Source organism: Miniopterus natalensis, chromosome X (assembly GCF_054644295.1).
Source record: "Miniopterus natalensis isolate mMinNat1 chromosome X, mMinNat1.hap1, whole genome shotgun sequence".
NCBI classification, from domain to species: Eukaryota; Metazoa; Chordata; class Mammalia; order Chiroptera; family Miniopteridae; genus Miniopterus; species Miniopterus natalensis.
In genome coordinates this window covers 98,880,261-98,987,878 of record NC_142103.1, presented here as the reverse complement: position 1 = coordinate 98,987,878, position 107,618 = coordinate 98,880,261, and the positions used below count along the sequence as shown (strand labels likewise).

General features: G+C 40.7%; 3 protein-coding genes across 7 annotated transcripts; 2 read left to right on the top strand and 1 right to left on the bottom strand.

Annotated features, from left to right (window-relative positions):
- The first annotated feature begins 4,003 nt into the window (after window positions 1-4,003).
- On the top strand, window positions 4,004-30,191 carry SYAP1 (synapse associated protein 1). The gene is made up of 9 exons (XM_016211182.2): window positions 4,004-4,250; window positions 10,133-10,251; window positions 11,038-11,104; window positions 14,842-14,915; window positions 19,973-20,112; window positions 23,831-23,976; window positions 25,492-25,550; window positions 26,002-26,149; window positions 27,992-30,191. The coding sequence occupies exons 1-9, from the start codon at window positions 4,076-4,078 to the stop codon at window positions 28,117-28,119; spliced, it is 1,056 nt and encodes a 351-aa protein (XP_016066668.2). The 5' UTR covers window positions 4,004-4,075; the 3' UTR covers window positions 28,120-30,191.
- Window positions 30,192-42,794: 12,603 nt separating this feature from the next.
- TXLNG (taxilin gamma) lies at window positions 42,795-86,682 on the top strand. Of its 3 annotated transcripts, XM_087813353.1 has the most exons (11): window positions 42,795-42,916; window positions 44,211-44,322; window positions 63,734-64,037; window positions 66,112-66,203; window positions 70,179-70,349; window positions 71,629-71,823; window positions 74,656-74,775; window positions 76,278-76,352; window positions 80,394-80,486; window positions 82,677-82,772; window positions 83,726-86,682. In XM_087813353.1, the coding sequence occupies exons 1-11, from the start codon at window positions 42,795-42,797 to the stop codon at window positions 84,056-84,058; spliced, it is 1,713 nt and encodes a 570-aa protein (XP_087669479.1). In that variant the 3' UTR covers window positions 84,059-86,682. The 3 variants fall into 3 exon arrangements, with proteins under 3 accessions (XP_087669479.1, XP_016066661.2, XP_016066662.2); XM_016211175.2 differs by lacking the exon at window positions 44,211-44,322 and having other exon boundaries at window positions 42,795-42,896; XM_016211176.2 differs by lacking the exon at window positions 42,795-42,916 and having other exon boundaries at window positions 43,955-44,322.
- Window positions 86,683-87,752: 1,070 nt separating this feature from the next.
- RBBP7 (RB binding protein 7, chromatin remodeling factor) lies at window positions 87,753-106,838 on the bottom strand. Of its 3 annotated transcripts, none has more exons than XM_087813521.1 (12): window positions 106,535-106,838; window positions 105,569-105,713; window positions 102,028-102,173; window positions 98,175-98,348; window positions 97,048-97,163; window positions 93,672-93,832; window positions 92,846-92,972; window positions 92,654-92,731; window positions 91,767-91,843; window positions 89,947-90,004; window positions 88,998-89,108; window positions 87,753-88,236 (listed from the first exon to the last, which is right to left on the bottom strand). In XM_087813521.1, the coding sequence occupies exons 1-12, from the start codon at window positions 106,548-106,550 to the stop codon at window positions 88,168-88,170; spliced, it is 1,278 nt and encodes a 425-aa protein (XP_087669647.1). In that variant the 5' UTR covers window positions 106,551-106,838; the 3' UTR covers window positions 87,753-88,167. The 3 variants fall into 3 exon arrangements, with proteins under 3 accessions (XP_087669647.1, XP_087669648.1, XP_087669649.1); XM_087813522.1 differs by having other exon boundaries at window positions 98,175-98,321; XM_087813523.1 differs by having other exon boundaries at window positions 98,175-98,321; window positions 102,031-102,173.
- Window positions 106,839-107,618: the final 780 nt, after the last annotated feature.

Here is a 107,618-nt window from a genome sequence, read left to right as displayed (position 1 = left end):
CAAACAGGTCTTGCTAGGTTCCTCCCTAACACACACTGGTTTATATTAAACTAGTTACCTGATGCTATCTCCCTTCCTGGAGGAGGTCCTCTATCTAAATTTCTAAATTCTTTTAGGCAGTTAGTGGAAGGTCAAAGGTTCTTCCTGAGTCTTTTGTTTCTGGAAAGTAACCAGTTTAAAATAATCGATATCCAAAAATGCATATTTTAGGATGGCAAACTCTGCTTTCCCCTGACATCAATACAAGCATCTATTCCCAAAGCAAGACTCTTCACCACAGGATGTAGGGCCTCATGTTTTTCTTATTCTATTAATCTAAGAGGCTAATGGAGGAAACATGTTTTGTGAATACACAGGGATTCTTATAACTTTTGTATTATTAATCCAAAATGGGGGAAAAAGAGCAGAAAAACAAATTTGATAACAAGGCTGAGATTGACTGATTTTTGTGGGGATAAGGGTGTGTCTTCATTCAACAAGTGTTTATTCATGGCCTACTACCAGCATAACATTAAGGATAAAAAAGAGATGGAAAAGAAGCCCACCATTAAGGTGATTTGTGTGTGTTTCTTTATCTTTTATCTTGAAGAAGTTACCTTTCAGAACAATTATAAAATTGTCCACTGGGGAACACAGCATTCACCATTGTTTTGGGTGCTCCTGGAAATAAAGCAAAAGTCAGTCTGAATGGCCCTGACTGGTATGGCTCAGTGGTTGGAGCACTGGCTTGTGCACCGAAGGGTTGAGGGTTCAATTCCCGGTCAAGGGCAAGCAGCTCGGTTGCAGATTCAATCCCCACCCTGGTCAGATGCACATATGGGAGGCAACCAATCTCTCTCTCTCTCTCTCTCCCCCCCCTTCTCTCCTTCCCTTCCACTCTCTCTAAAAATCAGTATCCTCAGGTGAGGATCAACAACAACAAAAAGTAAGGCTGAATGGGCTGGGGCCCCACCTCTGCTATTTGTAGGGTCAGTACTACATTCCTTTTGGAGGTGAAGAAACTTGAAGAGTAACAAGTCAAAGATATTCACCCATTATCTTGTTTTTTAATTGATTTTAGAGAGAGGAAGGGAGAGAGAGAAACATCGTGCTCCGTTGCCTTCCAAAGCGGTATGTGCCCTGAACAGGATTTGAACCCGCCACCTTTTGGTGTACAGGATGACATTCCAACCAACTGAGCCACACTGGCCAGGGCAAAGGTATTCACCTATTAGATGGTGAAGTTAGAAGCCCCCTCCTGGGCTTCTGACTGGAATTCCACGCTCATTCTAATCACACTTTAATCAAAAATCCTTTTTGTGGAAAGTGTTGACCACTTTCAGGTTCTCACTGACTTAATAAATCCTAGAAAGACCTTGACCCTCAGATGTCTCCTGACTTTCAAAGCTGAATCAATACCCAGACTCTAAAAACAGGTTGGAATGACACTGATGCCACTAAATTGTACACTTAAAAATGGTTAAAATGGCTTGGCTGGCGTGGCTCAGTGGTTGAGCATCAACCTATGGATCAGGCAGTCACGGTTTGATTCCCAGTCAGGGCATAGGCCTGGGTTGTGGGCTCATTTTCCAGTGAGGGGCGTGTAGGAGGCAGCTGATCAATGACTCTCTCATCATTGATGTTTCTTTCTCTCTCTCCCCCTTCTCTCTGAAATCAATAAAAACACATTTTTTTAAATAGTTAAAATGGCCCTGGCCGGTGTGGCTCAGTGGTTGGGGCATTGGCCCGTGCACCAAAGGGTCGAGGGTTCAATTCCCAGTCAAGGGCACATAACTGGGTTACAGGTTTGATCCCCACCCCGGGCCAGGGCGCATTCAGGTGGCAACCAATCAATGTGTCTCTCACATTGATGTTTCTCTTTCTTTCTCCTCCCTTCCTCCCTTCCACCCTCTCTAAAAAAATCAATGGAAAAAATATCCTCGAGTGAGGATTAACAAAACAAAACAAAAGGTTAAAATGACAAATTTTGTTATATATAATTTACTGTAATTTTTAAAATTAACAGTGTAACATACCAAAAACCATTGAATTGTACACTTTAAACTGGTGACTTGTATGGTATATGAATTATATCTCAATAAAGCTGTTTGGGGAAAAAAAAAAACAAAATGGGTTGGACTTGTTAAACTAAACTCCCAGACCTGAATTGTAAATATACCTCAGGCTGCCCAGCTGGCGTGGCTCAGCAGTTGAGCATCAACCTAGGATCCAGGAGATGGAGGTTCAATGCCCAGTCAGGGCACGTGCCCGGGTTGCGGGCTCCACCCCCAGTAGGGAACGTGCAGGAGGCAGCCGATCAATGACGCTCTCATCATTGATGTTTGTCTCTCTCTCTCCCTCTCCCTTCCTCTCTCTGAAATCAATGAAGACATATTTAAAAATAAATACATAACTAAATATACTTCAGGCTGGAAAACTGGAAAGCAGGAAAATCAGAATTGTAATCCCTCCCCCACATACTTACTGGAACTTGGCTACTCTTCTGAAAATGTTGGAAGGAGAAATAATGGGTGTCCTTTGCCAACAGATTGCTTGAGACTGTGCTTGGGAAATACATTCATGAACTCCCTGCTCTGAAGTAGTTGTTCACTTGGGCAGTTTTTTTATTTGTTTGCATGTTATTATGGAAAAAGTTAAATACTGTATATAGAAAAGCAGACATAATAGTATAACCACCTAACTTCAACAATTATCAATCCATGGCCAGGCTTGTTTCGTCTACATCCCCACCCATTTCCCACATCCTGTATTAATTTGAAGCAAATGCCAGCCATCCTATCATTTCATTGGTAAATATTTCAGTATGACTAAAAGATAAGAACACCTTTAAACACACACACACACACTTACCACACATTAAAATTTAACAATTCCTATGTCCATCGACAGATGAATGCATAAACAAAATGTGGTATTACATACAATGGAATGTTATTCAGCCTTTTAAAAGGCAGCCTTTCTTATGGAAGAATTTTAAAGAAATTCTGACACATTCTACAACATAAATGAACCTCAAGGACATTTGCAAAGTGAAATAAACCAGTCACAGAAAGACAAATATGGTATAATTCCATTATATGAGGTTCCTGAAGTAATCAAACTCCTACAGAAAGTAGCTTGGTTGCCAAGGGCAAGGAGGAGGGGAGAATGGGGAGTTGTTTAATGGGCACAGAATTTCAGTTTCACAATAGCAGAGTTCTGGAGATTGGTTGCATAACAATGTGTGTATACTTAACACTACTGAACTATACACTTAAAAACTGTTAAGATGGTAAAGTTTGTGTATTCTACCACAATGAAAATTTTTAAAATTTAGCAATTCCATTATTTCACGATCTATCCAGTGCCCAAATTTCCAATTCGTATTAAGTCAAATCCCCCCCCCCCCAGTGGGTTTATTTGAATTAGGAACCAAATAAAATCCACAAATTGCCATTCGTTGTTTCTCTTAAATCGTTTTTAATCTATATGTTCCTCTTCTCCACTTCCAATTTATTTGAATAAAGAGTGTCGTTTGTCCTGTGGTTTTTCAGTCTAGATTCTGCTGCCTGCATTCCGTGGTATCTTTTAACACTTTCTTTCATCTTCTGTATTCCCTGTAAATTGGTAGCTGGACCTAGAGGCCCTGGGCTAGTTCTGATTCCGTCTCAGGTGGAGGCTAAAGACAGCCATCTCCACAGGCCGGCCCAGCTGGACGTGAAAAGGCGAAGCTGTCACCAGCCAAGCTGCTTACAGTGACAAAGACGTCGTTTACACGCCCGGGTCCATCACTGCAAAGCTAGAGATGGAGGGAAAGGGGCGCGGCTGGGCTTCGTGGGAAAAGCCCTTTGTCCGCTTTCCACGCGCGCAATAATTCCTGCAATAAACAACCAGCGGGGCGGGGCTCTGGCCGGAAGTGACGTACGCACGGCCGGCGTCCGAGTTGTCATAGAGGCAGAGAGCAGGCTAGACAGGCCGCCCCGGGGTCTTACTTCCGGCCATCTCCCAGGGAGACGGGCATTATTGTGGAGTCGGGAGTGGGCGGTAGCCGCTAGTCTCCGGTGGCCGGGACCGCGGCGGCGGTCCCACGGGCGGGATGTTCCGGGGTTTGAGCAGTTGGCTTGGCTTGCAGCAGCCGGAGGCGGACGGCCGCCGGTCCGAGGAAGCCGGGCAGCCGGAGGGAAACGCTCCCCCCGAGCCGCCCGCCGAGGCGGAGGCGGCGGCAGAGTCGGCGGAGAGGGAGCTCCTTCACCAGGCCAAGGACCTCGGCGGTGAGTCTCCCCCGGGACCTGAGCGCGTCAGGAGTGCCCCAACCTTACTTTTCACGGGTCGGGGTGGGAGGGGAGGAAGGTGTGTCTGTCGGTCTGTGCTCTCAGGACGGGAGAGGTTGGTGAGGAACTGGGCAAAGCCGAAGCTGCATCTAGCGGTCAAATCCTGTGTCTCAAGTTCCTCGTGACTTGTCACTCTTTACAGAGTGTAAACATTGGGAGCAGAGCCGCAGTCAGATGGCCTTTAGGTTTGACAAGAAGTCTTTTTTGTTCAACTCGCCAACTTTCTCCACAATCTCCCACCCCCAGGGCGGGGCCGTTGGGGAGCTTGAGTAGGTTGAAAAATGGGACTTTTTGCCCTTAGGGCAAAATGTTTTGTCCAAAGTAAACTAAGGAAGAGTTATTGAAGGCCTAGGTCAGGCTCCACTCCTTTTAGGTACAGTGGGACCTTTTTCTTTATGGCAGGAAAGTAGCTGCCAGTTTTTGTCGGTGATGTTCAAGTTTCAGTATTAGATGTTTCATGAACGATATCTCATTTCATCTTTTAAACACCCCAGTGAGTTGGGAGAACAAGCCCAGAGTTCTCACCCTAAGTTATAGTCCTAGTAAGTGGTAGCAATGGAATTTGAACCTGGATCTGTCTAACTTCAAAGCCCATGCTCTTTCCGAGTTTACTGTCTAGTTAGGGAGCAGGGTAAAAGTAGTAGGCTTGAGAGGCAAACAGATGCTCTAGTAATTCTGATTTTAGAGAGGCCTTTGCGGGCTTAGTCAAAGGAAACGTCTTTGAAAAGGTAGGCCCTAAAGCAGACAGCCCTAAAAGTGAGAGAACTGCAGCAAAGGTAGATACTAAGTTTAGCAAGCATTTATAAAGAGTCTGTTGAAGGGCAAGAGCACTAGGGGAGGTTGGAGCCTGAAAGTGGAGAAACACAGATTTGAATAAGAAAGACTCTAACATTCAAAAAGTTTACTTCAAAGCAGAAGCTCAGGGAAAACAGACTTAACTAAGTGCTGTGTATAAAATCACTAAAGAGTGAGTGACTGTTTCCTGTGTGGAAAATTAGGAAGAGTTTGGAGTATTGGAGAGATGTGAGGAGATGAATTTAACCAGAGCAGAAAGGCTATGTTAGATAGTTGGCATAGATGAAAGTTAGGAGAAGTAGGGTATGGGGATTTACCTGATTTCACAGAACATAGAGAACCATTTTCATATATCTTCAGTGAAGTATCAAAAGTGGTTTCTGAAAACTGTGAGGGCTTTATTGAAACCTCATGTTTATATTTAGTACTAAAGACCTCTGAATAGTTTTTAATAAATGTGTATTCAATATGGATATCTACTTTGGAGTTTAATGCTGTGATCTCTTTTCTGATCAGACTCTCCTGATGTTTGGGGAAGCTAAGGTTAGATGGAAGTACCCCCCCCCCTTTTTCATGCCCACACACATTGTGAATTTAAAGCTTCCAAATAAATACAGGCTCTTTTAGCTCTGATATTTATGTGATTTTTAAAAAGAAGTAAAGGTTCTAGTGTATACACAAATCTTCAGAAAGAGGAGAGATGATCAGATGTTTTTTATTTCTATGTATTGATCATAAGAGGTATTTTATCTTTAAATAGGCCCATCTATGTTGCCTGACTCCCACTAAGTAGATTAGTTTCTTTAGCTTTTTAAAATCTACTTGGAATCTCCTAGGAGCCCCATTTGTTCTGTAAACCTTTATTGAGTGCCTCCCTTCAAGATTGGACCCTAAATACTTCTGGTTCATGATGACCTATTTATAAATTTCAGCGCCTCACCAGTTATGAGTACTGGACACCCAGACCTACTTTGCACTCCCTCGCCCAAAACCAAATCTTCCCATCCTTGGCCCTCCCTTCTGGTAAACTTAGGATCTCCTATGATCACCTCCTTCAGAGGAGGGCAGTTTATAAGGGAACTCACTGAAGAACTTCTCCCTACCTCCATGAAGGCCTCATGCCCCAAAGTAACTTATTCATAAATTGGCTGTGTGGTTTTGTTAAAGTCAACCAAATTAGAGCTTTATCTGCACTCTTTGTTTAAAAAAAAGAAAAACAGTATCTCTTTGGCTTTTTCAAAACTGTCCCTAAGGCCAGTCCATGCCCAGCACTTCCTTTGAGAAGTGCTGTTAGTAGTATTTGCAGTAGAACTATTTTAATTAGGCCACCCTCCTCTTTTTCTGTAGGGAAAGTGCATTTCAAGTTCTAGATGCCTAACTTGCTTAGTTTACAACTAAGAGGGCTCCAAAAGTTAGTGTGTACATAGGAAAATACATGTCTGCTTTGATAAGTAAAATCCCTAATTCAGTTCTGATGACAAACCCAGGTTTACCATGAGGAGGGCAGTGCAAATGGCCAAGAACTTGGATCCCATGGTTTATGAGCAATACTAAAAAGAACTGGACATTTTAGTTTGAAGAAGAAACTTAGGAGCATTGCTCAAAATTCTGACAGGCTTTTTCTTTGTAGAAAAAAAAGTCATTTTTATGTTACTTAAGAGGACAGATCTTATTCTGAGAGGCACAGATGACAAGGGAAGTAAAAAGGGTTTTCTGAATTTGAGATGGATAACAGTAATAATTGGCTGCCCTTTGAAGACATATGCTCCCCATCCCTAGAAGTGGGGCTACCTGGACAGGAGGTTTAATTAACCCCTCTAAATCCCCTTTCAGTACAAAAATTCTAAAATTGTATTAATGTGGTATTTTTGAAAAATTAACCAGCATCTTCGTAAGACTATTAATATCCTAAGGCTTATATATGCCTTAAAAACCACTATCTGGTTATTTTCCCATTCTAACAGCAAGCCTTAAACTACCTTCCTCTCTTTACTCTGATAAATTTGTGCTTTTTCTGACCTTTGGGGACCTTCCCACTTTCCTTTACCCTTATCATTCCATTCAGTTCTGCAAGCCCTTGGCACTTGCTCAGCTGACATGAGGCAGTATGGGATTGGGGCACGAACATGCCATTTAGAGGCAGATAGCCTGTGTTTAAGTTCTCTACTTACTGTCTTTATTGTGATATCATTTGCAAATTACAGAAAATTCAGCTGCAGCCCGGCTGGGCGTGGCTCAGCCATTGAGCGTCGACCTAGGATCCAGGCGATCATGGTTCGATTCCCAGTCAGGGCACATGCCCTTGTTGCGGGCTGCAGCTGATCAATGACTCTCTCATCATTGATGTTTCTGTCTCTCTCTCTCCCTCTCCCTTTCTCTCTCTGAAGTCAATAAAGATATATTTTAAAAAATAATAAAAAATTCAGCTGCAAATTATAGAAAGTCCCACAAACAGAGGCTTTATGGGAAGACCACTTTGATTGTTTGTGTCCAGGGTCCCCAAACCCACCCCTAGATTTGATGAGCACCCATCAAAATTGAGGTTTCTTTAGCAAGGTGGAAGGGGATAGGCTATTGGTGAGGCTGTCAGTGGGGTAGATATGCCCTTGTCATAATAGAAAAATCATTTATCCTCTGTGAGCCTTGGCTTCCCTATCTGTAAACGGGGCAGATTATACCTACTCTTCCCAGGAAGGTTGTGAGACTAAATTGACATAATGAAAATGAAGATAAAATAACTACACTCAGTGTTGGTGATTTGCCCCCTCTTTCCATAAGGTTTTAGAGGTTACTCACTGGCAGATGTTTTACTTACTTTTCTTCCTTGGCTCAGACCCTGTCTTGTGCCAAAGTTCCTGAAGTGGACATTGTACTCCTGTTACTTCCTGTTAACTCTTCCCTTAGTCAGTTTTATCTAACCACTTAATAAAACTGTCTTTAACTTGGTATCAGGTGGTCTCTTTGCAGAATTAATAAACCACTTCTTGTTTTTATGAGCTTCTTACCTGAAAATCTCCTCTCATGCTCTCCTGCTTCCCTCTCCCTCTGACTTCAGAATCCAGGCCACTCTCTACTCCTGGGAGACCTTCTCCCTCCCTTCTCTCAGTGCCTCTGTTTAATGAATAGTCTTTCTCCTCTGGTTGTCTGTCTTTTGTTTGTTTAGAAATGGACATCCCTTGAAGGCAGGAACTGTACTTTCTCCCATGTTCAGTGTCTGTAGTATAATCCACCCATGAATTGAGATTATTATGCTAAAATACCAGTTTTTAAATGAGAGTTCTCCCTTATGAAAAAAATGTTGATTCTAATTCAAAATGTATTCCTGAGAAATCTTAAAGGGAACCCTGCTGTTTTAGAACTTTAGATTTCTTTATCTGCAAAGAATGTTTGTACAAAGTAGTGTGACTGTGTACCCATATTATCATACCACTCTGGGTAAATAGACTAGTCATAGCCAAAGAGAAATGAGGGATCTTCCTAAAGCTCAGTACTTATTATGTCAGTCCCCATTCATCCATTCAGTAACTACTTGTTGGTCACTCACTGGGTGAATCAGACAGCCTGGTCCCTGCCCCAGTTGGGCTTATGATGGGTCTTCAGTCTTGCTAAGAAGACACATTTGGTAGAGTTTCATGAAATTGTTGACAGGGTAACAAGGATGCTGAGAGGCGCCTACTCCAGTCAAGGAGTAAAATTTCCAAGGAGTGATATGTATGCAGAGACCCACAGGATGTGTAGCCAGTAAAGGAAGGGCAGATAAAAGTGTTTCAAACCAAGGAATAATGTATTTGAGGCCTCCTTGGAGATGATACTCAAGGATTTCTGTGGTTATGTGAATGTAGAATAGGAGTGGGGAGAATGGCCAGAATGAGACCAGAGACAAGTAGTATCCTGTGGTATAGTCACCATGGAGTGTTGATGTCACTGACAGATGGAAGCCACCAGACACAATGGGAGAAAGTAGACTGTTTCACAGTAAAGGATATGGTAAGTGGGAGAGATGGCCGTTCAGATTGGGACATCATATGCTGCTCCCAGATAGCGGTACAAGTTGCCAGAGTCTCTGGAAGTGACACCACCCAGAGTGAGGATTTAATAAAATCAAGCTCCCTTCCCCATTCTTATCAGGGTTTTCTCCCAGCCAGAGTAGTGTGAGAGCCAACCCCTCCCCTTCCCTCTCCCCCCCCCTCAGTAGGCACAAATGGCAGAGGCAAGACTGCCCTAAGTTACAGTCTTCCCACCTGAGATGAGATTCAAAGGCCAGTTGCCCTGGAGCATCCCCAAGCAGGTCCAGCTTGAAGACCTGCCTGAGGTCGCTTCCTGCGGCCCAGATTGTGCAGAGTGTGGACTTTGAGATATTTGTCTACACACAAGCCTTTATATTGTAGCGCAATAAAGCCTTGATACGTCTTTTCAGGTCTTCAGGAAAGTTAGTTTTAGATTTTCGTTTAGTAAAGAAAGTTTGTGTCTTCCAGTTTTAATTTTGTTGTATGTATTTGCTCATTATTAGTTAAGAAGGATTTATATTAGGGCTTGCCATGATTTCTATTTATTAAAAATCTCCCAGATTTATCATGGGATATGTTAATCTAGGAAATGAGGGACATTTTTTCTTTGAGCAGGAGGGAAGAAGAAGAAAATAAAGGTGGGATACTAAGAGACTAGAAAGGAAAGGAAAAGGAGCCTTGATCTTATTTGTAAAGTTGGAGGGGAGATTATTTACTGAGGTAAGTTAGAACTAGAGACTGGAGAAAGGCAAGACAATTTGGAACAGCTACTGGGGGAGAACTGAGGAGTTTGCTAAGGGTCTTTGAAAGAGATGAATTCAAGGCCCAGTATGGATGGGCCAGTCCACCGAGAAAGTGGAGTACTGACAGTGCTTCTCATTTCTTGTTTCAAGTCCTAATTAACAAAGAACATGCCCTAATGGTGTAAGATTCTTACCAGAGCTCTTTAAGGAAGAAATTACAAAGACAATAACCATTGTACTGGAATGGAGCATAGACTCTTTATTTTATTCTTTATAGGCTATCTATTTAACTTTGCGACTGCCGCTACAAAAAAGATAACTGAATCAGTTGCTGAAACTGCACAATCAATAAAGCAATCCGTAGAAGAAGGAAAAATAGATGACATCATCGATAAGGTACATTTAAGTATCTTTGGTAGTAGACATTTATGAAATTCATTAACAGCTAATATTGTCCCTTCTTCTTATGAATTTTATTAACCCAAGTAGGGTATCATATTCTGATAAAAAAATTAATAGCTGAGATTCTTGGTTTTTTTCTTTTTGTGTGTAACAAGTAGCTATGATATAAATTATCTGATTTAAATAGCCTTGGTTTTTATGTAGTCTGAGATATATTGATACTTTTGGGTAATTCTAAACTTTTCATATTGTGAGTTTAATTTTCAACTATAACCACTTCAGAATATATTTATGCTTTTCATCATTTGTTTAAAATTTTAAAGTCTTAGCCCATTAGGAACACCCCTTTTAAGACTCTAAGGAGTGACTTTGTTCATTTTTCACAGTGGTGAATTTTATTTATGTTGGTAATTATTTGAGCTAAGGAGGTCATCAGTTGAACTTTAGATAGCTTGTTATTTAGATATTTTTGTTGTGTGTACTGTTTGTTAGAATGGGATTAGACCTGTCTTATTTTTTGAATAATACAAAATTTCAGTTTTTAACTCATTTTATTTTTGCATTTGAAAAGATAATTCATCATAAAGGAGGTTGTATATGTACTTAAAATTCAAAAATGTTGAGAATTCCCTCTTGTTGTAGATAGGGGGAACTATCACTTTTTTAGCCTTCTTATTTGAAGAAAATGAATAAAATATCTCAGACTTCACAAATCTTGAATGTAATTCTTATCTAATAAACTTTTCAAGGTAATTTGATTCTCTTTGTATTTTTTAACAGACCATTATAGGAGATTTTCATAAGGAACAGAAAAAGTTTGTTGAGGAACAGCATACAAAAAAATCAGGTATGGTATAGGTTTGTTGTACATGACTTACCTGCCAAATTTTATTGAGCACTTAGTACATGCCAGACACCACAATAAGGCCCTGAGAATACAAAAATGTGTGTAGTAACGGCCTCTATTCTTTGGGTAGTGCAAAGACTAGTAGGGGAGATAAACCCATAAACCTTTGGGGTTTAAAGGAAGACATTGTTCCCCTTGGCTGGGATGGTGGGTGAGGTCAGCAGATGATGTCCCCTCTCAGGAGCAGTACACTTCTTTATTGACAAATGCTTGTTTAAATGTTAGCAGTTATAGCCCTAGCTGGTTTGGCTTAGTAGCTAGAGCGTTGGCCTGCAGACTGAAGGGCCCTGGATTCGATTCTGGCCAAGGGCACGTACCTCAGTTGTGGGCTCGATCCCTGGCCCTGGTTGGGATGTGTGCGGGAGGCAACCAGTTGATGTGTCTCTCTCACATCAGTGCCCCCACACACACACCTCTCTCTCCCACTTTCTCTGAAAAGCAATGGAAAAAATATCCTTGGGTGAGGATTAAAGAAAAAAAATGTTTGCAGTTATAAAATCTCAAAATGCCTACTTTTACCATTTAGTGGTGCTCAGATACAAAACTGGCCTGTCTTTGAATGTGACAAAAGTGGGGTAAAATAATTCAATCCATTTGGACAGTGCTACAGATTCAAAAAGAACTATTTAGTCCTGTGGCAAGTTCCCTTCAGGCATTGTTGTGCCTTGGTAAACTCAAAAGTATGAAGCTGCTCTCTGGGACAGATAAACTATGCAAATTAGCATGGCTTAGTGATTCATGGGAAGTGGTAAAATTGACCCTGGCTCAGGGACTTGGCTTAGGAGCTGGTTGGTGCCTCTGAGATAGGAACTATGAGGCATGGGGTGAAAGGCTTGGAGGAGATTTTAGTTTTGAGGTGCTCATTAGACAGCCAGATGAGGGAAACATGTACAAAGACAGGGAAGGGAACTCATGTAGCTTATCAGGAAAATTTCATTCCTTTGTCACATGAGTCACATTTCAGGTGCCCAGTAACCACATGAGACTAGTGGCTTCCATATTGGACAGTGCAGGTCTAGAATATCCCCGTCATTGGAGATAGCTCTGTTGGTCAGCACTGCTCCAAATGAACTGAACAGGGTCCAATAAGCAGTCCATTTGTTCAAAGCATGGAGGAGAATTCCATCTGCAGATACAGAGTATTAGTCAAGTTGTGTAAAACCATGAGAATACTTGAGCTCCTCGATGAAAAGTGTGTCAAGCATGAAGAGAGATGATCACAGATCTGCAGTGTTTAGGGGGAAGGAGGAGTAGAAGAGATTGACAGTTTCTAAGTGACTGCTAAGGGGCAGGCATTTTTTACAGAGTTAGCAAAAGTAGGTTTACAGTTCATATGGGAAATAATATAATAATTAATAAATAACAATACAAGAATAAACTGTTTCACGTACTCACAACTACAACCCTACTTTTGCTCCATCCTGTATATAACATCTCATTTAATAAAAGGAAAGACCAGCAAGGTTAAGTAATTGCTTAAGGTCACTCAGCTGGTAAGTGATGAAACAAATCTGCCATCAAGACCAGTTCCCATTTACCCAAGAGAGAACAGCTAGGAGAGAGAAACAATGGAAGCCCAGAGAGGGGGACTCTCCAGGAGATCTCTGTCAGCTGAGAGGTGCATTTGCAGTGAGCATAAGAAAAGGCACAATGTAAGTGCTCCACATTTGTCTGCTCCCTTAGTGGCCACAGGAACTCTGTGAAGTACTTGCCATTATCTCCATTCTCCAGATAAGGAAACTGGCCTAGAGACAAAAGAACTAAGAAGTATCCATGAGGTTGGACAACCAGGAGGTTTTTGGTCACTCTAAATAGAGCAGTTTCAGAGGAAGGGGGATGTGGGGGGGTGGGGGTCTTATCCTTACCAGTAGCTTGGGCCTTGGGAGGACCTTATATGAGGATAAGTAGTGCTAGGAGGAGCTGCCCAAGGTGAATAGACTTAAAATGGAGACCAAAATGTTATAGTAAGTAGTATGAGAAAAAAAGTTTTAGAGAGTCTTTACCCTAATTTTATTTTACTTTTTAAATTTTTTTTAAATGTTTTTATTGATTTTAGAGAGAGAAGAAGGGAGAGGGATAGAAGCATCAATGAGAGAGACATCCATCAGCTGCCTCCTGCATGCCCCCCCACCGGGGATCGAGCCCACAACCCGGGCATGTGACCTGACTGGGAATTGAACCAGGGACCTCTTGGTTCATGGGTTGATGCTCAACCATAGAGCCATACTGGCCGGGCTGCCATAATATTTTTTTAAAGTATGAAAATATGTTTATCTTATAATTAGCAGAATTTGGATTATAATTGCCACCATTTGCTTGTTTAGGATGAGCCAAAGAAAGAACTGGTATCTGTCTGTCTGTCCATGTGTTTATCCATGCATGCACATAAGTTTTCTGTCAGTTGGCATGCAATAGGATGTCTCTACCATTTGACTTTTGCAGCATAATAGTAAAAGGGATTATTTCTGCAAAAAATACGAGGACCCTCTGCTGTATATCTTCTGTGCTGACCACCCACCTCTATCACCTTAGCTCTGCCCTCTTGTCCTGCTCCAGGCTCAGACATAGAGCTGCTTCCTCTGAACACCCCCCCACACACACACAGACACACCACTGAACTCCTTCTAGTCCAAGATGGGCCCCCAAGTCACCACAGAAACTCCATGAGACTCACCTCTCCAGGTGGTTGCCATTTGTCATCTGGTATTAAATGGTGCTGAGTTGTAATCTCATTTTCTTGTGAGCCCCAGAGACAAAGGCTGGGTGTAAGGCATCTTGGTATTCCCAGCACTTCACTTCTAAAGGCTCAGAGGATTTGATCCCAGCCCCATTGTTTATTGCCTTCTGTTTGCCCATTTCTTTCACTTGCTTTCACTCCTGACAACTGTTTTCTCAATCACTAACTGCTTATCTTGCCGCTTCATCACCTGTCATGAGTCAAGTACAATAACTTTTTTATAAAAACTTTTACTTGGAAATAATTTCAATATACAGAAAAATTGCAACAATAAAAGAAGTACAGAGAATACCCATATACCTTCTACCCAGATTGTTAAAGTTTTCCAGCTTTAGGAAATTTAACATGAATATGATACTAATGTTCTAATTTTGTCATTGACCCAGTAAGGTCCTTTATACATTTTCCCCCTCAACACAGCATCTAGTCCAGGGTACAGTATTGCATTTTTTGTCATGTCTCTTAGTCTCCCTTAGTCTGGAACATTTCCACAGCCTTTCTTTGTCTTTTTTGACATTAATGGGTTTGAAGAATACCCCTCTTTTTTTTAAATTAAACAGACTGTTTCTCATTTGAGTTTTGTCTGATACGACCTTGCGGTTAGATTTTAATTAGATACAGATTATGCATTCTTGGCCAGAATACTGCATAGATGATGTGTCCTTCTCAGTGTATCACGTTGGGAGGCCCACAGTGGCCATCTCTCCCTTGTTGGTGATGATTTTGGTTACCTGCTCAAGTAATTTTTTACCAAATGCATACATGCATAAGATTCATGCATTAAGTCTGGGAATTATGATGAATGGTCATATTTGGAACTCATTAGTAAATTGCTAAAATGGTTATATGGAAACTTTCTCATTTTTTCAAATCACAATTGCAGTGTAACCTTTGTAACCTGTTTTTTCCTTTTCTTCTTGGCTCTTAAAAAACCTTTTAGAAGCAGCAGTGCCCCCATGGGTTGATAGTAATGATGAAGAAACAATTCAGCAACAAATTTTGGCCTTATCTGCTGTAAGTATCTTGTGATATCTTGTGTAGAAGTATTTCCTTCCTATTACGACTTTATCCTTAGCAGATGTTTTTCTTCTGTACAATTTTTAAAATCTTTTAAGACATTGGGAATGTAAACATCAACTTTCACTACTTTTTTTCACTAACTTTTTGTTTTAATTCTTATTTGCTGATTTTAGAGAGAAAGAGGAAGGGGGAGAGAGAGAGCAATCAGTTTGTTGTTCCCCTTATTGATGCGTTCATTGGTTGATTCTTGTATGTGCCCTGACTAGGGATCAAACCTGCAACCTTGGTGTATCGGGACTATGCTCTAACCAACTGAGCTACCCAGCCAGGGCTTTTTTCACTAACTTAATTTGCTTCTCCATAAGTTCTTTTTTCTTAATGAATAGAATAGCCTATTACACAAAATTCTTTCAGCCTTAAAATAATTCTTTTGTTATTAAGAAGGATAATCTTTTGAAATATGTTATCATGCCCGGCTGGTGTGGCTCAGCCATTGAGTGTTGACCCATGAACCAGGATGTCATGGTTTGATTCCCGGTTAGGGTGCATGCCCAGGTTGCGGGCTCCATGCAGGAGGCAGCCGATTGATGATTCTCTCTTATCATTGATGTTTCTATCTGTCTCCTCTCTGAAATCAATAAAAACATTAAGAAAGAAAGAAATATGCTATACAAAGTTTCAAGACAGCATTCTGATTCTTCTGAATGAAATGATTATATCCTAAGTTTCTTTTTAACTGCTATATGTATTCGAAACTGAAATTGAAAGAAATAAAATTTCATGTGCTAGCCCACAAAAATTATTTTGGGACTTCAAAGGGAATGTGGCATTACCAGTTAACAGTTATGTAGACCTGACAGTTTAAGAAAACACTTTCACACACATTATCTCTTTTGAGCCTCACCGCACATCTGTGAGGTAGGCAAGGGCTTCTGTAGCCAATGTACAGGTGTGGGGATTGAGATTCTCAAATGTTACCCTCACTTATCTGTGTCTCCATTGGGCTGTGAACTCTTAGGGGCAGAAACTGGCTTTAATCTCTATTATAAGTACTGAGCACCCTGCCTGGCATAGGACTCAACAAATGGAGCTTTTTACTGTATCAGTGGTTTTCAAGCTTTGTTTTTAACCCACTTTTCTCTTTAACAGAAAGTCATAAATGGAACCTCAGTCTAGACAACAAATAAACTGGGCTTTACCTCTCTTCCGTTGCCTTCCCCCAGGGCATTTTAAGGTTTTTCTTTCCGTTAGTAAAACCTTTAAAGGCCTGAGCATCTGTTAGGAGTTCAGTGTGAGCACCATGTATTGTTTGCCATGTATAGCCACACTTGACACTGACATCACATACCTGCTTATCCTGGCAGTGAGTCAGTGTCATTTGAGGGCAAACATATACTCACCGGTCAACTCCCCCAGCTCCTTTGACCACCCCCGCAAACCTATTCCTCTGCTTATCTTCTCCATCTCAGAATACTGGCTCCAGTTATTCAGCAGTTTTTTGTTTTGTTTTGTTTTGTTGTTCTTGTTAATCCTCACCTGAGGATATTTTTTTCATTGCTTTTTCAGAGAGTGGAGGGGGGGTGGCAAGAAACATCATGTGAGAGAGAGACATCGACTGGTTGCTTCCCCCATAGGCTCTGACCGGGGGCAGGGAGCAAATGCACAACCCAGATAAATGCCCTTGACTGGGAATGGAACCCAACACTCTTTGGTGCAAAGGCCAACACTCTAACCAATGAGCCACACAGGCCAGTGCTGGTCAGTTTTTTCTAGTCACACAGCTAAGGGGTCTTCCTTGAGTCATGCCTTCCCTTCCTCCTGCACCCCCCTTCCCCAGTCCTGACAGTGCTTTGTTCAGAATATAGCTCTGATTCACTTCTCTGCTGCCACCACTGTGGTCCTAGTGCCATCATCTCCTACCCAAGGCATCCCAACTGTTGTCCCCTCCTTGCACCTTTCCAGTACAAGCTTCTTTCAGCAGCCAGAGGGGTCCACTTATGGCATGAATCTCTTCGTGTCACTCCCCTACATAGACCCTTCTCATGGCATCTCATCTCATGACTAAGATCTAAACTCCCTCTGCAGCTTCTAAGGCCCTGGGTTATATATACCTCTCCTCCCTCGTGCCCCACTGCACTGACAGCCACTGTTTGTTTCTGGTGGACAACCAGGCCCATTAGGAGGCTGCTATAAAAACCTTGCTGAAACACTGGGGACACTTTCAGGCTTTGAAATTTTTACATTGGACTGTAAAATAAATAAAGTCCATTTAGGCTCAGGTTTTTGCTTTATTAATATAAGAATTCTCAAAAAACAAAAATGGTTTAAAAATCCAACATGAGCAAGATGAGATGAAATTGGTGCATTTAGTAGCATCATAAACTGCTTTAATCTTTCTAGAGGAGAATTTGTGCAACATGTATTGAAATAATTCTACTCTTGGACCAGAAATGCCACTTCTAGGAATTTAGTCTAAAGAGATCACTTTAGAAGAGCATCTGCATCAGAAAAGATTAGAAGCAATGTGTTGACTACCGAGATGGACCTGGTTAAATAAATTCAGTATAGACATAGCTACTTCAGAGATGGGAAGATGTTTGTGATCCTGAGTGAAAAGGGGAAACAGGTGACAGACACTGTATGTATGTAGAGAGACATGTCCAGGAGGCTATTCATGGGATTGTCATGGATGGTGGGAGTTTTGACACTCTGCTTGTCTTTTGTGTTTTGAATTTTTAAAAAATAGGTGTGTATCATATTTGCACAAAAAAAAAAAAATTTTTTTTTAAAGAAATAGAGTAAAAACAGTCAAACTTAATGGTTTGAGTAGTCCTCAACAGCAGCTTTTTGCCTTGATTGGTTTTGTTTTGTTAATCCTTACCCCAGGATTTTTTCCTTTTTTTTTCCCCCTCCATTGATTTTTTTTTAGAGAGAGTGGAAGCAAGGGGAGAGACAGAGAGAGAGAAATATCAATATAAGAGAGACACATCGACTGGTTGCCTCCTGCCTGCGCCGCAACTGGGGCCGGGGATCGAGCCTGCAACCTAGGTACATGCCCTTGACTGGAAATTGAACCCGAGACCCTTCAGTCCTTGGGCTGACGCTCTAACCACTGGCTAAACCAGTTGCTATGCTCAGTCTATAGGAGAGGGGGTTGATTTGGAGACATTCCTTTATACACTAAGTGGGAGTAATGGGCCATCTCAGAGGAATTCCAAGCTACCCTCATTCCCTAGGAAATGTGCCCTATCCAGGGAAGCTTTGCCTTTGGATTTTTCCTTCCATTTTCTTCTTGGCTAACTAAAGAGAAGTGGTCCAAGAGAAAGACAGTCACAGCTCTTCCAGGTTGGATGTAGTGGGCCCGGGTGCATTGAAGAGTCACAGCAGTGTCTTGTCGGAATTCCGTGTTATGTACTGACTGTGGATCACAGGCCATTTGAGGGTCTTCTGTGAAGGAGATGCTTTCTTTAATACAGTCTTGGGTTAAATTTCTTTTTAATGAGACTCCAATTTTAATATGCTCATGACAAAATGTTTGTATGACATTTTATTTTGTCAGTATGTTCACTGTACCTCATAATGGATTGTGGATTCTCTAACCGTTAGTTTAAGGCATCTAAGCCTGAGTGCAACAGTGTGAAGAATTCACTTAAAGTTATTATTTGTCGGGTGTTTTTTTTTTAATATGTCTTTTATTGATTTCAGAGAGAGAAAGGGAGGGGGGGAGAGAGAGAGAAACATCAATGATGAGAGAGTGATTGATCAGCTCTCTCCTACATGCCCCCCCACTGGGGATCGAGCCCAAAGCCCAGGCATGTGATGTGCCCTGACCTGGAATCGAACCATGGTCTCCTTGATCATAGGTTGATGCTCAACTGCTGAGCCATGCTGGCCAGGCTGTCAGGTATTTTTAAAAGAAGACTAATATTCGGCAGGGCAAGGGAGAGTTGAATGGAGCTGGTTATTTCACTTTCCCTCTGTCCATTGTAGGTGTCCTAGCACCATGCCTTTCACATTGGAAACTTGCAGGAGGCAGTCTGCAGCAGTGAGCAGCTGAGAGGGTTGTGTGAGAAAGTTGGAGGTGCTGTATAAGTTCAGGGTGGCAGGATCTCTATATCTTGCTGTCCCTGTAGTGTTGTCACACCTGTGGCAGTATTCATCTTGCAGAGTAAAGTGAACATCCTACATTAAAATAGATAGAGCTTGTGAGATGCATAGGCAGCCCATTGAGTTTGCCGCTGTGCTAGAGTGGGAGGAGCACTCGACCCTGGAAGGGGGCCCTGCCACTCGCTATAGCGCATACCCAACCATGGACAAGCCATTTTGCTTCCCTGACCCAGTTTCCTCGTCTGTAAAGTGAGGATGGAAGTGCTCGCTTCACAGTGTTGTGACAAAGAAACGGGGGTGTCAGCTGGGGGCCCAGGCCCTAACACTATGGCTGAGCGGAGGTTTCTTGACTGAACCAACAATGAGCCTTTTCCCAGCCTGGCTATGCTCTGTGAAGAAGCTGCACTGTGTCTCTCTCAGTCACCGTCACATTCCTGGGCTCTTGGTATAGGGACTGACCTGTGGCGCTTTGCAAAGATTTGTCAGGCATTTGCCTGGGCCTAGGCATTCTGTCAAGAGGTGTGGGACGAGAGCGTGGTCTGTACACACTTGAAAAATGAATTGCTCAGTGGGTTTCACTTTTCTGAAATCACCACCATGGTTAGCTGACTTCAACTTTGGGTTAGAATGTTTCTAAGATTATCTACACTAGTTTTCACATACCTAACAGTGCCCACTAAAACAAATGTGTTCATATGATTTCAAACTATATAATTTGAACTGATTGCATGATTGAATTTCCTGGCCTCCCACAAGGCTCTCCAGTTGAGAAAAATAATATGAAAGGATTGGTTGTTCTGTGCTGTCTTAATTGGACAGGTTAATGATAGCTCAGTGAACTCTGCGGCTGAAGTCTTTATTATTGAGTATTCAATATTCGTCAAATCAGTGATGCATTGTTACATATTAATTGCATTCTGTGGTTTTCCCCCTTTTCATCAAAGGACAAGAGGAACTTCCTTCGTGACCCTCCCATCGGCGTGCAGTTTCAATTTGACTTTGATCAGATGTACCCTGTTGCCCTGGTCATGCTCCAAGAGGACGAACTGCTGAGCAGGATGAGATTTGCCCTTGTTCCTAAACTGTAAGCACTGTGTTCTCGAGTCAGAGTAGTTCTGCTCACCAAATGTGTACTTGCCTTTTCTGATGGCCTCGGTCTTTGCACAGTATCAGGGAGGAATTGTGGAATGGGGCCAAGGACATTCTCTTCATAAAAGCGCGCTGTGTGGCCCTTCAGCAGCACACACATACATACGCACCCCAAACACACACACACACACACACACACACACACACACACACACACACACACACACACGGCACTATAGATTCAGAACCAAGAGTGGACTTTAGGGAAATTTGGGGTGGGGCTGAAATGTACTCTCTCATCCCTGGTTAGAAGGTAAAGTGCATTTAAGTTAAGGTCTGAGGCCCATCAGGACCAGTCGCTGCCTTCTCTGCACTCTGCTCTGCTCCCCAGCAGCAGTGTTCTTGTCCTCCCCACCTGAGGCTTTTCCTCTGCCCGAAGGCCCTCTCCCCGCCCCAGATCTCTGCCTAATGTCTTCTGTGACATGCATAATGTCTTCTGTGATGCACGCCTCGCAGCCATCAGCAGTGGGCCCCCTTCTCTTCCCCTCTGCCACCACAGGCTCTTCCTCACCTTTTCTAATTCCAGTCCCTTGTTATGAATGTCACATTTTTAGAGTCAGCACCATTAGTATTCCTTTTTTTCTAGCACTTCATTCTTATTATATGGATACTGTGTCTTACTGTTCTCCGAGGACATCAAGTGTAGTTTTCTTGAGATAACGCTTTTCTCTCTGTTCTTTTCTGTGAATTTTTGTGTTCTCTTTGGGCTCTGTCTTTCATGTTGCAGGCTTTTCTTTACCCATCCTTTGGATGAAGGCGCCATGCTGACACGTGGTTGGGGCTGTATGTTCCCATAGGTCTTATTATTCTGCAGGCAGAATAACAGGGAGAGCCTGGCCCGTGGGGCTTCCATATAGCATTCCATCCCCATTTTCAACTGTGCCAGCCGACCCTGAGTGCAGAGTGGCTTAGCTTATAGTGAACCTTCAGTCTGTGCTGTGTTTGGAACACAGTTCCTGACTGGAAGGGCAGCATGGGAGTTAGGGCCATCTCACTGTTCCTTGAGGGCCTCTCCACTGCTCCTCCTGTCTTGAGCCAAGACTTGAAACAACAGTTATATAGAATCCTTTATTTTTTTCTTTTTAGTAAAACTCTTCTCTCCGTAATTACTAACATATTGGTGATGAATTACTATTATGCTCACAAAACCCTGCAAGTTGGATTTGAAGTTCTTATATCTCAGAATTTGAGGTTATACCTATTTTGAATAGCTGCCTCTTTATGAGAGAAGAGCAGCAAAGCTCTGGGGTCCAGGTGGGCTTTGTACCTGAAGGCTCCATCAGTTTGAAAGCCATTGGAATAACCCAGGCCATGCAGTGTGTTCTCTGCTGGCACTCTGGGGACTGTCCTGAAGCGCTGGGACATGTGGCCTGGGGTACTCCTGGCAGGCATGTCACTGTCCATAGTTTCCGTTTCTGACAATTCTAGACACTCTCTCACTACTGAGAGTAATTTTAGATTTTTTTTAAAGCTTGGAGAATTGGTATTTGGCAAATAGTATTTCAGATTTCTCACTGGCTAATAAACTGCACATTGAGTAATATAATTCCAATTTTCTACTGATAATTCTGTTAGGGATGCTTTAGAAATTAGGCTTGGTTTTACAAATAAGTCGTTATCTATTAGAAATGCTTACCGCAGTATTTATGGATGATAAAATATGATACTGTCATTGCCTTAAAATTTCCCAACCCTCCCCCCCAAAGAAAAGCATTGTGTGCAGGGGAAGAGGCATAGATGAAGCATGACTTGCAAAATGGGGGAAGTTCTTAAAGTTAGGTCATGGGTACATGGGGCTGCTTTGTTCTGGTGTCTCTACTTAAGTTGAAATTTCCATAATAAAACAAGCCCTAGATGGTTTGGCTTAGTGGTTAGAGTGTTGGCCCTCAGACTGAAGGGCCCCAGGTTTGATTCCAGCCACGGGCACATACCTCAGTTGCAGGCTCCATCCGGGCCCTGGTCAGGGCTCATGTGGGAGACAACCAGTCGATGTGTCTCTCTCACATCGATGTTTCTCTCTGTATCTTTCTCCCTTCCACTCTCTCTGAAAAACAATGGAAAAAATATTCTCAGGTGAGGATTTAAAAAAAAAAAAATGAGCCATCACACATAAACAAGGACTCCTGGACTTTTCCTTCTGACATGCAGAAATGAAACTTTGATAATTTGAGATACTTTTTCTGAACAGAAGCCATCACTAAGCAGGAACAATTTAGAAAAGAAAACAGCCCGGCTGGGCATGGCTCAGCGGTTGAGCGTCAACCTAGGATCCAGGAAATTGGGGTTTGATTCCCGGTCATGGCACATGCCCAAGTTGCTGGCTTGATCCCCAGTCGGGGGCGTGCAGGAGGCAGCCAATCAATGACTCTCCCATCATTGATGTTTCTATCTCTCTCTCTCCCTCTCCTTTCCTCTCTGTGAAGTCAATAAAGATATATTTAAAAAAAAGAAAACAAACATTTTCATTTTCTCTGTATTTCAAAACACCTTTTAGTGTGTTAGCACTTCTCTGTGACAGCCGTGCTGGCTAGAGACAGGGCCCTACTGGTGCATCAGAGGCTCCCTCTGAGGCCTTTACTCTCATGACAATAGGGAAATCAGAGTCCTTTCCTATGGCACAGCCTTGGACATATACCTATTGTTTCCTAAAGGCTGTTCACAGCATACTAATGCCTTAAAATAGTCCTTGGAATATAAATGGTCAGATAAATGTTTGGGAGTTGCTACATTAGATGGATTTTTATTGAAAGGCTTCTTAGAACCTTTACTATGTCCTCTGCATTGTGACTCTCTCCAGAGGGTAACTGAATATTTCTGCAGTGTGCCTGTGACCACTTCCTCTTACGTCAAGAGGGGAAGGACTCTAGAAAAAGAAAACAATCCAGATGTTTGTTTGTGTGTTTATTTGCTTGTCTTAAATATGTTTTTATTGATTTTAGAGGGAGAGGAAAGGAAAGGGGGAGAGAGAGAAACATCGATCGGCTGCCTCCTGCACACCCCCCCATTGGGGATTGAGCCCACAACCCACGCATGTGCCACCAGGAATCGAACGGGTGACCCCTTGGTGCATGGGACAACGCTCAACCAACTGAGCCACATTGCCAGGGCTAGATGTTTGTTTTTATTTAGAGTGCAAACATTGCCCGTGATCCACTGTAGACAGATAGTACACTCTTCATTTTGGACATTTCACAGGGCTCAGAATTAAAAGTGACCTTGACAGTATTTAGGTCGCCCATTACTTCATGGGAAAGGTAATCTCACTTTTGTGGCTTTTTTAAAATCCTTATCCAAGGATATTTTTTCCATTGCTTTATGGGGGCGGGGGGGGGACATCGATGTGAAAGAGATATCAATTGGTTGCCTCCCACACGTGCCGTGACTGGGGCCAGGGATCACGCCTGCAACCGAGGTACATGCCCTTGGCCAGAATCAAACCTGGGACCCTTCAGTCCACAGACCGACACTCTAACCACTGAACCAAACCAGTTAGGGCTCAGCTTCCATTTCAAAAGCAAATGAGAACCTTCTTGGAGCCTCCCTCGGATTTGCAAATGCCCCTAAAAATCATCCGCTCCAATCTCCATGCAACAGATAAGCCCTGCATGCATCTGTGTGCACGCATGCTCAAATGTGTTGTTTGTCTTTAAAAGTGTGAAGGAAGAAGTGTTTTGGAGGAACTACTTTTACCGTGTGTCCCTGATCAAGCAGTCAGCCCAGCTCACAGCCCTGGCCGCCCAGCAGCAGGCCTCTGGAAAAGAGAAGAGCCATGGCAGAGAGGATGCTTTGCCACTGACAGGTATAGTCAGAGAACTCTCTGTGAAAAAGAGAGTTACTTTAAAAATATTCTTAACTTCGAGAACCTCATGAGCTTGTCATCTTGTATGTACCAGAAATGTCATTGTCATCTTAGGGAAAATTCTTCTTTCCAGAGGAAATATTCATTCTTTTGTTGCCCTCTATCTGACCTCACTCAGAAGTCTTCACCAAGCTTTCCTTTACTTTGCTATCTTTTTCTCATTCTTCAGTTTTTTTTATTTCTTTTTATTTCTCCCTTGATCACCAGTCATTTTCCCACCTCTTTCATTGCTCTTTACCATGTGATTTTTTTTTTTTTTAAATATATTTTTATTGATTTCAGAGAGAGAGGAAGGGAGAGGGAGAGAGAGAAACATCAATGATGAGAGTCATTGATTGGCTGCCTCCTACATGCCCCCTTCTGGGGGTTGAGCCCGCAACCCGGACCTGTGCCCTGACTGGGAATCAGATGGTGATCTCCTGGATCCTAGGTTGATGCTAAACTGCTGAGCCACTCCGACCGAGCACCATGTGATTATTTTTATACCTTCTGTCCTACACCTGTTTCTCAGTATTCCATTCAACTAAATGTCTCCCCAGTGCTGTAGTCTGTAGAGCAGAACTAAGCTCTGTTCCACTCCAAGTTACAAATACCCGGCTCAGAGCCAAGCACCATTAAATTACACATTTGACTCTTATTGTGACAGTTTACCTCTGGTTGTTGGGGAAAGTGTTTTATAATATCAGCAATGATTTAATATCTGTAAGAATAATTAAAATAAGAAGTATGTTTTGTTATATTTTTAACATTTAATAAATACTTGCTCTGTATAGATACTATTTACAACTGGAGACTTTTCCAGTCATGCAATTTTAAATAATTACTCAAAACAGTGTGTCCTGAAGCTCAGGTTATACAGACCATTAGTATAATGAAGTTGCTCTGCGCAGTGAAATTTGGCATTTTACATATAGGTAATTACATGAATCCCAAGTGTCTGTCATTCTTTAGTATTTTCTTTCATCAATTTTATTGGAAAATGCCATTTTACCAAATACCGCGTATGTAACAAAAAGGGCTTAGGACAGGGTTCATTAAAGGTTGTATATCTAGTGTTTATGAGATAGCAAATGCAGCTGTGAGAAAAGGAGAAGCTGTGACTGAGCATTGCACTTTACTTTGAACTTTCTAGCGTTTGTGACAAAGGGAAAACTTGGTAATTCAGTCCTCATCCTAATTTTGCTAACTGAAGTCAAAAGTTATTTCCTGCTGGCAGTCTTGTATAAGGGGCATCGGATATGATGACATAATGAAAATATCCCCAAAAGAAAGAGGTTGAGGGTGGTTTCATCTGGCTATTTCTTGTAATAATGTAAAAACTGAAAGTATAACATTAAAAGTTCATTTCTGTAAATTATTTAGTATCATCATACTTGTGGATTTTTTAGTTGTTATTATTATTTGTATTCAGAATTGAATCAAGCAATTATTGTCTCTTTTATTCTCACTTCTTAGAGGCAGTACGGCCCAAAACGCCACCTGTCGTAATCAAATCTCAGCTTAAAACTCAAGAGGTAATACAGTTTTACATTGTACCTAGTAGTTGATGTCTGGAAATGAAGTCACTCTGTGTTAATAATCTGAGATACCTATTCAAACGACTTATAAATACAGGTCTTACCTGTTCTGAAGAAGAGGGGTCCAGTACTTGAATAGTTAAGGACCTACAGCTCAGATTCGAGGCCATTCCCTGGAATAAGTCATTCTAGATGTGCTCATCGGGGATTGGACAGAATGATTGGACTGATCCAAACCGTGAATGAACACAGTAGATTCAGGTTGTAACTCATTTAGTTACCAACTAACTGTGCAGGTTAGAAGGTTGGAGAGCAGTGATTATTGGACTAGCAGAGGAAGGAAACAAAAATGATGCTGCATTAAATTGTGAGATGACCATAAACAAGAGGTGTAGCCTGTAAATGTCGCTTAGAAAGCCATTTCCAGAGCGTATTTGTTGTATTTCAGGATGAAGAGGAGATCTCTACCAGTCCAGGTGTTTCTGAGTTTGTCAGTGATGCCTTTGATGCCTGTAACTTAGATCAGGAGGATCTGAGGAAGGATATGGAGCAACTGGTGCTTGACAAAAAACAGGAGGAGACAACCGTACTAGAAGGTATAAAACAAAACAACTGTTCTATTCCCCGATTCTGAAGTTGATTGTAGAAGGTTGTTATTATGAAGCATATATACAAAAAATATGCTGTAGCTTTTGCTTCTCTGTCCACCAGAAAAAGGACTCTAGCACACATAACTGGACCTCATACCCTCTGCCCTAAATATCCACAGAAGCGTAGAGAGGAGAAACTGAGACCCGGTGATGCGTCCCGGGCCTCTCAGCCCGAGGACAGGTGGCCAGGACGGGGGAGATAGCAAAGCAAGTACACCTTTCACGTGAAGACATTGCCCTCTGGCACTCTGCTTTAAAAGCAAGCATCCTCCTTGGCTTTATGCTGGTATCTAGAAGCTGCTGTGTGCCACAAGAGCATAGCTTCTGAGAAGAAGCAGGCTGCCTCTAAAATGGTAATTTAGAAGAAAAATGCAAGCAGGGGGTTGCTTTCTTTGACATATCAGGACAAATTACTGGCTTTCTATGGGATGAAAAGCAAAAGCCTGGGCTCATCATCAGATGCAGAGTGTTTCCTGAAGCCTTCTGAGACTTACAATTTAGGGAGTCAGCTGTTTCCATAGTTTGTGCTGAGAGCACTGGTCAAAATACTGGCCAGCTTCCCCCAGGCTAGCTCCTGGCTGCTCCAGAGAGCTGTTCGTTCTCTGAATCCCTGCCCTACTTGTAATTTGTGCCACTTAATATTCTTTTCTATAGTACTTGTCTTGGCCCCCCAGCTAAATTGTAAGTTCCTCAGGGGCAGTTGTACCTTCTTTGGTTGTCCTCCACAGTACCTAACATGGAGCCTGGCACTCAGTAAGCAACTAATATTTCTGGAATTGATTGATTGTTACACAGCACACTGTTTTTTCCCTTGAGGTCACTGCTGCAAAAGAATTTAAACATTTGGTTATTGTTTTCTCTGTAGCTATTAAGTTTATTTATTTTTAAAAGTTGAACATGAATTTAGACTTTAGTTTTTAACTAGCCGGTTGGTTTGTTTTTTCTTCTCACCATTTTATAACACTAGCAGATACCTTATTCTTTACATACATATACACATATGTACACACACATATACATGCACAGGTGTATTAAGTGTCTAAGCAGAAAGTTGCAGCTCTAAATCTCAACACGGAAGACCAGTGCGAGAGCTCAGATGGAGCCCATGTGAGGGGCCAGGCTTCAGCAAGAGACCACCTGACTTCCAGTCCTGGTGTCTCTTGTAATTCTAGGGAGACTACTGCTAAAGTGGTTTAAGCACAGACTGTGGAACCTGGGACCTGCAGGTGTGGTTCCATCGTATGTCTCACTGTCAAGCTGTGTAATCTTGGGCAAGTCCCTTAACCTCTCTCAGCCTCCATTTCCCCATCTGTAAAATGTATATAATAGTGGTGTCTAGTCCATGGATTATTCTAATGAAAAAAAAAGCGATGTGTAGAGAGTGGTTAGTGCAATGCCTGGCTCAGTAGGTGCTCAAGAAATGTTCACTGTTTTTGCTACCATTATCATCATTGTTAGTGGTAAAAATTAATTTGCAACCAAAATTATTAATTATCCAGTTAAGCTGAAGGAAAAGAAGAGGTCTAGGTAAAGCAAAATAACACCCCAAATTTACTGACGACACCTGATACCTTTGGTTCTACATTTAACAAATTTCTCTTTCTAACCCTATTTCTCTTGGTTACTGTTAAAATTTGTTCCGTTTTTCTGAGCACACATGGTGAAGAAGCCTGAGATGTTCAAAATGACGATGGCCAGGACTTACGTCGTAGTTATAGTTGACTGAATTGTTAAAGCCAGCATGGTGAATTCAGAGAGAATCTTTTCCTTCTCATCTGTTTCTTTTAGAGGATTCTACGGATTGGGAAAAAGAACTGCAGCAGGAACTTCAAGAATATGAAGTGGTGACAGAATCAGAGAAACGAGATGAAAACTGGGATAAGGAAATAGAGAAATTGCTGCAGGAGGAAGATTAACTGTTGACTGAAATAAGTCCTTAACATTCTGTAACTGACATTAAATTCTAGCTGGTAAAACTTGCTCAATCAAAAGGCACAAAAAAGTATAACAAGTATTCTTTTTTCACGTTGAAACTTGCCTCTTTTAAAGATATATAGAGCAGTTATTCTAATAATCAGAAAGGGATGTTTTATGTAATATTTCTTTAATATAAATCTAGTTAGAGATGTTCTTATAGTCAGTGTGGATATCTTAGTCACAGAAACACAAGTAAAATTTTAGAGTACTGTTTTCCTTGCGGTCAAAAACATATTCTTCGATTGTGGTTTTCTAGACATTTGTACTTGTTGCACTTTTGTTGATACATATATGTTAAAGTATTTAATGGATTGATAACTATCAAAATGACCAAATTGTACCAAAGAACTTAAGAGGAAGCACTTTCGAAACTGTTTTCTTGGTAAGTATTTTCTACAATTCCATCTGGAAGCCAAAAGATAAAATAACCATGTTGATTTTAATGGTATAAATATCACACAGTTCGTCCTGGCCGGTGTGGCTCAGCTGGTTGGGCATCATCCCTGCACCGAAAGGTCGCCAGTTCAGTTCCCAGTCAGCACACGTGCCCGGGTTCAGGGCTCAATCCCATAGGGGGCTTGCAGGAGGCAGCCGATCGATGTTTCTCTCTCCCTCTCCCTTCCTCTCTAAAAATCAATAAAAAAATCTTTTTAAAAAATCACAATTTGACATTGAGAAGCACTGTACAAAAATATTTTTTCTCTGGGGCCTTTTCATTCTTTCTCATTTGTTTTTAACTATACCACAGTTAATACTGTTTTCCTAAACTTCACATCATAGCTTTTGTAAAAAGCAGGGCCTCTCATCCTTTTCGTATTAATGACCATCAAAAGCCTGTTCACCTTAAAGTCTTTTGTTTTTATTTAAATTGCCACCACATATAAATAGCTTTGTTTGTATTAATTAAACTCAGTCTTTATAAAATTGTGTTTCTCTAAATACAACTTATGGAACTTCATTGATCAGTCCTCTTTGCATTCTGCTAAACTAGACGATGCTTATTTTAAAAGAACAAGGTGGCTTAACTTCCAAGGCATTTGCTTCCCAAACTGTTCATATTTTTCAAGAGCCTTTATTTCATAAGGGGGAATAGAATTAAGACAATTCTTTATAAGAAAAATGTACGTATTTTTATTCTTGACCCCATAAAAATTAGTCTGTGGTCCTCTGACAAAGGTATAGTCAATGAGAGAACTGAGTGTGGGTCCAAGCGTTCATTACTCTTAAATTTGTAGTTTGGGATACACACGTGTGAATGAGCCAGACTGTCATCAGCTAGGATGACTTGGATTGTAGCAATAAACTCACAAACTCATGAAACCACTGACCACCGTTATCAAGAGATTTCCACTGTGGTGCCACAATTGCTAATTACTGAGTTTGGGTTCACAGATGATGCCTGGCAACTTCTGAAATAATCCTATTAACGGGAAAGGTTTATTTGTTTAAACAGTTTGCTGGAGAGAAAGAAACACATTAAATGTTCTTAAGTTGCTAAAAATCCTAGATGTATGCAGAAGGATATGGCTGTGCTTGGTTCTCAGTATAGGCACGAAAATCTTGTTGATGAATGTTGAATAAGTACCAAAAAAAGGTTTCACAGAAAGTTAAAAACCTAAAATGACAATAGGAGTATGTTATTACTGTCAACTTTATGTGATACTCATTGCACTTAAAAACACCCTCATTGTGCATTGCCCCGTGAAAAATAAAGATAAAATAAGACTTTATACACAGCATAAAAATAGGCTATACTTTTATGGATTCATCAAGGAGAGTAGAATGTTTGCTTTTGTAAATTATACAGGTAACTGAAGTGTTATTCCTTTAAAGGGCAAAATAAGCTCTAGCCAGTTTGGCTCAGTGGTTAGAGCATGGGCCCTTGGACTGAAGGGTCCCAGGTTTAATTCCAGCCAAGGGCACATGACTTGGTTGCAGGCTCAATCCCCCACCGAGGCCGGGGCGTATTCGGGAGGCAACCAATCGATGTTTTTCTCTCTCTCTCTCTCTCTCTCCCTCTCCCCCCCCCTCTGAAAAGCAATGGAAAAAATATCCTTGAGGGAAGATTTTTAAAATTTTTTTAATAAAGGGCAAAATAATTTACAACTATATTTGGTGGAAAATTTCTGAGTATTACATGTCTGGGGCTTAGTGAACAAGGTACACTGAGCATAAAGACATTTAGGCTTCACAGTGTTCAAATATGAACATGCTTCATCCCACTCTTCACTGCTGGCTCAGGAACCATCATGAACGGCCTGTCCTGGGAGTTTGTTAGAAATGCAGGGTCTTGGGCCCCACCCCACGCCTACTGGTCCAGACTCCATGGTACCAAGACCCCTGGGGATTACAATGGACTTCAGGGGGCAAAACAGGCTGGACTAATGTACTGATGCAGCTGAGAATTCTGGTGCTTTTTACTTTTTACCCAGCCACTGGCGTCCTTGGCTGACACTGTCTTTCTAGTTACAAGTGCCGCCGCTACTGTTCCAGTCGGTACTCACTGCCCACTTCCCTTTCCACACTGCCAAAGTAAGAGGAACCAAGTCCCCTGGGAGAACACACAATCCTGCAAAATCGGATATTTCAAACATCACATTTCAAAGGAAAATGACACTACGAAGCACAGAGATAAGGCGCTCAGAAACATTTTACACATTTGAGACCTTTCTCTGAGCAGCTCAGGTGGCACCTGAGTGCTGACGTGCCCTGAAGGCTGTAAATGATGAATGGCCTCCTATGTGGCATGTTTATGCACATGAAATCAAATAACAGAAATAGTAGAGAGGTAGTAGAGCATCAGACTAAGTCTTTAAAGCCTGCTTTAGGTGCATGGAGCAATGTAATACAAGTAACAATATCCACTTATTTACGGTCACAGCAGTTTGTGGCAAGCATGTCAAATCCTCAGCTGATGTGGCCAGTCTTAGCAGGAGGTTGTGCTCTGCTAGGGCAGACTCGGTTGCAATGTCAGGATGTCCTTATACTCAAAAGTGGGAAATCTCAATTTGTAATTTGTGAAATGTTAAACTAGAGAAGCTTTTAGGAGATAGAGCAGCAGTTAGACTTCTACTCACAGTGCTTTCATATGCCCTATAACCAAGATAGTTTTCCACAATCAAAATAGTGCTACAAATAGGATTTTTAGAACATATTAAAGGTTTCCCAAAAGAAAACATGATTGCATTCAACTTGCAATATTTTATTTGCCTCCTTGACTGCTTTGCTACAAAACCCAGGACTCTGAATGTGCTTCTATAAATAATATGGTTGCTCTTCCTGGTAATAGATTTTTTCTCCATTTTTAAGTAAATACTTTTCAACTATAAAAATTGGGTGAATTTAATTTTAGCAAATTTTTTCAGCTTTTAAAAACGTAAGTGGTAGAAATTTTGATATAGTTTATATAATCAGTTTTATTCAGAAGAAAACAGGCCATTTTAATGAATGATTACTTCTATAGCCTACATTGATAAGAAAAAATTACAAAATGCATGTTACAGTACCCTAAAATGATGACAAATATATCCATCAAGCTTTAATCACATGCAGTTATATATTTCTTATAAATCATCAAATTATCTGGTCTTCACACTAAGGGATTTGTTTAGATAAAGGCATTTGTGATTTCAGTTATTAAACTATGATTTTTTTTACAGCCTTCAGTGCATTCTGATTTATTTCCAATATGGAAAACTTTATTTATTCCAAATGAATATGGTAAGATATGTTATAATGGTTTTTCCTGAATAACTAAAAGTTCTATTCTGGTAAAGAGGGCCTGCAAATATTTCAAAGTTTTCTGGTATGTAGGCTCCTATTGTTAGAATTAAACCTGCCTTGAGATAGTGTTAAGTCTTAACACATTTTACTTTCATTGTAGACTTCTACTCAAATGCAGTGGGTTGTCCATAATAAAAGGTCATTCTAACCCACAGTCAGTAGGTCTTTTACTCAGACTTTTTGTGGGATTGTTCCCTCCTATAGTGATGATATACAGGGGTGGGCAAAAGTAGATTTACAGTTGTAATACAGATAAATAATACAATAATTAATAAATAATACAGGAATAAGCTCTGTGTTTCATGTTCTCACAACTGTAAGCCTACTTTTGGCCACTCCATATATTGATCTGTCTTGCTCTTTCCTGATAACTGTGATGAGTACTGACTGCTTTCTGCTGGTGAGAGCTAACGCTCAGCAAGATTAACCAGAACCTGTAAGAATGAAGCCCCTTTTCACCCTGGCCAGTGTGGCTCAGTGGTTAGAACGTTAGCCTGCGCACCAAAGGGTTGCAGGTTCGATTCTTGTTCAAGGGCACAAACCTGGGTTTCGGGTTTGCTCCCCTCCCCTGGATGCGGCACATGGGGGAGGCAACCAATGTGTCTCTCACATCGATGTTTCTCTGTCCCCCCCTCTTCTCGCCTCCCTCCCTCCCTCCCATTCTCACTAAAAATGCAAAAGGCATGGAAAAAATATCCTCAGGTGAGGATTACCAGAAAAAAAGAATTAAGCCTGTTCTCAATAAAACTGGAAAAAAATTAAGCCTGTGAACTAGTAAATAGAGATAATAGTTCAATTCATAATGGAGAATTTTGGTTGCTGCTAAAGTCTCCACATTATAATCATAATAATAGCCATTAAGTGCCTAATACTATCTGCCATTACCGCACTTAGACACTAACCTGGATAGAGCAAAATGGCCATATCACACAACAATTTAATTCATGGAGATTACTGCACGATATAAATGTGATGTGAGAACTGAGCTAAATTGTATGCCCCTATCAAATGAGTGCTGCACAAGAATACAATATAATGCCACTAGCAAAATTAATGTAAAGTGTTTCTTGTCAATCAAATTAACAATGCATGCTTGTGAAATTAAGGCATGAAAATAGACACCACTCAAAATCTGGACAACACAAAAATAATTTCATAACAAGAACATGGGCCCAGCCAGTGTGGCTAAGTGGTTGAGCATCCGCCCATAAACCAGAAGGTCAAGGTTCGATTTCCAGGCAGGGCACATGCCCTGGTTGCCAGCTCTATCCCCAGTAGGGGGCATGCAGGAGGCGGTAAACCAATGTTTCTCTCTCTCCCTTCCTCTCTCTCTCAAATCAATAAAAATATTTTTACTTATTTTTTAATCCTCTTCTCTGAAAAGTGATATTTTTTCCATTGCTTTTCAGAGAAGAGTGGAATCGAACCCGAGACCCTTCAGTCCTCAGGCCAATGCTCTAACCACTGAGAAAACTGGCTACAGCGATTTTATTTTATTATTTATTATTATTTTTTTTAATGCTGAAGCCCAAGCCCCACCCCCAGAGGGACTAATTGGCCTGGAGTTTAGCTCTGAGCGTAAGATTTTTTTAATAAACTCCCTGAGTCGTTCTGATGGGCAGCCTGGACTGCAAAGCTCTGAGTCCAAAAGAAGGAGGCCCTAGGAAAAAGTCAGGTTTGCTTGGGCAAGATATTCCATCAGGGATGCTCAGCCTGCTTCCTTCGTAAAATGAAAGGGTGGGATTGCATGTTTTTTAAGGTCCATCCCATGGCCTAAATACCACCCTATTTAAAGAGGCCTTCATAAAATAGGTACTCTTTTAATTCTGTTTTCAGTGTTTTTTAATTTTCCGAAACGTAACATCTTAGACTTTCAGACTGAATATGGCAGATTAAATATATGCATTTATCTCCACTTCATCCACCAGCCCCAGTAAATTAAAGGAATAAAAAGAAAAGGTATAAATTCATAATAATGACAAAAACAGGAGAACAAGCAACAGCAGCCAGGTTTCAGATATTTGGATGCTTCAGAACCCTGGAAAGGCTAAGGAATTCTGGAGGTGTACTACTTTCACAGCCAAGGAAACATTGGTATCAGGGTGGGTAACTAGCTTTCTCTGCCACAATTTAAAACCAAAATTCAAGAAAGAAGGCAGCCCTGGCTGGCTTGCTCAGTGGTTAGAGCAGCGCCTCCTGGACTGGAGGGTCTCTGGTTCGATTCCCAGTCAAGGGCACGTACCTTGGTTGCAGGGTCAATCTCTCACATTGATGTTTCTTTCCCTCTCTCTCCCTCCTCCCTCCCCTCCACTCTCTCTTAAAAAAAAAAAGAAAAATCAATGGAAAATCCTCAGATGAGGAATTAAAAAAAAAAAAAGAAAGCAGTTATTAAGTATGTTATGAGATACAGAAGCAAAGAGATGAAACTGTTAACAGTTTAAAATGGCAGTTCCTGGGAAGTGAGAATTGGGGATGGGGAAGGGCAAGTCGGGGGTCTACTGCTTTGCCTTGTGTCACTGGACTTCTAAATTTAAGTATATGCACCTTTTCGATTAAAAAGGAAAACTTTTTAAAAGCTACTTGTGACAAGGGTATGGGGAAAGGTAGGCAAATACTGTAGATAGGAATGAAAATTTGCTAAATCTTTCTGAATGTCAATTGGGTAATATGGATCAAAATTTTAAATGTCTGGAACATTTTGCACAGCATTTCCACTCGAGGAATTTATTCTAAGGAAGTAATTGGACAAACGCTGCTTTAATTATAAGAAAAAATGGAAACTACTTACATGCCCTACACCAGAATCTTGATTTGAAAAGTCATGTCTCATCCAAACAATGGAATTACATGCGGATATTTCAAATGATGGATTTCACACCCACCACAGGGTCAAAATGTAAAAGTCTGAAAATGGCAAGAGTTGGTGAGCATGGGAAACAATGGGAAAGCTGATATTCTGCTGGTGAGAACACTCTCACGCTGATACCATCTGTTCCAGAAAAAGCAAACATTGGCATTACTTAAATGAAAAGTTGAATATGCACTTCTCTTTGACCAGCAATTCCTCTCCCCGGGAGCATAAAATGATATAATTATGAAGAAAACCACCATTATGTAGTTAAATGGAAAGATATACACCCATGTGCAGCTAGGTGACACATGCAAGAATGTCCATAATAGTGTCCTAGTGGCCTCAGGCTGCCCCCAACCAACACGTCCAACAACAACAACGGCTACACAGTCATGTGAATTAATCTACGAATCTCACGAATAGGTTGCGCAAGAAAAGCAAGGCCCAAAAGAACAGAATGGCTCTACCCACTCAAGCTCCAGAGAGAAGGAAAAGGAAACTATGAACAATTAAATGAGAAGAGGGGCCTACCACTCAAGTAACATAACTACGGAGCCAGAGGAAAAGGAGGGGCTTTACCGCAACGACGGGCGCTGCCTAAGAGGGGGAGACAGGGTGCGTGACCCCACCCGCAAATCACACGCAAAAACACCCTCGCAGAGCAAAAGCGCAACGCGATCACACTGCACAGGCGTTTCCAGTAAAACGCGAGAGGCTGAGTTCTGGGAATAACCGCCACAGCGTTCGCCGCGGGCGAAATAATTGCAGGCAAAACGCCACTCCTGGTTCAGCGAGGGTGAAGTTAAACTCAGTTTGGGGCCAGCTCTTTTAATCAGTTGGGTCAAGAGAGGTCTGGTTCTTTGAAATATTAGGTTGAAAAGAAACCGACGGTTTTTAACTGGAAACTGCACTGCGTGCAGTGCGGCGCTGGCCATGCAAATGAGCTGAGTCATCGCGCCGGCCCGCGCCGCGGCGGGGAAAGGCCGGCCGGCCGCCGGGATCCCGATTTCACCCGTGGTGTTCTTCGAGGCTCTGAGGGTGATGTCTCTGGGATAAAGGATTTTGTTGACCGTTTAAGAAACTGATGTCGGAGCTGTGCGTTTGACCTGAGAGAACGTTCACGATATAGTGTTAAATGAAGTATAAAAGGCAACTTAAAAACATATGTTTAATACCACTACACGTTTTCTTCCAAAAATGCATGTGTGTGTGTGTTGGGCGTGTATCTGCATACAAAAATGCTTACACCAAAATGTTATCGGTAGCTATGTCTTTTTAAAAATTCATTTTTAAAAAAATCCCACGACCATTGTTTATTATAAAGGTGAACCATGTGGGCTTATGGGTAGATTTCTGGGAGCAGGAGCACCAGGACCTCCGAACTTTCTGGATTCGCAGCGATGGGGATCAGCTACCAGCAGGGTCGGGTCACACGGAGTGAGGATGTCTTTGAGGTCCTTCTGGGAAGTCTCACCCATCTGATGGGAAAGACCCACTCTCACTCACGTGTATGGTAATAGGCCACCAGGCTTTTGGAGACACACTGACGGATTGCGTCAATCTGGGCCACATGACAGCCACCCTTCACGTGTACCCTGATGTCCACGCCAGCAAATTGTTCCTAACGCAAAAGCAGAGCAGGTTCCGGTGGCTCCCACTGCACCCCCAGGGGCCGCCCGTTGACCTCGATGAGCCCGCGGCCCGTCTGCAGTTCGCCACCTCTGTGCCTGTCCCCTTTCTAGTCCAGAGGCCTGCACGCACCGCAGAGGACCCGGTGGACAGCATGGCTGGCGGGCGGGCACGAGAGATCCTCACTGTGGGGGGCCCACACCGGAAAAGCTTTTAAAATTCTTTATTTTTGTCTATGTTTTCAGAAACTTCTGTGCTTCGATAATGATTTCATGACAAGGGGAAAAAATTAGAAGGGAAAATAATAAACATAGAGAAGCCAAAATGATTTTTTAAAAGATTTGATCTAGGGGAAAAAGGAGGCCCCAGTAATATTAGGAATGAGAAATGGGATATAACTAAAGATGCAAAAGTGTAGTCAACACAACTGGCTTCCTATCCAGTGTCATTTCTCTTCTTCCCTACTGAGTGTCTGTATTAAAGGGGCAGCAATGTGCTCAGACTGGAAGAGTAAAACTACATTTCCTAGTGTCCCTAGCAGGCGTAAGTAAAAGTTTGTGGGGAACTTTCAGAAATGGTGAGCCATCCTCAATTCCTTTTTCTTTTCTGCTCCCTGGAACATGGATGTGATGGCTGGAGCTGCAGGTACCCCCTTGAGACCAAGAAGAGAAGTCAAAGAATTACAGAGACCTCAGCAGGAGCAGTCAAGGCTCTATGAGCTCATGGGTTTAGAGACATTTGATGTGTGCTCATTCATTTCAGTTTTCATCCTTATTGATGTATAAATTGTCCCATCTCAGGCCAATAGGAGCTTCTTCAAGTAGACTCCTGAGTCCTTTTGACTCAACCTTAGTAGAGTTAATAGTTTGATTGCTTTGTGGCATACACACACACACACACACACACACACACGCACACTCACATATACACACACATACACAAGGTAAGATGTCCCATACTCATCTTTTCTATTTTCTGCCCCAGACCTGGAATCAGGTATTTTTCCAAGGAGCCCTGGTTCCTTTTGATGAGAAAAAGTATTTATTCTGAGTTTATTTTGTTCATCAGTTTATTTTGTTCATTAGATTCCACATAAAAGTGAGATCATGTGATATTTGTCTTTCTCTGCCTGGCTTATTTCACTTAGCATAATACTCTCCAGGTCGCTCCATACCATGTCAAAGGGTATGAGGCCCTTCTTTTTGACAGCTGCATAGTGTTCCACGGTGTGAATGTCCCACAGTTTTTTTAATCCATTCATCATCTGATGGGCACCTGGGCTGTTTCCAGATCTTAGCCATTGTAAATAGTGCTGCCATGAACATAGGGGTGTATATTCTTTCTGATTAGTGTTTCAGGATTCTTAGGATATATTCCTAGAAGTGGGATCACTGGGTCAAATGGCAGTTCCATTTCTAATTTTTTGAGGAACCTCCACACTCCTTTCCACAGTAGCTGCACCAGTCTGCATTCCCACCAGCAGTGCACTAGGGTTCCTTTTTCTCTACATCCTCATGGCAGAGTATTTTAATTTTAAAAAAGTATGTGTTTTTTAATTTTAGAGAGAGGAAGGGAGAGGGAGAGAGAAATAGAAACATCAATGATGAGAGAGTCATTGATCAGCTGCCTCCTGAACACCCCCTACTGGGGATCGAGCCCCTAACCTGGGCATGTGCCCTGACCAGGAATTGAACTGTGACCTTCTGGTTCATAGGTCGACGCTCAACCATTGAGCCATGCCAGCTGGGCTGAGTATTTTAGTTTTTGAAATGTGTGTACTCTCTCCCAATATTCCAAACATGATGAGAGTTTTTACTTGAAGTATCGTCTTCCTGCTGGAGCTGGCACCCCAGCCTGTGCCAGTCTAAGAGTACACTCTACCTGACATCAGGATGTCTGAGCAAGCTAGGTACAAAGTACAATCATTTTCTAAATCTTTCAGTGTCTGCCAGAAATGTGGAAGTGTATAGCAAATGCTGAAATTGGCCAAATTCCTATAAGGACTAAAATCAGGGTTAGCTCAGAAAGATGGTATTGGGTAATCGAATTAAACAATAAGCTCTTTGTTCTATGAAAAAGCAAAACTCCTTTTCACTACCTACAACCCCAATACTATGCAACAAACATGAAATTCAACTCTTTTGATGAAATAATACTCTTGGCTGCTTTAAAGGTTAGTAGGAGCTTTTTTTCTCTCTGAAAAATACTGAGTTGGACAAGTCCAACTAGGGTGGTTAGTTTAACTCCTGTTGACCCTTCAAGATACAGCTCAGATGTCACCTTAAACTTTCTTTAGCCCCCTCCCCCACCACCACCAGTAGAAAATAACCCTCAAGAGGTTACTTTGCAATACCTCTGTTTTATGAATTATGTTATTGTCTTTTGTGCACGTTTCTGTCCAGTGTTGGCCTGAACACCCTTATTCTAAATCATGGTACAGACAGTGTCTAGTAAAGTGCTCAGAAACTAGTAGGTGCTCAGTGAGTATTTAATCAGTGAATGAAAACTTTCAATCCTGGGGTGATCTTGGTCCTGTGGCTGCCTGAGGGCTTCTTGGTGTTGCAGAGGGACATTGCCACTAGGAGACTCTCCAAGAGGTCACATGAAGAGCTGTCACCTTGGGGAATTGAGGACTTGGCCCCCATCTGTATAGACACAGAAAACTGAGTGATCAGTAAATTTTGTCTATTCAGAGGTTCTTTTTCTCAGTACGTATGTGTTGAGAGCTTTCTCTGAGCCTGGCATTCTGCTGGGCGCTGGGTATCCAGGAGTTTCACAGGCACAATTCCTGCCCTCATTTCCTTTAGCACCTGGCTGAGGGAAAGAGTCAATTAAACAAGCCCTTACCCTGAAGAGTGGGACTGACCTGGTATTGGAAGTATGGCCTGCTAGGGATGCTTAACAGGCCCACCTAAAACACTCTGGGTGCCAGTGGGCTTCCGAACACACTTCCAGAATACACTCTCTCCAGAACACAGCTCTCAGGCCTGATGTACAAAGTCAGAATGTCCCTTTATTAACAATGAGCAATGGAAGTGTCTCACCAAATGGAAATGTACACATATCTAGATCCTCTACCCCCCCCCCCCCCCCCAGTCAGACCCATGTGGGAGATTATAACGGCAAGGTTGCACTGACAGGGTATAAGAACCTAGCAGGTCCAAAAACAAAACAAAAAAGAAGAACCTAGAAGGTCTGAAGCCTCGTCCCTTAAGGATAATACTACAGGCTAAGCCTCTAAATGTCCTGTGTCCAGCTATGAACTCTGAGGGCTCCAAGCTTCCTGATACGGCCTATAAGGCCAACAGAATCTTGCTTGCTTCTCTGATAGTGGTGAGTCCACCTGCTTTGAGTGCCTTGCATTTCATGCAAAATGATAAGAGTTGGGGACATTATTGAGTTTACTGTTCAGAACTGTTTTGTGCCTCAGGCTTGTGGCTGTTCAATAAACATCTGAATAAATGAGCCCGTATTCATGTTCTATTCACAGCCCTCAGGGAGCCTGGGGAGAATAGCCTCTACCCAATGTGGAGCTGTTTTCCTTGTGACCTTCACCTTCCTTTCAGGCACAGTTGTTAACAGAGACGATAATTCCTTGAGCAAAGGTGAGAATAATTAATGCAAACAGAACATGTGCCCTTAAAAGACCTTATAGCCCTTGAACACAAAATATTACCCTGACAACGAATTCCAGCAGAGATAAGCGAAGTGCTTTATAGGGTCTTGGGCAAAGCCTTGACAGTAAATGTCTTTGGGGAATTTTTTTTAGATAAAAATCTAAACAAAGAATGGGTTTATCAAAAATCAGGTTAGTCTGACGCAAGGAAGAAGATAGTGACCCAAGACCTAGAGAAACTATTCTTTCTCTCACCAGCATTGGAAGCTACACAGCACTTCTGCTATGCTGTATTCCTTAGAAGCTAATCACTAAGCCTGGCCTACCCACATTCAAGAAGAGAGGAATCAGACTCCACCTTTTGAAGGGAGGAGCATCAAAGAACTTGTGGGCAGATTTAAAAAGCACCATCATTGAAGATGTTATAAGAAACGGATCTCTAAAATTCATATTTCTTGCATGAGCAGTAACAGCAATGTTTCTCTTGAGCAACCAGCTTGTTTTTATTTTGTGATGTTGTGAATCGTTTTGAAAATTGTGTTTTCCTCTTTTCTCAGTTGTCAAGAAGCTCAAAATAAAAATTTGGTTCACTTCCAGCTTGTGTAGAAGACCTTAAGGCATATATTTTATATATTCACCTCACTCATGACTTCATTTTATTTTTCCCATTCTTCTTTCACTTCCACTTTCTCCTCTCTCTCTCTCTCTGAATGCATGACACGTTCTCTCTATATCTATATATCTACACACCACACACATAGGTCATGGCATATTGTGTACATGTTTACAAGCCACCCAAACCCCTTTTGAAATAGAAACATGTATAAATAAATACAATTAAATATTTTTCATTTATCTTAAGACCTAAGGTGACTGCAGAGTTCTTTTGTTTTCTTAATAAAGATAACTATTGATTTTTTTTGTTCCATACGTACTTACACTAAAACAATACAGAAATCATTAAGTAAAAATATTACCAAATCTATCATCCAGGGAAAAACACTATTAACATTTTGGTCAATATTTTTCTAAACACCTCTTTATAAACATACAGGTGATTCTATTTAAATGGAATTTAAAAAATATATATGTCTTTATTTATTTATTTTAAAAAATATATTTTTATTAATTTCAGAGAGAGGAAGGGAGAGGGAGAGAGAAAGAAACATCAATGATGAGATAGTCATTGATCGGCTGCCTCCTGCACGCCCCCAAATGGGGATGGAGCCCACAACCCGGGCCTGTGCCCTGACTGGGAATCGAACCTTGATCTCCTGGATCCTAGGTTGATGCTCAACCACTGAGTCACGCTGGCTGGGCTAACTGGAATTTTTTAAAGCTCCCTATACTATGCATATTTTCTAGCCCAATTTAAAATGTGTTTATCATTTTTAGTAGCTGCACGGTGTTCTGTTGTACCACAATTTAACTACAGTGCATTTTGACACTTAATTCCCTGGACACGTTAGGAGCAGCATTACTGATAGATTTATTCCCCATCTTGCTGGGATTTTTGCCTTTAAGATGAAACATGGTGCCTGAGGCCATCAGCTTTACATAGAGTCTGGGTTTATTATCTACTGATTTAGTTTTGAAATCTCAAAGCTGGATTGAGGTGTTCTGCCCATAAAATGAAATAAAGGCACTTTTCTCAAATTTAAGGAAATAATTAAAATTAATAGCTGGAGTTTATCCAATACTGAAATTTATTCTCATGTATGTTATTAAATTTTTGGCATCTGCTACCACTGTTTTGTATTCAACTCTAATAAAAAGGGGTATAGGATTTACACAAATTTTTATCATGAATTGTTTGAGACTATATGTCAGGATTTTATGGCGGTCCGTGACTTTCAGAAGCTGGTTCTTTGGAGATCTGTTTCCATCGGATGGAAATAGGGAGTATTCCTGAGGAAAACTCCACCCCCACCCAATCGTGTTAAGAAAAAAATTGATTTAGCAAACTGAGTTTGTTTAAAAAATTCAGTAAAGAAGAAAGGATACATTCAACACGTATTAAGTGCCAACTAAGTGAGGAGAACGATGCTAGAAGGCGGGACTGTTCAGCCAAGGTGAATAAGACGCAACCGCCCCCCCGCAGAAGCTCAGGGCTCGGCGCTGAGCGCTCTGGTGGAGCAGCCGGACTCGGGCAGGTGTACCAGGCAGAAACTTCAACTTCTGAAAGCCCTTAAATCTCTCCCGCCGTGAAAGGCACGAAGCATTTCCCCTTATCCTAAAATCAGTCGGGCTTAATTCCGAAGAAGAGCAACAAATACAAAAACACAACAACGCGTCCCCGAACCCACTCCCTCCCAAACCATTGAATATTTATAAACTTTTCCAACGGGATAATAAAATGAACTTCCTGATTCCTGTACATCGCCCCAAGAAAACTACAGTTCCCAGTAGGCTGCATGCGCGGCACGACGCCGCATTACGATCCAATCCCGATCCCGTCCTGCGAGCTTGGCCGCATAGCCTGCTGGGTCTTGTAGTCCGCTTTAGAGTCCCTTTCTCCGCGCAGACTCGCACGGCTGGTGTTCGCCCTTTGGCCCTGCAGAAGCCCAGCCCCGGCTTCAATGCTCCCCACCCCCATCCCTGGGCCCAACCTCCTCCGGTCACGTGGCAGTCCTGGCATACGGCGATTGGCCGTGGGGGCTCAGGGGCGGGTCGCGAGGCCCGACGAGGTTCCGTGCCCCTGGTCGAGCCGCTTGTTTCGCTGCTGCCGTCACCTCATGGCGACGCGGGTGGAAGAGGTAGCGCGGGGAAGAGGCAGCGGCGCTGAGGAGACGATTGAGGCCGGACGGGGCGGACGACGACGCAGCCCGCGGCGGAAGGTCAGTCGGGGGGCTCCCGCGTTGTTGCTGGGCTGGGGGAATGCTCGGGCTAGCTTTTTCGGGGTCCACCTCTTCACTCTCCCCAGTTACCTTTAGCCACCGGACGAACATCCGGCTCTCTTCCCTATCAGGGCTGAAAACTGGAAGCAGGTGGGGGGGGAGGAGTGGGGCCAGGATGGATGGGGTGGGAGGGGGCGACGATTGGGGTTTGGGGCGCACGGCGGAGGTGGGAAGGGAGGGTAGAGGGTGCAGCCTGGTAGGAGGGGGAAGGGGTGCGAGGCGGGGGCGCGCCAGGTGTGACAGCCACGTGCGGCCGGCACCGCGGGGCCGTGGGCGCCAGGTGTGCTCTCTCGCGGCCCCCTCCTCGTGTTCCCCTTGCTCCCTGCACGGGGTGCCGCCTTCGGGGGCTGCTTGGGGCCATCGTTTCGCCCTCCTCTGACCGGGCAGGTGCGCAGGGAGCGCTGCGGGGTGCGTCCGGGCGGCGCGGACGAGGCTGTTGCGCAGTAAGATAACCGTGTGGGTGCCGGGTCAGCACTGTGTCCCCTTTGCCCGCACCTCCTGCTCTCCCCGACACTAAGCGGGCGGTCGTTGCGGGTACGGAGGGGCTGTTCTGTTCCCGGGACCCAGGCCCCGGGGGTCGTCTCTGGGCGCCACGGGCATGGGTGCACGTGGGGCTGGCGATTGGGAGGTGATGCTGGAGAACCTGGGTCCCGCAGAGTTGGGAGCAGCATTGCGTGATAGCATCTTCCCAATCCAGCCCCCTCCCTTCTTGCTATTTTTTAAAAAAAATTTTGCCCTCTTCTTCCTTTCTTAAAATTTATTTTATTTTTGGTGAGCGTAAATTTGAGCACCTTTTGGACCCTGTCCTTTCGTCTCTTAATCTGGGAGACAGGCTGGACCGTTCCCCTTGCCTTACTTGACTCACGTCAAAGGAGTTTTCAGTGTCTCCCTGGATACAGGAAAATCGAGACCTTCAGAGTGGGAGAATTCCACTTGTTCTGGAGTCAGTGGGTGGAGTTCAAAAAAGATTGCACAACGAATGGCAAACAGGGCTTTCAGGGCCCAGGAGTGGAGAACTGCAGGGAAAGGGGCTGGAAAGATGGAAACCCCCTCTCTATTTTCTTGCGGTTAAACATCTTGAAACATTGGAGGTCCGGCTTGATCACTCAGGGCTATTTAATACTACAGTTGAGCCTTAAACAACGTGGGGGTGGGGTTAGGGGCACCCTCCCCTGCATAACTTTTGACTACCCCAAAACTTAACTACACAGTTGTCCCTCGGTACCGAGGGGGCTTGATTCCAGGACCCCGCAGATACCAAAATCCTGCGGATGCTCAAGTCCCCTATATAAAATGGCGAAGATCAATGCATACAGTCGGCCCTCCGAATCCATGGACTCCCAACCCGAGATGGAAAACAGTACAGGTATTTATTGAAAAAAATCCGTGTATAAGTGGACCTGTGCACAGTTCAAACCCGTGTTATTCAAGAGTTAGCTGTACTTAATTATGCATTTGAGTATCCTTAAAAATCACTCCTGTGTGAAATTATGAAATAATGTTTTTCTAACGTGACTCATGAACTTGAAAAAGTAGAACAAAGGTTCGGTTTCCATGTGAGCAGTGTCAAGAATTAGCTTTTGGAGGCCTTTTTCTAAGGTCAGGTATTTTCACGTCTCTGCATGAGGGTGTTACTACTTCTCAATTACCTCTCTTTCTCTTCTTCTCTTTGTACTCTAAAAGAAAGATCCAGTACTCGCAGGACTGAAAAAGAAGCTATGAACCAAATGTACTCTAGGGATTGAACACTGTCACTTTGGACACTTCACTTTTCCCTGAGGGTGGGGAGCCAGTCTCAGTGTTTGATTTCATAGGTCCCCTAGGGGAGGACTGTGATAAAAAGCCACTGCAATTGAGGACATAAATTCCCTTTTATGTCACTGGGGTAAGGACAAAAAATCTGAATTAGGAACTGAGGTTTAATCAACTAGCATTTTAAGCCACCAAGATAAGAGGTAATGACTCTTTGAGGCAGCCCTCCTGGTTAACAGCTGGATATGAGTATCATTTGTGTCTGTACTGTCTCATTTTTGTTTACTTACCTCATGCACCTTTCTTCTTTGCTTATGCATTTCTGGGTACCTTTTTTCCTTTTGATTTCTAATTGACCATGAAATATAATTGAGATATATAGTTAAATATTAGGTTTTGAATTTTCATTCAAAATATTGGTCAATATCTTATGTCTATAAAAATCACATTAAAAAAATTTTTTTCAATTGATTTTAGAGAGAGAGGAAGGGAGAGGGATAGAGAGCTATAAACATCTATAGGCTGCCTACCTGGGCATGTGACCTGACCAGGAATCGAACCAGGGACCTCTGGGTTCATGGGTCATTGCTCAACCACTGAGCAACACCGGCTGGGCTACAAAAATCACTCTTATGTTAATTCCTTATGACCCTTAATTTTTTATTTTTTCTGAGTCACTGACTTGAAAAAGTATTCCTAATTCTAACTTGACCTCTGCCCTATTTTTCAGGAAGCAGAAGTGATATTTAACTAATTGGGGTATTTTGAGAATATTGAAGAAATTAAAATTGACCTGCTTTGGTTGCATTATGGGACTTAAAGTGAGAAAGAATTGGAGATGGGCTTTATTGGTTCCTGGTGTTTTTTAACCATCTACATAGTTACTCTTGATCTGCTAAGTTAATTGTGGCATTGATTCATAACTGTATCTATTTGAATGGTCTCTTGTGGTAACTTTTTTCTTCTACAGTTAAGATATAGTACATTTCTAGGGGCCTCTTGAATTGTCTAAAACCATGCAGTCTAATATGATAGCCACTAAACCACACAAAGCTATTTAAATGTTAGTTAAAATGAAATAAAATTAAAAATTCCATTCCTCAGTCATACTGGCCACATTTCAAGTGGTCAGTAACCAACGTGGCCATTGACTACTGTATTAGAGCAGATCTAGAATATTTCCATTATTACATAAAGTTCTGTGGGACAATATTGGTCTGAAAAGATGGGATGTACATTGTCAAGTATTCCAGGCATGTTTTAGAACACCAAGCTTATTCATGTTACTTCCTAAATCCCTATGTAGAATTTGTCTTACAAGGATGAGTTCTTAAAAAAATTAATAGACAATTTTTTTGAGCAGTTTTAGGTTTACAGAAAAATTGAGCATAAATTGGTGGTGTATATCCTGAATTTTGACACATTTATCCACCGTTACAGTATCATACAGAGTAGTTTTACTGTCCTAAAAAACCCCCTATTTGTCCCCCTTCACTTCCCCCAAATCTTTGGTAACCACTCATCTTTTTACTGTCTCTGTAGTTTGGCCTTTCCAGAATGTCTAAGGTTGATTTTTTTTTGGTCCTTTTACTAGATTTTTGCTTGGGAATGTTAAAAATGATTTAACTACTGTTAAATTTACTTTTAGATCAATAAATCATCTGGAAGAATAAAGATATGTGGAATTTAGGCTCAAATTAATAAGATCTTATATTTACATAGTGCCCTATAGTTTTTATGCCATATTTGCATACACATTAACTCTTTCAGCCTCACTTGGATGCTATGGAGGAGGCTGGGCAGCTGTCATTGTCCTTATTTGCAGGTGACAAACTGCTCAGCAAGGTCAAGTGATTAGCCCAAGGGGTGAAGCTGAGTCTGGATCCCAATAAATACCCTTTCATCTACACTACAGTAATAAGTAGTGTAGTAGTGGGTAAATAGTCTGGATTTTAGTCAGAACTCTTGGCTTTCTGCCACTTACTAGCTGTGTAACCTTGGGCAAGTTTCTCAATCTTTCTAAGCCTTAGTTGCATCATCTGTGAAGTGGGGGTGATGCTAATACCACATAGGATTGTTGTGAAGAATAAGAGTTGGTGTGACGCATTCAGCACAGTGCCAAGCATGTAGAATTTTACTTGGTTTGGAAGAGAGAACATGAAAGATTGATTTCTGTTGCTGTTATTCATTTCTCATCTTACAGCCTTTGTATTCTTACTTCTTCCTAGACTCTCTGTGATAGATACAATGAGGAGAAATCAGTTCAGGGTGGGGCAAGAGTATGGGTGAGGTAAGAAGCAACTCATTATTGAGTTTTTCTTTCATTTGTGGTCTTGATGAATTTCCACTCTTCTGGCACCAAGAGGAAGTAATAAGACACAAAGTGATCGTCTATTTACAACATTGTTGTATAATTCTGTCATTCAGCTTTGGTAAATTTCATTTTAGTGGGAACCAAACAGGCATAGCAGTGAGAACAGACCAGCTACAGCACATTCCTCTAGTATTACCATGGTTTCAGTCCAGAATATGACACATTTATTTATCATGTGACTGGAAGGTGTTTTATATGTTATTCTGTGTGTCATTTATATTGATTTCGACTGGAGAAGTTTCATTTAGGAATGCATATATCAAATCCAGATGCCATGACACAGGGTGCATGTGATTCTTTAGGGAAGGATCCATCATAATACATTTCTTTTCAATAGATATGCTGTTCAGATTTTGTACTTTTCAGAAAGTTATGTTTCAAAGGAAAGAAATTTGAGGCCTCACTGTTTCCTGCACTGTGCTAGGCACTTAAAAAGTGCTTACATTCTAGTATCTCCTCACTTCTGCAGAGTAGGTGGTTTCCCCAGGTATATAGATAAAGCATTTGAGGCTCAGGGGAAAAACCACACACAAAAAAGCCTTGCTTAAATAACATAGCTCATAGATGGTGATGTTGGCCTAGAGGTGGTATATATAATTGTATAATTGATAGTGCAACTGATGTTCCTTACTGCATGGACAGTGTCTGCTTACCTAGTAAGTTTTAACGTAATATCCCAAAGAAATCCCTTTGCCTCTTCCTCCTCTTCTTGCCTCCTCCCACCAAATTCCTTCTTGTTTGGATCTAAACTGATTATTAGTAACTTTTAGTTAGTATGCCACAGTACTTTAAAATGTGTAAAGTAGTATACAAATTTAATATAGTATTTATCAGCATTGAGAATTAGCAGTATTTAAAATTTTCCCAAGCATTTCCAGAGGAGCATAAAAATAGGTCAGGTGATCCTTTAAGGGTTTGAACCCTGAGAGTATAGTTTTATGATTCAATTTATTTCCTAGTTGAAATTCTCTTGGTACTATAACTACTTAAATTTTATTACATGAAGGAAAAGATATATAAAATGATGAGTGTTGTCCTCCTGTGCTATCAAAATAATTTTATTAGCATTTATTGCACAGTGTTGATTTGCATTCTATGTTACATTTCCAAAATGTCCCCAGAATGACTTCCATTATCCCCCACTTCACACTCTGTAGTCTGCCCGTGAGTAATATTGTTAAACCACCACTTTGTGGTTTTTCTTCTTTCCCTACTCTCAGAAAGGTCAAAGTAAGAATGGTTTGGCAAGGAAGATGTGCCAGTAGCTTAGAAGCACATTTTTTTTTTTTTTTTTTAATCCTCACCTGAGGATACTTTTTCCATTGCTTTTCAGGGAGAGTGGAAGGGGGAGAGAGAGACAGAAACATTGATGTAGATACACCTCAATTGGTTGCCTCCTGCATACACCCCAACCAGGGCCAGGGATCGAGCCTGCAACCGAGGTACATGCCCTTGGCAGGAATCAAACCTGGGACCCTTCAGTCCGCAGGCCAACGCTCTAACCACTGAGCAAAATCAGCTAGGGCAGAGCACATTTGTTGAAGGACTTTTTTGGATTGACATGTTGGCCATAATAAAAGTGAGAATGTAGGCATTTTGCATAATTTGTAAATGCATTCTTATTCAGATATTATTGTAATAGTTCTGCACACTAGCAATTTATATTAATTATATCTAATCTTCTTACAACTCTAGAAGGTAGGGACTGTATATCCCTAGTTTACAGGTAAGGAAACTGAGAGGTTGATCCTCCCCATGGCCACACAGGAGGTAGTGAATGGTATATTCAATGGCAGCTGTTACCCATATTGCATGTGGCTTGTGCTCTCTTAATACATTTCTTGAGGATAGTAAATAAAAATGTATCCCTTATTGAATGTGAGCAAAACTTGGCAGTAGAGAAAACAAGTACTAGTTTTTGCCTAATGAAAAATTATGAAGGGTGGGGTTGGGTCATTAGGGCTATAGGAAAGCTATTGTAAACCAGGAACCAGGGAGTTTGAGCCTTATAGGTTTAATACCTTTTGTTTCATTCACTTAGGCCCTAGGTTGACCTTAGACATATGGTTTAGGAAGCATGCTGTGCTGTAACTCCCTGCAAAGTCACCTCTAAGTGTAATTTAGATAGATCGAAAGGTAGAGAATTTAGAGAGACCTCTTTTTTTAACCTCTTAAGGTCCACACGACACGGTGTTAACAAAGAGCTGTAGTGGACTGGGTAAGTAGGACAAGGAAACAGAAGGCTTGATGTTTCAGAGATGCATCATTAGTCCACATGGAGCTGATGAAGGGTGACTTCATGAACTGGGACAGGGATGTTCCATGTAGGTAACACGTAAAAGTAGACCATTTTACATCCTAGGAGTCTGTGGCTTGAAGATGGTAATAGTGTGACCTGGCACCTGCCCCTCTGCAAAATAGGTCAGGCCCAAGCATATTTCAGTTGATTTGGGCATTGAGATCTTTGGATTTTTCTGATCCTTTTGCTGCCTAGGTAGAAGTTAAGGCTAATACACGTCTCTCAGATTGTAGGTAATTGTTGAATTACAGTTTTAGAGCTAGAAGTGATTTTGCAAATCATGGAGTCCAGCACCATTTATTTGTTTGTTTGTTTATTTATTTATTTATTTATTTAAGTTTTAAAGGCATTTTGTCATAGCCGGTTTGGATCAGTGGGTTAGAACATCGGCCCTCAGACTGAAGGGTCCCGGGTTTGATTTTGGCCAAGGGCATGTACCTCGGTTGCAGGCTCAGTCCTCAGCCTTGGTCAGGGGGTGTGTGGGAGGCAACCAATCGATGTGTCTCTTTCACATCGATGTTTTCTGTCTCTTTCTCTCCCTTCCACTCTCTGAGAAGCAATGGAAAAAATATCCTCGGGTGAGGATTAAAAAAAAATAAAGGCATTTTACAATTTATTTGGGCTTCTTTTAATTTCTGAATTGAGCAAAACCAGCTAGGGCCAGCACCCTTTATTTTTATAAAAGAAATGACCATAGAAGTTAAATGTGAAATCTGATACCATCATTTTTATTTTAAAAGGCAAAAGATGTGCACAGTCTAATATAAATGTTAGCACCTACCACTATGGTACTAGATTTTACCTACAAGAGGTCATAAGGGCAAAGCAGCTGTATCCTAACCACTTTTTCCAGCATGGTTTGCTCATTCGTAGTTTCTTCACCAGTGGGGAAGTCAGATTCCCTCCTCATCCTCACTTCAGCACTGGTTTGCCCCTCTTTTTTTTCGTATTTACCTATTAATGCCTCCATGTGTACCCCAGTCCTCATACATACTGCAGCAAATCTTTCTGGAGCCTTTTGCTGCCAAAAGTTCAGAGTTGGGATGACAACTAGAACTTATCTTGCCTCCAGTGTCCCTCCTCAGAACTTTATCATTGCTCTGTCTTTATTCATGTATTCATTTATTAATTTTTTTGGATAACAGCTTTGTTGAGGTAGAGTTCACATACCATACAATTAACCCACTTAGTCATGTTAATATATTCACAGAGTTGTGTGACCGTCGCCACACTTCTTTATTTTTTAAAAATATATCTTTATTGATTTCAGAGAGAGGAGAGGGAGAGAGAGATAGAAACATCAATAATGAGAAAGTCATTGATTGGCTGCCTCCTGCACTCCCCTGACTGGGGATCGAGCCTGCAACCCAGGCATGTGCCCTGACTGGGAATCGAACCCTGATCGCCTGAATCCCAGATTGACGTTCAACCGCTGAGCCACACCCAGCTGGGCGCACACTTCTTTATGTTTAACGTAACCTTGGAAGAACATACTCTTTGGAATATTATAGAGAAAGATAAGAATTCAGCCCAGCCAGTGTGGCTCAGTGGTTGAGTGTCAACCCATGAACCCTGGAGGGCACCGTTTGATTCCCAGCCAGGGCACATGACTAGGTTTGGGCTTGATCCCCAGTAGGGGGTGTGCGGGAAGCAGCCAATCGATGGTTCTCTCTCATCATTGATGTTTCTCTTTCTCCCTCTCCCTCCTCTCTGAAATCAATAAAAACATTTAAAAAAAAAAATTCAATCTCTGCTTTCCAAGTCCTAGGTCCATGACTAGACAAATTATTTAAAATTACCTTATTGCTGAGGCTGTTTGTTCATCATACCTGCCTATAAGATGGTTCTGAGGTTTAAAGGAGGAAGTATATCAAGTTGTCGGAGAGGCTTCTCAGTGAGCCAGATCAATGAAGGCTAAGGGAAAATGGTTTATACCAATTTTTCCTCACCATCCAGATGGATTATACTGGGATTATACTGGTTGGTACACCAATCACTTAACCACAAGGGGGAAAGAGGCCAATTTGTTTTAGGTATGGTTGAGCAAGAAGGAAATGACACTTCTCCCTGTCCTCCCACCTGGTCCCAGGGCATATTCCATGGAGATGGATCTGCATGGTTATGGACCCTTCAACTTTTGACTGAGCTTTCTAGTCTCTGTCCCTGTTCTGCTTCAACCAGGACAGCAGTCTCAAACTTATTGGTTTCAGGATCTTTTTGCATGCTTAAAAATTGAGAACCCCAAGGAGCTTTGTAATTTATGTGGGTTATAGCTAATAATATTTTCCATATTAGAAATTAAAACAAAAAATTCAAATGATTTTAAAAACTGATGTAATAATCTGTTGCTGTGTAACAAATCACCCCAAAACTTACTGCTTGAAACAACATTATGACCTCAGTTTCTGTAGGTCAGGAATCTGGGTGTGGCTTAGCTGGGTCTTCTGCTTCAGGGTCTCATGGGCTGCAGTCATCTGAAGGCTTGACTGGGAGTGGTCCACTTTCTAGCTCACTCATGTAGTTGTTGGCAGGATTCAGTTCCTCATGAGCTGTTGGCTGGAGGCCCCTTGGTTCCTAGCCACATGGGCATTTCCATAGGCATCTCACAACATGGCTGCTGGCTTCATCAGAATGAGCAAGAGTGCCAGTACAACAGACAAGAAAGAATCAGTCTTTGTTACATCATCATAGAAGTGACATCCCTCATTTTTGCCAAATTCTCTCTTTAAAAGGCATTTACTAGGTCCTGCCCACATGCAAAGGAAGGGATTATACAAGGTGATGAATACTAGCAGGATCAGTGGGATCAATTACAGGCTATATCAAAAGCTACCTACCATACATTAACATAAGAAATTTTTTTTTTTAATTGAAAATAACTGATTTTCCGAAATAAAAGTTGGTGAGGAGTGGCATTGTTTTAAGTTTTTACAGATGTCTTTAATGAATGGCTTAATAGGAGACAGCTGAATTCTCACATCTACTTCCACATTCAATTTATGGTAATATGCCATTTTAGTTGAAGTCGTCCATGAAGACATATGTAGTTGGAACAGGGAGGAGTATCTTAATAGCCTTTTTAGGTAATTGTGGAAATTCTTTGATACTACTCTGAAAGTAGTAGTTCTTGAAGGTTAGTTCCCAATGTGGGGTCTGAAACCCTATGGAACTTTTTGTACTGTTATATTAAAATCCATTGGTCTGTTTTGTATTTTGATAGGATGTTGTTTCTCATGCATCATTTTGTCACATCATCCTTTAGTCATTTGGGAAGTACTGGTTTACCCAATTGTGTTGATCTTCCTAGTATTGACACACTTTGTTCTAAATATCAAAATCACATTAGTCAATATCACCACTGATCTTATCAGGAAAGTCTTTTTAAGTATTGGGAAGCATGGTGGTACATAGTTTTCAAAAATTTTTTTTGAAAACTCAATTTTTACATTGACAACAAATGCAGTCAGTTGTTTGCCTTAAAGTAACAAATGCCCATAGTTTGTCTTAAAAAAAAAAAAAGGTAATCCAGGGAAAAAGTTGCTAGTTGGGCTCGTGATTTAGACAGCTGTCTTAGTGCTTTTCCTCAAGATTGCCATCATACTTTGGTGTGTGGCAGAAGTGCCTTAGGTGTACTCTCTGTGTCTAAGAAATTTTTTTTTTAATTGAAAATAACTGATTTTTCCAAAATAAAAGGTGATGAGAAGTAGCATTGTTTTAAGTTTTTACAGAATTAGAAAGATGTGTACTCAAGCCCGGCTGGTGTGGCTCAGTTGGTTGAGCGTCATCCCATGCAGTCGCATGCACCGGGAGGTCACTGGTTCGATTGCTGGTCAGGGCACATGCCTGGGTTTCGGGCCTGATCCCTACCCTAGTAGGGGGTATGCAGGAGGCAGCCGATCAATGTTTCTCCCTCCCTTTCTTTGAAATAAATAAAAACATATATTTTTAAAAAAGGATGTGTACTCAAGGGCTGAGATTTAATACTGATAATTTTTATTGCTTCCTCAAGGGCATTTTTAAGTAAAAATTGCTTTTTCCGCATGACTTAGAGTATAATTTGGTGCCACTGCCTTGATTTGTGCCAAGGAGCCAACAATGTTACTCATTTCTGCTGTTGCATCACCAGTGCAAATGTCAACACCAAAAAGACAAATAACATCTCAGTACTATTATGAACTTAGTTTTTGAGCTTGCAGACCACCTGGAAGGGTCCACAGACCATAGTGTGAGAATCACTGTCCCCAGGTTTTATCAGAAGTGGGGTCAGCTTTTCCTCGTTTCATCTTTCCCAAGACCATGCTGTCTGTCAGAAGAGAATAGGCTTATTTTTTCCTATTCCTAAGACTTATTCTTTAGAAATATGGCATCCCGATTGTTGACTAAACTGCTTTGTCTTGCTAATGGAACAATTGAGTAATCCTAGCAAGTAGAATGTTTTTACATTTAATTCCTGATGACCAGTATAAAGTTAAGTTTTATTTCCTAAAGGTTGAAGAACATTCTAAACCAAAATATACTCATCACGATTCTTTTTTCGTGTGTGGTAAAATATACATACCATAAAATTTCCCATTTAACCATTTTCAGGCATGCAGTTGAGTGGCATTAAGCACATTAACAGTGTTGCGCAATCATCAGCACCATCCATCTCCAGAACTTTTTCCCCCTCCCAAGCTGAAACCCTGTGCTCCATTTGCCTCAGCCCCCGCCCCTGGTAACCACCATTCTGTTTTTTTCCTCTGTGAATTTGACTACTCCAGGTATTTCATATATGTGGAATCATACAATATTGGTCATTTTGTGTCTGGCTTTTTTCCACTTAACATCATGGCTTCCAGGTTCATTTATGTTGTAGCATGTGACGGAATCTTTTCTTTTTAAGACTGAATAATCTAATGTATGTACATACCACATTTATCCATTCATCTGCTGATGGACATTTTAGCATTGGTCATGATTCTTAACTTAAATGTGATTCTTTAGGACTTCCCTTGTGGAAGCATTACCTCCATACCAGGCTCAATAAATGTAGGCCTCACATAATGGCTTTTCCCCCCTTCTTACTCTTTTCCTTAGTTTACCTATATAGTGGAGTAATATTCTCACTCTCAGAATTTTGGCTAGTCTGAAGTTTTCAGTTATTTAGTAAGTTGATCTTCCTCTCCTTAAAAAATAAAATAGCTTCTGAGTTTTTTTATAACCTTAGAAAGGCCTTTCCCATATCAAAGTTATGAAAATTGTTTTTACTTAGGACTTCTAGTTCTTTGTGATTTTCATTTTTCATGTTTCAGTCTTGGTACATGTTGAGGGGTGACACAGGATATCATTACCCCCCTCCCATATGGCTTGGGAGCTATCTCAAATCACTTATTTTCTTTACTAATTTGAAATGACACCATTTTTAATATAGTAAATTCCCATATATGGGTCTGTGTGGTCTGTTTTTGAAGACAGTGCTATAAAATTAGAAAGTTTCAGACAAGTATTTCATGCCTGAAATAAAAATAAGATCTCACCTTCGGGAGTTTATATTTTGAGATATTAAGAATTTATTGTTGGGGGAGGGGGGAATGCCGGGTGGAGGGAATCAATGGGGGGGAAAAAGGGGGACATCTGTAATACTTTCAACAATAAAGATAAATTAAAAAAAAAAAGAATTTATTGTCTTAAAGAATACAGGCATACTGTAGAGACATGTATGCCAGAATATAATTACACATTAGTGCACAGTAATGTCATTTTATCTGTTAAAAATAAAAACCCTTTAATTTTATTTCATTCCTTTGTTCTAACACAGTAAAACAGACTACTATTTAAGGAGGAATTGAGTTATGTAATACACATTTTAAAGACTTTGGTCCCAAATGGTTAAAACAGAATTTTGAGACGAATGATTGATAAAGTGTTAGCTATGTGGAAAACTCTTCTATCTAGAATAATTCTTTGAAAGATTAAAATAGCTTTAGTATATAAACTATTTTAAATGACTCATAAAGCTAAAGTCACTTTTCTAATTTAAAAAGCTCATGAACCCACCAGCTCTATCCACCTATTTAAAAAATAAAGTCCACCAAAATGTAATTTTTATAAGAGGTTTTTTTGTAAATTTGTATTTGGAAATGTAAAAGCCCCTTAAAATACTGGAAATATTTAGGAGGCAGGTTCATATTTTAAAAACTGAATAAGGCCGGTAGCTGGTGTCTTAGGAGGTATGAGGTATCTTTGGTATCTTTCAGTATTTACCCATGCCTTCTGCCTACACTGGGCCACACTGGGCCGGCCAAGCATGTATGCACTCTTGTCCTTACATTTCCTGTTTGATAGTTGACAACTCTTAGTGTAAATTATTGGAAACATAGATTTGAAGAGATTTTTAAAGATAATTTACTTTATCCTAAGACACAGATAAGTTTAAAAAAAAACAAAAACTGCAATGCCTTAAATAATCACTTAAAATTATTTAAAGGTATCTGTACCCCCAAATTGTCTCACCACTGTAAATCCCTGAGTTAATCACTGCTAAAAATCATAGAGCTCTTTCCCAATGTTTTCCTAAGTTCATACTGGTGTATCTAGCATGCTATGTATTTTTAGCCATTTTGTAACTTCATGAGAGATCTGTTTGACTTTGACCTTTCATTTCCCAAGGCTAATCTGTGAAATGAGGGGAGCAGTGCAATGGAGAGAACATGGGCTCTTGAGTTTGACAGACCTAGTTTAGAATTTTGCTGGCCCCTTTTACTGACTTTAATATGATCTTGGGCTAGTTACCTCACTAAGTCTCATTTTCCTTGTCTGGGAACAGTAAGACCTACCTCTCAGGGCTGGGAAAGGTTAAATGGAGTAAGAGGCCTCGCAAGTTCTGATGGTTCCCTTCACCTTGATAGGTTTCTTTGGGAACCAGAGGCAAGCTAAGGATTTCTCCTCAGGAAAATGCATAAATGTGCACAAGCTCTCCCACTAGCTCCCTCTGAGAGATTTCTGCTCTCAGTATGTGCCTGGCACTGGTTGAAGGCATTCTAGCTCATTTAAGCAGATGGTAGTTGAAATAATTAGGAAGTGAGTGTGGGTGTTGGCTTCTTTGCTTTTTATTTACACCAGTCTTAGTAAAAGAACAGCCATTACTAATAACATTTAAGCTCTTTAAGTAAAACAAACAAAAGAAATATGTTTCTTTAGTTTTAATAGTTATTTGAAAAAGCATAAAATGAAAATTTTAAATTTTAAAATTATTCATCTTTCTCTTTATTCACAGAGTAGAAGGGAAAGAAACTAAGTTTTTTTCTTTTAGGCTTTTTAAAAAATTGGTTTTTATTGATTTTAGAGATAGGGGAAGAGAGAGCGATAGAGATATAGAAACGTTAATGACGAACATCATCCATTAGCTGCCTCCTATATGCCCCCTACTGGGGATTGAGCCTGAAACCTGGGCATGTGCCCTGACTGAGAATTAAACAGGTGACCTCTTGGTTCATGGGTCGATACTTAATAACCATGCAGGCTCAGTTTCAAATGTGTTGATCCAAAAAGTTATCATGTTCATTTGCAGAAATTTCTGTAATAGTTATTCTTTGCTTCTACAATTAATTGTTGGTAATTGTTAGTGACTGTGCGTTTTGAAGGTCTCCAGTTAAGGAGACATCTTATCTCCAAGTGTTGAGACAGTGGAAGGAAGATTGAGAAATGTGTCCTTTGACAGGTGGGTAGTGTCTAGGGTGGGGAGCTTATTGGGGTTTGGGGTTCTAGTAAACTCTGATGGGGCCTGATGGCATGCATGCTCTGTAGTCTTTCAAGCTTCAAGAGCTATACACGCTGCTCATGACTGTAGACTGATCAACAAAATGAAAACGTTTTATGCTTTCGTTTCATGATTTTGTTTAGGGAAAGGTTCACATAGAAATTAATCTTGAAACTACGTCTTGTTGGTTTTATTTTTGTTTGAGATTGGGATTTAAATAAACATTTTCTCCTCTTGTTTTTCCTGATAATAGGTACTATATTAGAGAACTCTATTCATCTTGGTATTTAAAAAACAGTAATAAACTGTTAAGAAGGTAACTCATGGTTCCTAACTTGAAAGGTGAAAGCAGGCATGCTGTGAAGCCCAGTGGCCTTCCACTCTGGCCCCACTCACCCAGTTTCTCTCCATTAATATATTTCTTATACAACGTTCCCCCTACAAACACTCACATCATGGCATACACTGCATACTATTGGGTATTTTTCTTTTTCCCTTTTCAACCTATTCTTACAGTTCAGTAATTATTCAACTACCTGTTTTTTTTTTATTTTTATGTCTTTATTGATTTCAGAGAGAGGAAGGGAGGGGGGAAAGAGAGAAACATCAATGATGAGAGAGTCATTGATCGACTGCTTCCTGCACGCCCCCCACTGGGGACTGAGCCCGAAACCCAGGCATGTGCCCTGACCAGGAATCGAACCTTGATCTCCTGGATCATAGGTCGATGCTCAACTGCTGAGCCATGCCGGCTGGGCCTACCTATTCTTTTTGAACAGATGGCTATAGTACTCCATTGTATGGATGTACCACAGTTTATCTAGTTCATCATTAGTTGACTTTAGGGTATTTCTGATTTTTTTGTTACTAAGCTGCGTAAATATCCTTGTTTATATCATTTCACAAATGTGCTGGTTTATCTGTAAGAAAAATAGGAAAGAAATGAATTTGCTGGTCAAAGCACATGTGGCATGATGATTGTTTTTCAACACTTTATTATGAAAATTTTCAAACATACAATAAAGTTGAAAGAATTTGATGCTTAACATCCATATTGCCGCCACCTAGATTCTACCACTGACAGTTTACTGTACTTCCCTTTTCACGTCTCTGCCCATTTGTCTGTTCCTTCACCCATAAACCTATTATAAGTGTGTAAATGCCGAGTTATAACAGATGCATGCAGCTCTCTCTGTAACCAAACTCATCAAGATACAGAGCATTCCTGTCACCCCAGAATGTTCCCTTGTGCCCCTTCCCAGACAGTTCCTGGGAAGGAACTTAGTGGTTAAACTAGTTTATCCCCCAACCAGAAATGCTTGAGAATACCCCACGCCCTCTCCCATACAATGTCGTCAGAGTTTTTTTATTTTTTAAAAATCTTCACCAAATGACATGTTTTTCATTGATTCTAGAGAGAGAGGAAGGGAGAGGGAGAGAGAGAAACATTGATTGGTTGCCTCTTGTACGAGCTTAACTGGGGATTGAACCCGCAACTCAGGTACGTAACCGACTGGGAATGGAACCCATGACCCTTTGGTGCACAGGATGACACTAATCAACTGAGCACTCCAGCCAGGGCTCTCGTCAAAGTTTTTGATGTGAAAAATGGTATCTGAAAGTTTTAAGTGGCATTTCTCTTATTGTGAGTAAAGTTAAGCATATGTTTACAAGTCATTTGTATTTGTTTTCTGTGAATTCTTCCTATCGTTTGCCCAATTTGTTGGGTGGGTGGCCTTAGTATTCTTTATTTCATTCGAGAATCCATTTATGTTAAAAGATTCATTTTTATCTGACTGCTTAGAATTTTAATAAAATTTACATATGTTCTGTGATGCTTCCAGTGTCCTGTCATTGGTTATTAAATTTCTTATGGCATTTTGAAATAGGTGAATACATTGTATCTTTTCTCCAAAATTCAGAGAATGAAGAACAGTAATAAGAGAAAATTCTTGCAAATCATGTATCTGATCAGGGACTTGTATCTAGTATATATAAAAAACTCCTACAACTCAATAATAAAATAATATAACCAAATTAAAAATGGGCAAAGGGCCCTGACTGGTGTGTCTCAGTGGTAGAGCGTCAGCCTGAGCACCAAAGGATCTCCGGTTTGCTTCCCTTGCAGGTTTGATCCCCAGCCCCAGTCGAGTAGTGTACCAGGAGGCAACTAATCCATGTGTCTCTCTCACATTGGTGTTTCTCTCTCTCCCCCCTCCACTCTCTCTCAAAATCAATGGAAAAAATATTCTCAGATGAGGATTAACAACAACAAAAAATGGGCAAAGGATCTGAATAGACATCTCTCCAGAGGAGGTATACAAATGGCCATAAGCACATGAAAAGATTCTCAACATCATTAGTCATTAGATGACTAACGATGACTTCACACTAGGATGGGTATAATCAAAAGGACAGTGTTGATGTGGATAAATTGGAACCTTCATACACTGCTGGTGGGAATGTGAAGTGGTGTACTCACTGGAAAAACAGTGTGGCAATTCCTTGAAAGGTTAAAACATAGATTGACCTTATGACCCAGCACCTAGCGATTCCACTTCTAGGCATATACCGTGGAGAAATGTAAACATATGTCCACACAAAACGTGTACATTAACGTTTATAACAATTATTCATGGTAGCTAAGAGTTGGAAATAATCCAAATGCCCCTCAGCTGATGAATGGATAAATAAAATATGGTATATCCACACAGTGGAATATTACTTAGCAATGAAAAGGAATGAAGTGCTGATACATATTATATACAACTACAAGGTTTCATGGCTGAACCTTGAAATCATCAAGCTATGTGAAAGAAGCCACATCCAAAAGGCCACATATTATATGATTCCATTTATATGAAATTCCACAATAACCACAACTGTATAGACAGACAGTACACTAGTTACCTATGGCTGGGGATAATGGGAGGATTAGGGGTTTATAGCTAAAGAGTACTGAGTTTCTTTTTGAGGTGATGAAAGTGTTTTAAAATTGTGATGATGGTTGCACAACTGTGAACACACTAGAAACTAGTGAATTGTACACTTTCAGTTGGTGAATTATATAGTATACAAATTATATCTCAGTAAAGGTGTTACAAAAAATCATTAAGAGAACTGAAAAACTACAAATTAATCCACTTCATTCCTCAGGTAGATTGCTTACTAAAATTGAACCTGGAAGAAGCCTCAGGTTTCCCTTGGTGAAGATTATGCTTCCCGTCTTCCAACTTGCTTGCCCGTTATACTAGGATATGGCCTCGTACCATGCTTCCTGGTATTATGCAGGGTTTATTATCAATAGGCTTCTGAGAAATTCTATTGTGTGTTAGAGTTAAACAATCTTTTTAATTATCTTTTAATAGACTTTCATCAATATTGAAAGCCAACATTGTGGTTTTGTAGCCCTGTTCTTAATAGTAATGGTTTTCAGGGAAGAGGTTTGAAAATTATTTTTTAAAAATTGAGGAAGATGATATTAATAGTACTAATTTCTTTTCACCCTCTGTATTGCTTTTGTGCAAAGGGTCTGTTAATATTATGTACCCAACTAGTATATGGCAGTTTAACATTTGATATAAAGTAGAGGGGGGAAGTAGTAGTTAAATGTATAATGTAGTGTTAAAATGATCACTTTGATTTGGTTTGATATTAATACTTCTGTAGTATGTTGTTGGGGCATATTAATGGCTTTAAGAAGTTGCAGTAATGAAATTTAACAAAGGACATTTCCTAAAACTTCATTAACTTTTAAGTTAATTTAATACCTATGGATTACATTTGAGAAACAATGCTCTATGGAATGCATTACATGTGGGGTGAAAAAAAATTTTTTTTAATTTCTCATCCGAGGACATGCTTAGAGAGAAGAAAGGGGGGTGGGGGAGAGGAACATCGATGTGAGAGAGAAACATCAATTGGTTGCCTTCCGTACGTGCCCTGAACCCACAACCCAGGTATGTGCCCTGGCTGGGAATTGAACAGGCAACCTTTCGGTGCACAGGATGACACACAACCAACTGAGCCACTCTAGCCAGGCTATAAGTGAAATTAAAATATTTTTTGAATGAATTGAAGAGTCTTCAATATTTTGTAAATTTTTAAAATCTGAATCAGGCTTAGAGTGTGGCATCAAATTGAAATTCAAAATAGCCCATTTCCCCTTAATGCATCTTTTTTTTTAAGAAATGAAAGTTTTACATGTATATTATTATTATTATTGCCTTTGAAATATTGGGGCTACTTTATTATTTTTAAAATTATCTTTATTGTTGAAAGTATTACAGATGTCCGTCCCCTTTTTTCCCCATTGACCCCTTCTACTTTTCACCCCCCCCCCCCAGGCCTTCCCCACACTATTGTCTGTGTCCACGGATTATGCATATATGCATATAAATTCTTTGGTTAATCTCTCCCCACCCATCCCCACCTTGTTATTTTTAAAGTTTCATGAAAAGCAATACTCCTCTCTAATCTCTCTCCCGAGAGGAAAATATTTCTGTTTTGGTTCTTCATAAATTTTGAATAATGTATAAGTTACAACTTTTAGAATAAACCTTATTGAAGTAAAACATTCATTCAGAAAAGTATACAAAGCACAAATGTTTAGGCTTAGTGAATTTTCACAAAGTGAGCATCAGTGTTGCCCCGTCTAGATCAAGACATAGAATATTACCAAGCACTGCATAAGGTCCTGCCCTCAACAGTAACCACTATCCTGATTTTCAGCACCGTCGAGTTTAGAATATTACCAAGCATTGCAGAAGGTCCTGCCCTCAACAGTAACCACTGTCCTGATTTCCAGCACCGTCAATTAGCTTTGCCCGTTTTTGAACTTTATGTATAAATGGTTTCCTAGAGTATGTGTTCTTCTGGCACCTTCCTTGCAACAGTCTGTCTATGATACTCATCTGTGTTGCAGTATCTTGAAGTAGTTCATTCTCATTGCTGGATGGTATGAACATGTTAGAATGATCCATTCTTCTGTTGATAGAAATTTGGGTTGATTCAGTGTTGGGGTAACTACAGATAGTGTTGCTCTAGACATTCTTAGCCTTTGGCTGCACATATGTACACACTTGGGTAAAATCCTAGGACTAGAATTAACTGTTGGAAGGTATCTATATTGCTAAAGAGTTTTTCAAAGTGGCTGTACCAACTTGTTCTTTCAAAAGCAGAGTGCTTGATTTATCAGCATTAGACTGTAAAAGATAAAGATTTATTTCCCTTAACCTCTCTATTCCCTGCTTTGATACTTTAAATTATTTTTAGTTCTTCAGCTGGATATTATTATAACTTGAAATAATCCCCGTTCTCCTATTAACTTTGGAAAGTAGCTTTTGTCCACTTGTGAGATTGTATTATTAAAAAAAGGAAGAAGCTCTCTTTCACACAGAGAGGAAATCATACAGAATTTAAATTTGTGCCACATCATACGACCAAGCAGTGTTAACAAGGGGGAAAACCAGTAAATAAATGGGGTTAACAATATGATAGAAGAGAGAGTAAGATAAAATTACTGATTTGAGTATAAAATACTAGAATAAAGCTATCTTTCCCATGCCAACTATCTATATTAATTAGGGTAGGGATAGCTCCTTAAAACATACTCAGTTTTGTGGCTTAACATGAGAGAAATTTATTTTCTTGCTCCTCTAATAGTGGTTTTGGTATGAACAATTTGTGGCTTTTTGTGTCTGGCTTTCACACAGTGTAACGATTTCAAGGTTCATCCATGCAAACTTGTAGCTTAATAATAGTGGTATGGATGTTTTTTGTAAGAAGGGTGACTTTCCTTATATGTACATGGGATTTAGGGGCCAAGGCTGCTTTCATCCTGTGGCTCTGCCATCTTGTAGGGTCTTGGAGACCTCTGCATTCAGCCAGAATGGGGAAAAGGAGGTGATGGAGAAAGAACATGTGCTTCTAAGAGTAAGTCTTGTTGCAGAAGGGGCAATCATCACTTGGCTCACATGCCATTGGTGGGAACTTCACATGGGATTCCCACCTAGATGTAAGGAACTGGGAGATGTAGTCCTTAGCTGAGCACTGGTCTAGCATTGCCAGCTCCCCAGGATATTGGAGGAGCATGGAGTTTTTGCTGGACATCTAGTGAGCCATCTCTTCTGTACCATCTCTTTGAGGATAAGACCAGAATAATTTTTTTTGAGGTAAAATTGGAATTTAACACTATACGTTTGAGGTATAATTTGACATCTGTGTATATTACAAAGTGATCCCCACCAAAAGTCTAGTTTCCATCAAGACCAGAATAATTCATGTTTGTTAACTTGGGATAATTTCACATTCGTTAAGATGCTAATTAAGTAGTTGAGTTTTTATAGAGAAATAAGTTTAGATTTACAACTAAATGGCATTTCTTGCTTCCTTTGGTACCACTTAGGTGTGTGATATGTTTTAACTTTATTTTTCTTGTACTTTACAGTTAGGTCACCTCTCAGTGAAACTTAGGAACTACCTACCATATTTGCATCAATTTTACAAACTACTGAGAAAGAAAAAAGCTGTCCACCTATGGTGTGCTGTTGGTAGTAAACATCGATTATATTTGAATTGACCCTCCTTCCATCTTTTTTCTCCCTCCCCTCTAGCTTGTGATTGGCACAATGGAAGAGGCTGGAATATGCGGGCTGGGGGTGGAAGCAGCTGTGTTGCATAGCTCCCAGAACAACGATATTCTTCCGCATCAAGACTCCAATTGTGGTGGAACAAGGAGCCAACATTCGCTGGAAGAGGATGAAGGCAGTGACTTTATAACAAAAACCAGAAGCTTGGTGAGCCCAGCATACTACACGCAAGAGTCAAGAGAGGACATTCCTGGGCGAGAAGCTAGAACAGATCCCCCTGATGGTCAGCAAGATTCAGAGTGCAACAGGAACAAAGACAAAACCTTAGGTAATAATCTGTGCTCAGTGGTTGGATGTTTTCACACACAGCTCATCTATTTCCATTTCCTGCCACACAAGTGATTATGAACATGGCCTGTCATGGCCAGTGTTGAGGTGGATGTTTAACATGTCTAGTCTTCAGTGAGGTCCGGCTGCCTGTCTGCTGCAGTTCTGTGCAGGAGGAGAAGATGGTGAAGATAGAGTAGGAAATTCTCTCTAAATAGTTCAGAACTGGCTTTTGTGAAAAAAATGTGGGGCCAACTTGACAGAATTTGTATTCAACTTGCCTTGTTTGCATCTTTAATGTAGTCTGACCAAAATTTAGAGATATAATGTTACCTGTAGTTCAGAAACTGGGTTAAGACTAGCTTTCAAGGATATGTTTTCCTCTCCTGCCGTGTTTGAGATTTAGGACTAAGAATGTGGTATGTTGAATGTTGAATCTCGTTATGAAATCTGAAATTCCCTTACTGGTTGCCCGTATGTTTTTTATACTTATTATACCTAAGATTAACAATGTTTAATTTGTGTGGTTTTCTATATGCTAAATTAGAATTATCCTTCTTATTAAATCCATTTTCTGCTAAATTGGAAAGCTTAAAAATTTATTGAAATACATAATTTTAATTCCTTACAAACAAGACAGATTTCTTCAAAGTCAGCAGCCCCAATTATATGTGTAACAGCAGATGGAGTCTTAAAAGTTACATATAATGTTACTATGTGATTATTCATAATAGCACAAAAGTCGAAACAATTGTCATCATCAGCTTGTACAGTGGAATATTATTCAGTAATAAAAATGGAATGTAGTAGTGATACATCCTATGTGGGTGAACCTCGTGAAAATTAATCTAAGAGAAAGAAACCAGACACAAAGACCATGTAGTATGATTCCATTTTATATGAAGTGTCCAGAATTTGCAAATCCATAGAGACAGAATGTTGGAGTAATGGTTGCCTGGAGGAAGGAGCAATGGGGAGTGACTTCTGATGGGTATGGGGCTTCTTTCTAAGGTGATAAAAATGTTCTGAAATTAGATAGTGGTGATGGTTGTACAACTTTGTGAGTATACTCAATTGAATACTTAAAAATGGCAAATTTTATGGCATATGAATTGTTATGTCAAAAATACCCAGATGGAGGGTGAGTTTAAAAATCATCATAAAAATTACAGTCTACATTATGGTTATTTCTAATTATATTCAGTAATCATGTTTAGTCATCGTTTTTAAAATTCCCATTGGCCTTGGGCTGAATAAGAGAAGGTTTTGTTACTAAGATTTTATGTGGATAGAAAAGTAGCCTATTTTGAAATCAGCTTGCTTATTTCCTCATAGTCTGTATACCATGTACCAGTCATTTTGATGTTTTTTAATGGTATATCCTACATGAAGGAACATTTAAAAAAATAAAAACAGTACCTACCACCCAGCTTAAGAAATAAAACATTATTACTTATTTTGAAACATCACTTGTCCCCTCCTATCTCAGCCACCTGCTTCTCCCTGCCAAAGTCTTTAAATACTGTTGGTAAGCTCTTTTTCCCAAGGGAAGAGATGGCTTGACATCTTTTTATTTACACTGAACTTGGTTAACACATGGAATATGCTTCCTAAATCATCAGAAGTTATTTAATTTGTGCATAGAAAAAGATGTGTCACATGTGAGTGTGTGTATCTTAAGCAGAGAGTAGCAACTGAAATTCCCTTTGAACTTGCTTCTATATTTGTACTTGGTTAGGAAGAACTTTTTAAAAATATTCTGCCCTTTGTTACTTGCCCTTTGTCTTAACTTGGACATCAGTGGTTAAGCAAGGGAATTTTTAAGCATTCAGCAGGAGTTCTTACAAATAGCCGTGTTAGAGAGTGAAGAAATTTGGGTGGGGTGGGGAAGAGGTGCCTGCTAATCCCAAATTTAAAAATAGCTTTCTTAATTTAGCTGGTAAATCTCTTATTTCTAGTTATAGCATACATTATTTTACTCTGGATGTCAGAACATAGGCAGTGTTATGTAGAATTTGCAGGTTAGATTTGATCTCGTTCTTCCAGGACTTATTTCTTATCTTGTTAATCATCAGGAAAAGAAGTTTTATTATTGATGCAAGCCCTAAACACCCTTTCAACTCCAGAAGAGAAGCTGGCAGCTCTCTGTAAGAAATATGCTGATCTTGTGAGTATTAAATGAAGGGAGTGAGGGCCATATAGAATATAGCAAAATGGGTATGTGCTTGATAAGCTTTTTTAAATGTGATTTTGATGTAGCTTTAAATGTAAAATTATGTTTTATTCTAAAATAGAAGAGAATCTAATTTCTTGGCGCTTTCTTTGTTGCCCGTGACATCATTTTATATGGTTATACATACAGAACATTACCATGCTAAGATACGGTATAAATTTTGTAAAACTCAGTTTGGAGTATTTCTAAGTCAGCCTTTGCATTCCTATGTTATGCTTTTAGTCAGTAGGGATATAGTGGTTCCTATATTTAACTTTTTCCAAGGGAATTCTAGAGTTAAAGGTACTAGCTATTGTGATTGAAATTGTGAGTTGGATGAAATAGTCTACCCAAACAATACTGTGTCTCAGGAAATTTTTTTTTAGCATATACTGTGTGACAGGTGTTCTTTTTTCCAGTTTCTTCCAAAGAAATTGACCTTATTTGTTCTGGGTCTATGCTATTTCAAGTAGCATTAATTCTCTTTTTAAAAGTAAGAAAGCAGTCTCAATATGGAAATACTGCCATCCTATTTTAAGCTGAAGTAGGGATAAGTCATAGAACCCTTTGAAGTAAGGGTTTTAGTAGACTTTTAGAATTCTAACATAAATGCTAAAATTAATGCCTTTTGTGAAATACTTATGTGAATCATCATTGACAATTTATATGCATTTTCATCTGTTGTTAAAGCAGTTATTCCATATCATAAACACTATTTTTTGTCAATGACCAGTTCTAAAAGTGAATTCTGTTTATTACTTAAAGAATTAAAGTTACTTTCCCTCAGTTTGTAAAGGGGTCCTAGTAAACCTCCATATAGCTGGCGTTCAGCATTCTGGCACCTTCTGTTCAGAGCAGCAGGAAACCCCTGTGTATCAATGAAAATGGCCCAGAACAAATGCAACAATGACAGAAAACTGTGTGTGTTCAGATTGCGGGCTTTGGGAAAGGAACGCTTCGATTGGCTATGGAAGACAGTCCTTTTTGCTTCCATCCTCATGAGGAGAATCATGCGAGAAGTGGTGGAAAAAGAAGATAAGAACAAAAAAGGGAAAAGAAAAAAATGGAGGAAAGAGTAAAAGACTGAAAGGAAGCAGTGTAGGGTTAGCTACCTGACAACAGCAGCTAGCCATGAATGGGTTAGAAGAAGAAAGGGCAAATAGTCACCTAGGGCGGTCCTCAGACTCACACAGGCCATTGGCCCTTTTGTTAAAAGGCACCTTCTGATTCACTGGGTCTGGGGTGGGGCCCGGGAGTCTTCGGTTTAACAAGCTCCCAGGTGATGTGAGGATACTGTCAACCCTTGGATCACACTTTAAGGAGCAAGGATCTGGGGTGTTTTTGTGTGTGGGGGGCTTGGGGGGCTATGTTTATTTTTAGGCACCAGTAATAATCACTAAATTAATTTTTGGATGTGAAGTGTCACATCCAAAAGACTATTTGTGCTGAACATATGAAGAATGAAATGTGTACTGTTTTCAGAAAATATTCTAAAACTTGATTTAAAAAAAAAAAAGTCTTTATTGATTTCAGAGAGAGGAAGGGAGAGAGAGAGAGAGAAACATCAATGATGAGAGAGTCATTGATCGGCTGCCTCCTGCACGCCCCCTACTGCAGATTGAGCCCACAACCCAGGCATGTGCCCTGACCAGGAATCGAACCTCAATCTCCTGGATCCTCGGTCGATGCTCAACTGCTGAGCCACACCGGCCAGCTAAAGCTTGATTTCTTGAAACAATACTCAGTTCCTTTAAAAGGTAGAGGATATATGTTACGTAGCAGCGAGACCATCAAGGGAGTAGCCTTTTCCTAAGGATTTTTCAGAAAACTTCCCTTTGCCATCACTGCCCTCTGCCCTTTTTGTGACAGCATCTTCTGACATTATTGATTGTTTTGGTATGGACACGTAGAAACATCCTGTAGAGCAGGTGCACTGGTGCACTGCACCGTATCGGGATTGTCCATTGGGGAGACCTTGTGGCCACCACATTCACCAGTTAACATGGGTTCATGAGATCACATTTCACTGGCTAAGTGTGGATAGCATTAGGGCTCTAACATGGTCCTTAGTACATTAGGGTGCTATTCTTTCCCCTTCCTTGGTTTGTGTAGATTATTATAGCTAATAAGAAATCTTGATATCTGGTTGGGTAGCTATGTCCTCCTTATTACTCTTCTTGTCAGAAGTATCTTGGCTATTCTTGACTCTAAATTCTCTATACAATTTTACAATTTTAGATTCAACTTATTAGTTCCGTGGGGGGGGAGAAACACCTCTTGCGGATTTTGAAGAGTATTAATGGATATCTTTATATGAAAAAAATGAAATTAGATCCTTACTCATCATATACAATGATCAACTCTAAATGGATTAAGGATTTTAATGTCAAAAATTAAGCTTTAAAAATTTGAGATATCATTTATTTAGACATATTAACAGGTGAATATTTTTCCAAACTTAGGTTATAAGGGGAGGATTTTTTACAACACAGAAAGACCTATCAGAGAAAAGATTGCAAGAATCAACTATATTGAAATTAAGACTTTCTGTTCATCAAAAGACATTTTATTTTTATTTATTTTTTATTATTATTTTTAAATCGTCACCTGAGGATACTTTTCCATTGCTTTTTCAGAGAAGAGTGGAAAGGAGAGAGAGAGAAACATTGATGTGAGAGAGACACATCCATTTGTTGCCTGCCACTGGGGCTGGGGATCAAGCCTGCAATCTAGGTACGTGCCCTTGACTGTAATCAAACCCAGGACCCTTCAGTCCCCAGGCTGATGCTCTAACCACTGAGCAAGCCCGGCTAGGGTGGATTTTACATTTTTAAAGCATTATTTTAAGAAAAGAGGATGACACAACAGACACCACATGTGGCCCACAAAGCCTAGAATATTTACTTTATGGATATTTACAGAAAAAGTTTGCTGTTCCCTGATCTATAGCTACATGTGAACAATCTGGATGACTCCTAGCAATATAACCTACAGCTGTGCTGTCCAAAACAGCCATTAGCCACATGTGGCTATTTAAGCTTATATTAATTTAAATGAAAGAAAATAAGAAATTTCATTCCTCAGTTGCAGTAGCCACCGTAAAGTTAAAACAACTAAAACGAAAATGATTTCTTTTAGGACCACACACAGATGACATAAAGAGGAGAGCAAAGGAGTAGTGAACCCAGGATTCAGGATTGTGGTTACCCTGAGGCGGGGAAGGCTGGGGGCCGCTAGTCCTCGCTGGAGTTACAGATAGTATCTGCAGAATTGGCAGCCTTTTGGAGCTGTGCCATAGAGTTTACAAAGGTATTGCTTTTCCGCAGGAATTTTCATAAAGGAGTTTTTAATAGCTGTAAGGACACATTGCCAGTAAGGATGCTTGGTATGTTTTAATAGGCCACCAGGTGTCACCCTTGTTCTTGAAATCATGACTCGGCATAATTTCATTCTGTGAAAGGTCAGTAAGGCTGCCATCTTATCTGTTAGTGTTGATTTAACCTTGAAATAGAACCATTTGCTCCAAACCTGAAATTGCAGTGATTCCTCTCTCGCAGAGAACCCTTAGTGCTGCTTATGAAATTCTACTTTGGAGAGCCTTTTCATGAAAGTAGCCTGTGTGTGCTTTCAGAAAAGTAAAACTCAACACTGTTGATTCCTAAAAAGTTATCTGAAAAACATCATTTTTTGTTTTCAGTAAGAAAATAGACTAAGATGGTTTTTCCTACTCTAGATTGTTTGCTTACTTGCCTATCACAACTGGAAAAGAGAAGGTTGGCAGAGTAGAGTGGCATAAAACAATTGGAAATAAAATATTACACTAATAATTTGGTTATTAAAAATGTGTTCATAGCTCTTACTGTAATTCTTCCATCCATAACTCAAAGGTTTTCAATGTACTTCCTAAATGTAAAGTGCTTGTTATTTTAGCTGGAGGAGAGCAGGAATGTTCAGAAGCAAATGAAGATTCTGCAGAAGAAGCAAGCCCAGATCGTGAAAGAGAAAGTTCACTTGCAGAGTGAGCACAGCAAGGCTATCTTGGCAAGAAGCAAACTAGAGTCTCTCTGCAGGGAACTTCAGCGTCACAACAAGACATTAAAGGTTAGTTGGTTCATTGTTCTGTTTTTCAGGGGGAACTAACTCAGTTTTTTATAATCACCGTGTACCTATTTAAAAAGTCCTTTTCTGTATTTGGAGATAGAGCTACCATCTTGCTTTCTATTTTGCTTGGCCTGATGCTTCTTAGTGTCCGTCATACTTGCTCAGGGGGATCTAGATGAGTTTGGTGTTTAGAGCAAGCTTTCCTGCTTGGAGCCATGACTTAGGAAGCTCAAAGTTGCCAGTTTTCTGCTGAGCATTAATGTAGTTCATTACCATGTATGAGAATCTGACATGCGATGAGAAGTGAGTGGGAACAGACTAGAGGCAGAATGAGCCAGGGAAGGGAAAGCATGTGCTGAGCTCCTCCAGGCTGTTACTCAGCTGCCTTGCCAAGCTGCCCTTGTCCATGCCAGCTACCCAGTTCCTGAGTACTTTTAGAAGAGCACTTACACCTTGGCCCATCATAAAGAAAGAGAGAACAGGCACCCAAAGATTAATTGGTACCAACAGCGGAAGAAGGAAAAAGAGCAGAGACACAGGGTGGGCCCTTCCTCTTACAGAGTTTCGGTTTGGTTTCACTGAGCAGGACTTTATCAGACTCCTCCACCACAGCACACCCCCAAGGCCTAGAATACAGGAGCACTTAGGAGATGGACCTGCACCTTATGTGGGAGCCTATGGTTTTTCCTTTGCTTTTGAACCTTTGGATTTAGATGTTAATTAAAATAGATGGTATTTTTTTCCCCATAGCAAATCAATAGTTTGGTTGGACTGGTAACTGTTTAGACATGTAGAAGTCTTTTAACAATGTCTATCCTAACACGAGTTGAAAGTAGGCTTTTTAAGATACAGATTCTGTTTGTCCTCTTGCTCCTGGGAAGTAGAAGGTATGTTCCAGAAAGTCAGCTGCAAGAAGGTATCTATCTCTTGAGGCTGATTTAAGATGCTGCCTTGTGGAACCAGCAAGGAGGGTATTTGGGAACATAGGTAGAGGGAGCTGGGTACATGGACAAGCTCCTTACTTGTCTGTCAGTATAGTGAATTTTAGATGGTCACATGGCACTTAGAGCAGGGCAGTTTGTGTGTCTCTGATTGTTCCATGTATTTAGGAAAAGCTGCTTGCTTTTAAATGAGAGCCTTCTGTAGTAAATAAAGGGAGGAATTAGAGTTCAGAAGCATCCCTTTAGGGTAGCAGTAAATGAACCCACATAGCAGCAGCTTTTATGAGCATCTTATCCATAGGCCTATGCCATTAACAGAAATTATTTTCCATAATAAGGAAGAAAATATGCAGCAGGCCCGAGAGGAGGAAGAAAGACGTAAAGAAGCAACTGCACACTTCCAAATTACTTTAAATGAAATCCAAGCACAGCTGGAACAACATGACATACACAACGCCAAACTCCGCCAGGAGAACATTGAGCTCGGAGAGAAGCTGAAGAAGCTCATTGAACAGTACACACTGAGGGAGGAGGTAAAGACGTTTTGTTTGTTTCAACAGCTTCTCATTGTTAGCAAGATCTTTTCACCATTCACTACTAAACAAGTCAAACTTGGCACAGGGTGTTGTTGAACTGTTGTGTTTGCAGAGTGGAAGGTGGGCCTCTTTTAGGAAAGGCTCAGCCACCACTCTTTTCTCCCATGTGATACTGGAAGATTGTGTTTTTAGCATACAGATCCCCCCCCCTTATTTAGGCTAATAATGAATAAATGGCCATCAAATGCTCCATCTCTCAAGACGTGTGATAATCTGTACAGTCCATACCACCATTGTATTACACCTATGTTTCAGATTTTTTTAAAAAAATAGGGGTTTTAAACTATTTGGGAGGAAAAAACCAATTTCTGAACCATCATACATACAGCCATTGAAATAGAAGGTTTACTGGAAGGATCCATGGCTGCTGATTTTGGTCATGGGCCTCCAACTAAGACTTTTACAAGCTAGTTGAGGAGTTCAGAGGTGGTATCTAGATTAAATGCAAATAGGTGATAACCTGCTTTGTAAGGTTTCTTCTAGAGGTCAAATGGGCAGGGTTAGAGGTGTTAGGGTTTTTAAATGATGCATCTATTCCCTGCCTTTTTAAAATTTATTTATTTATTTTAATTTTTAAAAATTGATTTTAGAGAGGAAGGGAGAGAGACACACACATCAGTTTGTTGTTCCACTTATTTATGCATTCATTGGTTGGTTCTTGTATGTGCCCCGACCAGGGATCGAACCTGCAATCTTAGTGTATTGGGACAACACTCTAACCAACTGAACTACCAGACCAGGGCCTCCTCCTGCCTTTTAAGTTAGTAAAATGTACTTTTATCTGTGTTGTATTCCTTACACAAATAGATTTAAATGGCTGATTCAAATTAAAAAAATAAAAAGATTGTGGCATCTTCTGTGGGTTACTTTATCTAGTTTTCAAGGCAAACCTTAGATTATATTAATTCAGAATTTTATATACAGCCCTTCAAAAATTTAGGTGTTTTCTTTAGTTTTTTTTTTTAAAATCCTCACCGAGGATATTTTTTCCATTGCTTTTCAGAGAGAATGGAAGGGAGAGAGAAAGAGAGAGAGAGAGAAACATCGATGCGAGAGAGACACATCAATTGGTTGCCTCCCGTACGCTCCCCAACCGGGGCCGGGGATCGAGCCTACAACCGAGGTACGTGCCCTTGGCCGGAATCAAACCCGGGACCCTTCATTCCAAGGGCCGACGCTCTAACCACTGAGCCAAACTGGCCAGGGCCAAAGACTTAGTTTTTAAAATGATTTTATTTTTATCACTCATCACCTTTTGCTTTTTCCTTTTCTTTTATGTTTTATCATGGAAAATTGCAGACTTAGACAAAAGTAGAGAAGATATGTCACCTGGCTTCAGCAGGTGAAACCATAGTTTCAGCTATATTCCTTTCACCTTCCCCTGGGTTATTTTGAAGCAAATCCAAGGTGTCATATTATTCCATTTATACATATTTGAGGGTGTACTTCAAAAGATAAGGATTCTTTTTTTAAGCATACCCACAATAGCATTTCATACCTAAAAATTAACAGTAATTATTTAATGTTAAATATCTAGTCATTGTCCAATTTTTCTGATTCTCTCCCCTTTTAACATTTATTATTATTTTTTAATCCTCACCCAAGTATATATCTTTTGATTTTAGAGAGAGGAAGGAGAAGGAGAGGGAGAGAGAAACATCGATTGATGGGTTGCCTCTTGTACATGCCCCTATTGGGACTGAACCCACAACCTAAGTATGTGCCCTGACCAGGAATCCAACCCGTGACCTTTTGGTGCATGGGATGGCACTCCAACTGGCCAGGACTCTCCCCTTTTTTAAAAAAAAAATTATTTGGATCAAGATTCAAATAAAGTTCATCCCTTTCACTGTTTGGTATATCTCAAGTCCCTAACATAAAGATTTCCTTTTGCTCTTTATTCTTAGAATGTCTTTATCAAAGATACTTTTTTTGCCCTAGAGAATAAAATTTCTATTAGATTATAAACCCCCCAAATTTTTTTTTTTTACAATTATTCTTTTAGTTTTGTTGTTTAATGTGACAGTCTGCCACATTGTAGATGTAGGATACTTGAAAATTATATGTTTAAATCACATTACTGTGTCTTATTAATTTGAACATTGTCAGATGCTCTTTCTTCGGTCAGGAAGAGTTACTCTTTCTGCATCTGAGAAGGGATGTTCTGATTAAATTATTGTACATAAATAACCACATAACAGTTCTGTTTGGAAATAATAATAGCCTTTTACCAAATGGCTATTATGCGCCTTACATAATGTGACCATTGGATTGGCTTTTACACCTCTGCAGTGTGGGCATGGCCGTCCCCCCATAGGTAGGGGAATGAGATTCAGCAAGGGGGGGGCACCTGCCTGAGGACATTCCTGCCTTCACAGTATGCTTCCTCCAGCTAAGAAATTGGGAAAATTTAATGGGCAGAAAAAATCATGAATTCTGTGTATGATGTATGGCTTAACAGTTGGAGCTCCTTATCCATCTTTTTCTTGATACAGCCTTAGCCTCATCATCATCGTAGGTCAGAAATAGGAAAGTACAGGCATGTGGCTGCCAAGGCCCTTAATGGCCCACCTCCAAAAGGGAGGGCACGGGGTGGTAGGAGAGGGCCCCCTTCCTGAGGTGCAGGGCAGAAAGACACACTGTTACTAGCTTTGGTGGCATTAGCGGAGAAAGCAGGGTAAGAAGCAAGGCATTGTCACTTGTGTTATGTTTCCTTGTCATTGTGCTCCATTTTCATTAAGTGATGGGAGAATTTGACTTTCCCTGCAGCATATTGATAAAGTGTTCAAACATAAGGAACTGCAGCAACAGCTTGTGGATGCCAAGCTTCAGCAAACGACACAGCTGATAAAGGATGCTGATGAAAAACATCAGAGAGAGAGAGAGTTTGTAAGTTCTATTTCTCACAAAAGAAATTATTGCCTAATTGTAACCAAAGCCATTTAAAATATGTAAACTTATTCTACATATATTGTAGCACCTGGGTCATGCTAATTGTTTTTTTTGCTCTAGATTGAGAAGGGCATGTGTGTGTTAGAAAGCAGTTGGCTTTTTATTTCTGTTTTTTTGTATAGAAGATTTACTAGAGAGATTAGACCACATTACTGGAAAGACCTGCACTTGTTTGATTTCCTGTGCTTAGAATATTTATTTCACTTTTAAGTAATGGTCACCAAGTTCAAGAATGATACCAGTGTTTAGTACATTTGGCAATTCAGTTTAATATCAAGCTTACCAAACACGGGTCTTATATAATACTGTTATATTTTGTTTTCAATAAAGTACCTTAAAACTAGGGAAACTATTTGTTTACTTACTTGCCTAATTTTCTGATAAAATTTTTAACAAAATTCTCTATGCCCTAATCACTCAGCATTGTTCTGAGAGTGTATGCTCAGATTATATTGCCTGTCAATAATTGTGAATACAATGGAATCTCATTGGGTGGGTATGTATATTTAACACGTGGAAAATCAACTATATGTGCTTAACTAAACAATAAAGTAAAAATGATAAATGGTTATGATATGAAGACTGTTCATCCAGCTCTCCCTCAAATAGCCTAGGCCCCGAGGTGGGCGTGATATGAAGACTCGTTCCTGAGTGGCCCTCATGATGTGAACATGTCCTGTTGAGTGTGCGTGTAGGGTTAAGAGAGACACACTGTTCACACAGCGTGGGTCTGCCATGTGAATTGACAGTGCTATCCCATGTGTCATTTCCAGAGTTGGAGTGTAAGTTTCATGTACGTACACACACACATCACATGTATATGCTTTGTAGTTTATTTAAGGACTTTCGAGGCTTATTTGGACTATATGTGACATTTTACTTCAGGGACTGAATTTCACAGATGCCTACTATGCAACTTCACTATATAATTTTCTTGAAGCCCAAGTACATAAATTAAAGCTCCCATTTCCCTCTCCCCCACTTTTTAAGAAGTGGCCAGAAACCAGGCCTCTGATTTCATTGATTTGCTCCATACCCTTTCACCCTGCCTCTCATCTTGCCTCTGTGGAGTAGGGGCTTTCTAAAGCACCCAGATAATGTCAAGATTCCTAGCCATGTTTTTTGCTAATACTAGACTTCTAATTATTTTCACCTAAAACACAACAATTTAGCCCTGAGTTTTATAAACCTATTATTAGGCCTTCACGATACTTCTTCTAAGCTGTAACATTATTCCTACATTCCTAAGTGTTAACAAGTGGAATGGATCAAAGATATAGGTAACTGGCACTTGATGTAACAATATTTCATCTATATAGAGTTGGGGTTCTTGGTAAACTAATGAGTAGAAGGATTCGGCCTAACTGTTGTGTCATTTGACATTGTAGTCATATTTGTAATTACGATTAGTATTTTGCCAGAATGTTTCTGTTTTCTAGTTGTTAAAAGAAGCAACAGAATCGAGGCACAAATACGAACAAATGAGACAGCAAGAAGTACAACTAAAACAGCAGGTAACTTGACAGCAGGGTATAGTAGAATTTATAAGAAAAATCTATGGTTCATTGGATATATGCTTCAATCTCCCAAGATGCTTTTGCTTGTTCACAGCTAGAACTAAGAGTAGATCATGTGTCCCTCTTGGAGTTTTCCTCTTCATTTAGGGTCACCAACTCGTCCCCATTTGCCCAGGACTTTCCTGGCTTTAGCACTCAAAAGCGCTGCTGTATCCCAGGAAACACTTAGGTCTCAGGCAGACTGGGACGATTGGTCACACCATCTGCAGCAGCCCCTTTTCAATATCCCAGGTATTTCCTCCCTTTCTCAGCCTGTTCCCATGTGTGTCAGCTAATTTCCTACTAAAGAAAAACTGATAAATCTTCAGATTTTAGTTCTTTTGTATTAAGCAGAGCCACATGAAATTGCTGAAACTTGACTTCTTTGACCTACAAAATGGCAATCTCATACAGTTTAACCTAAAATCTTTGAAAGTTTGTGCTCTGAGAACATAACTTATTTTTAAAACTTCCTGTTGGGACCATACAGCTCCACTTCCAGGTAGAGCTGTAGGGGTTGTGTTTTTAATGGGAGCCCTCCCTACTTTTTTTTTTTTTTTTTTTTTATGGAACAGTATTGTTGACTGTAGTCACGATGGTGTACATTAGATTCCTGGAACTTACTCATCTTATAACAAAGTTTATACCCTTTGACAACACCTCCCTGTTTTCCTCACCCCTCATCTCTGGCAACTGACATTTTACTCTATTTCTACGAGTTTGACTTTTTAGATTGCACATATATATAAGTGAGATCATACAGTATTTGTCTTGTTCTGTCTGACTTTTATCACTTAGCATATGCCCTAAAGGTCCATTCATGTTGTCACAAATGGCAAGATTTCCTTCTTTTCTTATGGCTGAATAATATTCCATTGTGTATATACACTACATTTTCCTTATTCATTCATCTGTCGATGGGCACTTAGATTGTTTCCATATCTTGGCTATCGTGAATAATGCTGCAGTGAACAGGGGAGTGCAGATATCTTCTTGAGATAGCGATTTCATCTCTTTTGGATAAATACCCAGAAGTGGGATTGCTGGGTCATATGGTGGTTGTATTTTTTGAGGAACTTCCGTAGTGTTTTCCTTAGCTAGGCCCTGGCCAGGTGGCTCAGTTGGTTAGTCATCCCAATACGCCAAGGTTTCGGGTTCCATCCCCAGTCAGGGCACATACAAGAAGCAATCAATGAATGTATAAATAAGTGGAACAGCAAATCAATGTTTCTCTCTCTGTCTCTCCTCATTCCCTTCCTCTCTCTCTCTAAAAAGCAATAAAATAAAATTAAAAAAAAATTCAGTTTGCTAGTATTTTGTTGAGAATTTTTGCATCTATGTTCATTAGGGGTGTTGGTCCGTAATTTTCTTTTCTCGTATCCTTTTCTCGTTTCCTTTCTTGTATCTGGCTTTGGTATCAGGGTAATGCAGGCCTTGTAAAATGAGTTTGGGGGTGTCCCCTCCTGTTTAAATTTTTTGGAAGAATTTGAGAAGAATCGGCATTCTCATTTAAATGTTTGGTAGAATTCACCTGTGAATCCATCTGGGCCTGCGCTTTTCTTTGTTTCCTTCCTATTTTTCAATCCAGACCCCTTAGGTTTGTCCTACTGTGGTGTTTCTTTGTGGTTGCCTTGTGTGGAGTACGGGTGCCAGATGCCTCCTCCCTCAAAGAAAAGGCACAGAAAAGACTTCCCATGTGTTTATGAACAAGAGGAATTAGGCATTTGTACCTATAAGGTACCCTTTTTCACTTAACTAGATTACATTTTGTTGAAAAGTATTACTCATTTTAAAAATTTATTATATAATCAGTTTCTTTAAGGACTCAAAATTAGTTCTTAAGTGCACTGATACATTGAGATTGGCCTGGATCTTTATCAGCGCCTTTTTGGAGTGCTATTTATGATACTTAACCACTGAGCCACGCTGGCCAGGCTGGGCACATTTTATAATGTGATACTCATTTCCTATAAAGCTAATGTACTTAGAGTGAAAATCCAAGAAGTTTTTTTGAACTTTCCACCATAAGTTATAGTCATGCTGGAATGCTTATAGGAAATTTGAATCCCTTATTTGCCCTATAAATTTAGTTGTCTATAAAAATGGAGAAGAGAATCGATGTGGAAAAGGTATAAAAAGTTCATACATGGCTTCAGATGGAGTTTAAAGCAGGTGTCACTCCTCACTGTCCAGTGCAAGGCACCGGAGGGTCCATCTACCAGGCTCACAGGCAGCTCTGATTCTGTTGTACTGTTAGTGCAACTTTTCTTGTGCGATCTGTGTGAACCTGCATCGTGTTATCTGATCATTAGTTTCTTTGCTGTTACCTCTTCCTTTCCCGCTCCCTAAATGTGGCTGTCCTTCCCAAGACTTGGTCTCATTCTGGGCTCTTACTATGTCAGTTTCCAGTGCCTGTTCATGATGTCAGCGTCTTGGTGTGTCTTGACCCACTGTTGTGTAATCCAGACACATAAGTGCAGGTGTCATGGTAGTTCCCACTACCCAGAATGAGCCAGCGTTGACCTCTCAGATGGGGCAGTCTTACCTGGATGTGCCATCCTCAGTGAAAATGAGCCATGCCAAAACTGCCGTAACTTCTCAGCTCCCTCAAGTGCCAGAATTCCCTCATTCCCCGGGCACTACCATTGTTCCCACCCCCAGGCCAGCAGCCTCAGAGGCACTGTCATTGTGTGCCCCTTCACAGACTGCTCACAGATCCTCTGCACTCTTCTCCAATGTGCCCTTAAATGTCTTCATCTTTGCCCTAGCCTCACCTTTCTGCAGGCACGCTTTGGCTATCTTAGTTACCTCATCTAGCATGTCGCTGGTAACATTGCTTTCAGTCTGCTTCTCTCTCCCACATACAGCAGAGCTTGCTTCTAGGTGCTCCCCATTTGCCCATCCCACATGGTAACTGGTGGGCTGGTTCTGTCATAGCACATCCTCCCCCCACCCCATCATGTTCACGTGGCTGTTTAATATTCCTCATGCAGCACTGCTGGAAGTGGAAAGGCTTCACTTATGCTATTTCTTGGCCTCTGATTTCTTTATCTGCTTTCCTTGCATGTATTGTGTGATCTTGAGCAAAACACTTGATTCCTCTGGGCCTGTTTCCTCATTCTGAAAATGTAATTACATTAGATGGGTTTTAAAATATTCCCTTTTGGTCTAAAATAATTCAGCCTACCCTTGAGGCCTCAGTCAGGCCTCACCCACCTGAAACTTTCCTAACTATTCTGTTCTGACCCTACTGTGTGCCCCTTTCTCTGAATTCCTGTTCCTACGGGGAGAAAAAGGTGACTCCATGTTCTGGATTCTGCTTGGCTTCTTGGTTAGCATTATTTTACCACCTAGTATAAAAATTCCTTGAGGGTAGGAGTTAAAAGAAAAATCAGTATTTCTACCTTTTAGCTTTGTTCTCTTAACTGGACTCCCACTGAATTCTTTGTCCCCCTACAAAACCGGTTCTTTGGCTTTTATTTCATTTTCCTGCCTACGTTAAGAAAAAAGATATCTTTGATATTAAGCTAAGAACTGTGCAGGTATTTTTCTAAAAGAATGATCTTTTTCAAGGACAGTTTTTCAAATGTAAGGATGGACAGTGGGTAGTTCATAAAGGATCAGTTGTCTGAAATTTATAGCTATACAACATCCTTCAGTTTTTAATATAATTGGTGGAATGAAGCTAGTAAATGTTTTTACATTTTTAACATTACATCTGAAAAGATGGCTAAATCAACAGATTTCCTAAATTTCGATGCATTTCAGTGGGTTATTAGGACTTCAGCCATCTATGCCCAGGGTCCAAGGATTGGGTGGGTGCACATTTGTTCATTTGTTTGAAATTCTTTATTCACATTTAAGTTTGGCATTTGTTCTTATGTCTGTCATTTATATAACAATTAACATTGGACCATACATAATGTGTTCGTTTTCAAAGTCTTTGGAATTTCAAATTGTTTACCTGGAACTCAGAATATTTCATACTTTTTTCTGTAGCTTTCTCTTTATATGGATAAGTTTGAAGAATTCCAGACTACAATGGCAAAAAGCAATGAACTATTTACAACCTTCCGGCAAGAAATGGAAAAGGTATTTGCATATTTTTGGTAGAATATTATTTAAAAGGGATTTTATGTAAGAAGCTATTTTAAGCATGATCACCGCTTGGATGAGTTTTTGCTGTTATGGTACTGTCTTAAGTTCATCTTTTCTCACCCTCCAGTGGCATCTTATTCGGTCATTTTTCTCTCAGTGTACCCCACAAAGCTGGTGATCTCTATGCTCTTAAATTGTCTTTATTAAAGTGAATTCCTCTATTAAATACAGTTTGTTGTTAGAAATAAAGTGGTTTCTTTTGTGTGTGTGCGTCTTGTTTTATTCATTTCAGGTGATTTCCCCCCCCCACATAGCTGTGTATCCTTGGAGATTAAATTATTTAAAGACATCCAAGCCCCAAACAGTAATTACCTATTTTAGTTGGTTGATATATATATAGGTGTTCCTACCTTTTTAGCTTTTCTTTTTGTGTTAACTATACTCCCAAGTGAATTCTTTTTTCTTCAACCACACCAATTCTTTGGCTTCTGTTTCATTTTCCTATCTACGTTAAGGAAAGAAATTTCCTTGTTATCAACTAAGAACCAAAATACATCCGTATATATCCATCCATCCACCCTTAGTTTACTTGGCAAATTCCCCTTAAAATGGGGGCTTGTTAAAAATGGCGGTGGCTTGGGGAGCAGTGTAGCAGTGCCTTGCACTTCGTAACCATTTGGTAGGTGTTAGTCATGACTATTTCTACATCTTACGCATTGGTTGGGTGTGCGCTCTCTAGGTTAATGTCCCTGTTGCATCATATGTGAGACCATAGACAAGTTATTTAACCTTTTTGTGCCTGTTCTTTCCTCCTTAAAAATACCTTCCCTTCGTAAAATAGAGTATTTTAGACAGTGCTTAGCCATGTTAAGTGCTCAAATTACCACCTTCAGATATTTTTAGACCCAGTAATCTGGAGAATTCAGTGAGCAGCAGATTAGTTCCGCCTGCCAATTCTTTCAGCTGAGGCTCCAGTCGAGGGAGAACTCTTCCCACAGTGAACACTGTAGCTGGGCTCCAGTGCATGGGTGCTGTTGAGGTGGAAGATGGGGGTCCCCCACTTCAGGATCTTCCAGAGAATCCTCTGGACTGGGACACATTCCTCTCTGCTGGTGGCTAGAGATCACTGGGTTAGCACTCAACCCAGATCTTCCACACACTCTTCCCACAGCCTTTGTCCCACTCGGCCTTATGGTAGTTTCATGGGTGCAGCGCTTGCTCTGTCTTATCGATTCCTGTTACCAGCACCTTGCGTGGTGCCCCGCACTGCGAGCAGAGCTGGGGCACAATCAACACTGCATAAGGAAATCTTGAAAACGGGGCTCATTGCTGGACATAGACACATCTCATTCTGAACTCCTAAAAACTGGGGTCTTGTAGCATAGGTTTAAAAACATTTGTTTTTAGACCCATTTTAAAAAAACTGATTTTAGAGGGTGAGGGAGAGGGATAGAGAAACTAGAAACAGCAGTGATTGCTGCCTCCTGCACGCCCCCTACTGGGGATGGAGCTGGTAACCCAGGCATGTGCCCTGACCAGGAATCGAACCTGTGACCTCTTGGTTCATGGGTGGATACTCAACCACTGAGTCACACCAACTGGGCTGTTTCTGGACCCATTCTATCATTAGCAAATCTGAAGTTGTGAGGATGACCAAAGCTAAGGATTAACTACTTTTATCTTTTTCTTGGTTACTAGAGTCATCCCTAAATCATGCTACCTCTAGTTCTGAAACTGATGTAGTCTCAGAGGTTGTGGTAGAGCAATTCTTAAATCTCTTGGGGGCTTTTTCTTCCAAGGATCAGATGAATTACTTTAACTCAGAAAGCTCACAAACATGGCCATATTTTTGTACAATTTGGGGAGGAGGCTCTCATCTTTTGCTACCCCCAGCTGGAATGAAAGATGCACTCCAGCTTAACTGAGTCAGGTGTGGTGTCTGACAGCTTCCTCCATGTGCTGCTGCCCCAGAAATTGATGTTAGATTTTTCTCATAATATGAAACCCCTGCTTTGGTTCCTAGGAGCTTCTGAGATAAGCTCTGCAACCAGCATTCAGCAACAGCTGTCAGCAGGGCCAGGCAGGTGCAGTGATGGGGGTGGGGAGGAATATTTAAACATTTCTGTGGTGGGACTGTGTAGAGATAAGAAATGGATCTTTAAATTTGCAATTGTTGATTCACAGATGACAAAGAAAATTAAAAAACTGGAAAAAGAAACAATAACGTGGCGTACCAAATGGGAAAACAATAACAAAGCACTTCTGCAGATGGCTGAAGAGGTGAGGTGGTTTCCTGTGACTAAGGTGTGCTCTTAGTCATGGGGACTCAAGGCTCAGGTACCCAGCAGGGCAGGGGGCGTGTGTGGTAACAGTAGTGCTATCTGTGGTTGAGGACTCTGGCCAGAGCCAGGGGTGGGGGGTTCTGAGTGGAGCCTGTGCCAGCTTTCCTGGCAGTAAGCTCAGCTGGAAGTGTAGGGGCCACATGAGGCATCGAGTTCCCTAGCCCCGGTGGGTTAGCCCAGGCGTGTTGGCGATGGCTGTAAAGCACCGCGGTTTTGCTTTTGTCTAGAGGAGGGTTTCTCAAACTTGAGCTTGCATCAAACTCCAGCTTGTTTACGACAGACCTGGACGGCTAGGCTCACAGAGTTTGATTCACTCGGTCCAGGTCGGGTCAGATAATTGGCCTTTCTCGAGGGCCCCCACCTTGAGCAGCATTGGACAGCTTTCCCAGTGAGAGCACAGATGAACGACTCAGGCGCCCTTTCTTTCTGTTTTAACTTGGTCTTTTAAAAAAGGCAGTTTTCTAAAGCTGAAATATATTGTGTACAACACTTGATTTCACACCTTCTATCTTCTCACCTGAAAATTGGTAGAAATCTATGCAAAAATGAGTCCCTTTCTATTTTTAATCAGCCCCTTAATTTTCATCTACTAGTCTCTGTGATGAGTATCTTGAATTTCCTTAATATTTCATCAATACAATAAAAGTAGATTTGGTTGTTTTTAAGAAACATGACAAAGGGAATTTAGTTTTGTCACCCTAGAACAATACTGTTACAAATATCGTGGTATTTGTAGATATCTACAGTGAAGCTAGCTAGAATGTTAGATGTTTTGAACATATTCACAAGGTGATTAAACTAGTTTCCAATGTGACTGCCGACCTAATTCTTTGGTATCCAGTAACCCAGTTCATCTTCAGTGAGGTTTTGTACATCTTTTTTTCCCTACAGAAAACCGTCCGTGATAAAGAGTACAAGGCCTTTCAAGTGAAACTGGACCGGCTAGAGAAGCTGTGCAGGGCTCTTCAGACGGAGCGGAACGAGCTTAACCAGAAGGTGGAAGTCCTGAAGGAGCAGGTCTCGGGGAAGGCGGCAGGGGCAACTCTAGCACCGCGCGTGACCCAGTCCTGCGCAGCCCTGGCTTCTCCTAAGGAGCTGAACACTGCCTGGAACAGCGGCACTGGAGTCCCCACAGTGGCGGTTCCCAAGGCAGCCAAGGAGAAGCCGGCTGCACACAAGGCTGTGTCCCTAGGCACCGGGCCAACCATCGAGTCAGTGGACTGAGATGAAGTATGATCACTGTATTGAGAGCTCTATTTTGTGTATAACTTTCTCTGTTAGTAGTAACTATTGGTTTTGTGGTGAAATTTTTCTTACTTTTTCTACCATATCTGTATTTTCTTAGAACTACTGGACTTAGGTGGTACAGGAGGCTGCTTAGCAGTTTTGAATAGTTTTCCTCAGCTGTGTGGCACATCTGCCTCGTTTCCCTTAATTGGCATGCATGTGGTCATTGCCTTGTCCCTTCTTCCCTGCTCCTTGCACAGAATCATCCTAATTAAAATTTCACCCAAGACAGGGCCGACCATTCATGACAAGGGAACTTTGTTCTGATAATGGTTCCTTGATGTGAAAACAATATTCATTTAAACGTCCTGGTCTCCCATCAATATTAATAAAAAAAACACACACATCAAGATGATTAGTTTTGTCTAATAACCCATTTAAATGCCAAGTGAAAAAACCCTCTAGGGTTGGGACAGAAACAAGCTTACCATATTTAATTCAAAATAGTGTTTTGATAATATATCACTTGACAAATTGAGATGGTTGTAAGGCTTCAAATTCCTTAAAGTTTTGGCAGAATATGTACATAAAGGTATCATGTAAACAAACTAGTATATACAGGCAAATAATTGGACAAACAGGCTTAATGTTTATGTAACTAACAACCGTCATACTGCTTTGGTTTCAGGTTAGTTAGAACCAGTGGTGAATTTGGACCACCCAGATGCTTATTATGGGGTAGGTGGTTTGTTTTCCTTTTGGGATTTGGGTACACATCCTCTACTTCGCACAGAAAGCAGTCACTGGTAGCCCTTTACAACAGTGAGGGTAAATTAATGTGTAGCTCTCACCAGGCAGAAGTCCCTCCACTACCTTCTGGCTACTTGAAATTGACGTTCAACTTTTACAACAGTCCTATCGCAAAGTTCTCCATTCCAACCGAAACGGATTCTATTTCCAAAACAGACTGAAATCAACATTTTTAACTTTGGGAAAACTTAGCATAGTTTAGTAGTCAGGATGTACTACACCTTTCTCACCCTTATGTTGTTGTTGTTTTTCTTTTTAAGGAAAAAAAAAATCAGTATTATCAATGTCTCTACACTTGGAATGGGGTACTTTTGAAATTAAGCACATCACCTTTCGATTAATTTTCCTTTGTTCTTTACAGCTAAGTTATGCAAATGATTACTCAGGCTGCAGTGATGGAAATTTTGATTTTTATCCCTAGTATAATTTGCATTGAAATACTTTATGAGATAAAAAGGCTCCATTAGAACTGATGTTAAAGCACATTCCACTGAGCAAAACTATCAAACTGACACTTGTTAAAAATTGCTTACTGGACTGAATAAAGTGTTGTCCAGTTAAGAGTTTTCTCTTTGTTAACATTTATAAAATCCTGCCACATTGATGGTCTAAAATGGGTTGAAAGAATTGAAAATTGTCCAGTAGATACGATAGGAAACAGCACCTGGAGTGGAGGATTATATCTAAGCTTCCACCATCGGTCATATTAATCAAGGGGCCAGATGGTGGAGGAAAAGAAATCCACAAAGTAGGTTATCTAATCACTCTGTCAGAATGAGCTGGAAGCAGAAACAAACATACCCTCCTCCCTCCAACAGCCTCTTATAAATACCCCCCACCCCTCGCTTCTAAATGAAATATTGGACTCATTTCCCAGAGAGGAAATGAATGTATATCAGAAATATCTACTTTAAAATTAGTACTAATGATCACATTTCACCAAGAATTCTGCTGGATGTACAGCTCTTAACATTTTAAGCCATTTATGTAGCCCACCACGTCTTATTGTGGTGCTTGTCTGTGTGGAAGATTGTAAATCTTTGGACCTGTTGCCTATTTTCAAGGGCTTTATAAAGCAATGTGATTAACAGTACTTGGCCTGCTGCTTTTGGCTTACTATGTATTTTTAGCTAGATGCTACCATGGTGTTTAAAGGATATGGATTCTGTCTTGGATGCGCTTGGTGTCCTTTCAGAATCTGTCCTCCCATTATCCTGTGAATAAAAACAAATGGGACCCTGAGGAGGACACCCTCCTAAAGCAATCACCTCACCAGCCCAGTGTTGTGGCTTTGTAGCACGCTGTTGTACCTAACATATTCTAGAACACTGTACTGCTACTAGGCTGGCCCAGAAAGGGTTTCAATGTCGACTTCACTTTAATCGCATTTGTTGCACCACCATGGAATCTTGATGTGTATTATTTATAGTGGCAGTAGAGAAAATGGACCATTTCATCCTGACTTGTAGGAGCACATTTCTTGGTCTTGAGACCAGTATTTTTAGTTATGTATGCAACTGCCTTTATTACACCTGGTCATCACAATTCAATTCTCAGGTGTTGCAGAAAAATCTACCTCTTTCAGACTGTAGATGGAAATAACTGTGAAAAAATGATGCAGATATCTTCTAGTTTGTGCTAAACACACTGCTTTATTTTTACAGCCCACATCTTTCATGAGGATACGAATTGTTAAGAGGCAGTCTTGATTTCCTTTTCAAAGACATTTTGTAGAGATTTTTCACTAATGTGAATCTGATTTTATCTACTCGATTCTGTATAGATTAAGTAAATATGTATGATAAATTTAACACCTTCTGTGTATTCTTTTGTTACCCACATGGCCTTAATTATATAACACTGAAGTCCAAAGACAGTTGTAGGTAGTTGGTTTCTTGGACTTTTTTAAAAAGTATTTTAATTACTGTACAATTTAAGCAATAAGGGATGGGGCACTGTTCACCCTCTGGGTGGCAGAAGACTCATTTTATGTAGCCATACCACTTAGTATGTTTTTAGTCTTGGCTACTCTTAGCACATTCCAGGGGGTACCTATTTGAGTAACAGGAAAATAGTTATGTATGCTTTACACATAGAGAAGCATGAGGAGCAAAAAGTAACATACCAGATTTTCTCTAAGTCAGGTGTACAGGCATAGTGGGCCATACAAGGTTTTTGTTACATTTTTTTGTTTCTGTCTAAACATTTACTTTTCTTTCCCCCCCCTCCAATATATCTTTATTGATTTCAGAGAGAGGAAAGAGGGAGGGAGAGAGAGAGAAACATCAATGATGAGAGTCATTGATCAGCTGCCTCCTGCACACCCCCGACCGGGGATGGAGCCCGCAACCCGGGCATGTGCCCTGACTAGGAATCAAATCCTGATCACCTGGATCCTAGGTTGACGCTCAACCGCTGAGCCACGCCCGGCTGGGCTCTGTCTAAACATTTAAAAAAGAAATGTGAAAACCATTCCTAGCTGGCAGGCTTTACAACATAGGTTGAAGGGCCAACTTGCAACCTGGTTTTGCCCCCTCTTTGGGTCCCTATCATGTGAGCAAACAAGCTTTCATTCTCTTGAGGGGAAAATCTAGTGTTTCTTTAAAACTGTCTAAAGGTGTGTTGTTTTTTTTGGCCAGGCAAAACTGTCTGAAGTTAAGGCACAAATAGGATGTGGGTCAAAGGTAGTTCTAGGTTTATAAATCTACCAACCACAAAATTGACACCTAACTTCTCCCACCTTTGGATTTAGGATACTGTCCTGTACCATAGGAAGAAAATCGGTAAAGGTTCAATGTGGGCACCTAACGGCTTCCTCACAAGAAAGGGACGCGCACACACATGCACTTCTTCTCAATAAAGGGACAGACACACATCCCTACCCAGGTTCTAAAAGAATAAAACAAGTTTTATTTTAAAACTTTATTTTCTGCAAAGCAAATCAACAAGTGTTGGGAGGGGAGTGGAAAGTGTAAAAGTTATTCTTGCATATTCAGAACAGCAAGCACTTAGTTTGAGAAAACAAAACTTAAAATATTTGAATCAAAGGCAGTACCCTGCTACTTGTATTTTAAAACTGTCATGTTCTTTCTCAGCAACATTTCTTTCTTCCCTAAAAGCTACGATATGATACAGAACGCAATAGCTCACTTGAAAGTGCTAGAATCAGAAGGTAAAGAATGCCATATGCCATCCCACTTAACATTTCCTACTATACAATGCTTTTTTTGGCGCTTGATAAACCAAGCATTCATGTTAGCATTACATTCAACAGAAACATTTCTCATACTTTGGGTTTAAGATCCTTGCCCCTCCAGTTCCGAGGTTGTGACATCTGACTCTTCATCATTGTAAATATTTTCAGCCTGGAGATAACAACCAAATAAATTCATAGGTATAACTCCCCATGGTTTTTATAAGACTATCTAAAAATAGCATTTAATAATTCCATCCAGATTTTTGGATCCACAGGGCAATGTGTTTCAGTGTTGGAAGTGGACACATTTTTAGAGTACTTCAGTAGTTTTGTTTCCCCCCCAAACACTCTAATCAATGTGATGAGGAAAGGCAGGCCAGTGTAAATTCCACATATATCCCTAGCTGCCTATGCACTATTTATTTCAGTTATTGTTCATAAAGGTGTTTCCCCAAAGCATTTCAAGCATCATTTAGAGGGAGCAATAGCCCTGAGATTTATGAGGGTTGGTTAACACCTCAATGCCTAAGAGATGTCAGTTGTGTACTCAGTGCTAATCTTCAGAGAGCTGAGTATCATGTGGACACTTTCCTCCTGTATCCTCCATGTCTATGACAACAGACACTGGACATAGAGCAGTGACACCAAGAACCCGGTTGAAGAAGAGTAATCATGAAAATCAGAGCACATGCTGTGTCTACATCTATGTTTACACAGATATGTATAGAGATTTCTCCCGACTTGACAGGTACATACTAAACTAAGGATTGTTGTTAAAATGGAAAAATGTTTTTTAAAATTATTCCCTTTCTATAAATATTTTGTACAATACACATCTAGACTTTTGAAATATTTCCATTACATTATATCATTAGTTAACCTCTCCTTTACAAGATAAGTCATTTAAGGAAAAAAAATATTTTAGCTCACCATTTGCCATATCTGCATGATGTTATCCTCAGACACTGAGCAAATGACCCATGGCTCATTGGGGTTCCAGCTAAAGTCTGATATCTTGGCGGTGTGTCCTCCATGAATAAACTGTTAATAGGAACAAAAAAAGCCTTGGTTTCATCTCTTAGGTTGTTAGTTTTTAGAGCAACAGTCTTACAACGGCAGGGCTGGGTGTCGCTGTCCTGCTGTTTGGAGGGAGGGCACTATAGGCTTAATACACCACCACGTAAACCTTAAACTTCAAGGGGTCACCAAGATCCCAAGATGATTCGATTAGGAATGGGAGGGAGACAGGCACTGCTGGCATCAACAAGATTAAGGGAGTTTAGCTTCTGGGCAGGGAACTTAAAAATCTAGTCATTAAAATTTTCCCACAGTTAGAAAGTGTTAAGTGTTGCTAACTAAACACCTGCTCTCTCCAACCCCCAAAAGCCCTCAGAAATACTACAATTGAAATCAGTGAGGAGTTATTATACACTATTTTCCAGAAGCTCAAATTATTTTTAATGAAACACTGGCCAAAACCTACTGGGCTCTGTTTCCTTTTTTAATATAGCTTTATTGATTTCAGAGAGAGGAAAGGAGAGGGATAGAAGTATCAATGATGAGAGTGTCATTGATTGGCTGCCTCCTGCATGCTGACTGGGGATCGAGCCCGCAACCCGGGCACGTGCCCTGACTGGGAATCGAACCCCGATCGCCTGGATCCTAGGTTGACGCTCAACCGCTGAGCCATGCCTGGCCGGGCTGTTTCCTATTTTCAATAAATGCCAAACCCCAACCACAACCACCTCCAAGACCTCCAACTGGACATCATCAAGAGCTAGAATTTGAAGTTTTGACTCATTTTCCATATACACAGGATCAATGACAGAATCCAATCTGTATGTGACATTTCATCTTGCATAAGAAAGCCAACATATACCAGGAGTTCAGGAGGCCCATCTTCGGCATCTTCTGCTGATTGTTCTTCTCCAATTTTGCTATTAAGAAAGAGCATAATGCTTTTGTTATTGAAATTCTTGAAGTGTGAATGTTGCAAAACCAATGGCAGCCCAGAAAGCGCATCTTAAAACACACACTTAGTGGAAAAACATCTCTAAGCTGCTATGAATTAGAGTTTTAATATTATTTGATGGAAAGGTGGGGGGGGGTTACTTTCTGGAAATGGGTAAGAGCTATTCATAATTGAAACTGCAGAATAGAAACTGTTAATATTAAAATTCATTTAATATTTTCATTGTGATGTTTACTGCATTGGAATTAAAAGGTGAAAAGTGTGTAAGTACTGAAGCCAGGCCCCCATACTTCTCTCTCAAAGCCTTTTTCATTCCAGGAGTGAGAAATAGTAACACATCTGAACCACAGACCTGAAGATATGACTACAAAGCAACTTTATGGATCGTATAGGCCAAGGAAATGTTAAAATTTTTTTTCTTAAAAACTTCACTTTGTAGAATCTACCACCAGTATTGGTGAACTCATTCTTAAGTGACATAACACTTATCAGCCTATCTGATATCTAGCCCAAAGGTGGACTTTGCTAGTAATAAATGCTGGAAAAAAACAGCCAAAACATACAACCTTCTAAGTGATATTTTTTCCTTCCCATAAAACCAATCAATCAAATAAACCAAAAATGGGAGACTGCTAGACAATTATGTTTCTACTCCCTGTCAGAAATATAATTGCTAACACTGACCATTTTAATTTGTAATTTTACCTAATATAATTTTAATAGTAAGCAAGTCATAAATGAATTTTAAGAAGAAATTATACAATGTGTGCAAATTTATTCTTGGCACCTTTAGGGATAATCCAGTTGCCAGGGCATCAGACTTCCAAACCTTGCTGTACCACCTCATACAACCACTATATATTTTTGTTTTAGGTTTCTAATTTTACTACTAAAATTGTTTTCAAACATACTCAACTGCTTTAAAGGTCCTCTACATTTTAAAGCATCTATCATGTCCAGAGTTTGTTCCATAAGAACACGGAACATTAGATGTTTAAAAGTTTTACCAGCATTTTATTCTGCACTGTTTGTTCCATATGCTGAATGATGGGTCTACTGTCTGTAATTAAGGCAGTGTTGGTTTTAATACTAAAAACTCAGTCCACTTCAATACAACACATTTACTACAGGCAGGAATAAAGTTATTCTTTGGTAATTGAATGGCCACTCTGAAGTCAAGAACTTTAAGAACTGGAAGAAACTATACAATGAGCCCTCAGAAGAACACAAACTCTCCAAAAGCATGGGTTGTGCTTATCCCATTCCCAAGTATATCCCCAGCAGTTAACCTACTGCAGGAACTTATCTGCCTACTGAATTGATGAAAGCACGGAAGAGCAAATGGTAGAAAATCTGAGAAAGACTAGTCCCGCAGGTATATGTGAGATTCCATGAGACATGAACAGCTAACATCTTTACCGCTTTCTACAGCAATAGTATTTTCAATACAATCATTTGGATGTTAAAACACAAAGGCACCCCTCCCCCAACTTCAATTTTGAATATCAACAGAAAAATAAGACATGGCATAAACTTGTTTTACAGCTCATTTGCTGATTTACTTCAGTTTTATGGAACAAAGATTCTTCAGGAAGGCACTTAAAAAGTCGCTTTAACATTAGACTTATTAAACGGGGGTTAGAAAATTGCTCTTCTAAATTTATGAATTACATAATCTCCCAGATTAGCATATTTATGCCGTTTCTGATCATTAGATTTGGAGTTACCTTAAATCCCACACATTCAGGCGGCGATCAGTACCACTTGAAGCCAGAATAGTTTCGTTATGTGGAGACCAGTGGACCTAGCAATACATATTTGAAAACGTAAAACAATCACCCTTCCTAAGGTTTGTGGATATTGTCCTAATCCTCACTATTTTCCCATGGTGTGTCTGTACCCTCTCCTTGGCCTACAGCCCTCACCCTTCTTGTCCGATCCTTTCAAGTGCTCTTAAATTGACCATCTCCCTGGCCTGACCCCAGGAAGGATGCACTCCCCAACATAGAATTCAGCTAGGGCGTCCAATAAACTTATTCAGCCCCATAACCATCCCAGAAGCATTTAAAACTTTCAACGAAGTATATTTTTTATTGGAGGGGGCAGGGAGGGAGAGGGAGAGAGACAGAGACATCAATGATGAGAGTCACTGATCAGCTGCCCCCCACTGGGGATCGAGCCCGCAACCTGGGCTTGTGCCCTGACCGGGAATCGAAACAAGATCTCCTGGATCATAGGTGTATGCTCAACAGCTTAGCCATGCATGCCAGCCAGGGTAATGAAGGGTATCTTAACCTATGCAAATCTCTCTTTTAAACCACATACAAGATATTTTTTTACTAGAGGAGCCGCCACACTGGCATACCTTAACTGAAAATGCTTGGATTCCACTTTTTATACTAATCGTATTTTGCAAGGCTTTTTCTTCTACTTCTGAACTAATAGTCTCTCAAAAAGCTCCAATTTATTTCCTGCTAGTTAACTTATACATAAGAGGAGCTTTTAAAAAAACAATGTTTCATGCCCACTATATAAACAAAGAAAAAATTTTAATTCCCCCCTACCAAAAAGTTACTAAAACCTGATAGAAAGACACCAGAAAACTGTCACATACCTGGAAAATTTCATCTTTATGAGATTCAAAGGTATGGAGCTTTAGTTTCAAATTACGCAGATCCCATAAAGCTACAGTCTGAAGAAAAATAAATGAAAAATTCATTCTTGCACTTTCCATAGTTTTAAAGTACCTGATTACCATACAAGACAACTGGGTTTGTAAACACCAAATATGCAAAAATGTAAAAACCTTATCCGCAGAACCAGTTGCGAGAATGAATTCGCTGTAGGGATTGAATGACAGGCAATTGACTTCAGCGGTGTGCGCATCCACCAGGTGGCTCGGCTTGGAGGTGGTATTGGACCTGGTGTCCCATCTAAAACACAAAGGTACAAGGCACACGAGGCCACTTGACCCTCCCCAACTTCTCAGATCTCATGCTCATTTCCTTGTGAGCACCAGTCTACACCACCTCTAAGCTTGCCCCTTTAAACACCAACCATGCCTAGGGTTGGCAATTCATAGTTCCAACCACTAAGTGATATCTTCTAAACCTATGGAGAATGAACTAGGGCTGCTATTTCTGGTTTCTCATTTATTAGATTCCTGTCTTAATTTACCAACTATTTCAAGCATACACAAAATACTGACAATAACATAATTTGAAATCTACAACCCAGACTCATCTAATTTCAGTATTTTGCCTTATTTGCCCCCAGTATTAGTTCGAGATAAAAAAGCATTCTAGGTTGTTGACTGCAGCCCTGTGGCCATGCCAATATAATCATTCTCCTCCCTAATTTTCAAAAAAGTCACCCTGATCCCAATTTTGATATTTACCTCCACACCAAGCATGCTTCTTCACGTTTACATCCGTTTTCTTTTTTAAATAAAAAATTTTGTACATACAGCACAGTAACTTTTATGTGAAAAGGCCATTATATACATGCAGTTTATTATATGCCAATTATAAAAACCAGGACATAACTTAAAAAAAAATTAAATCACAGGCTACCACAATCACTGACAGTCATTCAGGACAACCTATAACACCCCACTGAATTTTCAACCTTACATCATAAGTTTCTGATCATCAGCGACAGATCCAAACAGTGACTCGTGCAGCAGGTGCCAGGCCACATCCTCGACAACAGCCGAGTGGCCAGTAAAGATCGCTTTAGCATCCACAATTTTGCCTTCCTTTGGTCCTGCATTTATATCCCACAGACAGACAGTCTAAAGGAGGAAAAACCACAAAAGCCATAAGATTGAATTAAATGCTAACCACTTACTTAAAACACCTTCATTAAAAACAAAACTATTTAACTATATAATGTTAGAAATAAACATAAGAGTAATACAAACCAAAGTGAAGCTTCACAAACAATAGAGTGTATGGGTGCAGCTTCCATGATCCAAGATGTGAAGTGCAAAAAAAATACACTGTAATGGGGACGGCAGGGGGAGACTCAGCATGCCGACAGGCAAGGGACACTCAGATTAGAGTTTCTACCTACATACATTCAGCCAAGTATCTAAAACTCATCTAAACTAGATTACACAACACTGAGAGCCCAGCATTTGGCATCCCCTGAACTGATATGCATGCCCTAAAAATTCACGCTGGGTTGGGAAACTGATAATTAAAACTAAAATGTGCCTCTTAAAAGGCAAAAGTCTTTGAACAAAGCCTCTCATAGGAGAAACCACCACAGACATCAGAAGTGTGACAGGTGAATGACCCAGAAAGTCCTACGAGGCTACTATGAGAGGCCAGAGCTTGGGGCCTGCAGACAGATCCCATGGTGTGCTCCTCAAACATCAGCAGGGCAAGCCCAAGCAGAGGCCAGGGCGCCAGCAAGCTCTGGGAGCTCTGTCTTCTCCTGACATCCCAACACACAAAAAAAAGTTAAAAGGAAAGTTTTAAGTTTTTATGGAAAAAAAAAATACCACAAGCTATAGGGCAATGATTCTCATCCAATCGTATAAAAGAGGCAATTCCATCAAGGTATATTCACAATATTTCCACTGACACTGGTAATGGCTTCATCTGTTTTGCCACAGGCCCCCCTCACCTTAGAAGGATGGATCCTGGGAAGATTAGCAAGATGCCTGGCACATGCAGAGCCCGTGGAAAACATCAGCTATTATTTTCAATGCAACTCCCAGCCTGGTGTCTTCAAAAAGTACTAGTAATTAAGTAACCCATTTTCCCTGTTTGGAAGACTACCCCCTGTCCACTGTGAGGAAAGCAGGAATGTGATACAGGCTCCATGAGTCCAACCAGGACTTTGAATTGTGAACTGAAACTGGGGAGAATCTGTACTGATGGGTGGGGGAACATAACATCCACTTTCCAGGGTGTTTTCACTGGCCTGATTTGCTGGCCTCCCCTCTTTTTTCCAGGCCATTTTCTAACCATCACAGCAATTCTGTGTACCTTACCCAATGCCCTTCTGATAAATTCCTTTTCTGTTTAAATCAGCCAAAGTCAGTTTTGGTTGCATTAACTAAAGAATCTTGACTGGGCCAATTAACTACTTTCAGTATTTCAAAAAGCTAACAGAAACTGCAATCAGCAGAAATATAAAGGTCCGTGATGTGACAGATCCTGTTCAAGGCATAGAGATATAACTAAGGAAGGCAAAAAACCCGCTTTCAAAAAGCTGGTATAAAATGCTAACTGTGGCCAACTTACATGAGCTCCAGAAGTCTACTCTTGGCTTCTGGTTGGAGTCATACCAAACACTTTCTGCTTACAGTATGGGATCCCTAAAGATATGGGGCCATTAGTGGCAAGAATGCTACAAACATTGTTCTACAAGAAATTAATGGGATCCCTCTGCATTTGTGTGGTACTTTTAATTGTTAAAATAATTTATATTAAGAATGCTGAGGCAACTCAGCAGGGAAAGATTTGTCTTTTCAACAAATGGTGCAGGGAAACTGGATATCCACATGCAGAAAATGTAGTTGGCCCCCCTACTTCACACTATATATAAAAATTAACTCAAAATGGCTCAAAGACCTAAATATAAGAGCTAAAACTATAAAAGTCTTATAAAACATAGGTGTATATCTTTTTGATGCTGGGTTATGTATAGCTTCTTAGATATGATGCCAAAAGCACAAGTGACAAAATAAAATACTTACACTGGACTCAAAATTAAACACTTTTTTTGTTTCAGAGAACTTCATCAAAAAAGTGAAAAGACAACCCACAGAATGGGAGAAAAATTTCTGAAATCACATTATCTGGTAACTTCTATCTGTCTAGAACTCTTACAACTCAGCAATCAAAACAACAACAAAATTTATCAATGGACAAAGGATTTGAATACACACTTTTCCAAAGAAAATATACAAATGGCCAATAAGCACATGAAAAGATGTTCAACATCATTAGTCATTAGGGAAATGTAAATCAAAACCACAATGAGACACCACTTTACACTCACTAGGATGGCTATAATAAAAAAGACAGACAATAACAAGTGTTGGTGAGGGCATGGGGAAACTAGAACCCTGGTACATTGCTGGTGGGAATGTGAAGTGGTGCAGCTGCTTTGGAAAACAATTTGGCACTTCATCAATAAGTTAAACATAGAGTTACCATATGACCCAGTAATTCCACTCCTAGGTAATTACCCAAGAGAAATGAAAACATGTCCACACAAAACTTGTACAAAAATGTTCACAGCAACATCATTCAAAATAGCTCCAAAGTGGAAGCAAACCAAATGTCCATCAACTGATAAATGAATAAACTACAGAATATCAATATGATGAAATATAACTCAGCTATAAAATGAAATGAAGTACTGACATATACTTCAACACAGATGAACCTTGAAAACATTATGCAAAGTGAAGGAAGCAAGACACAAATGGCCACATACTATATGATTGCATTTATATGAAATATTAAAGAGAAACAAATCTTTAGAGATAGAAAATAAATTAGTGGTTGCCAGGAGCTGTGGGAAGAAGGGATTGGGGAATGGCTGTTTAATGTGTATGGAGTTTCTTTTTGTGACATTTGATGAAAATGTTTTAGAATTATATAGTGGTGATGGTTTCACAGCTTTGTGAATACACTAAATCCCACAGAACTGTACACTTAAAACAACAAAAACATAAAACTTAATTTCTATTAATCATGCCTCACAAACACTTCATAGTTTCCATTATAGAGGTCTAGTTTTACATAAGAGGATACCCTTTGAGCACCTTCCCTTCATTCTAAGGCTACTCCGAAAAAGCTTTGTGAAATCCTAAGGCTCCAAAAGGAAAGTTTGGTAACCACTGATCTAAATCCTGTGTAAACGTTATCACAATAATCAGCAATATTATCTTAGAAAACCTTTCATCTATATAGTGCTCCAGCAATGCAGAGCTGTGACACTGTCTTTAACTCTACATGAGTAGATTAGGAAGAATAAATTTCTTACATGGTCGTCAGATGCACTTAGCAGATGCCCACTCAAATTAGAATTCCAGGAAAGGCCATAGCCTTCCTTCTGGTGGCCTCTTAACCGAAGATCAGGATTACATTCTCCACTTGGGTCTAAAGAAAGAAAGAAATGCATTAACTACTGATTATCTGTTTATTGGAATTGTAAGAGCAAAGCCTCACCTGAGTGAGCCATAACATTTATTATGTTTGGAAAAGCATTGCATACCCACATGGACTTGGTCTGACACAAAGCCACCTTGAAAAGCTGTTCTCTGTGCGTTTCAAATATTCAATGCAAACCAGGTCGCATGACCATAAAACCACCAGTTCCTTTGTAAAACTTAGTATTAGCTCTAACACAAAATACTGAAAACTACAGCTGTTCTACAAATTTGCACAATGACAACTTGCCTCACCCCTGGGTCACTTAAAAATATTTTTGTGAGGAAAGAGGTAACACAGCAGGCCTGGTTGCTCAGCCCTAGTATTTATCCGGGGTAGCCTGTAACCATGACTGACCCTTAGCCAGTTTCTGGGAATGTGACCCTCACAAAATTCTTCAAGTCACTAACGACGAAGTTTTGTACACTGAGAGCAGTAGGGCATGCTGTGGCAGCTTGTCAAGACTTGTAGGATTGTTTAGCAGATTTACGATGTTATCTGGCTTCGCTGCTGGGGTCCTGACTTTCCCGTACCTTGACTGGTCGTAGAATGAGATGTGCCTATGTAACCAGATCTCCATAAAAAACTCCAGACCCCCGAGACTCAAATGGGTTTCCCTGGGCAGACATTAGCACATGCCCCCATGGTTTGCTGCTAGAGAGAACGCATGTTCTGTGTAGCTCAGCAGGGAAGGACTCAGAAGCCTACGACTGACCTCTTTGGACTATGTCTGATCTGTATCTTTTTCCTCCTGCTTTTCCTCTATACTGTTTGCTGCCAGGAATATAATCTGCTGTGAGGTCCTTCTGTTAAATCACTGAAATCGAGGGTGGTTATTGGACCCACAAAACCAATTTTTAAACCTTGAAAAATTATAGCATATACTAGTTTGAATGACTTTAAAGCAATGATTTTGAATCAAGAAAAATGGTCAAGCAATGCCCCCCCCCTTTTTTTTACCTGGTTTAGCAGGGTGCTTTGTATAGTCAAAAACCAGCACGTCAGAAGATGGTGTTTTTGTAGCAATGATGTGAGGATTCTGTGGCATGTAACGAGCACGGTTTACTTCTCCTTCGTGGTTAATTTTAATTTCACATTCAATTTTTCCTGTTACAGAACCAAAGCCACCAAATTCTAATGTGAGAAGAAAGAAATAAACACATACACTTACAATTAAAATCCAAAATTCAATTTAATCAACCCAGTAGATTTTAACATGATAGGATACAACACAAATTGAGAGAGAACACAAAAATATTGGTTCATTTGCCACTTGGAATTAATTTAGTCTCAAAACCCATTTGTACTGAAAAATATTGAGAGCTATTTTATGCCAGTTAATTCAGCTCCACCTTGGATTTAAAACAATTAAAAATCAGCGTCTTGCCTGGCCAGTGTGGCTCAGCAGTTGAGCATTGAGCTATGGTCCAAGAGGATCATGGTTCGATTCCTGGTCAGGGCACATGCTTGGGTTTCGGGCTCAATCCCCAGTAGGGGGTGTGCAAGAGGCAGCTGATCAATGACTCTGTCATTATTGATGTTTCTATTGCTCTCTCTTTCCCTTCCTCTCTCTGAAATCAATAAACATATATTTTTTTAAAAATCAGCCTCTTTCAGTTTTGAAGATGATGTAGTTATCCACTAAAATTCAAATAACCACATAATAAACACACTTCAGCCTTTCAGTGCAAATACAACTCATTTGGAAGTGCTGCAGTGAATTAGCATCTTATTTTAGGTTTCATCAAGACAGGAAAGGTTTCACCCTCAAGAGTATAAACACTCCTGTGTCTAAAGTCAGAAACATCCTCAAATAGGATGTCCATGCCAACTAACCACCACCCAAACCCAAGGAACACATACATGCTAGTTTCACCAGCATACTTGGTTCTACTGCTAGTGGAGTGCCAACGCTAAAACGAGGGGGCTGAACCTCTCTATCTGGTGTGGGAATAAAACTATAATGTTAAAATAATTAAAAAGGCCCTGGAAAAGTAAAAAAGCCACATAAAAAGTAACATAACGTCTGGGAAGCAGCAAGATGGTAGCAGAAATACAAGCAGAGAACATCTACGCAGATAATAACAAAGAACATTTTCTTTTTTGTGCTCATAGATAAAAACTTGAATTAGTTGCCGACACAAAAAATTCGGAGGCTTCACATTGTAACTGTTATTTTTCCCTGAACTATCTTGCTGCTTCTTTGCACATTCCTTTTTAGCTCACCCTGTGTCTCTGGTCAGAGAACACTAACTCAAATGCCTAATGGACCCAGGCAGGTAACAAGTCTAAGAGACTAGTTTGGACCTGGAGAAAACATGCTGAAAGCAGTAAACTACTTCACAGTTTCAGCCAGCTCTTTCTGTGTGGGAATGCTTAATGAACATTGGCTCCCATGGCTTCATACCAGAATTTAGCCACTCTTCTCCATGGCAAACGTTAGCTTACTATTTCTGCGTGGCTGAAAACCACACAAAATCATCTGTTTCACTCTCAGCATTTCCTCTGCCCATTGTTTCAATGGAAGAAATGTGTCTCCCGCTTCCTAAGGCCACCCCTCTAGATTATCTCACCTCCTACCTCCTGAGAGCCTGCTTCAAACCGGCCCCCACCCCTGTGGACTCCAAGGGTTCCTTCTAACCCTTTTTCTATCAAGGTATTCAGTTTTCCAACTCCCTTAGTTAAAACAAACTCAACAGCTCTCTCCACTACCACCCCCTTTTAAAAAAAAAATTAAAAAAAATTGAGTTTCTAGGTAAGATTTACTTTGAACGCAGGGCTGTTTTCTCAAACTTTAAAAAGTGTAAAAAACCACTACCTTAATGATAAATAGCATCCATTAAAAATACTGTAAGAGAAAAAAGGTGTTAGCTTTGAATTATTTCAGTCACTTGCTAGACTGTAATACACTAGACAAGTGACTTTAGAGCCATTAAAAACTTTCTGATTACAACATTTACAGAAATAAGGCATAAGGTGGCAGGGGAATGGACTGAATTGTGGGAGTAAACCATTTTGGAAAATAGTTTTATATTATCTTTAATTGACAATGAATATACCATACAACTCAGCAATTCCACCCCACTAGATAAATTCTGCGATGTGTATACAGGAGATATGGCAAGAATGTTCACTAAAGCATTGTTTGTAAGAGCAAAAACCCACAAAGATATAATCCAACTACCCCTTGGTAGAAGAATGGATAAACTGATGTTTAATCACAATATAATACTATACAGCAATTAAAAGAATGAGACATCAATATGGGACATCAACACACATAAAAAATAATAGAGTGGCCTGGCTAGGTGGCTCAGTTGGTTGGAGCGTCGTCCCACACACCAAAAAGGTTGTGGGTTTGATCCCCAGTCAGGGCACACACCGGAGGCAACCAATCGATGTTTCTCTCTCACATCGATGTTTCTTTCTCTCTCCCTTCTTTAAAAATCAATAAACATATCCTCAGGTGAGGATTAAAAAAATGTATCTATTCTTAAAAGAATAATATTGAATGAAAAAAGCAAGCGGCAAAAGAACACTGTGTGTATTTACTACTGCATGAGTAATAAAAATACAAACAGTTGAAAATGGCACACTAATTTCAGGACAGTGATTAATTCTGGAGAGGGAGGAATGGGATGGGGTATGGGACTTGAGCTATAATGTACTATTTTCAACAAAACCACTAGAAAATGGTAAGATCTATCCACTAAGTCATTTGAGGATGTGCAGAGAGCACTAACTAACCCAGCAAGTCTGGTTGCTTAGCGTTCGCAGCTGAGAGACACTGGGACCATAACTGACCCTTGATTAAGTCCTGGGAACATGGCTTTCAGAATGTTCTTTATGTTACTGATGGATTGATGATTCTGTGGTGTACACCTGGAGCAATAGACTGTGCTGTACCAGTTTGTCAAGGTTGCTGCGCACGAATATAAACATTGACGAAACGCTCCTGGTTTCATTATTGGGGTCCTGAGTTTCCGTGTCATGGCTGGCTGCCAGGACAGGATGTTCCTATGAAACCAGCCCCCCATGAAAGCCTCTAGACCTTGACACCTGAATGGGTTTCCCTGGGCAGAGATACTCGGCACTTATCCTTGTTATTTGCTGCCAGGGAGAAAGCACATCCTGTGCAGCCCTGAACGAGACTTGTAACAGACCTCCCTGTACTCCCTGATGCATATCTTCTTCCTGCTGCTTGTGTTATGTACTCTTTATTGTAACAAACTTTAGCCATGAGTATAATTTGTTATCAAGTCTTGTGAGTCCACCTAGCAAAATTACCACAACTTGGTTGGAACTTGGGTGGTCATGGGAATAACAAAGCAGGGGGAATGAATGTTTGACTAGAGGGGAAAAAACACACCCAAGGAAGTCAAGAGCTTCCATAAAACCCCCCACTATTAACTGACTAAAACTGTTTGGTATATATGCCTCCTGACTTTTTCTTATGCACGTACCAGTTACCCAATTTATCTAGGGCACGTTTCCATACCAGTACATACAGATTTATCTCATTCTTTGTAACTGCAGCACAATATTTCAAACATACCATAATGTGTTTAACTAATTTCCTATGAACTACTATCTGGGTTGCTTTGCTAGGTTGATCCTAACATTTCTTTCAATCCTGCAAAATAATGCTACTGTGAAATCTTTGTGCACCTGTAGTGAGTAGTTCTGTACGGTAGAGTCCTAGTAATTAAACTGCTGGGCCAAAAGAGAAATTAGTATAAAGTTTTAGTAACATGTAATTAGAAAGAGGCTTACTCCCTTAAGACACCAATACTAGAATATATGGTATACCTACCACCTTTTTCACTGTCACAGTGGGAAGCATCAAACTGTGCATCATCATTCGGAATATGGACTCGAGCAACCACGAGATGATTCTGCTCATCAGAAGTGTGAGTCCCCAGCACTAGCCAATGAAGGGCATAATCCTTTCCTTCCGGTCTGTTTGGAAAAGAAAAGAAGTCACACTAATCCTACAAGAAACCAGTTGCCAAGAAATTCAGTTCATCGCTGATCCCTGTACTCATAAATCATGACTTCTCATATAAAAAATATCTTCCATTTTAATACACTACATGTTTCTGATTTCCCTGTAAGAGGCAACAAAGTAGAATGAAAAGAATAAGGTGTTATGGCAGAAAAACTGGTTACATCCTGGCTCAAACTAAAATTAGCTATATGCAATTTCTTAAATCACGACTTCCCTGTGGGCTTCAGTTTCTTCACTTAAAAAACAGGTTATAAGTGTAAATGGCAAGATGTGACCCCCCCCCCTCCATTTATGGTTATGGTGTATGAAATGGGTGTTCTCAATTTTACCGGGTGTTTGTGTGTGTCTTTGTTACCTAGTTCTATGGAAATCAATTTGAGGTTAAAGAACGTGCTGACGCCCCTTGGTACTCTGGTCCAAGCAGTGATTTTGCATTTGTATCTATTAACAATGCTTTCCCCTTTGTATTTTCTAGAATAGCAATTTTCACCTGTGCCCCAAGGTCCCACCTCAGTGAGGAGGGGAGGGAAGTAGGGCTCTGGACCCCAACACTAGACTAGTTAGGCTATTTATCTGTTTCTCGATTTCAGTTATACAAAGGATTCAGTAGTTTATTAAAAAAAGGTTTGAGGGTTACTTCTAGACATATAATTTAGTAATAACTAAAAAATACAAGATGAAATTTTATCAAGATTTGGCTTAAAGTTAAGAAAGGAACAATAAATACTCATACAACTCCAAGAACAGAGTAAGTCCTCCATGGCGAAGTAACAGCAGCTTGTTGGGGAAAAAAAATGGGTCTTAGTTGATGTCCATTTAGTGGCCAAGGATATGATGTGGTGGTTATCAAGGAGGAAAAATGGGGGGGAGGGGATTTGTAATACTCTCAACAATAAAGGGGGAAAAAAAAGGTAATTCCATCTTAGAGGAACTTATATGGGGAGGGGGAGGCAATGTGCATGAGCACTTGCCCACTTATTTAACTGGAAAACCACATTTAGAAAATTGGGCTCTAGGCAATGTACTTTAGGAGGACCTAGACAAAATGAAACCTTTACAGGGAATAGTGGCTCAACATGAAAGGGGATTTTAACATATCTCATGAGAACCATTTGAAAAGAAATAAGAATGCTTGAGAGAAAGGAGGCACCAAAGAGGGCTGACATAAAAGGAAGTGACTTGTTTTTATAGGGTTAAGCAGAAAAACTAAGACCAACAGGTAAAAGTTACATCACAGGACCTTTCTGAGGAGCACAATTCCAAGATGGATTGGGAGGATCTGGAAAATTTCTTGACTCTAAAATTCAATTATCATTATATTAAGATTTTTCTTTTTACTACAAATCCTTTCCTCTCCCATCATTAAAATACAAGCTTATTTTCCTGAACCAATCATTATTACACTATTTCCCTCTAATACTGGCTACACCTAAGGCTGCAGAAGACTAATGATAAAAAACCTTGTCCATTTTCAGAATGGTCAGAATCCTCTGACCACTTTGACTCCACTACTAAGAAATTTACCCAACAATCACAGATTATCACAAGGTTACTCTTAGCAGCACTGTCTGAAGCAGTGAGACTGAAAACCACCTAAATATCCATTAATATAGGGAACTGGTGACATAATTTATAGTATATCCATAAATGGAATTCTATGGAGCCTTTAAAACAAATGAGTGCATCTAAGCATGCCGCTAAGGAAAAAGCCTCCAATATAAACTCCTAATTAAAAAGTCAAGTGAACAACTTGCTACCAGAAAAAAAGGTGGAAGGAAGATATATGTATGTACTTCATGCTGGCAGGATGCCTAAGAAATTGCAAACAATGACTGACTCTCTGGGTAAGGTAACTAGGAGAATAGGGGATGGAGAAGGAGTTCTTATTTTTCACTCTATACACTGTTGTACTCACTGAATTTGAATGACTACAAAGCTTTTTAGGTAGTCTCATGTTTAAAAATTATTTAATAAGAGATATAAAATAATGACCTACCAGTTTTGAAAAATAATTAAGAAATACCTAAATAAAAACTTTAAAAAGCCAAATCAATTACCTAACTCAGTTTAAAGACAACAGCCGAGAAAGTGCAAATAATCATTCAGAAGCATGTTGTATATGTAGGCAGGTCTTCTTATGAGATTGAATAAGAACTAGTTCCTCAAAGACCCAGGCAATAAGAGCAGCCAACATTTTCAGCTGCTCTGTACAGTGACAAAACACAATCACAATCCCTTCATACCCCAAACAGAACCCTGCAAAGCACACACAGCCATCCTCAACATCCAAGAATGCAGGCTGGCTGGCATTTTCTTGAATTCCCAGAGCCACTACACATCCCACAACCAGATCCTACATCTTTGTATGCAAAGACCACCACGGAATGTACAATTTAAAGTATTTTCTGCTAAATTCTTAAGTGTTCATATAAAAGCAGTATCTGGGCTGAGAACATATAGATCTGTTCTTAAAAAAATCTTTACACAGAACACGTTATAAGTACATTTTACAAAGACTTCAGGTAAGCAGCGTTCATTGAAATTCAAATGGGAGAAACAAGAGTTATTCCATCCTACCTAACAAATTATTTCTGAACAGGAAGGGGTGGGAGATCAGCATCAGTCATCACTTACTGTGTACTTACTCTGCGCCAGCACTTTAACATGCACTCAGCCCCTAATTCCACATCAGTAAAACAAGGATGATAAGAAGTAATCTAAGTACTTGTTTTAAATATTAAACCAAATAATAGGATATAAAACTCTATGTCAGCAATTATTACCGGAGAAATTTTAGAAATAGCTGAAAAGAACACTCTCATGAAGACCAACAGTGACCTCAAAATGTATTCCATACTATAAGCCAATAACAACACCTTTTCTTCAGTGAACTGCTGCTAAATTCTTTTCCCTTTTGCCAATTAAAATATATTCATTTGGGGGGCTGGTTACATGGGTGTGTTACTACGTAAAAATTCATCAAGTCATATCCTTATGATATGTACATTTTTCTGTACATATGCTATTTTTCAATAAAGTTAAAAGAAATCCATTCTTCTTGACTCAAAGAGATGCTGTTGTATATTTAAGTGCAAGAAATGTCAAATATACCTGGTGCTTCCTACAAATATCATTAATCTCACAACAGATTCTCCCATTTTAGTGCCATACTTATACCTCAGAAATCATCCCATAAATCACTTGTTAGTTTTGAAAATAAGTCCTCTGCCCCCTCAACCAAGGGCTAAATTGATTACATGCTTATGTTCTATGTATAACATTCCAAGAGTAGGAAATTCAGGACAATAGTTAAATCTGTGCAAAATAAGTTGCCAGGAACCCTTACTTAGTCACTTCAGGAAGCCACTGAACCGTAAGACTCGGCCACTGAAGAGCATGGGTCATAACCAGATCATACAGAAACGGTGTATTCTTCTTCCAGATTTTATATTCTTCATTGATGACACGCTCCTCCACAGTATCTTCAAACACTGAAATTTGGAGAAATTAAGTGGCTGAGAGGGATAGAAGTCAGAATCTGCACAGATACTGGAGGTCACCTCGAGATGGCCACACCTAATCTACTCTTTCTCTTTACCTCTAATTTGGACACGAACGACTAACCGCTTTCCCAGAGCGTGCAGAGAATATTAACGCCAGGAAGCTGATTTTTTTTGCACTTTGAGATCAATAATACCTCCTGCGTATACAGAATTGGGTAATTAATTACACGAACACCAAAAGTGTTTTGACGGTTACAGCTGTTCGCACCTGTTCTAAGATGACGACCCGTATGCAGAGGGGCTCCACGACCCACCCGGGGAGACGAATCCACGTGTAGCAGAAAGCCATCGACCCGCTTCCCCATCCCCCATCAAGAGAGGCCTCCACTGCCACGAAGCCGGCGTAGGCAGCCATAGGCCGGCGGGTTCCAGAATCCCCCGGACAAGGGCCGCGACCCCGAGGCGGTCGGCGCGCGCGCGTAAAGAGCCGCCGTGCCCGCTTTCCGGCGGCGAAGGCCGCCTCCGCTCGGGGGCCAAGGGCGCCTGAGGGAGCGCCACCGCAGGAGGGGGGACGGGAGGGGGGAAGGGGGTTCAACTCGCGGCCCCGCGCCCGGCTCCGGAAGTGCTCCGAGCCCTCGGCGCCACAGCCGCGTCCCGCGTAGGCCCCTCGAGGCGCGCGCCCAGCCTCGCGCCCGGCCCCGCCCCCTGCCCCGCACGCCAATTCGCGCCTTTCTCCGGCGCGTGCCGCGGCCTCGCGCGCCCGCCGCCCCCCGCGGCCCTGGCGCGCGCCGCCCCGCAGGGCCTCTTACTCTCTTTACTCGCCATCTTGCGTCGGGTCGTTCGCCCCTCGCCGCTGCCTCAGACTCCCCTCGCTAGTCAAGAGCAGCCCAACCGGAGGCGCTCCTGCCTTCCCCAGGCGCGCCACACGCTTCTAGCTTTCGAAGACTGAGCTCCGTCTCAGGGCCTGGGTGCTCCCCAGACGCCGCGTCCTTCTCTCCTGCCTCCTCCCCGCTCGCGGGTACAGAGGACTGAGGCGCTCTTCTCTCTCTCTCCAAACTTGGAACGAGACTTTTCAACCCGCGCCTCACAGCCCGCCCAGGCAGCTGAGCGCAGGCGCATCCGCTCTGGGAAAAGTAAGAGGCGGTGGAGGGGCGGGCCTGGGAGCCGATGGCTTCGTCGTCTCTACCAATGACTTGCGGCACGCAGGCTTCACGCGGCGTTCGGAGGCGGGCTTCTGGGGAGTGGGCGGAGCGTCCCGCGGCAGGAAGTTTCCGAGGCGCAGGCGCGAGAACTCGCCCGACGCTCCCAGGGCTGGGCGCGGGGGCGGATGGGGTGCGCGGGGGTGGGGCGAATGGTGGCGCGGCGTGCAGGCTGCGCGGGGGCTGAGAGCCCAGGAGGCGAGCCCTGGGGCCGCGGGGTGTGGTTGCATGCTGAGGCCCTGGCCGTGGGGGATGAAGAGGGGGGTGGAGTGGGGCAGGGAGACTGTCGCCGCTTAGCCAAGCAAAATCTCAGCGAGAAGAAAATGGTTTCTAGTCTCGAGAGATTGTGTCCTCAAAGTCCACACGATAATCACGGACATGCAATTCCGTGCACCCCGAAAGGTTTCCCTCCAGCCGACTAGCCTTTCCTGGAACCTGGTGGAGCTGAGGTGGGGTTTGTCAGAGGCTAAGGGGGCCTTTTGTAGAGGCCGTGGGCGTTTTCAGACTGCAGAAGACGCCGGGCCTCCCTGTTAGGCTAAACCTGCGGCCTGTGCTAGCTCAGGCCGCCAACTGGCCCGAAGCTGACTTGAATTACATTTCGTTTGTTCACACATTTGAGTCCTTCGATGTTGATTCGCAGCCTCTCACTCGAATTCAGGAGATTTTTTTGGTCCGTGCACTGGCTTTCTTATCT

Coding starts and splice junctions, on each gene's coding strand:
- SYAP1 (XM_016211182.2), top strand. CDS start 4,076: ATGTTCCGGGGTTTGAGCAGTTGGCTTGGCTTGCAGCAGCCGGAGGCG. Junction 20,113..23,830: donor TTTGCCCTTGTTCCTAAACT/GTAAGCACTGTG, acceptor TGTCTTTAAAAG/TGTGAAGGAAGAAGTGTTTT. Junction 26,150..27,991: donor GGAGACAACCGTACTAGAAG/GTATAAAACAAA, acceptor TGTTTCTTTTAG/AGGATTCTACGGATTGGGAA.
- TXLNG (XM_087813353.1), top strand. CDS start 42,795: ATGGCGACGCGGGTGGAAGAGGTAGCGCGGGGAAGAGGCAGCGGCGCT. Junction 66,204..70,178: donor GTAAGAAATATGCTGATCTT/GTGAGTATTAAA, acceptor TTGTTATTTTAG/CTGGAGGAGAGCAGGAATGT. Junction 80,487..82,676: donor TCCGGCAAGAAATGGAAAAG/GTATTTGCATAT, acceptor GTTGATTCACAG/ATGACAAAGAAAATTAAAAA.
- RBBP7 (XM_087813521.1), bottom strand. Junction 98,349..102,027: donor CTGTGACAGTGAAAAAGGTG/GTAGGTATACCA, acceptor TTCTCACATTAG/AATTTGGTGGCTTTGGTTCT. Junction 89,109..89,946: donor ATGGGCCTCCTGAACTCCTG/GTATATGTTGGC, acceptor TCCTATTAACAG/TTTATTCATGGAGGACACAC.